Source organism: Anopheles marshallii, chromosome 2 (genome assembly GCF_943734725.1).
Source record: "Anopheles marshallii chromosome 2, idAnoMarsDA_429_01, whole genome shotgun sequence".
Classification (NCBI taxonomy): Eukaryota; Metazoa; Arthropoda; class Insecta; order Diptera; family Culicidae; genus Anopheles; species Anopheles marshallii.
The window spans coordinates 52,993,275-53,123,904 of NC_071326.1; the positions used below are offsets into that span (position 1 = coordinate 52,993,275).

The following is a 130,630-nucleotide window of genomic DNA, read 5'->3' on the forward strand; positions in this document are numbered from 1 at the left end:
CCGCACCGCACGCTGCTTGGAAGGCTGCTTTTTATTCGTTTTCTTGTTTTCTCTCACATCCCATGCCTGCGAGGACCAACAACTTTAACAGTTCAACCTCTGTGACTGGCTTCACAACCAATAAACAGGTGTACGTGTACGAGCCCAAAAAAGTCATGGCGTGACGCTGCACGAGACTATGCACCTCACCTCGCAAATTTATTTTAGGCTTGATCGTGACTGTTGTATTTTGTATCGAATCATGTTGAGAACTAGATTGAATGAACATTAACTTGATTGAAATCTCGTACACAACCTCATAGACGAATTTATCTGCGATTCTATAACATCCGTAAACGGGGGTTGCAAGAGTTACCTATAAATGAATGTTCTAACAACTCATAGTCCAAAAAATACGATGGAGACGCATGGCTTCTTATTGACGAAGGTCCTAAATGTGTGTGAACGTCGCTAGCAATAGCAGCATGCTATGCAATCCATGCATTTTCCGTAACTTGTTTCGTTACGTTACACAGCATCCCTTTGCAACTGAGCATGCCCAATTGAGCGATCAAGTAATCAGTGAGTGATCAACAAATAGAAAACACCATTCTTCCTAATTGGAAGATTTCTTTCCATATGTCAATCCAGTACACGGTGATTATCATTATCAAAGCCCTAAAATAGTTCTTTCAAAATCGTTCGGCATGTCAAATGACGTGCCGCACCAGCAGGAGTACGACTGCAATATGTATAAAACCTATTGTCTGAACCTGTATCTTCCCACATTACCTGGAACCAGGCCTGCACAGGTAAGAAATGGGTGCCGGTGAACTGTCGTTATGCATGTGTTTACGCATTTGGTAGTCTCCTACAGCAAAGATTGCAATATGATACGAGAATAGAAATTGGAAAAATGGTAAAAATACTGAACAAAACCGGAGAGCTGAATGGAGAAACAAAAAATAAAGCCAAGCAAGGCTGTACGAGCCCTCGTATGTGTGTTGGTACGAGTGGGCATGACATTTTGTGTACGCAAAACGAGGTGAAAATACGCTACATACGCGAGTTTACGAAACAGCGTTGTAGCTGTGCCTCGCGAACAAACAGCTTGATCACGATCGTCATCATCATGATCATTGTCCTCATCGCTGCCGTCGCCGTTTTCAGCAATGCTACCAACAACATCAACAGCAGCTACAGCAGAAGCAGTCAACGTTTGAGGACTTCATTTCTGCTCGGAGAACCATTTCTTCCGCCAGACGATTATCGGTGGTTCCGTTTTGGCAGCGTTTTCGTATTCCATGTTGTTTTCGTTGTCTTCTGTCGCCCACTTCAGTCGTCTGCCGCTATATCGCTTCCTATTCTCGCTTGATCTCGATCGTTGCGCTCTGCGAAGAGAGAGTATTCTCTCTCTCTCTCTCTCTCTTTCATTCTCTTTTGTTGTGATATTTCTGGTTTAGGCCTTTTCTTTCTCCTCCGCATGTTGTGCGTATTCAGCTCATCTCATTCTCGCAGAGGACGAACAAGTTAAGGGACACGTATACAACGCCAAAGATAGGATGCTGCTTCCACTAACACCCACAGAGGAATGTTTGAGAGGCAAGCCGAACCGGTCGGATCAGGGTTTAGCAACCTCGCATTCGAACTTCGAGAGCATATTTTAGGCCGATTTCGATACATAACGGGTAATTGAAATGATGCTTGGCCACTTCGAATGAGTAACGAAAAAGTAGGTGCAATCAAATTAAATTTTCCTTAGGCTAGATTAATGTAACAATATTTGCCTTACTACTAATCGGTTTAGCCACGCATTCAATGACCAGATCGGACGGGCGTCGTCTAGTTGCTCATCCCTGCGCTACATGATCACTTCATTACCGAAAAGCAACCAGCGGCACCCGCAGCGACAACGCTCTCCTGCAGTGTTTTGAACTCTCGTTCCTACATTTCGCACCCACACGCACACACATCGGTTGGTTTGTGAGCGCGACTCCCAGATTGTATCGGAATGTGTGCTGTCGCCTCCATGCCGACTTAGCACATTGCCAGTTTGAGCGAACCGAACGCAGTGCGAGCACGAGATTCCGGGAGTGAGCGAACGAATCTCAACTCATCATCAACTGATCGATCGCGTCAATCTTGTATTGTTTAACACAATTAATCGTCATCTGGCAGTGCCATAGTTAGATAGTGCGTCAGTGCGGTGAATTTCGTGTGGTGTCTTTAATTATTTGACGCGACATCAACTTCCAGATAGCTTTAGATAGCCTGTGCTGTTAGTTAATCGGTTCGCTAAGCCATATCCTGGTGCTGTTCCTGAATGCACTGCTGTGGTAGTAGCAAGTGTTGTACCAAACATAGATTTGTTTTTGCGCATGGTGTAGTCGTACTTTGAGCAAAACCCTGGAGCGAGAGTTTATGTGTTCGGGGTTGCCCATTGCCCTACGTTACCGTTAGTAAAACCATTTAACCGACGGCTTTCAACCGCGTATCAAGTGTTGCACATATGTGACATCGACGGTATTTTGTGAAAACTACGATCGTGAATGAAAGAAGTGAGCACGTCGCAGTATCATAAAGTGCAGAGCATCGTGCAAAAGTTGCTGGCAAAACTTGCCAGAGAAATGTGCCATACTACGTGGTGCATCCGAATGAGTTGCAATGGTGCTTAAACGACCAAATTGTGGACAAATCTTCTAGAAAGTGATTGTGTACAAAGGTGAAACTAAATTTCTTCTCAAGCGGTTACAATTGTTTTGATTGACAAACGCTTCGAGATCAGTGCGCGTATTATCAATTATCGATTCTTCATGGGGGCAATAGTATCACAGTGGAAAAGGAAGAAAAAATTGAACCCCAAGTGATTGAGTGCCGATTAGGCTAGAGGGCTAGAAAAGGTTACGAGAAGGCCAGAAAAGTAACGCGAATCTGTTGTGGTACTAGCTGTTGGTAATGCGTACAAAGCAGTACTGATTTACAATGCCGGAAAAAGAAACTTTCCACGAGCATATGCAAGTGCACCCTTTCCACCATCCAGGCCACTCCTTAGCAGCACATCATGCGCACCATCATCCACAGGCAGGATTGGCAGCACACGGGTTAAGTGCAGCTGCTGCAGCAGCAGCGGCAGCGGCAGCAGCCGCAGCCAATGGAGCTGGGCCCGCCGGAAGTGGTGCGTATGGGCCGCTGCAAATCCCGTCGGCATTTGTGGCATTTCACACGCAACTGCCTGCTGCAGCTGGGCTCGACCAGAGAACCCCCCACGATGGTCGTTACCTTTGGGATCCTACAGGATCTCCTTCTGCATCATCTTTTCATCATCCCCATCACACATCTCCGCATGGGTAAGTGAACTGTTAAACAACTAATATTGTAACCAACATAATCCAAAATCCAAACAGACATTTGACGTTATTAACTTTTCGCGCTAATTTATTTTTAAAGCAAAAATGCAAGTTTTACACGTTTTCTCTATTGATCGTTGTGTTTGCAACCATCTTTCACAATCCTGCACTAACTCGAAACGCGTGTCGTTGCGCATGTTGCGGCACAGTGAAGATAGTGAAGGGCACTGTGATTAGATTGAATTGATCACAAAATGTTAGAATCGAAGGAAAGGGCAAAACAACACATGTAAACAAATTTCCTAAACAAGGCGATCGATGAAAACCTTCGACTGGCAATAGGAAGCAAGGGTCCTATATTTATAAATAAAATAGACAGTTTTTATGATGCCCGCTATGCAGCGTTGTAACTCCATCTATTTACCATTGACTCTGGTTCATCAGAGCTATTCGTTTTATTAAAGCAGAAGGAAATGTTCCGAGACACCCATTTTTCAAACCGAGAGAATGGTATGAAACATTCCGTCTTACTGGACGGAGCAATGAATGGTGAGGTTGGGAAAAGTGCATATGCACATTGCATACTCATTAGCAAAGATGCAACGTTTTTTAACGAGTAAGTATTAAACCTCATTCGTAAGGTTCCCTCTTACCTCGTTACAGAGTCGTTAGGTTGTGTAGATAAAATGTAAATAAACTCAGGTTCCACCAGTGCTCGTTCAATGCAGTTGATTTCGATGAATGAGGGCGATGAAAGAGAACTCAGAAAAGTTATTTAGAACGTAAAATTTCTTTCATATCTAATAAATTTACATTAGTGAAAAAAATAGCTTCAAGTAAAGTAACCCAAATCGATAGGTTGCATTTTTGTTTAACTACAGCGCAATGCTTTCTGCATGCGATGCACTATGGTGATTACGCCATAACAATTTGTGTGAAATAAAATCTTGATTCATCGTCACACCCCGAACTGTCAGTGAGGTGATTATGTTCTAAAAACACTGAAATTGGAGATGTTCCACCGCTACGGTTCCGTGAAGCGAAAGCGTGGGTGCTTTTAGCGTTTGACATATCTATGAAAGCAGGTAGCTTGCGTGGTAGAATTAAGGGACCAGGAATCATTTCTTTACGCGTGAGCACAAAAAGGCGTCTATCAGAAGAGAAAAAGGTGCTAAGATACTTCCGACAACCCCTACGTATCTTTGGTTTGTTGCTTTCTCGTTTCATACCGACGAAAACCGGACCCTATTTTAGGGTCGGTTCGTTTAAAGCGTACAGTGGTAACGCTTGCATGCTGAAGTGATGGAAAAACTAGGTTCAAGCTATCCTGTCTCCTGCTGATTTTGGAAGAAAGGATCGAAATTTAAAACAGGAAAAAAACATGTTCCGACTCCCTGCAGCTTTGAAAAACCTGTCACACTTTCTTCAACCTCTATTTTTCACTCAACCGAACGGCTTTCTTAAGGCAAGATTATTGTTCATCCACTGTTATTCACTGCGTGATCGGAATAGCAGGATCGTAGACACAGAAGTGCACACGTACGAAGCGTTCCGAAGGATTATAGAACAAAATTGAACTTCTCCGTTCGGTCCTATTTGCATTGATCCTAACAAGGGTGCGGCTGTAAGCCTGTCTTTTGTGTGAGACGAAGATCCTGGCGCACTGTTTGCTAGTTTTGCTACGTTTTATAATCATTTCCGTTTGGACACAGTCCTATTGCACAATCCTCACACACAGGCTATGGGTTTCTGAGAAGGATGTCCTTGCTATGGGGTCTAACTGTTCATGTTTTTACCAACTGACGTGAGTTAGAATCATCCCAATTTGGCAGAATAGGCAGGACCATGCACATTTCGGTAAAAGTCCTTTGACATTTGACACCCCATGTCGCGCCTTCAACTGTACGGTGGTAAATGTCCAAAATGAAGTAAGAAAATCATGTCATTAGTTGCTACAGCCAGAAAAAAATCAAACATTTTTCAGTGTCACATAAACGTGCTAAGGTTTTTTTGGTTAAGCACCAAATTACAATCAGTTTTGGTTCAGTTCCATGCAACCGAAATATGATAAATATTGTAGAACGAAGGTTTTTCATTTTCGCAAACACCGTACAACCGCCATTAGAATCGTTTTGTGTTAGTGAGCACAAATTGCTTTTCGACAAAGTTTTTTTAGCACATTTAGACGTAGTTTCGGTTTGGCTGTCCGGTGACCCATAGATGAGAACGACGAAATATAACACTTCCTTCATCGCATTCTTTTTGGGGTTTTCTCATCTTTTAGCGCTGTTAAAGACATGTCATCTTGGTTCGTGCCGGAACTGACACATCACTCTCACTCACTTTACACGCTAATCGCGGCTGTACAGATCACGCGTTTGTAAATTAATGTTGTAACATTTTCCTTTTCCGGTACCAAAATGGTGACCGACGCACACATCATCCATTCATCCGGAATTCATTTAAAAGAGCACTAGAAATACGCTATAAATGATGTTGTTCACCAATATATCCCAAAATACACTACTCACACTATTTTGGTACTGCATATGCTGATGCATCTCTTGAAAAGTAGGAGACACTTGAGAAAAAGAATGTGAGCGTCGTTTGCTAAATGTGATCTACAATGGTCACTTCATTAGTTTGAAAACGATCCAAAAGAAATTTACACATCTCTGTCAGATTCAAACACCACATCCATGGGAAAAATGGTTTCTTTTCGAGATGATACTACAAAAACCTGTGCGAAACAACAAGCATGTCCAGTATGCACTACCTTCAATTTTTCTCGGAATATTTCTATGAGAAGAACAAAGAAACATCGATACTGTTATTGTTTGCACAATTCTAATCTCTTCGTGAATCGGATCCCTTTTCCACTGTGTCGTCGGGATCCTTGTGTCGGACCTTGATATAAAGGACAAATTCAAAAGTCATGTTTCTAACGCTGCTGCTTGCTGCCGTTGGTTAGCCTTTTCGGTCTTCATGAGTATCTGAAACTGCTTGTTTGAAAAAAGGTTCAGAGGTAAAAAAATTATTTAAAAAAGAAACTGCTGTCCTTGTATTTTTCTTTTCCTGTATCTTTTTTCTTTCTTTTCGGCCGTTTTCTTCGTGTCTGACCGGTTTAAAGAAATACATTATCTCGAAAGTATGTGTCATGTGTTTTACCATTCCGTTGAATGCGGAGCGATCCTTCCAGGAGATGTTATGAGATGCTAAAAGTTTTGTAACGCAAACTTACAAACAAAGAACACAAAGAAAATAACACATTTACAAAGGACTAGTTTGACGAAGAATTGAAATTATCGGTACCAGGTGCTGCCTGTACCGATCAAAAGCAAGACAACAAAAATTGTACAAGTACAAATGCAACAAAAAATCTCCAGCAAGGATAACTCACGAAGAAATTTTGTTTCAACTGAAAAAAACAACTCTGCATGTTTTAAGACATAGAGCAGCTCAATATGCTAAGGATGCTTTTGTATTCCTTGTTTTAACTTTTAAGCTAATCTTTGTTTTATTTATTTTACTTTGGTTTGTTTTTAACATTTTTGGAAACAAAGTTTTATATTTTGAAGAACAACAAAATAGAAGCATATTATAACGGTAAACTCTACTTCTCCGGTTACGTGTACCCCGTGGACATTAAATCAAAATCAAAACAAAAACTGCGTCACATAAAGGGAGTACGAAGAAAAAACGTATAACAACTTGATTATCATCAGTACCAGCTGGTTTGATAGTTCATTCCCAGCAAACCTTCCTCTCTTTACCGTCCAAACATAACTAATCTTTCACACCATCGTGAATAAACTTCTTTTTATGGCTGACAGTGGCACTTCATAATGCACTGTTCTGCCGTAGCCAGTATAGCACCCAAGAAGTGCGTTCGGTTTTTTTTCACAACAAATAAGAACATCCAGTTGATAAGTTTCAAATATGGCGATCAGTGCGGTCACTGTACCGTATGATGAAACAGATAGAAAAACCATGTGAGAGATAAAAAAGCAGAAAAATCCATAAAAAGTGATGATCGTAACAACGATCGGTTAATTATCCGTACTTGTACAAGATGCAACATTTCAATTACTGCACTTAAAACACCTAAACTACTTCTTTTTGTCCAAGAGTTCGTGCCATCATCGCGAATATGTTACATCCTTACTGTCGCTTGCAGTTGTCGGAATCTGAGTGCAATCGCTGTGTTTGTGTGCTGCGAAAATCTCTACAACCTGATACCAAGCCCAACCGAGTTGGGCGAAACGTTGCGGTGTTATAAAAAATCCCTGGTGATTACGCCAGGCTAGTTGATCAACTAATTCAGGTTGCTTGTTTGGGTGCACTGAAAAAGCGCGGCCATCCTGCCATCGTCGTATCTTTTCGATATGGACGGAATAGGGTAAAGTTGGGACCCGGGGTGCACAGAACGTCTTGTTCGCCATCTAAGAAGAGGCTACGTGATCTTGAAACGCGTGGAAATCGAAATGCCTAAAAAGAAACGATTGAGCCAACAAAAGAATGGACGAACGAACGTGCGAAAGCGAGGATCGAAGAAAACAATCATGGCCGCCAATCCCTTCGACGAGCGCGGCAGCACGACGGAGATGATGGTTTGTAGTGCCTTTCGAAACGGCGTTCCCGCAGTGCTGCAGTGCTCCATCTGAGCAAGAAATGGGAGCTTCTCGAAGGCTTTTGGAGGACCATGTGACGACGGCCACGACGAATACTGCCACGAAGCGAGATGGAATGCTGGCTGCCTCAAGGCTCCAATGCGCCTATCAAGCGCAGGCTTGGAAGATATCGGCTTTGTGAAAGGCAGGCAACAGAAATATAACGAGATGAAAATACGCCATGGACGATGACGACGTCTAAGACCAAAATGACAGTGCAAGGAAGCAAGGAGGAAGTACGCCCAGAGCAGATAGAAGAAATGATGACCGAACGAACAGTGTGTGCAAGACACAACCCAAAAAAGGACCGGTACTGAATGGAGAACAGAACGAGAAAGAACTGAAAAAAGTGCTAACCAGTTGCCGAGATCTCACGAGATACGCGATCGTGAAGCATTTCTGTTTTTCTCGGAACAGACAATTGCAGCCCTTTTTTGTACTAGTCGTCCACGAGGACGGGAGGTATGTTTGGGTCCATTGAGTGTGTTTGATGCGAAGTATAGAATGCGAAGTATGCGAACAGCAAAGCCTATAAATAAGTCCCTAGTGGAGCCTAGCAAACAACAACAACCAGAACATTGAAGAGAAAGAGAGAGAGAGAGATGCTGCAATATGACCATCGTAAAAAGGATCAAATGAAACTACAGAAAAACAAAACAAAAATCACATACAGAGTGTGTTCAGCTCAACACATTATACGAAGAAAAACACATTTTACTACACATCCATCGCGTTGAGTTTATGTTGAGTCAGCAAGCGCATGCATTAAAATGTAAACATTGCAGAAAACACCCAATCTTGACACTTTCTTTGTATGATTTAGCTATAATGCGAAAACTGTCAAACTCTATTAATATTAAGCTTCACGATTGTGCGATTATCATCATTCATGGTTAATTATGTTAAACATATCCGTATTAGATGTAACAGCGTTATGAACCCATCTCATCAAGGGGCATCTCAAAATGAAACCGAAGTGAGATAGAAACCTCGAACGACTTTAACACAACTAGGCATAAGGACACAATGTGCCTTTGGTCAGCCATTAACAAAGAAAGGCAAAATGGACTAACGAAGGACGTGTTTCTTTCTAAATATTGTTTGTGCAAACACGCGACACCATCCTTTGAGGGCAGACGACGAAATCGGTGAAGCGAAACCGAAAGAATCCAATGCGAGGCATGTGTGTGTATGCTAGAATGTGTACAAAACTACGCAGGCAGCAAATGACGAAGAGCTGCGAGCAGTGGATGCGCCTGTGCGTTCACATTTCACACATCATACTGTTTGTTTATTGTTATATTTTTGTGTGAGTTAATATTTGATTTCCAGCTGCCTTTCGATTACTGATCTGGCTTCTGGTAGTGGCTGGTGTTTTTACTACTGGAACTGTTGTATTTGTCACACCCATTCAACACCATTTAGCTGCGAGGGTATCCGAGAGCATTCGAAAATGTGTAGGGGTCTGTTGAGATTTATAGAAGAGACGAGCATACCCGAAATCGCGCGTTTTCCAGCGCTTTTGTTTTGTTTGGACGTGCTCAGAAGGGTGTTAAATTTGACAACGCATATCATCGCTGCTTGAAACCATCTAGCAGAGCGAGTGTGTGGTAGCTTTACTTCACATTTTGACAGCTTTCTCGTGTTTTTTTGGGAACAATTAGCATGAGAAAGAATATCGCATCCTTCCAAGCGTTAATATGTTTCGTGCCAACCGATCACGCTAGCTCGGTCAAAAATGGACAGTGCTGCGATGCTGGTTAGCTATTTTTCTAGTTTGAAGGCTTTTTTGGTGCCGATGGAATTGGCTTGTTCACACTTCAACACCCTCAACGCGTTACTGCTTCCAACGGATATTTGACTCGTTTTTTTCTTAGGATGTATCAAATATCACTACGCTAGCGGATAAGCAAGTGGCCAGTGTGTGCTTGAGAGTGTGTGTGTTTGTTTCTCCCATGCAATAATGTAACCGCAATCGGTGGCCAACCACGATGGTTGGTGGTATGACGCTGATGCCAAACGAGATGAATGGGGAATAATTCGATTGAAATTGTATCTCCCAGTGGCTTGCACCGAAAGTTTTCTCCATCCCTATGGACTTTAGGCACGCGAAGATTGCGATCGAAGCAAAATGAATGATAACAAGTCAATCACAGTCTGTCAGCTAGCGGGTACGGGGTTGATGCGTCAGGCACGATCTGTCGCTGCCGAAATAATGCAGTCATTCAAGGTGATTAACGCCGCTGTCGTTGCGACCTGCCTTTACTATATAGTCTGCACTGGTGCGAGAGAACAAATGTATCCACCAAAACGAAAATGTGGCGCGAACACTTATTATGCTACTCAAAGACGAATCAATGCAGACAAATTCAGAAGACTGGCAACCGATAGTCGGTAAATTGAGCATGGAATTCGCGACGGAATCTTGAGCGATCATTAATTTGCACCGGTACGAAGTGAATGTTATTTTATTTTGCGTTTTTTTTTTGCGTTTGATAATGAATTGTACATGCATACAAGACAATTGCTTACAGTTTTGTGTTCGTATCATTCGAATGTTTTTCGAACGATTTAATGCCCATAGATTCGTTTGCTTATTTATTTCTGCCAAATAGCACCACAAACTTATGAATGATTTAAAAAATGCACGAAATGCATTAAATTATATTCTTCTTTAACATGCTTATTTTTATTTGACATTATTACAAAATTAAAACGATTATAAAACAAAATCCAACTAAAACTTTTAGCAAATTGTAAAATTAAATCATACGTCATAGCACTCCCTTGTTCAATATCATCCAATATTTTCTAGGTTGGCTTACCCTCCATACCTTTTAGAGAAAATAATTCTCTACTGATTCAATTCAGTACAGCGACGATATTGCTGTGATACAGACATTTTCTTCAGACTCGTCAAGGGATATTTTTTCTCTGTTATCTTGGTTCTCTATTACCGTCCGTTCCAGTCTGGAGATGAGCACCCTTCTGTCGTGCCCATTTGAACAGGTCTATTCTATTCATTTTTCTTGAATTAAGATGAAATGCACGTCATCCCAACCGAGCTATGGGTCTTACTAGGCAGAGAAACGATGCCACATACCTGGAACCTTTTTTCGTACGTCTGTGCTTCGTCTTTCGTCTGGATATGCATTTACTTGAGATTTGTTTGAAACGAACGGCACAAATGTTTGGTGCTCAAGTTCAGAAAAAATCGAAGTATGCTACGGGAGATAAATTTGAAATTGTAATGTCTTTGTCAGGACCAAAATAGGAAGAATCTTTTTAAAGCAATCCTCGCAGAAAAGTACGGGTAGATAATTACTTCCTTTCGCTTACGCTTTATACTTGCATTGGTGTGTTATTTTCGCCATGTTTATGTTCTAAAAATTACGAAAGCTTTACGAAAGCTTCTTTAGAACTGATTCGTTATTTCTCCATTGTGCAACACATCGGTATAATTATGGACTTAGGTTGGACTGCTGCGATTGAGTATATATTGCTTCAGATCGTGCATCGTGCAATTCGGTTCCGCGCATCAAATCATTTTTTTTTTAAATGAAGACATTGCACAGCATATCCGCAGACTACTGTGTGTGTGTGTGAGGATCAACATTTAGATTTGATAAAAGTCACGAGAAAATGGTATTCGGACTCTGCTTAATCGGATACCTTGCGATGTATATCGCTTATATGATTAAATTTAAAAAAAACATTATCTAATTGAATGTTTTCATTGACTGCCACATCTGGTTTTTTTTGGGTTGGTCCTACGTGGAAATATTGACGTACGAAAGAACTGGTATGTTTTTAATATAATTACACTTATAGCTTACTTACATATTTCTTGACATGGACAATTGTTGTTGTTCTTTGTTTTTTTTTTAAAGGCTTTTGTGCATTCACCTTTCTTGATATGACAATAATAATAATAATAATAAATTGACAAACTATTAACATTGTGATGTTTGTCTCGCATCCTCCTTAGAAATCCAATGGCCTCATGGCCTTTTTCCTGCTAATCGATCGGTTAAACATGAATAACATGCAATTGATGTGGTTAGCCTACGATTATCAGGTTCGTCGCTGAACAATGTAATCTTTTGTTATTTCCGTCTTGGTTCTAAATTGGTTTTAAAGCTCAGCCGAACGCTGAACGGGAAAGACACGAGATAAGTTAAGAGTAGTCCGAGAATCAGTTCGACGAAAGAAGCTATCCGCATAACAATCAACAATCAACAATCGACTCTATTCGTCAAGCTGGAAAAGCGCTAACGAAAAGCGACAGCAAGCAAAGCAATATTTCACGATCCATCGAAAACACTAACCACCGAAGTAAACAATAAATGCATCTGCTGCTGGTGAAGCATACGATGATGGTGGGGGTTTTTCTACTGCTTATACGGATTCCGGGCCGAGTATCGTGCAGTGTCCACAACTAAGGCAGACGCCCGTTACGACTGTTGGCCGTAACGTGTTTATGTTTGCCGTTTTTGTTATCATCAGCGGTGGTTTGAGGTTCATACGCACAACCACGGAAAGAGATTTCATCTGTTAACTCTATGCTTTCCAGCACGCTAAGCACAACCGGACAAGCCGGAATGGAGAACAATTTGTTTAATTTATGCTGAAAAACATATTTTTCTCATGGGCCAATCAGCAAAGCGTGGACGGCTAGAAGGCGGAAGATAGAATGAAAAATGACTCAATTTCTAATCATAACTGCAGGTTCTGTCGGTCCCAAATAGCCTGCTCATTTAGCGACCAGCGTCCTACCTGCCCATGAGAGATTGTTGGTGAAAGTTTTCGATTGAGTATATGTTGAAATATCATGTCCACTTCCTCAACGGCTCATTCTTGGGACACCGTAAATCCGATAGAGAACGATCATATAGAATCTTTTCCCCGGATGACGTTTATTCGATTAGGTAAATCGATTGAATATTATTTCTCGGATTCGTTTTTCGTGTGCTTCGCCAAGGAAAATGTAATTTATATGTAAATGTCGATGAGAGGTTTGTGTTTTTATATGTTCGGCGATCTTTTGCTCTTTGTTTGGCTCATGGATGGTCGGTGAGTGTCAATCGGTTTGGTACAATGACCCGCATGGTTGAAGTTTGAAGATCGAAATATTAGGTTAGTTTACGTGTTCTCCTTTATCCTTTAATCCTCTTCACACTTACTTCAACAAAAAAAAACTTTCCTATAGAATTGCCATGTGGAATGAGCCTTTAGGTTTCTTGCAAGGCGTTGTGTGATTTGTTCTTTGATTTATTAGAGGAATATCTTGTTCATTCCACTTGGATGTTTTTAGTGATGCGTATATTTTATGTTGATCTTCTGCCGTGTTGCTGACTAGGGGAAATTGTATACATCAAATTTTACAGCTTTATAAATTTATGTTATCCGTCTGAATGTCTGAACGGAAAGGCGAATAGACAAGTGTAAATTTAAAAAATAGGTGTTGCGAAGCTGTTCATGGTGAAAAAGAAATGATAATTGCTTTGCCACCCTATGAAGATCCTATGAAGAAAACAGGGAATCAAAAGTTTTGCACAAAGCACTATGAGTTTGTGACTTAACAAACTTGATGAACATGTAATATTTGAATTTGAACCTGTGCATACTGGAACATGTAACATTATGAAGAACTATAGCGGAAACTGTTGTAACCCAGCAATAAATCCATCGTAAAAATTTAAAATTCTATACTGAAAGCAACATGTGCGATAAAATTGGCGCCAACTACACTCAAAAAGTTTACAGCTCATTCCTGTCTCTTACCACTCAGGACAATCGTTCAATATACTAGACTCAATTAGGCCTTTCCGATAAGGTGTATAATATCTAAGGTAAAAAGGTTTGGGATCAGTGAATGTTCCCACGAGCGGGACATAGAGCAGTATTTATACTTGTGTTTTAAGGAAAGAAGACCCTCACCCAAAATATAAGATAAGATGAACCAGTAGTATGTTCATGTTGTAGAAACGACCCGTAGAGGTTGCTGTGATCATCTTCTGGTTGGTTATTCCATGACTTTTAGAATTGTAAGCCGAAACATGTATTTCTTTGTCCTAATTGGAACGTGTCAATTGGCTGCCTGAGATGCCAAAGACTTTGTCTAACGACTTTATCCCGAGCAATGCGAGCGATGGAGGCTACAGAAGTAACCGCCTCGTACGCCATTCTTCGAGCTTCCGATGCTGAGTAACTTCTCAGTGATTCACGTTTTTCGAGCCTTTTTCTGTGCAACAGCAGGTAAAACGTAAAGGCAGTAACAAAAAAACCAATCGTTTGCTTCTTTCCGGTCACATTCCGGATAAAGCGACAGGCAGTGGTAGAAGTAGTTTTGTTGCTGTTTTTCTCGGGCCGCTCTGAACCTTCCGTTTTGGGGTTGCTAATCATATAAAATAAATTTAACGAATTGGTAGCTTAGGTGCGTGTTAGCTTTTCCTCGCCTATTCCGCGATGTGACACGAAAGTGGGAAGATCTTTCCCTGGTTTTTCGATGGAACCGGTCAACAGCGGCAAAGCTAAATCAAATATTAACTGTTCGTAGATAAAACCGTCTTATACTCAGTTTTAAACCCGAACCTTTAGCGGAAAGATGATTGTTTCTGTCGGTTCCAAAGCACCGCGTGTTAGTTAACCTATTCTCAGGACGGTGGACGGGGTTCTACGCTGTGACTGTGTGCACGTTATCTGCTTAGCATTGGTTATTATAAAGCTTTTGGTGTCGTGCTATGGATTGGTATGCTTTGACTCGAAAGCAGACTTTTCAAATCCATAGCAATACTTTAGAAAAAGATAAAACAGTATGTTAATCAGCTTTTTTTGACACCGCACGCCGGAACACATACAAATTACTTAATTAAAATGTTGAACGCGAGCCCACGTTTCCCGCTCTACCCTGATGGTCGTTTGGTTATCCTCAAAAAACCGTTTTTTGGTGATTTGAAAACTTGTTTGAAGAATAGAATGAGTTATACTTAACCATCCTCAAATTTAAGTTCTATTGAATGCAAAAATGCATTGGATATCATTGTTGAAATAAGTAGCGCGTGCTGGTGATTGCTTCGGCTATAGAAATTCCTTTTATAACAAACAGTGAACAGAAATAGGGTAAGTATACCAATAGTGGTGCCATTTGGAAGTACGCATACTATTTAAAATATGATTTAGATGTTTAGAACAACAATGCTACGATATTAGCAGCTAATACGTTTCTCTCTTAAAAACAACGATATCTACCATTAAACAAATGAATCAGAAATCAATTTGTGTACATGTGTTATTGTAGTTTTAACGGTTGTGTGATTCCTTTTATGGTGGTATCGTGAGCCAATAGCGGTGCTACATTTTTTAACATTTTATCATTAACACTTCTCTCATAGCAATGAGATAATGAATCAGTTATGTTGTTCAACTTCCGTAAGACCTGCTTTGGAGATAAATTTATCGCTCACACGGCCATGAACGGAAAGCTGCCAATTTCCGTAAATCTTGAACCGTTCAGTGATTTGTTTATTTGAGTTCAATCCAAGTACCCTGCTACTGTCTCTTCATTATGTTTGATAGAAATTTTCGTGAGTTTACAAAAAGTAATGGAACAGTATGTTTTTAACGATTTCATATGATTTTAATGACTTTTCTGTTATTTATACCCATCAAAACATGGCTTTTCTCATGAAATTAAGCAAATTTTATTATGAAATTCAAAAAAATAATATGGATATTTAAGCCTCTATCAAACATTTTATCTCTAGAAACAAATATCTTAGACATTCCGAAGAATATCAGACAACATTTCGTATTACTATCAGTAACATCTTTGTGTTTAGTTTGTCCTGAGGTACGTATTTTATCCTTATAGCACCACTGTTGGTACAATAACCCTTTTGTTTCTCTGAGTATAAAAAAGTACTCATAATGCTAAACCATTTCAAACCCCTCAAAAGACTGTAACAATGTAAACTAATAGGATATATTTATGCAAGTTAGCAACAGCGGAATAGAACCATAATTTCTTGGTAATTCTATAGTAATTTTACTGTCATGAATATACGTGAAAGCAAGCGAAGATTTTATTAAAAAATTATGGTTGTCGCAATAGCAATTTAGCTTGGTGTGAAAATTTTATTCATAATTGAACTTTTAAATTGATTTTTGACAATTGACTTAATTGATAAATTTTAAATCAGCAATTATGACAAGACCGAAAAATGCTTAGGAGGGTTTGTACCTGTAGTTTACATCTTCAAATTATAAAATTCTCAGTTTTTACTTATTTATTTTATTGATATTACTTGTTTCGTATTGGAAAACATTTCACCAGTAAGGGTCAATTCTCATGTAGTAAATTCGTCGGGCCTAACTCAAAATCAAAAGCTTAAAGACGAGATTCCACTAATTAAGACATTTTCCGTTTGCTTCAACGTTTCGCATCATCAAGACATCATCCGTCACATTCATTCTCAGTTCGGTAATTGTCGAGTGTGTTGCTAAACAAAGCGTCCAAGTCAATCTTATGATTTGACCAACTGAGTTCGATTCAGTGCACAATCTGTCCACGGTTTTTATCTATCCACCGATGTTTTGGTAGGATCGATTGTGATGGAAGATTGTTTTCTTAAAGTTCCGCCAATTTCTCGTTATTTCCTTTTGAACCGATGTAGCGATCGATGGGCCAAGTTTGTGCACATTAGCTCTCGCAAAGAGCTGTCTCATGCCAAACCTGTTTTGATTAAAATGTCCCGGACAAGTTGAGAGTATTTTTATGATAATGTGTAAAAGCATGGGTAATAATATGCTGTTGGTGGACAGGGATCGCAAGTTCGAGAGGTCCTGTTAAGCGCCCGGGTGCAACCGAACGCATGTCAAACTGATGACATTTGTTCCGGTAGAGTGTTCAGTGTGCCGTGTTCGTTGTCCCCGAAACTCATTCGTGGCAGAGTAGCTATCAGTACCCAAGTCTTGGATCTTCTTCTCGTTACTGATTCTCTGTTGAGGATCATTCGCCCGTTCTTCACTTTCGTCTTTGCTTCGATCTAGCGGCGATGATTAATGTTTCGACTTGCGACGGACGGACGAAACCGTCCAAACTACTATTCGTACCGGTTGAAAGCGGGCTTACATCTTTGCCGCTGGTCGAGAATATGCCGCGATCGAAGCGAGGCGAACGGTACGTAAGTCTTTTTCCACCAACTGGTCGACACGGCCCGGTGCCTGTTATTTCTGCGTGTTAGCGCAGCACAAATGGAGCGGCAAAAGTAAAAAAGACCAGCACAAGTTAACGCTTCCCGTGTACCTGACTGACGAGCGTGTTTTCTTAGATGATTCTTACCGAATACTTCCGAAAACAGCCTCCAGCATTGGTCATATGCACACGTTAGTGGCGGTAAGCTTAAATTAGCAGGCAAATCATCTACCAATTTCGTTTGACCTTACACACTGCAAGGATTTTACAACGGAGGAACATGAGGAGGAATCAAGAGGTAACGGATCATGCCGGAAAACGATGATAAGTCAATTTCTCTGTATCCGTGCTATCTTCTAGCTCAAATCGAGAGTTGCAATGTGGCTGGTGTTGTTGTACATGCTTTATTGTTGTTTTTCGTTATTGTTTTTTTTATCGTGGAAGCTGGTCAGAGTTGGTATATCATTATTAGACTATGTATCTGATCTGTAAGTGATGACTCAATCAAATCGAACATAACATAATTAGACGTTTTCGAGGTGGCAAACTATCCTATGCGACGATTGTATGGCGTGCATAAGTGGCGTGCTATTAAACAATTATGATAAATCACGGAAGTAGTTTACTAGTGTACCGGAATTGCAACTCAATTTCCAATTTGATAATACCACACCTTCAAATTTCGATCAGGGTTGAACGACAATAGCGTGCTGGGTTGTATAGTTTTAAACGAACGAATTAGTCACGATTCGCCCGAGATGCTCAGGATGAATGATCGTACGTGTAAATTAACTTGTTTATTTATTTATTTTGTTTATTTTTGCCAGTTCTACGACTGGCACCATACTTTAAAGCAAGCTGTATGAATTAATTGCAACTTAGATTTGAAGACAAGATCGTTCAATTGCTGGATCAACCGCATTACGGCATCATGCTACCTAGCCAGGTATGCTTGCGGCATGTCCCTCAATTGTAGGGAAGGAGTGAACGATCAATAAATTATTAATTTGACATCTGTTATTCCAGCAATTCGAAGTGATCGATCAAGTTTATCGGCCTCGGCCGTCAAAGCCACCAACGATCCGCCATGCCAAGCCAGTTCCACTGGCAATCTCTATTGCACGGCCCTTATGAGGAGTGTTACCCGGGATTAAGAGCTTTTCCATCCAATCAATCTTCCCTCGGTTTAACCCAGCGAAACACATCAACCATCGACGATTGCGTTGTGATATTGCACGCTGTGGCTGCAGGGACGACGATCTACAAGATTGTTTAAAACCTTGTTTCCCTTCGTGCTCTTTCCAACGGTATCCTGTCCTTCGGTATGGACGCTTGATTGGTATGTGAGTACGCGCGCACACGCCTTTTTCAACATTCGCTTAGCATCTTGTGCGATTCCTTCAGGTTACGTTTGATTAGGTTGCTACAGTCTCTCCCGCCCGATTAGCTACGGTCGTAGATCATTTTGTTGGGCTTGAAAAGCGAGCAGAACCTGCACCTCAGTGATCCCGTCATCATACGGTGAAGATAGAAATCGGTGCGCCGATATCTTCGTGCTGGATGAACTATTCAAATGAAGCTGAAGAAAATTCTCAAAGCGCGGAAGTTGGCGTGATCGTGAGGGAAGAAACAGATAATCCACTTAACACACACGCCTCGTCAAACATTGACCGTGCCAGGTACGAAGAGTAGTGAGATCGATTCAGGTTCAGGTCCAGAGAAAAGATTTTCTGTTTAAGATTCGAAAATAAGATAAATGTCATTTTACCTGATTAAGCACCGAAGCAAAAATTTAAAAATATTGGTGCGTAGTTTTCAAATTACTCCAAGTCGCAAAATTTCATTCAATATGTTAAATAAAGTTATTTCATCAGAAAACTGAAAATATAACAACAATCCATCATACTATAATAAAAGAGATATGAAAACAATTACAGATTAAATACAATAATCATTGTTGCACTATCATACGAAATTACAATTATATATTTAAAGAATAAATAAAAATATTCAGAAATATAAAATGCAAGAATCAAACAGGAAAAGTGCCGCAACCAAACTAAACGAAATTAATGTAGTTAAATTAAGAATCGAAGAACCCCTGTGGCAGAAAAACGGTAAACAAGGTTTTCTTCGGTATTAAAGTACCATTTCAACAGCGCCGTGAAAGTTCGTACTCAAGGGTAAAGGAGGATAGCAATTAATGACCGAAAAGATGCGAAAGAGGAAATGAACGAGAACGATATCTCAATTCTCGATTCTCAACAACTTATTTAAATTGATTAACTCGTATATGTAAATTAAATCTATTCGAGAGTGCATTTATTATCGGAGTTTATTTCTTTGACTTTTTGTTTTTAATTTCCCTACACGCTTATGTTCGGTATTTCTTTCTTTATTGATTCGTTGTTTCATCTTACTTTTAAATCTTCTTATTGATATATCTTCTCTTAAAAACTGTTGCTACATGAAATAGAGTGTTGTCTCCAGCTGGTTTTATTATATTTCTATGATTTGGAAATGTTTAAATACATACCAAGTATTTGTACAATCACACCGACATTAAACTTCATGTAATTGTTTCCGAAACTATACATTTTTGGAACAGGGATGTAGTTTCGGTTCAAATCACCTCTACTTCTTTTCTTAATGTGGTACTACAACCTCAAGAGGTACATAATGTCTGACCTGGCCGACATTTTATGGGTGTCTTTGATTTTTTTTACACGTAACTGAATGCTTAAACCTTGCACCGGAAAACGGTCCGGATGAGATTTTGTGCCCGCCCTGTCGTGTAGAACCGTTGCCCCTATCAAATACACCACCTACGCATGGTATGTTACTTATTACAAAAAGAAACGTTTTGTTGTATCTCAATTTGTTACTTTCGTTTCTCTAGCATTATGTTGTATTTTCGACTCACGTATTTCATTCTTTCCTTTCCTGTGGTTTATATCCCAAAACGTTTACTGATCCCAAGGATCTCAGACACTGCCATGTAAGTTGGGTAATACTTTTCGATGAAAGTTTCAATTTCACAAATTACTGACCAGCTTCTGCTACATTTAAAAGTAACTTCCATTCGAAGGCGGATTTCCATGCTTATAGTGAGTTGCTACCACTAATCATCCATTCTCTTTCGTTTCAATTCCGGCGAAATGCTCTGTATACTGCATTGTAATTAACAATCGTTAAATTAAAAGAGAAATTACTTTTTTTAAATTCACAAAACAAAAACTGGGAATATGATGAAGCATATTTATGCATTTTTTATTTTTTATTTAGGTTAAGAAGAATTTAGCACGCCAAATGAATTAATTTTATCATTTATAAAAATGGTTTGATAAACTTTAAAAAGAAATTAAACTGAATATTTTTGTGATTTTTTTACAAGACTCCGCCATAGGCATACAAGAGGTCACATGTTGATAAAAAAAGACTTTCTTATTCTCTAAAAACGTTCACACTATAGCTTACCCTTGTTACAAGAATCAACTGCTTAGGGGTCTTGCATGAAATCTGTCATTTGGTTGAGATTGTTATTGTTTGATGATTTTGAAACGAAAACAATCCATCAGTGAATGATATACAATGACAGTGGCACAGGGCACACGAACCCTTTCCGGAAGGATGGAAGCGTTCCAGCCGTTCGTTCGGGTGCGCGTCCGGAAATCGAATACAGAACAAAACAGAACTTCTAATTGGGCGGAAAGCGTAATAGGACGGCGCCGTAAAATGTGGTTGGGAGTCGTTTTCGTAGGTTGGTTGAAGGAGTTATTTTTGATTTCCGATCCATTTGACAATGTATCTCCGTATGGGATCCGAGCCCTAATGTAAGAGGAGTAGCTTGTGACACGCCATGGGAACTGCGATGGGAACGTTATCCATCGAGACGACAGGAGCAGTTCCATTGATCGCGAGTGTTTGATTAGCTCTTTCTCGTTGCCAGACCGTTCATCAAAAAGGTCGATAACACCGGAAGCGTACTTTTATCAAGCAGTACATTAAAGATCACAGCACATCAGGGATATATAAATGAAGTTAATGAATGTTCAAATGACGCACTTTACATCAAAGGATTTGTGGAGACATTTTTATTTGTTTTCATCAATACTATAATAATTTTAAACTTTTCCTACTGAAAAGTTTCATTGTGATATGATTTGAAATGCTGATAAAACAACACATTTTTGTTGTTTTATAGCATAAACTAAATATATATTATCAGGGTATGGAAGTGAGTTGTTATACGTAAAAAATAAATAAACAAAAGAAAACCACAAAATCATTTGTTTGGGCCCAACAGTCAAATTATGGAAGTCGGGCAGGTCGGCCTCAAACGTTGCAGAAGCTCATCGTCAATCTGTGTAATTTCGTAATGCACTATAGTGTGCAATAACTTTCTATCAGCAGTGCATTTCGGTGTGAAGATGTGTTGAAGTCTTTATGCATCTGCGTCTTTTCTGTACCCTTGTGTCGCTCAAACGTGTATCGTGAGAAGTGCAGCACCGGCCAGGCACGACTAAATGAAACTGATCATATAAATCGCAATAATCATAAATCAGATAATTTCTGTTTTGGCCACATTACCACGACACTCCAGTCAACTCACAGAGGTTCACATCGGGATCGAAGGAGCTGAACCGAGTCTCGTGCAGATCTTGTCGCGAATGGGAGCGATCGTTTGGCTTTTCTCCCTTGTCCTTCTTTTCGTCAGGCAGGGACGAGGTTGAGGGCACGTTTGCAATAAATTGAACTTCTCGTGGCGTTTAGGAAGGACATGACGCAAAGGGCGTGCATCGACGGTTGGTGGAATGGCAGGGTATGCGCGAGTGTATGTCGGCGCAGATTGGAAAGACCGGTCTGCCGAAAGGATCGTATGATCTGGCGCGGAAGTGAGTCGTAGAACTCACTAACCGGCTTTTACTGTTGTCTCCCGTCTTGTTGTCATCCATACTAGATGGACGAATGCGCGCTTGGCAGAAAGTCGAAATGAATTGATGTGCTCTTTATTTGCTTTCATTATTTGCATCAATTCGTTCAGCCCTCGTTGGACGGCAATGGGCGTTGTAACATCAACATTACAATCAGTACTGGGTGCGATGCAGAGTTTTTATTAACGCACATCGAATTGAAGCTCATATCGTGGACGGCAAATATTTGGCTGAACGGAATATCTAAGTTGAATACGTCGTTAAATTATAAGATTCATCGCTTGCGATAATATTTCTCCTCGGCAGGACATCGTCACCAAGTACTTACGGATCTGTTCATAGTCTAACTGTCTGAATGTTATATGCATGTATCTGAATGTTAACGGGTCGCAACACGATTTAAAGAGAAGAACTAAAACGCAATCGTTGCTACAAATATCGTGCCACTAGGTGGGTTTGCGAACGGAGCGAACGAAGCATTGCTTGACACGCTCGAGCCCAGGCGGATGAGATGGAGTGCCGCGAATTAAGAGCGCACCTAATGCGATTGTAATTAATCGATTATTGGACGGCGACCGCCAGTAGGTAACATGAACGTGGCCGATAGTGGCTCATGTTCTCTAGCGTGCAGTGTGGTTAAAGCGGCAACCGAGAGTGAATAATGTGTTCAATCGCGTTCAGGAGGTCTAACTTTCACAGTCATATGTTAGTCGTACGCGTAGAAAAACGTTACCAGAGAGAGGAAGTTGATTAAAATGTTATACACTTTCCGGGACACCAAGCGTGTTTGGTGTGTTGCATTAGGGGTTTGGTTCGGAACCCTTTAATGCTTACAAAATTAGCGGCTTTGTGTTGTACTTATTGAGGCGATTTTTTATTTATCGTTTTCAGTAAAGTGATCCAACCCATAGGCTTTATAGTCATAGGCATTGAGAAAACAAATGCCGAATTGCTACACGACAAGTGAAATTCAATCCGTCCCTCATGATGGATCTTTGAAACCCTATCGGCATTGAGGTAAGGCGCATAAATAATGGGCACTGCGGGTCGGACCATGTTTCACACCTTTGCCAGCTCAGCCGGTCAGCAAATCGTCTGCGACGGTGGTTAACCGCGAAAAAAGCTGCCTAGTCCCACAAAGAAAAAGAGAGAGAGCGAGAGAGAGAGATAGAGAGAGAGCGAGAGAGAGAGAGAGAGAGAGAACGAGAAAGATTGAAGTAAGCGCCAAATAAAGACACTCATTTCAACACCTCGTTTGAACCACTTCATCGTAAATGGGGTGTGTCGATGGTGGTAACGATAGCTTGCCACCCTGCATTCCCTAGAGACACGATATGGTAAAAAGACCAATGACGATGTTGAACCGTAACCACTATTGTTTCCGTATGCTCCACTCGGACGGGAAGCCAGACGGGATAATCGACGATTGGTAAGGTAGGTAAGGTCCTTGTGGTGTAAATAGACGACGATAATCGTGTTTCTAGGCAACGCCGTCTGCATTGAGAAACAGTTTGTGGAGGACAGGAAAAGAGCGCAATCAAGCAAAACAAACACACATCTCTACCATTCCATGTTCATCTTGATAGATCGATTGGAAAAGGAACAGATTATTGTTTCTTCACTTTTTGCTACTCATACTTCGCTGGCAAGCATAGCTAATAAATTATTAATTAACTGCAGTGGAGTTGCACACACATCACATCACCTTACTTCACATGTTGTACAAGTACAACACAGTCGGGTGCCAGCACTATTGGAGAAAATATTAACATAAAGCGGCAGTGTTAAACGATTTCAACGCAAACATAAGATTACATTCGCTACTTGGTGTGGACAATCGGCATCAAATGTATTCATGATTTTAATAATTGCAAATGATGCATTGAATCATACCCGAAGTTGTTTTGTTTCGCAAAAATAGTACAGGTTCGATATTATAAATAAGAGGAGCAGAAGAGCAAAAGTGAAGTGCTTTGCATATGGAAAGGGAGAAATGAATGCATGCAGCAGGAAGGTACGGTGCAAGGAAGTATGTTTTACAAATTGACTCTTTTTCCACACGATGTGGTTTCGTTTGTGGTTTTGGTAAACTTGGTGGGCTAGGGAAGCGATGCGGTAAGTGAATGATCATGAATGAAGAATCAAATTACCCACCACTTTGCATCTCATCGTCAAAACTCAGTTCAAATAACGATGATCGCCAGTAATTTATGGTGGGTAGGATCGTTGATCGGTCTGCACAAGTTTGGATGGAACTAGCAGATGGGGGACGATGTTCGCTTATTAGTTAATATGTTCCATTTGCTTGTACTTACAATTTACTCACCGTCATTGTACCGTGTCGTTGTGTGATGGTTGTTCACTATGATACAGCATCGAACCGAGCATCATTGAAGTGTTATTCAACAGAACCAAAGGCTCAAGATCATTCGGACTCGCTTTCTGGTCTTCCTGAACCGGGAAAGTAAACAGCCCCGCAAGCCGCACGAAAGCCGGCAAGACACAGCATAGAAACGATTCATACTACCAGTGGTATTAGGTCATTTGCATTCCGGGAAACGTCAGAACACTTTTCACCTAGCGTAAACTTCAGCAATCAGCGGTGAAAAGGCAAACACAATGCCAACAATTTCTCGCATCTCAGAAAGACACTCGATCGCTGTCGACGATATTGTCGCCGGGCGCGGATGTTGCTGCATCGCAAATGCTCTTTTATTTTCCTTACCACACATCATCGCTCTGTTCGATTGAGGTGGCCAGCAGAATATGCGAGCTTGTACAAATACACACACACACGCGCACGCTATATGACCAGTTCAGTCGAGCAAGGCAACAGCGACAAGCAAACGCACTCTCCAGACAATTTATTATGCGCGTCGTACGGAATGCACACTCGGGCATGGTTTCGATACCGAGCTGGTTGACTGAAATTGTCGCCGAAGGTTTTACTGCGCCCTTTTCGCGCACGAATCCTGCAGATTGTAGATGCCGCAGATCGACCACCATTGCATCCCCCCACACACAAAAGCCAGGTCCAATGCCGTTTGGAGGTGTAATTTATGTTTGGTTGGTAGTTTAGCGTAGTCTTGGACAGAGTGACATATTCAACAGGAACAACCACAAGCGTGTTCAGGCGACTGCACAAATGGCCTTGTGTGCCCTTCGATTAGAGTAACAGACTGTGGAAATAAGAGCACGCAGTGCAAGCGTCATAATCACGGCTCGCCAAATAAAATATCCATCCAAATCCAGCCTGGCGATCGTTTGTTTCACTAATTATTGTTGTTGTGCTTGAGGATGTACCATATTTTCTCGTGTTGTACACTGGGGCCTGTTATTTGGACATCTCACGGAATAAATCATCTCTGCGTTTCGTCGCAGCAAGGTCGATTACACTCGTAACGGTTATTTGTTATTGCTTTCCTGTGCACGTCGCTTTCAATTTTATGGAAGTCAAGGAGCTTCCGTTCAGCGATCCGCTTATTTTCTTTTAAACTGTTTCGCTACTTGCTTACTTGCCACGAAAAAGGCTTCGCTCGTTACTTTCAGAGGATGTTAATTAAAATAATGTAATAACGAGCCTCGTAGGCTCGCCAGTTTTGAAAGACTTCACTGCACCTACTACAGCAACATATTCAAATCGACATAGAAAACATAAAATGTTGCTCAACCTTTCATAGTATATTCACACAACTTGTTCGAATACAATTTGGTATGAATGGCAATGAAAATAATTCAACAATTTTTCATTAATGCTTTTACTAGTACTGGGGTAAATTATCATTGCACGTTGCCAATTGTTGCACACTGTTTTTACATTGCTTAATGTTCAAATATTTAGAAAACATTGATCGAATGCAATATTTTTTCCTAAAGTATTGAGAATTTCTGCTCACGGAGATACGTTAATCAATTTCAAAATCATACCATTTAAAAAATAATAATAATAATGCTGACAAAAATATTTACTTCATGAAAATATTTATTTACTTCGGCACAGGTAAACATGAATGGGTTTCTCAGGTCAAACAGTTAAGAATTCTGCATCCCGAAATAAGGTTTATTCACACTATGTACCAACTCATGAAATCCAACAAATAAAGATAGTTGTCACGATTAAATAACATTGATAGTCATCTTTTATGAAAAAACACATATTTTAGTCCACTGTTCAATAATTGGATAAAAGAAAGGTCATCGATCCTATTTTATTGCACACAATTTTTTTTATCTAAACCCGATGATAAAGATTCGATTTGATGCGAAGTGGACAAAGAAGTTCCTCAGACGCCCAAAGTACTATTCTCACGCTGTAGGAGGCACTGTGATCAAAAACATCAATTCTCAAGAGTCACGTTCCAGCGTATCTAACGAATGAAATGGTGATGAAAATTAAGCTGTGACACTGTACACTAATAGGTCGCGACGAGTTTGCTATGATTAAATGCGGTGATTTTGACAGTGTGCAATAATAGGATGTTAAGAGTGTTTCAAAATCATTGTTTCTTTTACTTTTACTCTATACGCCATTACTCTGACTCAATTAAATATGCATAGTATTTCTTAAGCGAAAATGTTGTATAATAGACACACAATATATGAAAAGAGTGGTTCGATCTATCCCGGACACATGAAATATATTTGTTGTTTCCTGATTTTTTTCGACAACGCAGACGTTTACTTTAAGGCCATAGCATGCCTTACATTAAGTTAGCGGGGATTGAAATGACTCTAATAACGCATGTTTCATTTGTTAACGCAATTTTGCGGGAAACAAAAAGACAAAATACGACCACCTGACCACAGCAAGTAAGCGATCAGGGATGGAAATATAGTTTATTGTGGAAAATCCGTATCACTATGCAATCAACCATACCCAAAAGCAGTTGCAGCTACCTGCACGTCAAAAGACTGGGAAAGTTCAACCACTCAACCACTCAATATACAATTGCCTGCTAAAAACGTGACCCACGGTGTGTATGTTAAAACGAGGTCGTGTATTACGACCTCGAGATTGGGTGGCCAAAAAAAAGTGATGTTTGAAATATCTTTATTATTATACAGTACAAACATACATGAAAGCAGTCGTGCGTTATCCCAAGATTCGGATGCAGGAAAACAGCTATATTTGTGCACAACGACGATTACGATAGCTATGATTATTGCGACTAGCAGACTTTACGTGCATCTTTCCCGCAACGTTGATACAATTCCAGACCCGTGTTTGCGCTTATGGAGTCAGGGCGGATGCCGATAAATCGCTTCGTTAAGAACGTAGCACTAGTTGGCTACCAGATACAGTGTGTCGACACAGGCGCATTTATCTGCATCATCCAAGCCGCTCCGGCAAACGACCACTTGCATCATTCCGTTTTGTGATCGAACACGATCATGCTCAGCCATGTCGCGGATCACATGCGCCGAGCTGTTATTAAAAAGGAATTGCTGGGAATAGTGGGAACATGTAATTGTCAGACACGAACATAGAGAGAATCCAAAGTTCGTACTACTGAATCATGATTGATTCACTCAGGTGACATTCGTAAAGCCCTGTTCGAATTGATCTCGTTCGATTCTCTCAGTTGCTCTCACCGGTTTGTGTGTGTGTGTGTGTGTGTGTGTGTGTGTGTGTGTGTGTGTGTGTGTGTGTGTGTATGTGGCATATATGTACTTTTATGTAGTGTTTTCTAAGTCATACATAATTCGCCACGGTATTGGGAGGCGTCTGTCGTAGCATCCCACATTATGGTTCCGGCTATGCGTATCCATGAATCCGAACACGGAGATGCGTCGTTTGGGGTGGGCGTGACCAGAGAATGTTCCGCGACCGTGTCATTTACTTGACCATTTACTTGTGTGAAATACATGATTTGTTCACTTATTTTTACTTATTTTTGTAGCATCTAACAGCATCAGGTTGTTAACCGTTGAATATTTGATTGGTTGGTTTTCAAAATCGTTTTGTGTTAACAGTAACTTTTAACAGTTAAAAAGAATAAATCGTACATTCCTTTTATTGGTAACGTTGTATAAAACTGAAACAATATCTCCCGTGCTTATTAAATGCTTTGTTTGAACTCAATTGGAATATGCCCTTTTGATCGATTACTGTCATTATCCGTAATGGTACATAGTTAATCGAAAACAGTTCTCTTCTATTATTTGTCAGTTTATGATACATATGATATGGTACAATGTCCTTACCAGTAAAACAATATTCGTCAGCATTTCAATACACCACTATGCCGAATACATCCGGAACTCAATGAAATGTATCGTTCGCTTTTTAAACCAGTGGCTGAGAATTATGAGGCCCCATTTTGTATGATGGCAAGTGAGTTGTTTTTACTCGATGGTGCTGGTAGATGAAGTTTACCGCTGTGAACAAAAGAAAGATCATATTGCAATCCAAAGTATGCTTTCCATAGTGTATACCCTGATGGTACTTTCGTTGTTAGTTATTGCAGACCACCATTCTGATAGTTTGAATTAACACGAAGAAACGTTGCACGCTGCGCATTTCTCAGTCTTTTGTCGAGGATGGTGAATGATGGCAAGACTGTGCGAAATTTGAGAGCTTCCTCTCTAGCCTGCTTACAGTACACGATGCAGAGTCATCGGTATGCGAATGGTCGTGAGGTTTCCTTTTACACAATTTCCAAGCCATGTTTGGGTTTCCGTTCTACCCTCAGACCTTGAACAACTCTAGTATGCTCTAAAGTGTTGCAAGCGTTTGGTTGTTTATTAAAGAAAGGGGGTTTTCGTTCTAAAGCAGTAAAATTTTCAACATTGTGGTTCAAGCTGAAGATGTATACAACCAAACCACAAAACATCCGAAAATCATAAATTAGTGCTGAAAGCTGGACATTTAATACTAGAAAACTTCCGATTTGCTATTTTGATGTCAGCCCGTATTTCACACAACGTTGGCGACATTTTGAAGTATCATTCCTTCTTTTCTACTACATCCCTAGTTCGAAATGTTTGTTGACCAAACCCAACATATATCCAGTAATCTCACCGATTCGTATTTGTCTTTCCCGTGTTTAGGACGATTTTGTGAAACTCGTTCATTCTGGTGGTCTTGTAATGGGATATTTCCGAGAGATCACATCCTGCAAAGCAATCTCCAATATAGACAAAAACGGGGAGGAATTGTAGGATTCCTTTACGGGCACATTTGGAGGTTTCATTCACAGTTTAGCTGTTGAATCTGTTGTAATGTATCTGCAAGAGTTAAATAGTTCTATCGTTGCAGTGAAAGTGTTACGTGTATTCATAAAATATAGATGATTCAAGTGTGCACATGTCAGATGATATTGATTATCATATTTTCATATTTAAGTTATTTAATTTGACCACAAGTGATTGTAAAACAGTATATCAAATTATCTCAGCAAAGACAAAAAAAGAAACCTGATTCCATTCCAGATTAATCACAATTTTCTTCGTAGTTGTTTCTTTACTGTAGCTGGCCTCTTACCACTGAGATGCCAATATTGATGGAAATATGTCATCGTCTGTATTCTTACTATCCGCTATTGATGTCTCCATTCATCTTTGTTAATACTAGCAATATCTCGTAGGTCATGGTTCACTTTCTCGTGTTTGATCGATATCTTTTCAATTGATTTAAAATGAATCCAACGGTTGGACGTCTCGAACGGTTGTTCCTTTAATTCACCGTTGCCTCACACCAATTCTAGTCACCGTTGTGCGTTAGTAATCACGGCCCAGAAACAATGCATCACGATATCGAGCATGATCTTTCTGAATAAGTACCGCATCAACGACTGTGTCGCAATGCTAGCAATGACAATGCAATGGTTGTTCATGGGTTCGCAAGGAAAAATGAATTATTAATATGTTCAAAAATATACCAGCGATCATTATCGTCACATCTTTCTCAGTAACATTTCTAGCCATTAATGTTGCTGTAGAAACCAACCTACACGATCGATCAAGGATTGCCGCTTTGTTATTTTGCTCTGCTCTCACCACACTAGTTTAGCCTATCCGTTGCAAGTCCAACACTACACATATAGCAGCATGTTAAAGATTGTGTTAAGATCGCGCCGCAGAGGATTGTACACGCGTATGCAAATGCGAAACACATGCAGAAAAAATAAGCTTGATATCCCGCTGGATAGCACAGATCAGTACAACACTGCCGTCGTAATATGTTTTCATGATACAAGATTTTCCATCATATCTCACCTCTCTTTTATGGTGTTCTCTTTCCAGCTTGCCCAGTAATGCAAATTTTGCCGAACTACAATTTTTGAGTGCTCGACGAGCGGCCGTTGCAGCAGCCGTAGCTAGTGCTGAAGTTGCACAAGTCAGCGGAACAGTATTACCTCCCCATCCACCCGCTCCGGCAACGGTGGTTCCGCTAACAATTTCTCCGCCGGCCACATCTGGTGTATCATTAAAGGGGGACGCTGAGAGATCTTGCAACACCGGCACGACACCGATCGGTAACGGAACCTCACCGACAGCTGGAGGTACCGGCGCATCCAGTCCAGGGCTGCCTACGCCAAACGGTACCACAGGAACAAGTGCTGGGCAGACTAACATCCCCGTACCGGTACCACATCCTAGTGACTTCCATCCTGCCTACAGAATACCGGGATACATGGAGCACCTGTACTCGTTACAACACGCTTCGGCGTCTCTCCACGGTAAGAATTTTTATTAGCACAATCATTTTTGGTCCGGCAAGACCTTGTCACGCAAGGTGTCAATGCTCGTTCAATGAGTTAGAACTCGATCATCTATGGTGGATGATTGGCCAATAACAAACTGTAACCGATCATTTATGGTCGATGTGTTAGCCGGAAATGTTGATTGAAAAAAAAAAAAAAAACATTTCAAACAGTCAATAATAACCATCAGAATGTTCGTATGCGATTGAAAACGTTCGGTGCACATAAATGGTTCCATTAGCTGTTAAAAATATACCTGTGTCGAAGCGCTCTATGACTTCCCGATCTCTGTGTTTTCGTTCCTTCATCGACCACGGCCTGTTCCCGATCGTTGAAGCGGCGCTTGAACACAACATCCGGGCTGTATGTGCGCTATGCCTTTCATAGCATCACATGTACAGTGGGTTGCGTACGAGGTTGGTATTTTAACCACCAAATGACTAATGTCCTCATGTCGTTGTTATACTCCTTCCTCGTCTTAACACCATTGAATGTCGTAGAGTATCGCCAGAATTATTCCTCGCTCGGAAGTAGTACATTCAACGACAGTGACTGGTCCAGATCCGGAGGAATGAGTAAAAATATTGTTTCAAAAAACTCATAAAATTCACAACTTCTTCTACAATGCTGTACCCAGTGACGTACAAAGCGTGCATTCCTTACTGCCCAACCAAGAGACCAGTGTATCGTAGACTACATTTTTCATATCCCAAGATCGTCGACAGGCAAACATTTGAATGAAATAAAAACAACAATAAAATGCAGACAAATTACTCCCAACCCGCACTCCTACGCAAGAAAGCCGCTTTGCAGGCCGCAGAGAAAGGAAATGGACCTGCGGCTACTGTTGACGATACCATCAGAGTGCTAGTATGCGAAGAAACGTCTCCGACCCGTGCCATGGGTATTTGCCATGGGGTATGCACAAGTAAGGGAAAGACATGAAGGCACTAGAAGGGTTACCTATTTATAAGTTCGATCACGTCCATGTTCAGAGATGGAGAACGGATTCCGTCACACCCAGTGCGATGCTGAATCCACCGTTTACTAATGGTTTCTTCTTAATTATTGTACAACAAGGCTGATAATTATATAATTATGTTTTCAACAAGAGGTTAAAACAAAACGTATCATTCATAAATCTGTTTTCGATGAGACGTAATTAACGTTAAAAACACATCTGTGTGTTGTTGTCGCTCAACAGCGATCAAATGGAAACAACGAATGTTGAAAAAACGAATCAATATTAGATAGTTCTGTCGTATTTTAAGCTGTTGTTCATTTAATAACCACAGCATTCAACAAACATTGCTAACAAACATTTTACAAACATCATCTACTTAGTATATATGTTATGTACTTTTTTCTTGTACGGCAGATAAACATGAGGTTATTTATTGATGACAGTAACTGACTCATGACGATTTCATGCAAGCGCAAAGAGCATCAGTGCCATAACGACCTGAGATCAGAAAATGTTGAACACTTTTGGGACAGCTAAAATCACAAGATCTACTCATGTGTACATCATGCTTTGATCCCTCAGAATGCTTTGATCATTTTAGTCCGCTTCTTTGTGCCATAAATAGTCAATTTTAAGAAGCATAACTTTGAATCTTTGCTGCCACATTTTTGCCAAGATAGAATAAGAGGCCTGATGACGAATACACGCTTCGACCAAACGCATTCGTTATCTATCACGTAAGTAGAATTTCAAATATGAAACACGTACTAGTCCCAACTAAATTCGCCGGCAATTCGGTGCCCCGTGGGTACATGATGCTATCAACATTGGGCCTGGGGCCTCAGTAATGTTACCAGTGCTTAGTGAAGTTGTAGGAGGACCATGAAACCTGTCGTGTAACAAACTATGCCGTACTTGCTGTGCATCGGACATTATCGTCTTGCTTTGCCCCATGCATACAACGATGGTATAATTATGCATTTTTGTTTGTTCGTTCGCTTGTTGCTATGTTCGTTTCTTTGATTTTCAATTAGATATGTACATGTTGTCACCGCGAACTTATTTTACCACTGAACTTCGTCTCCACTATTTCGTGGACAATCTACGTTTGCGAATGCACAATGGCAAAGATTGGATTCGTTAGTGCACATATTCAGCTGTATGTGCAGGCGTTTAACGATTGGTTATAAAATCGTAACAATAGCAACCATAAAAAGCGGAATTGCGCAGTGATACGACCACCAATTTCAAGACCTTGTAAAGCATGGATGATCGTTAGCGCCAGCTACCTGACTGGGCGTCGAATCGGAAATGAGATATGAAACGACTTCTTTCCCTAATTTGTTGAGAAATAAATATCCCACCCCGTTTGCATAGGCTATTTTCTAACATTTGTTTTCTTTCTTCATCTAACCGTGTCGATTGCAGGTTTAGGATTGACATCGGAGTACATCAATGCCAGGAACGCAATTGCCGATCTGCATCCAGCAAGTTCTCTAGCTAGTGCGGATTTTCATTTCAGCATTGACGCAACCAGCCGACTCAACAGTCCTCGTCCGGGTAGCATTCGTGCAAGTGTCAGCCGAAAACGTGCCCTGTCGTCATCGCCATATTCCGACTCGTTCGACATAAGTTCTATGATACGATACTCCCCAAACTCTCTAGCATCACTAGTAAATGCGTCGCGTAGTAGTAGCACCAGCGGTTCCTATGGCCACTTGTCGGCCAGTGCGCTTAGTCCTGCTTTGGGTATGCACAACGCAATGCCACCACACCTTCAGCATCTACTACGTAGCAGCGGGTTTCTTCATACACTGCCTGGTCATCATACACCAACGGCCAGTATGTTTTCGTTGACTCATCATCCGCTGCATGCAGGACACTCGTTGAACAAACCACAGGTAAGCTTGTTGGTTGGAATCGCTTGCTACGCGCGTGCTAATTTGTTGTTCATGTTCCTTTACAGCAAATAACTGATCTATCGAACAAAAGACAAGAACAACCGACATCCAGCTCTCAAGTGACTCGCGTCGAGGCGGACAGCGCTAGCAACGCGCAGCAAAAAAAGTTACGCGTTAAACGAGAGAGCACTTCCCATGTATATTCGCATAAACCAAGCGCACAAGAAGACTGCACGCCAATGATAACTTCAAATCACCTACCCAGCCCTACATCGACCCAAGGACCTACAAATGGAGCGATTTCAACAACATCCACTACTAAAAATGGAGGGCTCAATTTAAGTCCAATCCAACGAGAAATGAACAACGGAGGACAGGGGCTAGAACGCAGCGCAGCACTTGCTGGCGGTGGTATGGACATTAGTTGTAACGGCAACGCTATGGGCGATGGTGGTGTGTATGGAGAGGAAAGTGGTGGTCGTGATGGGGGTATCCGTGCAGATACTACTGATCCGAAGGATGAACCAGGAGATTTCATCGAAACCAACTGCCATTGGCGTGAATGTGCTTTGGAATTTAACACACAGGACGAATTGGTGAAGCACATCAACAACGATCATATCCATGCAAATAAAAAATCCTTCGTATGTCGCTGGGAAGATTGCTCGCGTGATGAAAAGCCTTTTAAAGCGCAATACATGCTTGTAGTGCACATGCGCCGCCATACGGGCGAAAAACCACACAAGTGTACGGTAAGTAATGAAAACAAGAAGCCCAAATGTATCAAATGCTTACCGATCTGTTAATTTCGGTTTTTCTTTTTTAATTATAGTTCGAAGGCTGTTGCAAAGCGTATTCAAGACTGGAAAATCTTAAGACTCACCTTCGCTCACATACCGGTGAAAAACCATACACCTGCGAATATCCCGGATGCAGCAAGGCATTCAGCAATGCGTCTGATCGTGCCAAACATCAAAACCGGACACACAGCAATGAGGTACGTTTGGAGCAAATGCGAATGTTCCAGTGATGATACCAATTATAACATCAATATTATTATCCTTTTCACAATAATTTCCAGAAACCGTACGTCTGTAAAGCACCGGGATGCACGAAACGATACACGGATCCCAGTTCTTTGCGAAAACACGTGAAAACTGTCCATGGTGCGGAGTTTTATGCGAACAAAAAACACAAGGGCAACAATTACGGTGGTGGTGGCAGCAATGGCGGTGATGGGCCTGGAGAGGATGGTGAAGGATCAAACCACATGTTTGATAGCAGTCCACACAGTGAGGACAAGACAACGAGCATGAGCAGCCCTAGCATTAAGTCAGAATCAGATGCTAATTCACCCAGCCATCCACCAATCAGCAGTCCGATGTCACTATCAGCGCTTACTGCTGGACTTGGCGAAGACTTCCATGAGGGTAGTAACATGCAGCTGGGTAACATTGTTGGACTCGATGACCCGGTTTGGCCATATGTAGATGAAGATCTGGAAGTAGCCGATCTGCCATATGTACTTCGCGAAATGGTAGATTTAGGTGGACCTACAGGGACGGCCGCAGTATCGGCTCGTAACAATCCAAGGAATCGGTTTAAGAATCGTATCAACAACAAAGGTTCGCTGCTGGGCAGTAGCCCGTTGTCTAACATTCCGGAAATGAATAGCCAAAACATGCAAAACTATGGACTAGGCGACCTGAACAAAAAAATTACTGATCTCAAGATGGAACCAGGAGTTACACCACCTCCCCAACCAATCTCACACCCTTCGCCCACAATTGGTAAGACCGGACAGACTGATCCGATGCGTCCGTTGCTACCACCTGCATCTACATCTACGACCATGATGATGATGAATGCATATCTTAATCCAGCCGCAGCACAGAACCGACGAGATAGTAATAACAGCACAACGAGCAGCTCATATTACAGCATGCGCTCGGTCGACATTAGCCGCCGGAGTAGTCAGGCATCGCAACAAAGCACAATATCAACCATGCGACCCAACTACTATAATTCCTCTTCGCTCTATGATCCTATCTCACCTGGTAGTTCGCGTCGTTCCAGTTCCATGTCAACAGTTACAACTGGTGGTCAAAGTTTACCTCCTCCGCCTTCCTCTCATCTGATATCAACGCATCTTCAGCGGTTTGGTGGAAATGGCCAGATGATTGGCTCGATGAGTGCTACAGGAGCACAATCTAGTGGAAATGGGAGTGGAGCTCGACATTCCATACCGAACAATCTGACGAACAATGGCTTTTACGGACAGCAACAAAACGTTTTATCATCTCAAATAGATCGCCGAATGTCTGAGCCAGTTGCTAGCGGTTCCAACACAATTGGTACAGGATCTATGATGGGACGATTGAACTCTCAATATGTGAATCGTCGAATGGGCACGGCAAACAATGCAACAGCCACGCGTGGCCCGCCCACCTCAACCATTACCACCATGCCGACATGCACTGCAACTTCCGGAGTAGAACCGGGAACATCGGCAACTAATAACAAACATACAACTCCTCCTACCGCCAACAAATTGCATCCTAACCAGGAAGTAGTACTGGATGAAGTAGAAGAGGGAGAAATGGTAGAAAACAAGCTTGTTATACCAGATGACATGTTGCAGTATCTCAACCAGGTTGCAGATATGGCTGGAGAGGCAGGACCATGTAGCAATAAGCCTGCTTTGCCCCAAACCCATGCAACTGCTTTGACGGACAGCGCTCTTACAAGCCCCAGAAATAATCCTTGGAACACTCCCCAGCACGAGGTCGGATCTAACAGCAATTTTCAGATTGGACCCACAGAAGCTTCGTCAAATATGAGAGCCAGCTTTTCTCAGCCACGAATAACGACAGCCAACATGCTGATGAGCCCACAGTCCCAGTACAGCAATGATGAATCCAGTCTTATGAACAATATTATGTCACCGCAGGCACCGCAACATCAGACAATGTCCCCGATGATGTCAGAAAATTTGGCGGCTCCAGTGACACCCACCACTAACAATTATTCGGCATCGTCTTCGAACATACCACCTCAACAACTTCAAACACAGCCCGCCATATCACATACTACGCATACACCGGTGCAATGCCAATTAATAAACAACGGGTTACAAAATTTCAGCAGCGAAAACAACTTCTCTTTGGGTAACGGAACTAGTTGTTATTCCCAACAACAGCAGCAGCAACAACAGCAGCATCAACAACAGCAACAGCAGCAACAGCAACAGCAGCAGCTGCAACCACAACAGCATCAGCAGCAGCAACAATCTTGTACAGGACGAAATCGTCCAATTGCTTGTTCTAATATGATCGGGTACTATCACAGAACCGATCAAAGTGCTCATCATTGCTGTCTAGCTATGATGATGCAGGGGTCACTTCACATTAACCAACCAACTAATAGTGCACTCAGCCAGCAAAATGCCAGTGGTACTCCCCAACCTCAATCACAAATGAATCAGTATAAGAATCCGTTCAGTCTTAACCTCGCCAGTTTTAATACGGGTAATAACACAAATCAAAATACGGTGGCTCAGGGTAGCAATCCAGCTTCAAACATCGAGATACAATGTGGTGACATCAGTCAATCGCAAATGTCCCCTGCGATCGCAACGATGGCTCCGACTGGAATTAATCCTTCGCTTGTCATAGAAACCCAGCAACATACAGAAAACATTGAAATAGCACCGCCAGTGTGCCAGCAACCGATGGAAAGCAGCCTGCAGACACCTCCATTACCTTCTACGCCGACTGGTTTTGGAGAATCCGTTTCAGGGCCGCAACCAGCACCATTACCAATGTCCATTACCGCCGATACCGATATGACGATGGGACAAACAGACCACGGCAATGCCATGGGTTCGGATACATATCAACGAACACTCGAGTATGTGCAAAATTGTCAGAATTGGAACGAATCGGCGGATACGGTCAGCAGTAGCACCCATCCTTCGTCAAATCTTGTCATTAATGATATGAGTACGTCGTTAAGTTCGTACTTTGAAGAGGATCGCTACCTGCAAATGATACAATAGATATTTGATTGCCATTGAAATCGATTGAAAGCAGATTTCTTACAACATCAAGGACGTATAGAATTCGGACGTCTAAGAACTCGCCGTTTCCAAGCTTGAATCACAGGATTACACACTCGAGGAAACGTGTAGTTTGTATTTGATAGGTCGAGTGGCGATACATGTGAATCAGTTTCGTTTATTTTATTTGTGCTTATGAATGAATTTAGTTATTTTCATTTATTCTGAAAATACGCTCCTATTTTCGTTTTATTATTTTTTATGTATTTGTTTTATTGCAAATTGTTTGATGTACATACACCATTAAGCTATGGTTGGCACGATGGTTGTAATGGTAGGTAATGTTGTAAATGTAGATTGGAAAACAATAAAATGATCGAAAACGGAACAACTACTGCCAACGCTTTGCATATTGAACTAGTATCGTATGTAATAAGAAATTTGCAGCATAATTATTGTAATTGTAAACGCTTGAAATAGGCTCATAGAAATGAACTACAACAACAGAGCATGGAAATAAATGATTCGTTAAACTTTGATGAAAACATACTGGTCCTTCAATTTTTTGCATGATCTTTAATGGCGAACCAAAATGGTCACCGATGTGAATGTGAACAAATTTTTGCGTAAACCGTTATTCCGAAACTTTGTTAAAAAATGTAAATAAGTTTGTTAAAGAAAATTTGGATTTCAAAACAATTGCGCATTACCAAGAGGAACCTTACAGATTGTGAAAATATAATTGAGGCTACAAACAAGTAATTCTTTCATGTGTAAACTAACATTGAGCTGTATTCATGGTTTAGTGATAACGATGCAGGAAATTCCCAATTGTGTATAAAACCCATTATAGACGAACGTGGAATTTTTTGGTGTGCTTGTATTGTGTGTTTCATTGAGAGATAAAGTAAGATCGTGATACTGCTTGAGCGAGAGAGTTTGATGAATTGGATTCAGAATCAAAATGAGTCTAAACATAACTGGTTTACTTGTATTGTGTTGTATCGCGATTGTGAGCAGTGACTGTAAGTACGCGCTTGGAACGAAGTTTGAAAAGATTAATTGCATTCATTTTGTGTTAGGGATATTTCCGGATGCGGTACAGTTTGACCTAAGTGCAGCACTGAACAAAAACTGTGGCCAATCTCCATATATCGATCGTTTCAAGCCAGAAGATGGACGGATTTTCGAAAACCCCTGGTTGGTATTGTTCCGCCATCCCGAGGAGCAGGAATGGTTTTGTCAAGGAACTCTGATAACCGATCGCCATATCATGACAACAGCCATTTGCTCGGAAGCAATCGTGGTTAATGAGTAAGCGTTTTCATCATCGAATCTATTCCAACTTTAGATATTTTTAATAGATAATATTTATGATAAGTATGCATCTTTACAGAACGATCATTATTCTTGGCGAATATGATCGAAAGGACGACCCGGATTGTGGGTCGGATAATGTTTGCAGTGAAGGGTCGATAATCGAACGGTTACCCCATAACTTAATTATTCACCCGGATTTCCAGAACGAAACGTATCAGAATGATATCGCACTGGTAACCCTTAACAGACAGATTAACTTCAGCAACAGTTCTGTATCGTGCAAATCATGGAATTTGTCGAAATTGTTTTTTTCTATTTTTTGTTTGTTTCCTTTTTTACCTCCAGATGTGATGCCCGTTTGTTTGCCCTTAACACCAATCATCCCTTCGCTGATCCATGCACCTACCCCGTACAACACGTTATGGACAGGTGAACACAGAGTACCAAAGCAGATTCGGATGCACTACATGTCTCAGGACACATGCCAGGCCCGTATGCGAAATCTACTTCTGTTACAAGAGGGACAAATTTGCGCCCGATATGCGAAACCCATCGATGTTAGGATTACCAGCGGTTCTGGGTCACCGCTTGTCATCGAACATCACGATCGCACGTTTCAATTTGGAATTCTTTCAATCGGTCTTCCCGAAGCTACCTACTTAGAGCCTTACGTGTATGTAAACATTTCTACACACATCAAGTGGATCCATGATACTTTGGTTGATGAATTCAAACAATAAACAACTTAATTTATTGATAGGGTATGCCGTATTATGATTACATTTGCCCCGGGACTTCCCGAGTTCAGTGAAACCATGGATGTTGTTATCGCTAACGCACATTAAATCAACGTCTTGTACATGTGTTTTTCCAGATCTCCCCCAATTATTTCCGAAATCCAATTGTAGAACGGAGCTACGGGAGTTATGATGTACGGTTCGTGCAATTTTGCTGGGTAACGTGGTCCATAGGAAAGCAAACCAATTAATAAAATCCTATTATCTTCATACACCGTGTAAACAGGAGCGCCGCTTCCACCACGTAGATTAGGTTCTAGTGCCACTTCGGTTGGTTGCGTGTGTCTCTCATCAAAAATTACGCAAAACATTTCATTCGCTAGCGATATGGTATGATGGGGCATCCGACGTTGACACTCGTATGGAGTGATGGCTTTCATAAAGTATTGCTTAGGAACCAACGATAATCCGGTTTCTCTTCGGCCGCACCAGGCCGCTACTAACAGGAAGGAACTTTGAATATTTGATTCACGGTTTAGACATATCTGTGCGACGGAGATCCCATCGATATTAGCTGGAATCCTTAGCTTAACCAGAGCAACGTCATTTACTTGTTGAAAACTATTATAGTCGGGATGAACAATAAGTTCATCGATATGAATAGTTTGCACTTGTGGAGCACATGTTTCTTCCCCTGAGATCTGCTGTTCACAATCAGATACGGTTGATGTATTATGATCGCCGATTCGTGCATATGAGCTGAGAAGTAATTTAAACAGTTAGACATTGTTACGCAAAACATTAGAGATATACAGCGTATACATACAGTTGACCTAAACCTTTAAATTGAGCGACAAACACCGTGGTTAGCACGTATTTTGGGTGTATCAACAGACCTTGAAAAACATAACTCACAACATCCTTTTGTTTGTAGCCGAATAGTACTAACCAGGGGTGCTCATACAAGCGAGTATCAATGGGGAAAGCACTTTCATAGTGACGGTGACCACACGACTCATTGCCTGTTATCAATGCCTCAGATTTTGAACTACCACTTCCTATTTGCTCCGACAGTGCACAGCATCCTGCTACGAATGCAGCCACTATCAAGAGCAACACACTAACAAGAGCACGAACCATCGTCTCAACTTGACTTACAAGTATTAAACTTGATAGGCTTGAAATGTTCCATTTAATCTAAGTGCCACCCTACAACGGGAATGTTGCATCGTAATAACGATTAAAGTTAAAACTCAGACATACATTGTAGTCGATATTTTTATTTAACTTGACTTGTAGAACGGAGCTACGGGAGTACGGAAGTTTTTGCTCTTAGTATTACATGCTTTGGAATCGTCATTACTGATATTAAATTGTTCCTTTGGAATAAAAATACTGTTATTGGAATATTCATATTATTACTGTTAATTAGCAAAATCATTGACAATTTTATTCCGTGCTGTCATTTAATTTTAGCTATGGACTAAAAACTATGTTTCAAGCCCATTATGCCGTTCGAGGGTGCTTAATTATGCGAATATTTTACTATCTACTGTAGGCAGTACATGTTATTGCTTTCATTAGCAGCGACTGAATGCTTAAAATGATCTTCTTCGTCTTGCCTTTTCACCATTTGGAGCGTTTACGTCAGTCAAGGTGGATGTGTGTTTCATATGTGTTGGCAATGGGCACAACTTTTGTTTACATACTAATAGTGGCCTTCTGGGGTGTTAGTGGACAATGTGCGTAGATCTTTTATTGACAATAATTTCTGCGTTGGGTTTATGTAAAGTGTTTTGTCGATTATTTGTTTTGCTTTCAGGGATATTCCCAGACAAGTTACACATGGAATTCAGCACTGTGATCAACAAACACTGCGGGGAAATGCCATACAGTGTGCGGGAACGTCCTGCATTCGGTCGAATGTATGAAAATCCTTGGTTAGTGCTTTTACGCCACCCTGAAGACACATTGCATTTTTGCCACGGCACACTGGTCAGTAATAAATATGTGCTAACTACGGCTATTTGTGGTATGGCCGTGGTGACTAACGCGTAAGTTGATATTTTGACGCAATTTAGCAAAAGTAATAGTATTAATTTTCATAGGAACGCCACCACACAACAACAAGCAACGGAGATTATTTTGGGTGAACATGATCTCAGCACTGAGGTAGATTGTATAACTCCATGGAACTGTTCGTTGCCCACTACTAGACGAACAGTAGGAAGAGTGATTGTTCATGACAATTTTACTAGCAACTTTTATGAAAATGATATTGCTCTACTTCACATGAATGCCTCTATTCAATTCGACAACAGTTGAGTACTGAGAGTGTGATGGTAAGCGTGATCTGGCCCAATGTTTTTTTAACTTTTCCTATGATTGTAGGTATTCGTCCTATATGTTTACCGTTGGTATCGATAGTAGACAATACTGATGATCAGCAGCAGACTATATACAATACGGTCTGGTCGAAAGACAGCGTTCCAAGGCAAATTTGGATGCGTAACGTGCCTACAAATGTTTGTCGAAATCAGATAAGTCATGTTTTTGCTCTTAGCGACGGTCAAATATGTGCCCGAATCTTTCTTGATAAATTTTTAGAGGATATGAATGGAAGCGCCGGTTCTGCGTTGCAGGTAGATTATCATGGACGCATATATCAGTATGGTTTGTTATCCGTAGGATTCCGCGATGTTATTGAGAGGGCGCCATATGTTTATATAGACATAGCCAAGTATAGTAACTGGATTCATGATACCATAAATCTCCAACAATAATCCAAATTGTTTGGAACATTAAACATTTTACCAATAAACCTGACAATCCGAATTATATAGTACAAAATCTATGGTTTTGACGAGCATCAATTCATGACGAACATTTAATTGTGTCGTGCCATACGGTACGGTACGATACGAATGCCAAAGGACTATTTGTTAGTAGCAACAGTAGCGCAGACACACAAAAGTTCTAGCCTGAAGTCAAACGAGCCATCGGGAAACAGTAACATATAAGGGATGCTTCGAAGGCAATACGGCAAGCAGTAAGTTCTTTAACCAGGATTTACCATTAATACAATAGCAGGACTAGCCGGGATATGAAGTTTGTGATAGATCGACAGTATTATTGATAAAAATGTAGACTAATGTAGAACTGAGGAATACTAAACGCATACCTTTTTACCCACCTCAGTGGTAACTACAGCCATCTTAAAATTACAGAACCTTACCAGATCACATCCGGTTTGTTGGCCCGTATGCAGGATAGGCCATCGTTGCCATGCTAGTAAAGGAATGCCAGAAAGTCTAAGTTTGCGATAAACTCAGATAAAATACAATGCTCTTACCTTTTTCGATTCATATCAGCAAGCATAAACTTTTCTTACTTGTTGAACTTGACTGTGTGTGTCGTGTAAACAGGCATGAAGTATTCCACACCTTTAACGAATGTTTCTTCAATACGGAATTTGCGAACACCGAGAAAATATTATCACTTTTGTTTGTGCTATACGAATGTATCGCTATGCAAATATTTTCAGGGAGCTGTCTGGTTACGAGGAATTCGATCGAAAAAATGTGATTTCTTCCGTCGGCATTGCGAACGGTATTTGATGCACCACCGCGATACATTTGCGATGCAAACCAACAAAGCGTCGAAACATTACATATAAACCGAACGAAGTGACAAACGAGCAAAGCTTAAAACGAATACGAAAATGCAAGAAGAAGGAAAGCAGAGTAAAAATTGAAAACTTTCTTTTCTGCACCAAAATAAAATCATTTCATTGTTTCGATGTACGGAATGTGATGTGTAGTTTCGTTATATTCTTACTTTTGGAAAGATGAACTCTCAAATGCTGTACGGACCAGCATGTTATAGTGATGAAATTGATCCGAAATGCATGAGTCATCGACGGTGCTAGAATCGCCTGAATCGTAGTGAAACCATTTATATTAGTGCTGTCGTCAGATGCTCTGTATTGAAGCCAGTGCGTATTCATTGAACAATTGAATTGAAGATCTTTTTTATTGAACCGTTACGTTATTGATGTTTACGGATTGCAGAAAACGGCACCAACAGGAAGCAACTAACAGAAGCACAATCCACGCTAGTTAAGAGAAGGAAATAAAAAAAAACACACTTTGTGGCGTGTTGACCGACAGAAAGGCTAAGTGTCGTTACTGCACGTCTTATCAACAGCCTGAGCCCATAAGATACGTAAGCTAAGTCACAGTGGAGGTGGTGTGTGAACCCACGTCCTAGCATTAGTGTAAAATGTCCGATACGAAAGCATCAGCTGAAAGCAACATACAACATACGGATACTCAGCGGGTAGATTTAAACCAAGAAATAGAAGTAACTCCATCCCCATCGATAGAGGAAATTCATGTCGTAGGATCTACCTCAACAACAACAACAACAACAACAACAGTAGAATCCCCAGCTGCAACCATCGTTCCAGCCGATATTTCAAGTACTGGTGAAAACTTGTCTATTGCTGTAGGCAACTACGAACAACCTCCAACCGGTGGTGTAGCACCTGCGACCACGACCTTCACAGGATCAGCGCAAGTCCGTGGACCGTGGACGTGTAGTGTAGAGCGTCAGACATCTGTTAGTTCAATAGACAGTACGTCCATGTCGATCGGAGCTGGTTCGAGCAGCGGCAGTGGTCCAGGCGGGTTCCGCAACTCTTTGAGTAATGGAAGAATGTTTAGCAGGCTGATGTCTGTAGAGCGAGGGCGTGTGTCTAACAATCATGCAGTACCAGCAAGGAGAGGGTCAAACTTTAGTAACGTAGTATTTAACGATTTTATGACCCTACTCCAACAGGCGCGACACCCTGGCAATCTTTTCTCTTCGGAACGAACAGGGTTGTTCCTATCTTCGGATCGTTCACATGGACCTGGAACAAGTACACCTCCCATGATAGTCAATGTTGGAGCTGGTAATACAATCGTTAACACCAGCGATGTTGTGATTGATGTTGACGAAGCAAGCGGAACGAACGGCGGTGGTTCTTTGCGCTCATCCCATAACGAGTTATATCCAATTTCTAATTCATCTTCCTCGGCAACTACTAGCGTTCGTCCTTTCCTATGGATTCAATCGGGTGATGAAAATGTTCCACCTGCGAGTTCAATTGGTGGTCGGTCGCCGCTAATGCCAAATTTTAACTACAGCCACCATCACCACCATTTTCATAATCATCAACCATTGGCGCTGCATCATCAGCAGTCCTCTGCAGGGCTATCTGCAGCCACTGCATCGATGGCTTCACAGTCTCCAATATCGATAGGGGGTGGTGAAGGAGGTCCCTCACTAAATGGCGAACCAGGGACGAATGGTGCTGTGCTAACACCGACAACAGGAAATGCGCCTACAATCGGGGCAAGTGGAACTACGCGGAGCAATAGCATTAGCTCCAATCATCAGAATGAAGACGCAACTGTGCATGAAGCTCTCAACCAGATGCCGGAAACCCGCGCCTTGTTTGAAACATTGGCAAGATATTTGCCGTTATTGGTGATTTTGGTGGCTAAACTATGCTATGACCACTTGGATGGTATAATGACGTTTCTGATGCTGTCAATAATGTTCTCTCACGCTAACTGGGCCGTAAGGCAAGAAATCTCAAAGCAAAAACAGCGGCGCGTTATTGTACTGCTCCGTGAGCTGGTCATAATTATTGTCTCTTTACTGATATTTTGGCTTGCAATTGAATGGAAAAGTATCTGCCTAGTTATACTTTTAATGCCCGATCACTTGCAACAGGAATCACTTAAAGGGTTACTGTATGCTGTTTGCATAACGGACTTGATACTGAAGCTGATCACCATTGTAATCAAAATCATCGTTACCCTGATGCCACCGAGAGTAATTGATTACAAAAGCAGGGTAAGTATTGCAGATTAACATAGGAGTAGGTGATAAGAAAAGGCGTGAGGAGCATTTATTTTAAATATTTTTTCTCTCTCCCTCTCTCTCTCTCTCTCTCTCTCTTTCTGTTTAGGGTAAAGTATACTTGATGATAGAATCGCTCTCCCAACTGTATCGCGCCGCAGCTCCGATCCAACCATGGTTAATATTCCTTTTTGAATCGTATTCTGGTTCGGAAAAGATGGTTGGCGTGATTTTATCTGCGGTTTACATCGTGGCCAAATCAACTGACTTACTTGATAGGATCAAGTTCTGTCGTCGATCATTTGTTAAACTGCTCCAAAAAACGGTAAGCTCTATCGGCGAAATATAGAAATATTTCAACACAATTAGATTTTTAGAAATGTATTGTATTTGCACATTTGGAGACGAGATTACACAACTCAAGAAATTTGTGGATTTTTTGCTAACTTAATTGTTGGATGTGCTCATATAAAAATATTACTCATTTTACAGTACTCCCAACTGTACGTTATCTGATACTAAAGATTCTTCTTGACACAACGACTTTAGATCTTCGGCGACTTGTCGTATGAGGATTGACGTATACTTCCTAATATGCTAATATAGAATATGCTACCCCGTACAATTTTTAATTCTGTCTGATGTCTTTAAAGAAATTGTATTTAGCATTATTTTGTTATGCTTTTGTTGTATTTTTGAAAACAATACTTGAATGGAAATGGATTGGCTGGATGGAGTGATGTTCGAGCATGTGATTGAAGTGCTATTCGCACGATTTCCCCTTCAGTTAAGCTATGGAGTCATAGGAGTTTTGTGGGTTAGACAGTAATCTCATTCTATTGGTTATATTGACATACATACATCTTTAATATCCACAAGCAATACTTTGATTGTTTCAAATGAATCGACTAAATGTGATGAAACTTTTTTTTATTCATGAAGACTGCCCATGCCGTATTGCTTGAATGTGTTGAAACTTGTACTGATGTAATAACAGTAGCAGTATCGTAACTGTAACAATCGTCAAACGTTAGTTGAACGGTAATGACCGGTGAGAGTCGACGTGTATAATGGTCGAAAGTATTAAAGACATTTTGTGTGAACGGTTTGCAATTATAAATTGTTGGCTTACTCTATTAAATCGATTTTTGTATATCAGTCAGGTTGGCGCTACTTATGGGTGGTGATGAGTGGATTGACTCTAAATAATTATCTTTTTTTTGCAGAGTTATGGAAACGTCCCAACTAAGGAACAGTTGCAGGCCTGTGGCGGACAGTGCTCGATTTGTCATGATAACTTCAATTCGCCGGTATTGCTGGAATGTAATCACATCTTTTGTGAACTGTGTGTCGGTACATGGTTTGATCGAGAACAAACGTGTCCCTTATGCCGCGCAAAGATCGTTGACGATCCTTCCTATAGAGATGGAACTACCACATTCTTTTTGCAGTTATACTAAAAGAGCAATGGAGAAAAAGACCATAATCCCAGCTCCATTCCTAATTTTGTAATTAATGTATTTAGAAGGTTCGGAAGGTAGAGGTTCCATTGAGTGAACTTGCGTTTTGAATGATAAATGATATTTGTTCGCAGATGAGTAAAATTCCAAAAGCTGGCGATTTATGATACCTGCACTTCACTTTTCACCGTATTGTGCATTTTAAAGTTGATAATCAATTCAATCATAGTGGATTGTGATTGCCGTGATTTAACTAATTCAAAAAAACAATATAAATGGTTGCGGGAGTGAGGATGAAGCAGAGTACGAATTAATAATTTTTATTAATCATAAATGTGTGCTAAAACAGACGTATTTCAATTTGAAAAAGGTATTAGAAAGGACGTACACGCCTATCAAGGTATATGTTGGGAGCCTGAGATAGCGTTTACGTATTGTAAAACATTAGTCATACTTTCGTTATGAGATGCACTGTAAACCATGAAAAACTGTACAATAGAATTATCAGCAATTAATAAAGGGATCCATATCGTGTTTTATGGATTTGTTACACATTAACATAGAAAACTATTTCTATCGCACAACGGTGCAGAAACACTTGAGAAACACATTGAGTAAAAATATTATCGATGAAACAGATTGCATATGTATTTACCCTTGTCGAGAAAAGTGGCACATTGTATGTACCTTGACAGCTGTCTGATTGACAGTAGACCCTCATGTGCGTTTTTTTTGCTAATCAACCACATTTGTTTTGATTCGGTAACGATACGCAAAGTGCAGAATTCCATTAATGGCTGCAATAGCGCTGGTTCGTCGTTCTATTTTACTATCTCACAAATTTACAACTGCACGAAGCTTCCACATGTCATCTGCACGCGAACGATCGGAAAAGGTTTTGGAGGAGTTGAAGGAGAAAAATCCTTACTTCGAAAAGTATGCTAGTAAAATAGCAACCGTGCAGCAAAGCTCACCGGAGGAATTTCTCTCCCGGCTCGACAGTGTGGAGAAGGAAAAGAAAAAGCCAAAATTTGGCCCTTCCAAATCGGAACGCGACTATTCGGAACTTCTTAAACCGAAAGTTTCACTAACAACCGAAGCGACGAGAGACAGTTCCCATCGAAAGCTCAGCGATATTATGCGGCTAGAATTGATCGAAGATAAATCCGCTGATGATATCAAGCATCTGTGGTTAGAATATCATAAAGACAAAGATGTCATAACGGCTGCAATTCCAGTGGAACAATTCAATCTCATGATGGCTCGGGCGAAGCAATACCCTGTTTTTATCCTTCCAATACCACGAAGCCAAGGGTATGAGTTTATAATGTTGCAATTTGCGGCAAATACAGTACATTTTACACCGCTTCTGAATTACCAGGTACGTTCGAGCAATTGAAGGATGGTACGATTTGGATACTAATTATTGACTGTTTGCAGGTTCACAAAGAAAACGCACCAGAATGTTTAAACATGACCATGTTCACCGAATGTTCGGACAAAGGAATCGTACTAATGCGGGGAGAGTATGATACGAAAGTACTCAATGCGCAAGAAGCGCAATGTTTGGCCAATCAAGTGCAACTATATTACAGCCAAAACAATGAATCGAAAGTACACCTGCTTGAGACGTTCACCAAGAGTCCAGATAAGTTCAAGCACATGGATATCATTGAGGAGCTAAATAATTTGAAGATTTAAATCAATTAGCAATATACGATTTTTAATGTGCAATGTGGCATTCAAAACATAGCTTCTTGGAAATTCTGTATAGTTGGCGCTATCGTCAAATCTTGCGTTAAATACATTGGAGTATCTGGAAAATCTGCGTTTGCAACAATAGAATCATCTGTAGGATGATTCATTGCTTTCAACTGGCTGGGAAAGGAAATATCAATCGTTGGTTGATTCGCTAAAGTGTAGAAATCAATGTCGGGAATTGTTATTCCGCCGTGTATACTGAATTCCTCTTCTTCCAACAGTGCATCCAATTTTTCCAATAGCGTATCGTCGGATGGCATTCGGTCCAAAAGGAAAGTGCTTTCTTCGTACAAATAACGTGCACGATTCGAAGACATATTTGGAGAAGGTGGCGATGCAGTCTGTAACAGCAAGATAACCATGTAAACAATTCTATGGGAGATTTAACAAATACTTACAAGCAATATATCATCCACCTGGCTTGATTCCTTCTGTGTTGTTTGGACGGTTGAACACGTTTTGAATTTGCTTTGAGAATTTGGATCAATTAAAAATGTGACGTTATTTCTTTTTTTTCGTTTCTTCAGCATCGGGTCCTGGTCCGGCTTTAGATCGTCCAGAATAACAGGGAATGGGTTCAGTATGTCATGGGTTTCCATAGGAGTTACTAACGACATAAGGTCAAATGTTCGACTGTTTTGAGCGTGATAACAATTAGTAGTCAGCGAATTATCTCTGCTGTTAGCGAGTGGTTCACCTATGATTTCGCTATGCTTCGAAGTCTTAACGGGAATAGTATCTGTACCTATGTCAGGTCGATATTTGTAATGATCGGATAAATTAATTTCTCCCGTTTGCACAAGTGTTTGCATTTCCTGTCGCTGGTGGATCCATTCGCTGGTGCATTCGTGTTCGTTTGTAACGTCGGTTAAATAATCTTCGCAATTTTTCAAGAACAAATCCCAAATACTGGATGTTGTGCTAGAGGTTGATTGGATAACGGGACGATTCGACTGAAGTTCTTCCGGATCAGAGAGCACTCCAGATACACCGAACGAAGCCATGCGATCAAAAGGCGTTGATGTTGCTGGTGGAACAAAATTGCTCGTTACATTGCCTATCGTTCTGTCAGCCACTTCGAATGGTAGTTTCATATGATCCGTTTCAGAGAAGAAATTCCCTGGCAAATTCAGATAGTCATCCAAGCGCGGTGGCTTCTGCGCCACATTTCGTTGCGAACGGTTGTTGCGCTGTTGATCAATCCATCTCATAAGTCCTGTTTTTGATCTGTGCGTTGGTTCTTGGCGAATAAAGCTTCCGTTATTTGTATTGCGTTCAAAACGAGCATACACAGCACGGTCAAATATACCCGGTTGCTTTCGCTGCTCGGTAACGCCAGGTTTGGGCCCACAGAAATTCATCCGTGCGTCATTTGGCCCGGCAGTAATAGGGATTTCTCCATTCCGCGTCAGAAAATCTCTAAACAACTGCTGCACATACACGCTGTGGTCTTGTTTGGGCTGTCTCCATCCTCGACGCTGAGGCATTTTCGACAATTACTTAAGTTCCTTCAAATGATTCCAATTTTCAACTGAATACAATTTTATTTGCACCGTAAACACTTGATATATCGAAACGGTTTTTGTTGATGTGACATTTCATTACCAGTCGTGAAACGATAGTATAGAACAATCTCAGCAACATTTGAATAACGGTGCCCCAGATTATACACGGTAACATATACACTTACAATACCAAACCAAATTCGTATCAAGACTTTCGATTGAAATGTGCCATTTCTGCACATACAGGCAGTCCCCGAGATACGCTTTTATAGAGGACCGCTATAACCCGGGAAATATCCGCGTATCTCGAATTTCCGCGTAAGTCGAATCCGAGAGTAAAAATGTTGTTACCTCGACGTTAAACAGTTGACTTCTTTCTCTGCACTGTATTTATTCAGAATGTAATGCGACGTTTTGAAAGAATGAATTGAAAAAAAATAAAAAATATATGTTTTATATGACGAAAGAAAGACCAATTTTTCACCTTTTTTCTTAGATTTTGTTCTATAAACTAACTTAGCTGATAAATTTCCAAAAAGCAGGTATCTCTGAAACCGCGTATCTCGGGGACTGCGAAATTAATGCGGCTCCAAACACTGCCAAGTATGCATTGAATGAAGATCTATCTATCGTATGCGTGTCATCGGAAGGGGCTATGATGAACGCAGACAACTATCTGAAGCTGCTGGCCACGGTCGTCAAGCTCTGGGGGACCAAAGTGACCAATGGTAGGCCATATGTGTGGCAGTAAGAATGGCACGTGGACCATTTTTACGACTTTACCGCCCCAAATCTTCCCCGCTCCCCCGAGGGACTTTTTCGTGTGGGGCATGGTTAAAAGTGACACCAACCGAACGTCCTGCAACACAAAAGTGGAACTGATCCAAAAGATTCAATCTATTTTTTGCGGCCCCACACAGAGCCATGGTGGTCCCGGCTTGATCCAGGTTCCGGAAGCAGATAGAGGCTGTCATCGATGCCGAGGTTACTTCGAGTAATTTATACAGCCAACATGGTAAGCTAAACTTCATAGAAAAATATTGTTTTTCATATTTGTTTATTTAAAAAAAATCAATTCCCACACTAACTGTCGAATTTATTGTGCACTCCGTGTATATCTCACATTTCGTGCGGTCTCGAAGTCTTTTTGATCTCATCAGACGGTGACGCCCGTAGTATGTACAAATCCCCCGCATAATGCGTCTGCGGTGCTGATATCTTCCATTTGGACTCTATTGCGGGCTGAGCCTCCGGCAAGCAAGTATTTTGTCTTCACCGCATTGATCCTCAATCCAATTGGTTGTTTGAGACTGGTGTAAGACTCACACACCTTATCTTTAATCTTTCCAATGATGTCAATTGTAAGAAATTGGAGAGACCGGTAAAATATCGTGCCACGGATGTGGTTGTTTAGCCCGTACTTTGTGTGGCTCCTTCCATAGCGATATTGAAGAGTATACAAAGAGTCCGTCGCTTTGCCTTAGACTCCTGTGAGATTTGAACGACTCCGATAATATATTCGATCCGCTCACCTTCCACTAGATGTGCAGTTCATGGTAACCTTTAACAGCCGGCTCAACTTCAGTAGCTCTAACAGTCGGAAAGTAGAAAGAAAGTGGAACATCATGCAGCGGGGATGTTCCATAGCTCTTTCCGATCTGTGTTATTGTAGACCACCTTGAAATCGAAGAACAGGTAGTGCTTAGGGATCTGGTGCTCTCGGTTGTTAAGGAGGATCGGCCTGTTGTGCTGTGCATACCTGAAGCTGACGCCGGGCACTCACCGATAACCCGCCGTTATCGGTAAATAAATGCCCCCCGGTTTGGGATCATCGGATCACCACGCTCACTGACAGACGTGTCCTATCCGTGTTTGTATTCTTTGTGTCTTTTTGGTCAATAAATCGGCTACAGCTTTTAAAACGATTCCCTTTTGTACATAACAAGAAGTTTCCTCAGACTGTAAAAAGTTTGTTTGGCAGCTAACACCCTGTCGCGTATCTCAACCCGAGGTAGATGAAATTTTGGACGATTTAGAAGGTGTGCTCACCTATCTGAACGTCATCTCTGCGTAAGTTAGGATTAGATAACAGGGGCGCTGGTGATCTCGATGATCTCATCAATCACGAACCCGAAGTTTAACGCAAAACCAATGATGTCTATGTCATCATCGTAAGCCATGATCTGGATTGACTTATACAAGATGGTCCCTAAAGTTTCCGCCTCAGAGTCGCGGATGGCCCCTCTCTAGCGCTAGGTTGAAGAGTAGATAAGCTAACCCATCCCCTTGGTAGTAGCAAAGGGCCTTGAGAGTTTTCCATTCTCCAACCTAACATGTGACGTAGGCCATTGTTATTCGTATGATGGAAAGAGTGGAGCTGTTACTTGGACGAATCCAGCTCACGATGAATATCTCATCAGTAATTGATTTCTCGTTTCGACGGATTGGCCTTCTTGGTTACTTCAATGCCGACTAACCACTATGCAATTCGATACAAAATTCATTTTCTAGTGCAACACCTCAAATTTTATTCAGTTCGGTTACTAATCCGTCGGGGCCTGGTGCATTTTAATTATTGAGCCATTCGACGGATTGCCAGCATGATTTGTAGCAGTAGCATGATATCGATGAGCTTCTGGCTGCTCGAAGACTGTATACTCAATAAATAAATAATTTGGCATTTTATGTAACACAAGATCTAATTTAATTAATAATGTTGGCAACTTATGGACTATTAATTTATGAAAAGGCAAGACTTTGTCAAAACATACAAAACGACCTATATATTCGGAAGGATTCGGATATATTATTATTAAAAATGTGTATATTTATTGTTTTACTGTTTGCTAATAACGTAACAAACAAACAAATCATACAACAGAACTATAATTTCAATCAATGCGGCGGTGTGGTTTTTAAATGCAGGTCAACTATATTATATCCTTTATAATTTCCACAGACAACAACGAAATCATATACGCACGCTGCGGGTTTAAAATATACACTAAGCTGGAATGATTTATTACGAATAGTGTCTTCTGTCTAAATGTAACGTGAAAATTTCAGTGCGTGACCATAAAATGGTTTACGAGCTAAACAATGTGTACTTTAAAGATGAAGTTTGTTCGAGTTTAGGAAGTAAGCAGTATTAGTATTTGTTGGATGTAGTACAGTCAATTTTATTTCGTTTCCATTTTGTCCATCGTTTCCATGATGTACTAGCCACGTAAGTTCCCGAACGTAAACGTATATGCTCCTGGTGTATCTGTATAGTGTGGCGTTTGTTCCATAATCTTTATAAATAACCGTTATTACACTTTGTATGTAGGAGTATGTTTCTTTCAGCAAATAAAAGCAATAAAAGGAAAATTGTTGTGTAGAATTAGAAGCAGGTTACATGATGGAGCGTATGTTTGTATTGGTGGCACGATTTAATTGCTATTCACAATGCAACGAACTTTAGCCGGAACTTTGGCGAAAGGATCAAGATCATATCATTAGCTGTATTGCCGCCAGTTGGTGGTGGGATGGGAGAAACATGATGCTATGGATTACCTTTGTCCGATCTCGGGACATAATCTAGAACTTAGTCGGACGTTGTTCATCTCGAAAATGTTGGATCCTGCCAATCAACCTGTAAAGATTCTGTTGCGTTTATTCAAACAGACTAGGTAACAGCGTCAGCAGGTTTCTAATGCACAATAATGCAGTTTGAATTTAACTCTCAATTACCTCTTGTTCGTCCTGTCCAAATACTGCCGGGTTAAGGTATCCACCACGTTTGCCGAATCTGTAATATACAAACAGAAGGCATAACCGTTCCACGTTATTGAAGAATGAAAGAATGAATACGTTCAACGGGTGGAGTGCGCACCGGCAGATTTCAGTCAAATGTTTTTCAGATTCAAAATTATAATATATGTTAAAATGGTCGTCTGTTGTCGTTGGTATCTCTAGCTGGCCGCATGAAAACATTCGGGAAAACGGAATAAAACGGAACGGGTTTGTTTAGGAGATGGTGGGATGGAGCGATGGGATAGTTTTGGTACGGATTCGGTGACAGCGGCTCACCTGGGTCTAGCGTCAGTCGAGTGTGCTCTATCGATAGCTTCTAGGATGAAATATCCAATAATTTTGTCTAGCCCCGAGTGAACACCATTTATATTGGGTGGAAGTTCACTTCGTATTAACCTACAAGGAAACACAAAACACACACAGATAGATGAGAGGAAAACTGGCACCGTTTATACAAAAAAAGTGCATTATTATGTTTTGTTGATTCTCAGTTGAATTATATGGTACATTTGCGATTTAATTTCTCGTTTAAAAAGAATCCTACATGTTTTGAAAAGCACAAAAAGTGCATGCACAGTTGCCAGTATTGCGAAAACAAAGGGCTTGGAAAATGCTTTCCAATAGTTACAAACTTCGTGTTGAATAAATGGCTACACAAGAATATATTATAATAAAATCCCATGTAGTGTTTAATAGAACAAAACATCCCTCTACCGCAGAGTTTCCTTCAGTGTATGCGAACCTCTGAAGTCATCGAGCATATTTGCCATCCTTCTGAACCATCATCAGTTTTTACTATGAGTAGCTTTATTGATTTTGTTCTTACGGGTCAGAAATACAGTTCACTATCATTGCATTCTGTACTGAACTCTGGGTAAAATGATGCACATATCATATTATGAATAGTGGCGGTTACTACCACAACTATTTACATTAGCGACCTACGATACAGGAAGTTGTCGAGATGTTTAGACGCTCACAATAATGACACATGCTTCCGTGTCCGTTGAACGTTTTGTGCTTTCTAGAGATTTAGAGCACTTTTCTTATCAGTTAGTCAACATCCAATGGTTTGCGCATGTCGTAGTGTTTGATCTAAAGAAATGTAATTTAAGCTACTGCACAAGATCGGACGCCCTTAGTTTCCAGACAGCTCCTTGATACCAGACCGGATACCGGATAGATAGCGGAGTTTCTGTGTAGGATCCACAGGGTAGGTTTTCTGGTGTTAGCTTTAGTTTTTGAGTTCGCTGAACTGATACATAGCTTCATTGAATGTGCCACATTATAGTTCCATAAACATAAATATGCGTTCGGAGGTGAATGATTCTTCAGTGTTTACCATTGAAGGTTACAAAGTGACGACAACCAAATCGGTTGCAGATCAAGAATACAAAAGTTATACCTTCGATGAAGTGATCGATATAATAGGTAAGCATTGAAAGTTGAGTGAGAAAATTGAGCGCAAACAATGAAATTAGTTGATGAAGTAAGTTTGACATGATGTGCACTAACGTATTTTTTACGTATCTTTTAAATGCAAATTGTGGTTCAAAAGGATTCGGCAGAACTAGGTTGCACATATTTATAGCTTCGTCTATAATCATGATGGCAGTGTTAAATGAAACTATGGGCATTTCAATCATAATCCCAGCCGCCCAGTGTGATCTTCATCTATCTGCCACGGATAAAGGCTTATTGACTGGAGTAAGCTTTGCGGGTGAGTAGTGTTTTGTTAATATCGTAATATAATATCGTAATATATCGTTAATATCGTTGTTGTTTTGATATCATAGAGTTGAGGATGGAAAAATGGAATTGGAACGTATATAGATGATCTGAAACCTAACCTCGGTTTAGCATGTTTGTATTAAGGTTATATTATTTATTGTCCTCCAATATTCTCTCATTGGTGCGAATTTATTCCTTTGTTTGAAATTATTTATTCCTTTGTGCATTTTTCTGTTCTAGATTTAATCTTTATTTATTTGCTAGCAACACATGCCTCATGCCCAACCATCACAATCAGCACAGGTTGACTAGTTGCTGCTATCAGCAGTGTGGGAATTTGTTCCTCCAGATATCACAACATTTATTTACAAGTTTGTTAGCTTAACCAACCAGTAGGCTTAACTCCTGGGGAACTGGCGGGTGTTTGTTGTTATGCACAACAAATAGACATGAAACGTTCTGCGAGTGTTTTGCATTGTATCCGAGCCACAGAAGGGATGATTCAAATGATAAATCAATGCCACTGATGATACCGTTGCTCTTTGGACGATACCATCCTAATACGTCATTACGTTCTTTGAAATTGACCAAGTTTTTCCTCTTATAGGTAGAACCAATTTCACGGTGCGTTAATCTTGACTACTTAATCAAGTAAAAATGAGTTGATCTCCACATCTGCAGCTATTAAAACTCTTAAACTGTCCACTGACCGACGAGAAATAATGCAACCTGTTGTTTTTTCTTCTCTTTCTTCCTGTTTTTCCCGCACATACGCATGGTGCCGATCTGCAATCCAGGCATTATCGTTTCGTCACACTTCTGGGGTTATATTGCTGATACGAAAGGTCGTCGAAGGACGCTCATCGTGTCACTGATGATGACCGCCATCTGTGCACTGGTTTCCGGTTTATCCATCAACTATACAATGATGGTGGTTATGCGTTTCCTGGTGGGAGTTTTGTGAGTGCAGGTTGAGTGACTCGCTGTTCATGTGGATTGTCCTTAGTCATAAGGTTTTTTGTTACGTTTTTATTCCCATAGCATTTCTGCACCATCGGCTACCATCTTTGCTTACCTGGGAGAATTTTTCACAACTGCTAACCGTACCGTGGTGATAACGTATGCCAGTGTAGCGGTAGGACTATCAGCTGTTTTCACTGCAAGTTAGTTTTCCGGTAGCGTAATAGTGGTTTCACCTTTCACTGTGGTGTGATTTTGTGATTGAAAGGTGTTTGTTTTTTGTTGTAAGAATATTATTTTTATCTTAATTTTCTCTTCTCATTTCTTGGGACGTATTCCCGACAGGCACTGGTTGGTATGTGCTATCGTTCACCTGGACCCTAGGTGTTGCGGGGACGGAACTTGTCCTCAAGCCTTGGCGTCTTTTATTTTTTGTGTACACGTTACCCACGCTGATAGGAGCAGTGTGGCTTGTGGTACTTCCGGAGAGTCCCAAGTTTTACCTTTCCCGCGGACGCGAATCGGAAGGGTTTGCTATTCTTCTGCGACTCTACCTAGAAAACCACCCTCATGCAACCGCGGATGATTTTCCCGTCAAACACATTATCCCTGAAGCGGGACAAAAAGATCGCAGTGCAGCACCGAAAGCATCCGGAGGTTTCTGGCACATCACTAACAGCGTTTGGAATCAAACGGTTCCTCTGTTCCAACGAGCCAATGTGGCAAATTTTACCATTTGCTGTGCAGTGCAGTTTGGACTGTTTGTAGTGTAAGAACAGGCGTAAAATCAGAATGCAGAGAAAATGGAGTTGTCAAATGATGGATTTATTTTTATTTTTCAGTTCTGCAGGAATGGGGCTATGGTTTCCTGATATCATTAACCGACTTACTACATCGAATGTTTTGGATGCTACTGTTTGTGAAGCACTGGATGTATCTATGCGCGTAGACTTTGAACATGAGCTGGAACATGAAGTCATAATCGGCGATGCAGCGTGTAATGACAACATCAATGAACGAGTTTTCGTCTACGCTATCGCCTTGGGCGGATTATATACGGTGCTGTATCTAGTCATGTCTGTGTTGATGCGTATATTGGGTCGCAAGTGTTTGGTTGCATTTAACTTATTCTTCTCGGGATTCTCCGGGATCGCGCTACAATTTGTAGTCCATCCATACATTACTATGGCACTCTTCTGTTCGTTTTTAGTGTTTGCCGGTACATCCATTTCCATTCTCAATGGCGCCACTGTATCGTTATTTCCAACAAATGTTCGAGCGATGGCCGTGTGTTTGAGCCTAATGATGGGGCGTCTGGGAAGTGTGTTTGGAAGTAATTTAGTAGGGCTCATCATGGAAGAAAACTGCACGCTTACATTTAACCTGTTTGCCACTGGTTCTATAATTTGTGCCGTTTTAACAATAATGTTGCCTAGTTAGTGCGACGGTTGGGGTGGCCCGGGGTGTATTGGTAGCGGCGCCGGTTTTCACACGACTGGACCGGTCCAAAATCCCATCCGGACCAATCCTCCGTACGCAGGTCTGACTATTCAGTTCTGCTTATTCTGCTCTACGGGTAAATAAAGTCAAATAAAGCCCGAAATGGCAGACCTCCCGTGGTTTTGTGCTGATAAAGAATAAGAAGAAGAAGAGAATTTGACTGTGTACTACAGGCGCATAGTAACTTTGCATAAGGCTGCAATAGAGTTGAACCAGCTCAAGATCACTCACCACAGCTAAGCGTTCCAATTTGATTTATAGGCAAATGCAAAAAGAGTAAAAAAAAGGAATCCTGTTGGATGTAGTTCGTTGTAAGGAAAGTGTCAACCTTTCAAATCATTTTGAATGCCACCATATTACATTCAAGTAGTTCCAACGTTCCGACAAATTCCATTGACATCATCAAAACGAGTTGGAACAGATCAAACAACAAGCACAACGTGTGGAATTGTTTTGTATTGTTTTTTTTTTTAATGGGGTACCGTACTTTTCTTTTCTAACTCTCAAGCTCTTTTTACACTTGTTCGTTTGCTCCTTTTTTGAGTATCGTATGACCGTTCATGATAGAACGTCGTATCACAACTGAATCGCATCGCAACATGAGCAAACCATAAGGATTTTTACATTTGTAGACCTGTGTTGGTTGTATGTTTGTTTTTTTCTCTTCCCAATCGGAATGTTTTTTCACTCAAACTCTGCAGAAGCGGTAGCAAACGTTGCACTGCTGAATACTGTCTGAATTATATTATACTAGTTAAGGACACACGCCGAAATTGAAAATAGAGGTGAATAGTAGGCTTTGTTTGTAAATATAATTTAACTTATAATATTAAAGCTACTTCGAGCTTGATGATTCTGTAAAACATTATACTATTAGTCGTAGCGTAGCACGTGTACAACTACTACATAAGACGACTGTTATGAATATTGCAAATATATTTACAGGACAAAATTGAGAAAATTATGGTCTATGCCGTATTGTTGAGCTGAATCAGTTACTGAATCAACGATAGTTGACTTCATCTTAATTACATGCGTCTGTTTAAAGACTGTGCACTTAAAACTATAATACCAATTTCCGGTCTTGGGTAAGAACAGAACTTTCATTTTAATTTAAGGCAAAGTATTTGTTTTTTTGTAGTTATGGTATTTATATGTTCCAAGGACACTTCAACCTCAGGCTATCCCAACCGTCCTTTGGTTTTATCCCATGTAAGTGTAATTTCTTTTCCTTATTACTTCCTTCACAAATTAAGTGATTCCGTACACTTTCACTAACCGATTGCGCAATCGTGTGCAGTTAGATTATCATCCGAAATAGATTCGATTAAATAATACGTTTAGTACAGTTGTGATTGCTCTCTCTCTCTGGATTGACAGAATTGTTTTATGTTTACCAGCAATTGAACAGCGCAAATTCCAGCTTGTGAAAGTGCAAGCAATTTGTATGTATTTGGAATAGCAATAATATTAATAAAAACTACTATTCATGATTGGCATATTATCAACAATAGCCGGTGTACCACAGCGGTGTGTTTCCAATGATGCGATGTGAAAAAGGAAATTACAATCTTATAGGTCAGACATCGCCGCCGCACAAGTGATACGCGTTCGCGAGCTGACAGCTGTGTGGTAAATAATGGCCGATGGCCGATGACCGGTTTGTGGGTTATTTTAGCCAACCGTAATCGGTCGTGTCAGATTTGAAATGAGTAAATCTGAAAGAAGTATTATCGATTCACTGTTTTCGGACCTTCCATAAGAACTTTCCAACAAGTTAGGTCAGAGTAGATTACGAACAATGCGAAGCAGGTATACCAAACGCAGTGAAGGGAATCATCTGTCGTAATCGTATCGATGGTGGAAATGCGAAGCAAAGCTATGTAGAAATAGTGGAAGAAAAGGTCAATGAAATGAAAAGAATTCATAAAAAAAAACCAGAAAAACTAGTAATCGAAAGCTATCACTGGTTGAACTGGGGGACCTAGTACACTAGTGTTCCAAGTGTTTGTTTATTTCATGTTTCTGAGAAGGACTTACAACTCCACATGAACGAAGAGGACCAGTCTCACTCCAGAAGCATGGAAGCAGAGGAGCAGAAAGATCACACGGTAACGTAATTTTTTTCACAAAGCACAGGGAATTCCCGCGCAACGAGCGCACCCTGACCTGTCATCGTTATTAATGCGAGCGAGCTTATTTACGGCTTGCCAGCCTTGACCAGAGTCAAGGACTATTGCATTCGATCGAATGTTTTTGAGGCAACGCCCCGGCAAGCAACTGACGGCATCGCCGGTGGAGATTATTAAGTGCCCTAACATTACCACACTGTCACGAAGAAAGCAGTAGGTGGTGGTTCATCGTTTAAGCCACACGAAGTCCCTTACCTGGGTCTAGCGTGCTGAGCATGCTTAGTCTCCAGTTCCTGCAGGTATCGAATGGCGGCTGCTACCGATGCTGCATCACTATCCTGGGGCCGGGCTGCAGTCAAAGTGGTGAGGTCCGCGATCAGGGTGCAGATCATTAGAGCCACAAGCAGACGCTGAGTAAAAGTGCCGGACGCCATCGTGTGCAGTTCTAGCGGAGAATGGTTACCCTGGAGCCTAGGATATCTGTAAGTAACAAAGAGTAAGTCCTGTTCAGTTCAAGTCCGTTGTACGTGGGATAAAATCGCAAAAGGCACACTTCACATAACACTCGTGAAGAAGCATCCAAAGAAAAAAACGACTTTCATCATCACAATTTATGATAATGCCTGCATAACTCATACCACGGCCCAAAGCCAAGTAACCTTTGCCTAAGCCAAGTAGGTGGTAATCGACAATCTTGATTGCAAATCCAATCCCAATAGGATTTTTTTTGGGTTTCATAATTGCACGATCTGCAGTGGGTAGATATTCTGCGATGATAGAAAATGTTCTGCGAAACTAGAATGCTATTTGCATTGCCTTTGTAGATATGTATTAACGTGTTGCAAAAATACATCACCCTAGACGTGTATCACGCAATGGGCTGATTTAACTCCAATTCTTTTAAAAATAAGAAAACAAAAAAATGTATAATGAAACATTCAAGGGAACTATTTATGTTAGAATTAATGTAATCACACGAAATTATAATCTTTGTTGGTTGATGTGCTTGTTTAAGTGCGATGAATTAAAATAATTAATGGCTACTTCAGCTAGGGCTAGCATCACACAGCAGGCACATGGTCCATTTTACAATAGCACTGCTTAATGGGTTGTAGAAAAGCTTAACTTTTGATCAATGAAAATGACTGAGAAAAAACATGAACGTGTCTTATCTTTGATTGGAGCACTTCAACGAAGGATTCATCTTGGTACCCATGTAGGATGATACAGAAAGCTTTCACAACACCAAAGGCAGCATAAGGCTTAATGAGGAGAATTCTGTAAGTCCTTAATAGCTCCACAACGGTCGTGGTCATACAGGATGCTTGCGCTATTCTGTTTGTCGTAGACCGTACCTTGTTTGTCAGCAGCAAACTTTTTACACACCGGAAATGACCAACTAATTGTTTTGTAAAGTTTAACAAGCAAAGATATTATTCGCCAAACAAAACATGTAACCTGCAGTTGAAACATCATATTATCGTACGTCAAAGAGTGAATATTGGCGAACATGATAGCATAAGATTAGCATGACAATTTTTGGGTGAGTTTTTCGAATCCCTAAGCATATGGCATAATTTTGGAGGCCCATGAAATGTGTGTATTTAGCTAAAGATAGAAAAATTTCTCACATAATTGGAATATTTTAAACAACGCTTCGTTTCTTGATTTTTTTTCGAAATTCAACATATCTTTGCTTATTAGTCATCAAACGCTGTAACGACCTTCCTATCGACACTGAATAATTTGGAGGGAATTTCTTTTTCAAGTTTGCGGGATTGGCCCAAAGTACGCAAATAAATATGTGCTGTTTGTGTACGGCATTAAACTGTCATTAGCACTTCATGCACTGTAAATAGTTAAACATGCCCGTAATGCGTAAGAAACGATCGCTGGAGTGGATTACGAGGCATTTGGAAAAATGGAAAAAAGTTCAATCGGGCGGAACACCAAATTATATTATGAGAATACGCTGATATTTCCTCCGCATCATTCACGTCATCGTTCACGTAAAAAATAAGAAACGATGCCATGTTCGAAGTGATCCGAGTCACGCACTGAAGGAATTTGTTGAGTGGTCATATATGGATGAGTCGTATCTATAAACATATCTGTTTTTACACAAAAAAGCTTGCTTATCATCAAATTTATCTTCGCAATCGTTGTGTTTGTGTTCTTTATCAATATTTGCATATTAACGAATCAAGCGTTAAGGGTACGTTTGGTGCAGCAGATGGTTAGACAGAGCCGTACTAAACGATTACTACCAGCCGATGATAAATGTGGGAGATCCAATTAGAGCAGCAGTAGCGGTGTTTAAATGTGTTTCATTTTACATCTTTTTTTATATCCTTTTATATTATATCCATCAAACCAGAATCATATCTTTAGTATTCTATAAACCCGGCATCATATCTAAAGCTCAAATTACCGTTGAGAAAACAACCAATGCAATAATTAAAATTAATCGAGAACAAGACCGACTGTTGGTATGTACATAATTTGACACTTTTAATTAAACTACATAATAAATTAACTGTTCAATTGGCTTGCGTAGCACAATTTCTTGCAAAAATTAAATCACCTTTTTGATGATACAAAATCTGTAAACCTGGGAAAATATTCACAAACTACGTATTGCACCGAGATTTCACAAGTTAAACAATCACTGTTTCCACCACACGATGTTCAACTCAAACGTTTATTTCGATCTAACGCCGGAAGCGCATTTGGACTGCCTTTTTATACGCGATTTTATCCTCGCCGGAAGTGGTAGCAGGCGTGTTTGTGATGCTGCCGGGAGTAGAACTATTGGTTGGCACTCTCTGCAAAACGTTTTGGGGCAAGGTTAGGATTTTTTTTTGCTATCCAACCGTGGGTTGATGAGAAAATGTTCTCTCACTGTATCCTGATTTTGAGCTAAACTGAAGCGACTGTTTTTTTTTGTGTGTCCCGTTCGACGGCATTGATATCTCCGGCTGTTGAGCCGAGAGGGAAAGAGTTTTCGCGCAGGGTTCCACGCGCTGATAAATAACTTTTGCCCTGTTGCGCTTACTAGGACGACCCAACCCAACGCCCTTCTGGCGAAGGCAGAAGATTACGGAGTCCAGAAATTTGAAGCCGAGTCATGAAGATTATAAAAAAAACGCAAGCAACCGAAAAGAGATGGCCTGTCGGTTGGCATCAAGTGCACTTGTGAGTGGTTGAAATAGCGAGCCCAACTTGTTGATCGGTCGCGTGCTATCGGATTCCTAGGCGCGCACTTGCATCGATGGAGAAAATTAATTAATTCGTGAAAAGACGAACGCTGCGCTATCAGCGATCTCGAGGAACTAATGGGTCAGGACGTTCGGTCGTTGACGTAAGTTGTGCTGCTATCTGAAGAGTTTAAAGCGCGGAATAGTAAAACATATTGTAGTTTTCAAAATGAACACAAGAGATGACAGAAAATGTAATCCCGTTTTTATGCAATTATATTTCATGCAACAAGAGAAAAATTTCAAATGACTATCTGTGGATGGGTTGGGGAAACATCCACATCCGGAATAACATCGATTGGAAGTCATTTTAACAGTGGTTTATCAGCTTCTGGTTGTTAGTCGTTATCTCGCGATGCTGCTGACCTGTGGAAGGTGTGCAGAGTACTAGGAATTATATTCGATAACGTGGTGGAAACTGGAATGATATCTCGGTTCCGGAATGGGTGATATTATTGAGGAATATTTACGTTCGTACAACAACGAGGGAGGGGGCGGCGTGTGGGGAGAGGGGGAGGGGGGGGGGCTTGTAAATTAATTTGCGTAATCAACGATCGATAATCAGTACGCATTTCCGTTCCATTAAAGCGTTTGCGTACAAAAACTGTTAGTTCTGGTCACATGACGTATATGACATAATCTCTTACAAGGAAACTAAAACGAATCCTTCAAAAAGAAGAAGTTTTGGTTCAAATTATTGGACACATTATTTAATTTGCAGGATGTAAAACAAAAGCATTGTACATAACATGTTTGTTACAAGGCGCGGTTCCATTAGTAAGATGCTTGAGCATTAAGAAGCAACTAGCAACCAAGCAACAACATTAAACTATAATTAACTATCCGTGACAACTCATATTTACTAGAATCTCGGAAAATTTTTATTACCACCTACAACAGGCAATTTGATTTTGCTTGAGAGGGGAAACCCAACCAAACTTGATAGCATATCAAACAAATTAGACATTTGTTTCGCTCAAGATTCGTAAAACTATGCGTCAGAAAGATCGCAAAATTTCACTGCTGGTTACAAAGCAGCCAAGAACTGTGAGTACTGTTGCAATATATTATATCTTAAACAAAGAGTATAATTGCAGACAACAAGTATGTTTGTCGATCACTGATGACCGGAAAAGTACCACCGATAACACTGGGGTGACTACCCACAAGGTCAGGTCAATATGGTGAAACCAAATCAAACATATTAACGAACATGCGCCTAGCTTTCGCGACATGACGATTGTTGGTTAAGTGCGTGTGCACTATTAAGGTAGAGTGTGTCACTGCGTCAAAAGTGAACCTTTTTCCCGTCTCAGTGCATTATGCTGCCTTTTTTAGCATATTTAGAACGCCAATTCACGACAAGACTGAAGAACATCTTTGTGTACCTTCCGTTTTGTAATTTCTTACTGGCTTTGTGACCTTTGGGGGGTGACCTGAAGCTTAGAGACGGAGACACTGACTTAGTCGTTACTTCCGCATACGTTCAACAATGCACTACGCATTGGGGGTTTCCCACGTATCTGACCCCTTAGTCTCCGAGCGTATGTGACTAGGATCTTTGCAGTAACTATTATCGTAATTACTGCACTGGTTTTTACTTCACGATATTGCAAATCTTGTCTAGATTCATCACATTATCTAAAGTATAAACTAACAGTGAAAGATGTATGAGATTTAACTACCAACGTTTTAAAATAAAGAATGAGTATTTTTCCCTCTTTTATCCAAACTCTACCAGAAACGATAGGGATGAAGTACCATTCAAATAAGGATATTGATCTTTTATAAACTTTTTACGTTGGCCGCACTATTTAGATAAAATTGAGTGTCATTCGATTAAAATGAATCAGATCTGGATTTTTTTTTTGCAAAAATTACAATAACGGTATGATATGGTAGTTATACCCACTAGTAGAATATTTACACCACAAATTTGTAAGAAACAAAGATCAGTACTATATCGCTTTGTGTCTGGAATTACAGTTTTATTTTTGGGTCTTATGGTTTATGGTTGAGGTTTTTTCCTTTTTTTCTAAGTTTCATTTATTGCTATGCGACCCTTCTCACTTTAATATGACCCAAGTCACAAGCCACACAGAAAGTACACAACCGCAAGATCAAAAGTAGTTTAATTATACCCACATTAACATATGGTTAGCGCGTCAATCTCACCAATGACGGTTTCTGACCTTCTGACGTAGTGTCGCGACTAGTGACGTCAGTGTAGGTAAGAAATGGATTGCAGTGGGAGTTAATTTTTTTTTGATACTCTACATACTTAACCGCTTCTTCAAACAATTATTCAATCGAGAAGATCTCTTTGAAAATAGTATCTTATCTATGTGGTTCATTTGCTATATGAAAAACAATTTACCTCCAATGTTTCGAGAGCTGTCGAGATGTGTTTGTTGTAACAAATTTCAGATGCAAGAGACAGACGTACTAGTCAAGTTCAAAGTTGGAGAAGAATGCGTAACGGATTAAAATCTATCATTGTCAAGACCATGAGCTAGGTCGATGAGTGCAGTCATCCGCATTCCTACACTAGTGCTAGGATACCGGTGGTGATATTGCCGGTGAGAGAAACAAGACCTCCGTAGTGTCAAGTGTTGCATGGATCGATCTATTCTGTGGCTCCAATGGGCAAACCACAGAACCTTACATGAGCGTATAGCAACCGCAGCAGCTACGCAGCAAACATGATCCCACGTATAAGTAGAAAAGTGGACGACTTTGATCTTCATTCGCAATTTTCACGGTCTCAGGTGCTCGTAAATCGAGAGTAAGGAGACCAGCGAACAATTATGCAATGGTGCATAGGTGTCCGTGTGCAAACGTAAAAGCTTCCAGCAAATGCACCGAGCAATGATGAACTCTTGTGTGTATGCGTATCCGAGGCGGGCCTCTGAAATTGCTTTTCGCACTACATCAGCAATAGCAGGTAGCAAATCATTTCGTCACCATCTTCCAGTGGCCCTTTCATTCCGACTAGAAGTGGACAACGTGCATGATCGACGAACTGGCAGGATGGTAGCGATAGATGGCTTCCAACATGTGCGCTTGTGCACGCAAAGGGCACATACACGCGCAGATGCACGCGACTCACGAGAGCAGGGTCAATGCAGGTGAACAGAGGGCAAGCGTAATGCTGAACTTGTTCAATGTTGATGAATTATTTATCCCCTTGAGTTATCCAGTGTTGTTTTTATACATTCAACATTGTTCGTTTGTGGTGCGCTGTATAGAGCATAGGCTGAGATTAGTTGTGCAGTTTCCAATTTTTATCAATCATTCTACTACAACAACCGTTCGAGAAACGAAAGTGGATCGAAATCGTCAGAGATCAAAGACCATTTCTGTATGCGCAGTAGGTATTTGACCATTCGTTGAACGATACAAAAATGATTACCTTATCCAATGTTAAAGTATGAGTTTTCCATGAAATGTTTTCGCCGTGTTTCGCTACAACTGTTTGTAATTGTAAGGACGCCAGGCTTACAAGTTTCCTTTCTAATATGTGTGTGCAAAAATCGTAGAGTTATTGGTTAAAAATAGCGCTAGAAGTATTAGTGGCAAGAGTAAAATGCAAGTGCAATGCATAGTTGAAGCAGTACAGACAAACAATATTCGATAGTTTTGCTGTGGAGTCGGGTTTATAATTGTATTTTGGGTCTGAAATCTTAATTACGTTGTTACATTTCAATACTATCGCTTTTGGTTTTTGAACTGTGCATGATTGTGCCCTCTATACTTGAAAGTAGTTTAACTTTACGAATTGAGTCTTCCGGTGATATTCTCATTTCGTGTCATGGTACAATTACATCATTGAACAGTTGCAATAGGTAGTAATCCAAACATTTTCCCTTCTATTCGGGAGTAGAAATGCTGCATAGTTATTTAAATATTCACAATTATTCACAAAACCTTTTTCGTTTTTGTTTCCATTTTTCAATCGTTTATTTTGTTAATTTTTTAAAATTTTATCCGCTTTTAGTATTAGATGTTAACGTACTTTATGAAGTTCATTTTTATTCCAACTACTATGACTTTTGATAATTTTCGATCATTCCAAACTTTATTTGTTTTTATTTTTTCTTGTAACAGGTTCTTAAAGAAACCAAAATGTACGTAATAATAAAGAAATGGTGTATGCAATGAGTAATATACAATAATTTATCATTAATTCATTGCCTGATGCCATCAATGACGGCATTTGCAGTTGTTTTAGTCATAGTCTTGGTTTTTTTTAATGTTATTCGTTTGTAACATTTTGCGAAGGAATGTGATGTATAAAAAACCAAGTTCACGCCCGATCATACAAAGTATAGTTTCCATTTTACGTTCCAATCATCCATCATTCATTTAATGATTGACTTTATGTCACCTCGAATAATTTTGATGAACATAATTTAAATTACATATGTCCGAATTTCCTCTGAGAACTTCGAAAACATTGTTTAATTTTGCACAAAGAATTTTTTTTCGCGAGAACGTCTAGAAGTACAGCATTATTTTTACCACATTACCCGATAGTCAGTCCCTGCCGGATAGTCATAGGTAAAACACAATGAGGCTGAAAGTAAGAGTTACTGCATCTGATTTAGTTGCAATACATAGGCAACTCAAATTACAAAGACTACGTCATCGTTATGAGCATTTCTCTTTTATTTTTTAAAAATCGCAAAATTTGAATAGTATGATGATGCAGCATCGTGCGCAATTTAAACAATTATTGGGTTATTTAACCACATTGGTTGGATCTGATATAAAAAAGAAGTTTAAATTCGTTCGCCTGTCAAACCTTGTCTTCACAATGTTTGAGATAAGACAATGCGTATTTGAGTTATCATATAAACATTTTTATTATATGTATAATATTAATATTTGCAGTGTTAGCACTTTCACTATGCAACGCCTTGTAAATGCATGTTAATCAACGATTGAAGCTCTATTTTTCTTTCATCATGCGTCACGCTACCTGCAACTCAAGGAACTGATGCTGGCAACGTGGCTGACTGTCGATCCTCGGTTCTTGTCGTGATCTCGTGAGAAGACGAGCGATCGTCCGAATGGGTAGACGAACGAATAACGAGTACAAGATCGATGGAAGGAAACAATCGACACATGTGTGGAGATGGTGAGCTTCAAGCAGCGTCTGGAGCATATATAAAGAACAGAACAAACGCTGCACCACTCCTATTTGCACTATTGCTCTCCAGCGTATAAGTCGACTGTTGTTGGTTTTAAAATAAACCCACTACCAGCAAAGATCCCTGGCTGGTGCAGCATGGTGTAAGAATAATATTTTCATAAAGTGTTTAAGATAGCAGTGATCGCTGTTTGTAGTTCAATTCTAGTATAGAAAGCGAGTGCAAGGATTCCAGTTTTAAATAATTTCCCAAGAAAGATATTAACACAACAGTGATGTTTGGTGACAATAAAATCTATGTGGATTATGTGCATTAAATTTGTAAAACTGATAAACTGAATGAGAAAAAAAACTATCGGTGTGAATTTGTTTTCATAGTGTACAAATCTAGTGCCATAGTGAATGATGAAAAGTGAGTTTATACATGGTTTATTTGATAGTTTTAATTATGTCCAATAGCGTTAATTTTCGAAAGTTAAAAAAAAATAAACATTGATAAAAATACAATAAAAATATACAAAATTGTTCTTTTTTGCCGTAATGGCTCAAAATACGTAATAAATAACATTTGCTTGAATATAAAAAAAAACTCTAATTAAATTCTTATTATCCATTTCCAAATTATTCATCTACTATATGAAATACGAGTATTTGTCTTGATGTAATAAACAGTTAGTGAAAGGTTAATGTTTCATGGCTAAATCGATGATTGAAAATGATTTAAAACAATTCTACTAGAAAACTGAAATAAACAGCAAAAACTTCATGTGCGACTTGCACGCATTATGTAGTGGTCTTGTCCAAGAAATTGATTTTAATACCACTTTAACATAAATCAAATAGTGGCATAAACTATGTTAAAATAACATTTTACAATTTGCCGCAATATTACCATGGTATATGTTTTTTCGGCAATACTATTAATTCACGTATTCATCTAGACCAGATTTCCAGGGCAACAATCTCTTTGCTGTAGACGAACACAGGTTGTTCTTGGTTGTGACTGTTAGAAGGTTCAACCATTGATTATTTGGAAAACCAACGAAGTTGGTAATACTACGCGATTATAGTCTACGTAGTGCAACGATTCAAAATGACTACCACTCCAGCATTTACGATGGTCTCCAAGAGGAAACGTAAGTATATTTGATTTTTTATTTGTCTTCGTGTCTCTTGCCGTCTATACGCTGTTTAAATTTAATGTTTCAAGTGACACGTTAATATTTAAAGTCTCTTAACGGATATGTTATGATTGCTGTTAAAAGCATTAAGACAAATTGCATGAAACCCCTTTTTTAGAGCAAAATTTAAATTTAATGTACAGCTTTTTCGTTGAGTAGGTAAATGTAGTAGTTCGCTATGCAAATAAATTTGTACAATGACGCCTTTAATGAAGGTATAATGGTGTAACGTTACGGATCTTAACCATAGGTGTTTGTTACTGTCTTCTGGGTATCTGACCCCTGAGCACAACTTCACGTGTATGATACGCGGAAACGTAACGTACGTGGAACATGAGTTTGTGGAAACAGTTTAGAATCAATCTGCAAAAACCTTTTCATTAGTACGCGATCGTGAACGGTTGCCCTTGCCTTTATCCACGTGGCATGGCGTTCATGGCGACAGTAATGGTGACCAAAGGTTAACGAAATGCAAAGCTTTGCCTCTCGTCGCGCAATGCATAGTGTCTCATAATAACAAGACAAAAAGCTAGCCTTAATTACACATCCTGCAGCGTCCATCACACAAGTTCATCTTTTGAGTAGTACTTTTTACTAGGAAATATTTGTTGTTAGTTACTTCATTCAAGAGCGCCGAGAGAGTATGTAAAGAGTAACATGACGTTTAACGTTTTATTGCTTTCATTTTCATTAGAAGATTCATCTTTACTAAAGACTAGTCTCATATAGTTATAGATTTTGCTACAGTTTCATTTGAGCATGATAACTAAATAAAAGTTAGTGGTGCATAGAATTCCATAATCAAACTCTATTTACAAATCTCAACATCACCATCATAGCAAAAAACGTACTTTGTTATGCTCAAATGACGAACAGTTAAGTGAGTTTTTCGGTTGCTTAGTGTGTTGACATAAACACCGATCGATTCAACCTGAAAGGACCTTGAAACTTGTTGCACCTTGTACTTACAAATCTTGTGCAATGCTACACTTTATCCAAGTGACCTGCTGCACTCTTTTACTACCAATAGTTCGAGAGGCAGCATTTCAGCATTCAGTTTACATTTTCGATGAATGTAAACTGTTCAACTGTTACGAGTGAGGTGAAAGTAGAAGTAGGAATAGAACTACTTCTAACCCATTATTCAACTAAGATATTCGGCAACGGAAATTTACTTATCATTTTCTAATGTGCTGATTATAAATTTTGATAACTTCAATTGAATTCACAACCTGTTTTCTTGTGGTGTACTTTTGCGTGATCTTAGCCAGAACAATGTATGATTTTTTTCACGTTTTTAATATACGTCATACAATGATTGTTTGCGGCCGTTACATTATAATGCAGATCTGGTGTGTTGGATGCATTTAGTGAGAGATCAGAGCCACTACAAATTAAATTCTATGATCGGAATTGAGATATTATGGGTAGCTCGTTAATTAAATTTATACAATATCGCTGTTATATCGCATTGCTGAGCTGGCATAGGCTAACTACCTTTGCTTTGTTTGTTTTTGTGATATGAAATTTAATAAAGTAGACTGCCGGTGTCGGTATCAGGGAAAGTATCAGTTCCTTGACTTGTCGGTTAGTTTGGGTATGCAGAACCATGATGTGTTCTTTTTGCATTAAAATTTACAGAATCAGAGACTGGAACGGTTAACTGAAAAAAATGTAGTAAAATCCGATTGGACATTATTTATATGAACGTATTCTTCAAACGTCACTCATTACTATAAAATTTATTATAAAAGCTTTGTCATAAACATTTTTTATGAGTTTCATGATTTGCTATCTGATTGTGTTAGTCGCTCTGCTCGAGTGTATTGAGCAGTGGTTTGAACAGTGATGCATTGTAACCGCGCCGTCTGGTATATACTTCATTTATAATATTAAGTAACTTTCTTCCTTTTGAATTGTAATCTCTTATTTCCTTTCTCAATGCGTAGCAAAGCTTCCGCGTCCAGTATGCTGCCTAGGGAGTTAGAGTAGACGGCTGAAAGTGTACTACCGCATTGGTGCATTGATTGTAATTTTATTCACAACGCACATTCCGCTACTCCTCTCCGTTCGTCTTACTCAACTCGAGTGCGATACAACGGGTACGATATTCGCTCATTGTGTTGATCGTGATGTGGCACTAAGATACGTTTAAGTTTTTATCAGTGAACAGGCAAAAGTATCAATTAAAAATGTGCTATAGTCTAATGAGTTCTGTTAATCCAACGCACAAGAAATCGGGGGTGCGACGTAAAGTGTTTTGTACACGATATTCAGGGAAGGCATTTTGCCATCGATCTTGACCGTTGTGAAAGTAACCGGTTTAATAGTTTATATTGTTAAACGGCGTGTGCGACGTTCGAAGATTGTATGCCCTACGATCCAGAGGACAGAAGCGAGCATTAAATGACCCGCTAACTTAATTCTGCTTCGATTACGGGGTTGACCACAGAAGTACGATTCACGTGCAATAACTAGTCATGTCAACGTGTTCGTCACCATCAACAACAAGGTTTGACTCGATTTGAGCCCCTAGCTTCAGCGAAACGTTGATCACAATTCATTGAGAAAAAGCTCAAATAGGTCACCGAGTGAAACCGATCATAAGGTCGGGTTCGTTGTCTATGATTAGCCCACGAGTGTCAGATGGGTTGCGGAAGTGGAATGATTACTTGCTGTGCCTTGCATCTTGATGGGATGGTGTATTGTGCTTGAAGCATGTGGCTTATTTGAATCCAGCAGAGTTTCTCCCGCTGTGGTAGAACGGAAGCTGTGTGCCGCGTAATCATGCATTAGGGATTTCCGGCAGTATTACAATAATGGCTATTTTCTGTCTCCTGGTAGAGTGTGAACCACAGTTCGGTATAAATTACCTTGCATTCATTCATTTGCTAGTGCAATATCTGATCGATTTCCAAAGAGGAATTCAATATGAAAGTAGACAAAATTTATTTACGACATAGCCACGCGTCCTTCTGTGACATCTTCTTGAACTTAATCGTTTGCTATTGATTACTGAGAGTTCATGGAAACTTGAAACATGAATGCAGACAATTGATGTGCCTTCTTTGCTAATGTAGTGTTCCAGCTGTCGGTGACATGAGGCATTAACAACTGCTGAACACCCTAAGAACAGGTTTACGACACACTGCTCACTGTTTACAGTAAGAAGAGTACAGAACAGTAAGAAGAAAGAAAAACAGAAAAGCAATATAGTTTGATCTCCCCGAGCATTACTTACGTACGAGTTTCACGCGATCTATTGACTTGACACATTCCTCGTGCGGACGGTTGAAAGTGCAAGTGGGAAGGATTTTTCTTGGGCATTGGAAAAAGCTAGAGGTAAACCTTCCGCAACGTGACGTTGACGTAATGTAACGGAGGTGAAATAGGTTTATGTTTTGCATCAGCAATCGTTTCTTGTTTATATGGTTCACACATACTCTCAAGGTTGGGCGAGCGTGAACTTGAGCTTTATGGTGCGGAGAGTTCGACCAGCCTTGCCAGGAGTGAGGACCGTTGGGCTCATCGCAGCTATAGCACATTGGCACTGGTTTGTAACGTGACCAAGATCATCTTGGCCCACTTCAGCATACCTGGGTTGACATGCATTCAGTTGTCTTCTCAGCTATGCCGGGTTTAGTAGGACGTTAAACCCAAGAAACCAATCTTGACGAGCGCTTCCTTGAACAAGGTGACATTGAACCTGCACGGGTACACCCGACATCCGGTGTATGAGTAATGAGGGTTTTTTTTTGCTTTTGGAAGTAACATTGGCATCAGTGTACGTTTTGCTTACAACTCATAACATTCGACAAATTTAACGCAATGTTTCAATTTGGTATTTCTTTTCTCTTTCTCGGACCGACTACATCCACCAATTGCGATTCACAGGAGTTGTTAAGCTATGCTGCCTCGGAGTACTGTTTCTAACGTTAGCGTATGCAATTATTGTGATCGATCCCACCGAAGTGATTGTTGAAGATGTATGTATGCTTCTAAATCTAGCGTACGGCAAAACGCCACTAGCTAGCTTAGCACACAAAACCTTTAAGATAAACGTACCTATTGTTCACTACTATTCCATACTTTTGTTTTGATTTTTGTGTAGAAACTGTCCATGTATGAAGGATCCTACCTAAACCGCTTATGGAAGAAACCGCCATTAGCAGTTTTCATCAGCATTTACGTGTTCAACGTTACTAACCCGGAGGCATTTATGCGTGGGGAGGAGCGTTTGCGCTTGCAGGAAGTAGGACCGTACGTGTACCAGGAGTTTTTGGAACATCGCAACTCAACCTTCAACCCGAACGGTACGCTTAGTTTTGTACCTGTTCGTCGTCAAGTGTTTGTACCAGAACGATCCGTCGGAGATCCGATGGAAGATCGGATTATGATACCGAACATAGCATTGCTCGGTGTGTCCAGTGCAGCCTATCGCATGTCCACTTTTGCCGCATTTGCAGTAGCTGCTGCGCTAAAACCGCTCGGAATGTCACCGATTCTAAACATCTCTACACACGATCTTCTCTGGGGCTACGACGACCCCCTAGTGAGGATTGCCTCAACCCTACTACCGGAACTAATACACTTTCAAAAACTGGGAATATTGGATCGAGTAAGTGGACCTCAAACTGCTTTATGCATCATTAATGAATCGTTTAAAACATGTTTTAACTGAACATACTTTTTAATTGCACAAAGTCTTTATTTCGGGGTTTAACGGAATGGTCAGCCCTTGTGTTGGTGTTTTCACGCTTTACTTAGGAGTTTCGTTTTCTGGTCGTAGATGTTTGACGATGGATTCGACACGGTAACCATCAATTTGCCGGAGTCAGTACGCAATCAGCAACGGGAAGCGGAGGATAGCATCATTGATGATGATGTATCGGATGAGTTGGCAGAGAGCCTACACGAAGAGTATTACCATGATATGGTATCGAGATCGAATCCCGAAGAACCGATCCGTGACTACTCTATCGATGTGTGGAATGGATCGCCTGGTCTAGCTCACTGGGGTTATGTCGCGAAAGATCATTGGGACGCTGATAGAAGGTAACGTAAGTGGGAGCTCTTTTCTAAACCTAGAGACATCACATCTTTCTTTTTCCTTTCTAGAAACACACCTTGCAACACACTGCAAGGATCGTACGATGGGTCCGTTTTTCCTCGAAATATTTCCAAAACGGAGGTGTTTAAAGTGTATCGTAAAGCATTCTGTCGAACCTTACCAATTGCCTTCGAACGAGAAGGAGAAGTGGATGGCATCAAGGCATATTGGTTTTCGATCCAGGAGAACGCTTTCGAAAGCTCCATAGATGATCCATATACATCGTGCTACTGTAAGAACAACCAGTGCCTTCCCAAAGGGCTGGGAGATTTGAGTCCCTGCTGGTACAGTGAGTATACATCCAGTAATTCATGCATTCGGTTGCGAAGAATGTTTTTTGTCTGACATGTTTGATTGGTAAATCTTTTAGACATACCCGTCGCAGTCTCCTTGCCGCATTTTTACAAAAGTGATCCAACTCTCTCGCAGGCGATTGATGGGTTGAGCCCAAACAAGGAAAAACACGACGCTGTTATCATTATGCAACCGGTTAGTGATAACCACCGTAACGCAACGGCAAATCCATTTGAATCAATCAATAACTATTTCATCATCTTTTTGCTTCTGGCAGCAACTTGGCATACCCATGAAGGCAAACATCCGCGTCCAAATCAGTCTTTTAACGAATGTGAGCTTCAACTCAGAGCTGAGACCGTTTCACAACACTGTCATACCGTTGATATGGGCGGAAATGGTAATGTTATAGAACTGCCTTTCAATGACTTAAATATACGCGTTTAACACACAATTTTCGTTCCTATCCTCATATCTTTCGATACAGTCGTTGGAAAAACTCACACCAGAGTTAATATTGCTGCTAAATCTCCTGTTTGGAATTGCGCCATATCTACAGACAGGATTTGTGTGCATACTTGCATTACTGGGAGCCTCTTTGCTGGCGACAGCGGTGTTATTATTGTTATGCTCTTCGGAAGTGGCTAGTTTTGAGTACGATCCACGGAAATCTATACGATACTCGACCGTTAATATGATCCCGTACCCACTAAGAAAAGAATTGGAAAAATACGGAGAAGCCGAAATAATACGGCGTGAACCGCTGCTGATAGAAAACGGTGCATGATGCGTTTCTGGTGGTATATGATAATTCTAATTCAATATGGTGTTTCCATTAGGCTCTCGTAGGTAATAGGTGTTATGGAAAAGAGCAAACGGACTGACATATTATTCTTATAGAATAACTGCACTTACAGTTCTTTAAAGTGACTATCCACGAGTCCTCGATTCTGATTCCACACAGCGCATCAGCTACAATACACTCATTATCTTAGAATCATTGTGATATACTGTTAGTTCGTAAGTTAGTTTATAAACACTGCAGTGACCATAGGGTAGGCAATGACAACTCTTTTGTAGTATTTTCCGACAGTTGCAATCGAGTTCTTAAGGTTGAACAACTAGTGCAGCTTTAGTCAACCATAGTATATATTCGTAAATGTAGAGTCATGTTACACAGATGTACAAATAGTTAATATGGTGTTAAATGGTATAGTGGAAATAAAATGTAAATAACAATTTTGTGAACTGGAATGAATAAAAATATTAAACTTTAAAAAAAATTCAAAGTGTTTGTTCTTTCGTTTGACTACGCCGGAAAGATTTTCCCTGTTTCGGATTTAAGTAATGTTAACGGTTCAATAAATGATTTACTTGAGTAATGAATTAATATAAAGGCAAGGAAACTAGAAACAGACTTTTTATTAGCCATAGTTTAGCATATCGATATCTAGACAACCGGAGAGTACAACACAAAATACCATTAACTTTGATAGTGAATCCAATTTTAGTAGAGTCGTTATAGCGAAAGTCGATTCGATAATCCTTATTTACTGCGATTATGTGCAATTATTTATTTTCATGTGCAGGCAGCCTTCGAGATACACTGTTACAGAGGAGCGCTATAATTCGCAAAATATGCTCGTATCTTTAATTTCCGCGTGTGTCAAATCTCGGTACAATATTGTTTATACTTCAATGTTGCAGAGTCAACTTTGCACTCTACTTGTTATTTATATAGCATGTCAGTCGACTTTTCGGAAGAAAATATTAACAAAAATTATAAACAAATGTTTTATGACGAAAGAGAAGGCATGTTATTGGCAGCCATTTAATTCCTTTTGCTTAATCTTGTGCTATAAACTAACCCGGCTATCTTTCCAGAATTTCCAGAAACCGCTTACATCGTAATCCGTGCAAAAGAGGGACCTCGAACACAGTCGAGGAACCTGTACTTTTATTCTAATTTACACGTAAACTTATATTTTTATATCCTTTATACATCTTTATTTATATATGCCATGCCATGTACGTCAAAAAATTGAATTTCAAAACATTTAGAAAGTGATAATTTTATTTTAACATTTATTTTATTATTATTTATTATTTATTTATTTATTATTAATTATTTATTATAACATCTATTATTTTAAACATTTTATCAGGATGACCTATTTTATACCTGATACCTATTTTATTGTACTATAACGTATAACGGTGGTTCGTTCAATGTTTGCTAGAAAACTTACAGTTTTAATAATATTATTTATTTGAATAAATTTCTCAACAAATATATTTCCAACGAGATATAGGAGATATTTCCGAATCAATTATTTTTCCTACACGTTTTATCGCTGTCGTTCAGAGCGCATCCTTGCCCTACCGTACCCTATTATGTCGTCGAGCTGAAATATAGCGTAGAAGTTCAGAAGACACGAAATCCATGCTTGTTGATAAGATGTCATGATAAAACAGTGTCTGAATGAACTAAGATTAAATTTTGCACAGTCCCAATTGATTAAGTACCTACAAACAATTCTTTAAGGTAATTGAACGAAATTGCAGTTATAATTTAGATACACTTAGGCGCGTTGTCAGCCCATAGTTTCGCCGTTCGAGCAGTCTTATCCCGCAGAGTTCTGAATTTCGAATTTCGAGTTGCTGTAGCTTTTTCGAAGCGCTCATTCGATGAAAACTTTGAGCTTTCGACATATTATTCACGCGCTTGTAAAAAAATTATTTGATATATATTTGTTACTTAAATTAAAAATTTTGAAAACTTGCTACATCAGCACAGATTAAAAAAAATCCTAAATAAAACGATCAATGGAATAAATTCGCCATTTAACGTTCTGCTTCAAATGTGATTATATGATATTAGCCATATTATTCAGAAAATGTTTCGAAATGTGGATACTGCGACGGTTAGTAACCAGTCGTCACCAGTTGATAGCAACATAATTTTCTCAAAGCTCTATAAGTTTCACAAGTTTCCGTGATGTATGATTTTACTGTAAATTGCTTATTCTCATCAATAAATTAAAACAAAAACTGTGTTTGTTCCTTCTTTGCTTCAGTTTTATTATTAAATCAACTAAAGAAGATATGATAAGAGAAAACAATGCTTGATTTTTTTCTTTTTAATAAAAAGTTGAAATATTTGAAACCAAATACAGATAATTCCGATCTACGAACCAACAAAAACCTTTGCATTCTTAAAACTATTTTTTATCAGAGATATATTTCTCTGGGAATAATCAAACTAACAAGCTACTAACAAAAACTTAAAAATATACATAATATATTTTTAAACGCATACTTTTCTAAATTAATATCACAATTTAAATCGATATACGTAGTCTATACATTTAAAACTCGAACACTTGGCTTTTTAGTACACAAACAGTATCATAACTTCAGTTGTTTTGTATGGTTTCTACTATCCATTGGCGATAGAAAGAGATTTTGGTATACACATCCGGGTAGTTTTTAAACGCACAACCCGATCCAAAAGATGTAATTCCAACTAATATCCATGGACCCCTTTTGCTTATGCGACATTGCAATGGACCGCCAGAGTCTCCCTATGGATAATAATAAGGAAGAAAAGTAGTTTAAATTGTTTGATAAATAATTAATATAATAATTAATAATAATTAGAATACAGAAAAGAATGCTGACTATATCAAACCACATCACACGACACTTTCAATTAATATTGTAATTTTAGTTTTATGACTTGTAGAAGACAAAGTATACCTAAATCACATGGTCATAGTTTTCACATTAAGCTTCTACATGAGGCCTTGAAAGCATTATTGGATTAGGAATGATTATGTTAAAACAAAATCGACGGAGTCATCTAAACTATTGTTTAACATAATGTATAATTTTAATATATCAGCATCTATGCACATTGAATACATACCACACATGTTCCACCGGCTCCGTCCAGATTTCCAGCGCAAAGATGACCACGGTGTAGTTTGATAAAATCCCCATACGCTTCCTCGCACCTTGCAAAAGCAATGATAAGTAAATGAATATAACAAAATGTCACCACGGCTATCAAAGTCATCAGTTCTGGGTAATTACTTCTTACTACTCTGTATTGGTGCGCGCGTTTGCAGCAAGACATCAGTCAGTTCATCATCGATTGTAGATTTTCCCCAACCTGTTGCTAAGCAATCCACGTACTGGGATGTATCTGGCATCGCACTTGTAGAAGGGCCATGATCCGTCTCGACATCCGATGCGGTATTAACTGTTGGACCATTGGCTTCAGGTGATACGAGATCGATGGCGTCCTCGGTACGGTAGTTAGGTTCTTTGCGATAGTAAACTGGAGCATGGGAAAATTTATCGTTCCGTCGTCTATTGTTGCCGAATTTACTGTTCAGATCGGCCCGGTGATGCTGATGATGGGACACCACGTTGCGAGCCAAGACGATATTTCCTGCAAATGGGTGGTATATCCACCGTTTCCCATTGAGACTCTGGCGGGGATGGGGTTTGTCTGGTTTGAACATACCCTCGGTTAGCAGTCGCCTTGATGACTGACTGGAATGATTCAGTCTACCTTCACTCCCTTCGTCGGAGTTTTTGGATTCTGGTTGTTCGCTAGATAAATTTTGGCGCGTGCGATTGGAACGAAGGGCCAGAAGTCGTTCCGCTACCAAATGATTAATCATATATCGTGCAGTGCGTGTTCGCAAAGATCGATCCTTCGTAGATGGCGTTTGTAAGGATTTTTTAAAGTGTCTTAAAAAATTTTCATCCCTCAGTGGGACGGGTTCTGGAAAAGCTTCTTGGTCTTGTTCATAGAAGTTCTCGGTTTGTGGTTCTTGTTGGTTCTCTAGATCGTCAGTTGGAGTTTTTTCGAAGAAATAGGCTGGTTTGTTTACTGTACTCAGTTTCGATTGTTGGCCGGGTCTTGGATCAAATGCCATGCTGTTGACTTTAAAGTCTGCAAACGGAAGACATATCTTCCTTACACGAGAATTTGGTGACGTATTGGCTGACTTTCCGAGCTTCAGTAACACTGTGGAATAATATGATGTACATTAGTGATTTATTCACAAAAGTGCTATATTGGCTTGTTCGTATCAAAGATCACAATTACCAAGATCATGCTTGAAGTTATGATACTTCTCGTGCAAAATTATTTTATCAACTGGAATGCGCTGTTCGAAGCCAGATTCCGATCGACGATCATATTCTCCAAGAACCACTGTCCAAAGTGCGGGTAGTGGCAAGTTGAACAAATCACTAATAGAGAATGTATAAGTTTGGGTTAGTAAGCATATACATTAAAATTGAACTTACGAACGGACTTGTTCGTGCAAATCAGCGTAATATTTTAAACGGAAGCATAAACACTAGCATAGCGGAAATATATACGTACTTGTGAATACAGTGGGCAGCGGATAGTACCCAGTTTCGATCAATCAGCACTCCACCACACCAATGGCCTATAAAACCGTACGACGGATGCAACAGCTCCAGTGATACCTGCCATGGGTATTGACCTTCGACCGTAGGCGTACCGTGCATTATTTTCGGATTCCTAACGAAGGGCGTCAAGCTGGAGTGGCTGAAGTTGGTGGTAGTTGGTATTCTGGTAAGATTACTCCGTGGTAGACGACGCAATGTCCGAACTCCACAATCTAAGAAAAAATTAAAAACATAGAAATTTGGCTTGTTTTAATGAAGGCGTAATTTCAGTTAGAAATGTTGTCGCCTGTTGCAGGATTGTACCGGAATAAATAATTTTTTTAAACATTTTTCTCTATTCCATAGTTGGTATAAAAAATCTCAGCCTAAAAAGTTTTAAGATTAACTATAGTTAATGAAGTGAACGCTTTTGTGCTGAAGAGGTATAAATGAAGATAGTTTAATATTCTATTGGCGTTTTTTTTTATTAGCTATGGGTGACTCGGTTAGCTGTAGTGCTGAAGGATACTTTCTGTCGGGAAGTCTTTCCGGTCTAATAATACACAGCCTTTGTCGTAAACGATAATCGTATTACCTAGCAGGGTAATTTAATTACCGTAATTATACGTATCGTGTAATATGGTGTATGCTACTAACATTGTTACATTATTGGCAACTCACTATTCACGTAGGATGCTTTACTAGTTGTGCATACTTTCCCTATGTATTATCGAATAAAAACTACCTTTGCAACAGTCCCCTGTTGAATCATTGGTTGCATATACACGCTTATAGGAATACGTCTCCGGAGGCGTAATAAGGAACGACTTCCGGAGAAAGTCCTTATCTACAATGGTACACAGTTTTCCATAATTTAACATTACACGAGCCCGATCGCACCGATCGCAACTACTCGTGCAGCACCCCCTCCTGTTTTGATAATCATTAGACAATGATTGTGCTGGAGGAGAAAACAGTTCCGTAAACTTCCAAGTGTACTTTTTGTGTCCCCTACTATGTACACTTCTTCTTTGATTTATAAGGTTAGTATTGTTGATCGACAAATCAAGCGAATCACTTCATTTACGCGATTGGACGCATCTTGAAACTCAGTACGTACCACACACAAAGTGAATGCTTACCTTAAGGGTACGCATAAGATACGTACATTGGTACATGCACGAAATTAATTGGCATTCATTTCAACATTTGAAAATTGAAATACTTCATACAAGATACTATATTCGCAAAACAAAAAGGTATAAACACTATTGATGCTTAAGCAAGTGTTTCAATCAAGGCGCTGAATTCTTTTTGTTGGACTTGTTGAGTGCCTACCGTGCCGGGAAATCAACGATATTTCATGTGCTCGTTAGGGCCAGCAAGAACCACGTGCATACCCTGACCTACCTGTCGGAAGAGATAGAAAGAAGAAATAACAAAGAAAAGCAGCAAAAAACCGGACCTGAGTGTTGTAATCGAAGTAGCTGCAGAGTTTGTTCCAAGTTTGAAATCATCCTGCATAAGCCGTTGAATGGATGAAAGGAAAAGTAAAGTTGTCTACAAGCGAATGATACGTTCCGCTTGTCCCTGCATGGTTCGAGCTCAACGCGAATCATCGTGCAAGCGCAATGCTCTGTGTGAGATGCAATTGTGTATTATGTGGTGCAATTTATGTATTTTTTTTATACTTTCTTCAAATATATGTCCAATAACCGTTCGACGGCGTTTCAGTTCCACATATTGGAAGTTTATTCGGAAATGTTTTATGACTTATCGTTACGTAGCAATTTATACTCAATTTCTACCTATCTTCCGACTGATAAAAGAAGTCCATGAATCTCGGGTAAAGTTTTTGCACCTATTGTGGCACCGCACCAGTTACTGCACTGCTCATATATTATGATGCAATCAAGTGCCAGCAAATGTTAATGATAGGTTAGAGGCGGATCATGCAAAATGGTACACTGAAAAGTGCTCACTTTGTCTGACGTTTATGCTTAGCATAATGATCACGGATGAAAGTAAATAAATGAACGCAATTTCTTTTTCCACATAAAATCAACGTTTTAAGCAAATCCGACAGAAAAATAAGGCATACGGCTAAATACTCCTCCAGCTTACATGTAAGTGTGTAGGATCAAGGTTCATCCAATCTGTAACCTGGAAGGAAAATTGCAATCTATTTTTCAACGTTCAACGAATTATTTATCCATGTATGAGTAATATTGCAACAATACATCCTAACCTGGTGAGCATAAAATTATGCTGTAATGTTAATAATTTAACAATAAGTTAAGGTAAAGTTGCAATAACAAAAGACAAAACATACAAAAAATTGATTACAGATGAATGATTGATTATCATATTTTAATGTTATTATTACACAATGCAGCGAAATCCTTAAAGAGTTAAGGTTTTTCTCAACTGAATTATACGATTTTATTTTATGTTTTCAATTTGCTGAATGGTGAATTCGCTTAACGTTTTAGAATGATTATGCGGTCTTATGATGATGTGGTCAGAATAATTATACACGACACGCTTAATACCTAATGCATAATATTTTATTAAAGGCATATGTTTAAAATGAATATAACTCGGTTTTTTCACAACCTGTAAAGATAAGCTAAGTCATCAACATCAGTAAACTTATAATATGAAGAATTAAATTTATATGTTATTTACGTATGTGGTCTCTCTCTCTTCTTGGCGTAACGACCTGCTAGGTCATAGCTGTCATTTATTGACTTAATTAAACCACGCAGCCGGATAGTCAGTCCTTGCTACGGGGAATTGGGCCGGATGGGGTTCATTTGGGACGATCATGTGGGGCACGTTTGAGCTTTAAAAGCAGAGTTAATGATTGCAAATTGAGTTTGAAATGATCCTTTGGAACGTCTTTAAGAATAAAGTTATGTAGCACAGTAAATATCGCAACATTTTCTACCACTTTCCTCTTCGGCACTTCTATTTACACTAACACTAACGATGAAATACAGAAAACAAATAAAATCAAATCAACGCATGAAAGGAGATAAAAAACAATGAAACAAAAATCATCCACCCACGTACAATAGGTTCATTCATAGGTACAACATTGAAGCACACTTTCGTTGCATCTCATCGCTCGTTGGCGATCGGTCTGAGCTGAACCACGAAATTTGTTTTTTTTTTATTCAAGAAAAACGGCCGGGCCGGAATGTCACCACGAAATTTGTTAAGTACAGTAAAGAACAGTGGTCTTACACTCAATTTGTACCAGCAAATAAATTTGTGTTTTGTTCACAGTATAATCGATTTATTAACACTCCCGATTCGGTTGTCACTAGCGTGGCCAGCGTCACGGTATGTCGACTATAAATGTTAATCTCCGCTTTCTGGGACTTAAGAGAAAACAACAGTTCCCCTTTTGTTTTCTTCTTTTCTTTTTTTTATATATTTTATTTAGGCTAAACGTTTGTGCGTTTGTGTTCACAGGAAAAAAACTGCAAAATCATGTTTTATGTCTATGGCTCTATTGCTTCATGTGATAAGTAGTGAATGATTTCTGATTAAATGAGGAGGTGTCAAAACATGAAACAAACACAAAAACGATTTTAAACCCATCATAACTATTTCAAAGTTAACAATTGTTTTGAAATAATTGTGGGTTTTAATGTTTGGGTTAATTTTAAGACGTAATTTAGAATTAACTACATTATATATCACTCCATTATATCGCTATTTAATGGACCAAAATAAACATAAATGAAAACACCATTAAGAAAAGATTTTAACTGCTTAAATATCATCGTAACATGTTGTACCAATCTTGCTGTAAAAAAGAGATAAACCTAGTTGATAGAAAAAAACAAGATCTCATCTTGGGTTGTGTTTGAGATGCTATTCAACATCCGGCACTTATGTTGTTATGTATCTTTTTAAGGTTTACCTGTTTGTTACATGTTATTTATTCCCTGCATCCATCTGCTTTCAGCAGCTGGGTGTCCATTTTAATATTACAGCATCGGTCAGCATTTCAACCGTATTTTAATTGCGGATGGGACTGTATCTATCAGTACCAGTCGATCTTCCGACATGTTGGAAACGGAATTTCACTTTCATTGGGAGCAGTATCATTCCCGTGATTTTCCAGTTGGTATCGGTCAATACAATAGGTGCGAAAGATTATGTTACCATTCCTCGGGGCAAATAGCCATAGCCAAGCCGCAGCGAACAAAACGATCAAAAGCTTGTTTGAAAGGCTAGTTTGTGTTGTTTTTATTTAATGTGAAACTCTAAACAAACTGTTTTCGTACCAATTGTACATCTGATCGGTAAGACGACCAATCGATAATGAAGGGGGCAACGCTGTTCGCGCAAGTTTTACCTGCCAGATCCATGTTGATAATGGTACAGGACAGACTCTCACTTCCTTAAGCTAAACATTACGACTGTGCGAGATTTGAGCTGGAACCCCGGTTGAGAGGGAAAATTTTATTAGCATAATATGTCGATCCGGTTTCCATTTTTCGGGTGTACTGTGCTTATTAGCCATTTTTTATTGCCCAATGCAAAAATCCGCACGGTACTTCCGTCCATACATCGAGAAGCACCGCATGAAGACGAGCGGAAGCATCGACCAATACTTAAAGAATGGCCCATAAGGAAGAGAGGATGAATCAGTGAAAGTTTCTTGTATAGGCACCTTTTATGGAGTAACACGGTTTACATAATCGTCTGTCCGCGAATGCCAGCGGCTGGTTCGGGGCTGAGGCAATCATGTTTGGAAGGTTGTCCATCAGTTTGGTTTTACATACTCTCCCTTGAGCGCCCGAAACGACCATTCTATCCGTTCGGAATTGTTAAGCAAATGCAAGCCAGTGGAGAGAAACCGTGGGCAGGCGTATACAGGGAGGCGTACCCGAAAGATCTTGAAAATGTTTTAATTAATATGCAGATTGTACAGACTCTCGCGCCGCACGCCAGTTTCTTCGATGGCGAAAGAGCGTAAAATCGTTAGTTTAGGTGTAAAAGCAGTACAGTGTCAATACATCCATGTTTAAAGCGTTGTTAACTTCCGCGAAATTCACGAGTGTACGATCGAGCCCAGACATCACTTTCCTCCTTATTACGTGTTTGCTGTAAATCATTGATTTGTATCAACCCTCAATGGGATGGTAAGTCGTTCAAAGGCTTTCGAATGCATAGTAGCCTAATTAATTGCATACCTTTAGACGAGTCAGAGACCGTTTCAAACGCGTAAACCTGATTTATACAGGGCATTTCATTCCATTCATTTAAATAAAATTATATAAAATTAAATGTAATTGTTGTTTAGAGTTAGACGTATTGCTCGAATTGGACGCCTTTTGCATGAACAAACTAAATTGTGTAGAAAATTCGATATTATGTGACAATAGTAACATATGTGAAATACATGTTTGCGCTTGGTAAATACCATACTTCGGATGGTTGCCTGTTGAAGAAAGACATCAGAAAGTAAAAACGAAGGGATGTACGCAACGAAATACGAGGTGCCAGAATGATTGAACATAAAAAATACAAGTTGGTTTTTGCACCGCATGTGAGCGTATGCATGCAATGTTCCTCAGGTGTCGTTTGCCATATGTAATCAAAAAGCTCATTTTTACAATTTTTGATGTAGAAAACTATCAATCTGCACAGGTTAGGATGATGGAACTTGTGGTAAAGTTGCAGTTGCAAACAGTTTAAAAGCATCATATTTGTCTATGTTTCCTATAACACTAATGTTCAGGTCATCCTGAACCTTGCGAAACAGCTCATTTTAGCTGCAGTCAGCATGTTAGCTGTATATTTACAATTAAAAAAGTGTAGCAGCAAAGATGAAGTTTCTAATTGCGCCATTGAGATATTCAAAATTATTTAAATTCCGTGACGGTTAGAATACACTAAAATCTAGTTCAAATGAAGTATTAAATGGTCTCAACAGCAGCAAATAATCACTCGCATAGCTCCACATTACAAGAAATCATCGTTTGCAATGCAAATTATGCTTAAATTATTTCATAATTCACAACACAAACAACGGCATGGAATGGCTACGATGCATCGTACAACTCATTCTACATGTATCACATCTGGTACCGTACCACCAGCGGGAGCAGGAGTTCTACTTCGAATTATTCTGCGTTGTTTGTATAAAAATGGGACAAACCCCAAAAGAATGGAAAAAAAAACAAAGCTAAACACACAGCAAGGTAATCAAGATCTTACCTGAAAAGAGCAAGTTTTCAGCAACGACGGAACCAACGATTAACAGCAAAATGGCCATACACATTGTTTGTACATTTTGCATGATTCTTTCCTCCGGTGGGGATTATTTGCTCGCTGCCGGCTACCGTTTTCTTTTGCCGCGTGTTGCCACTGTGCAGCAATGATACTGCCAAATGATGCACCTTATAATATCCTACCGTAACAAGATTTTGATTGATCCGTGGTCGTGTCGGTGGGACGGAATTTAATTTGATTAACAGTTGCATGCAAGCATAAGCGGAACATAATTTTCTTTGTAATTAAAATGACCACTGAAAGCGAGACTACAGGATGTGGACATATACAGAAGTTCCTTGTAGTTTGCTGTTATGTTGTTGTTGGTAATGTTGTTATGTGCTATCTTCGGCAGTCAATGTCCGGAACTGAAGTGAGCACAACACCCGATTCGACTAGTTTGGATGTGATATAAAACTGATTCCAATTCTGTAACCCTTAGCAGCAAAAGCACACCGGTCATATGAGATTTACTTTCTCCACATTTTTCTTGTTGTCTGTTGTTGTTCACTGTTTGCACTTCCTCTCATCGCGTTTGAACCGTGGCAGCATTTTGAGTTTAAGTGGTGATGTTCAACGTTCTCGTTGTTCTTCAGTTCATGGCTTGGACGTAACAAACATGAGCTCCTCGCGAGTTTGTTTCCGGATTAGTAGGCTCGCATGACACTACAACTTTTCGCGTTCACGTCGTCGCATTCGTGTCTTAAATTGTTATTGTTTTCATTTCACCTCATATTTAGTGTCGCGAATTTCACTTTACGGACGAACTTTAAGTTTCGGATGTCTCCCTCAAACCGCCAGGCAAAGGGTCACTGTTTTGCATAAAATTTACATAACTTAAAAGAGATCCTCCGATAGCGCTGCAGCTAGATGTCGTGAGCTGCAGTTTTCGCTAACTTCAGGTGAGCCCGGACTGAAAACGGTAGCACAACGAAATTTGCGTGACAGCAGCGTTTGCTTTGCTACAGGCAATGTCAATGTGAATCTCGATGGTTCCTTGTTTTGCTTGAGTCTCGCATGTCACCTATACCAGCCGTAGGTCAAAAACATAGGCTTCCGAGGCACACACGAGAACCACATAAGAAGTGTTAGTTGCACCGTCCGATGGGCAACTAGATGAACAATAACGTGTCGTTAAGATGTTGAATGTAGCGAATGGCGTGCGGAAGTAATGGTAAAGTTCACTTGGAATCACTTACATTCAACACTTTATTAGCGTTATTACTGTTTCTCTTCGACTGTTTATTGAGATTCTGGCTAACGGGAGCACGTAGAGATAAGCACATTACTCCATTTAAACTAAGAGCTGGTCTGTAATTGAAAATACATACTATATATTAGTTGTTATCGTTAACACAGTTGTGTTAGCTCTGTGGTGGGTTGAGCAAATCAAATTCATCGTTATGTTATTGCATATGCTTGTGCTTATAATTATTAACACTCGAACGTAACTAAGGTATACGACATGTGCCTTAAAGTAGCACCAGACATTGTGCTAGCTCTTCGAGCAGCAATTGACAAAATAAATTACATAAATTTCCGAATTTTGTTTGAAAGACTTCTTCATAGTCACAGTCATAAAATGATTAAACCGTCACACTCTTTTGACTGCACAACATTAATCTTCCCTGCAAAATTGTGGACGTGATTAGCATACAAAGAGTAGGAACGCTTTTGCGCCCAAAGAATAATTAAAAATAAAGATTATCTTAAGAAGCTTATACCCTTCATAGTAGATAACGTGATGGATAACTTGTTCTATCTGCAAACCATTTTGTTGTTCCAAGCGATTCTTTCATGCTCACGTACAGGAGATGGCAATATCACAGTTTGCGTAGACGGCGTAGAAGGCAAGCAAGTGGCACGTTACGTCCATTTAACAGTTAGCCCAAAATGTGCACTCTGATATTTTTACAAGCTAAAAGTCATACCCATCACACAATGACGGAAATGGAACGTTTCTGTTCACCCACAGTGCAGCATCATCTCAATCGAAATTTGGTGTTAGATACATGATCACGGAGCGGAATAAGTTTCCCACACATCAGGAGAATTAAACTGATAGTGAAAGCGAAAGTAGCGAGCTGTGGTCGTATCAACGAACAAAGTCGATTTATTTGAAGTACTGGACGACCCTTCTTTTCCAAGGTTATCTTAAGTGAGCGCGAAACCATGCCGAATCACTAGACCATCTTCCAGTGGCAGGGGTTAGTTACGGTTCTTTCCTTTTCTCTTTTTTGTTTAAACTCCCCACATTACACACCTGTGGGTATGTGGTACTATAATACATTTGTACGCCAGTCGCTACTGCAGTCACGATCAACCATAGCAAAACATGGTGCTTTTGGACAATGTTTCTCTTATTAATACAAATTTACAATCACCTGGCGGACTCATGTGAATTGCATGTTTTTGCTGCCGACAGTAAGCAAATTGGCCTAAAAATCTTCTGTTTCTTATTTCGGTGTATAGTCATCGTCTTTGGCTGCCAATAAAATTTATTATATTCTAGAATATACGACCTAATAGCTAGCACCGTGACATGTAACAATATACCAATTGGAACATCGGTAGTCAAAGATCAAGGCCAACCGATTCCGACATCTATTGTATGAAGTTAAATTTCGTCTGGTGTTAAAAACAAGACTGATTTATCAAAAAATATGTAGTGCTCAATAAGTTCTTACTGAAGAAAGTAATTCACACTTTTTCTGGGCATTCAAACACTGTACAACTATAATGAAACTATGTCTTTCTTTATCATGCTTGTTTAATTTCTGCCATTTAGCCGTATCATCTCTATATTCTCCCTGCTTCGATTATAACGTTGCTGCAACTGCCCATGATCCCCAATGAAAGCTAATTATTTCGTTCGAACCAGAAAAACCTGATTATAAAGGTAGTCACTTTCCATTTCTATCGAGCTAGACTAATGGGCGATAATGAAAAAAAGGTATTATTAAAAAAACCATCATGCATATAAATATTTGTCAAAATAGCGACACGCATACAATCTAAGTAAATACCATAAAATAGTTTTCATGAATAAGCACACTATAATGGGATTTCACGAATTCATTGTCATAAAACAACATATCTCGTATCACTCCTGTATTCCCACCTTTCCCACTTTTAGGATGTCATCTTACATCTTATGCAATTATTAGTGAATTTCAATTATCCTCTACAACACCGCAAGTTAACACTTAAGCGGCAGTCATTTTTTCAATGGTGCGAATCGCATACTCGTGCGTCTATAAAGGGCATTGTTTTGCTACTATGTTTCGTGCAAAATTGAAGTAAAAAAATGGTTAGAAATGAGCAGAAATAAAAAATCATACACCTGAAAACTAAAAGGGCAACTGCTTAAAACCGTGTCTGGAATGGAAAAGAAGTGCAGAGGGCAGACGAGAAATTAAACAAAATTGAAAGTGGAACTATCGCTTTGGATCATTTCAAGCACACGCTGTCCATATATTCAATAACCGATACTGAAAGGCAGACATGTGGTAGCAGTAGCAGCTAACGTTCAAATGATCACCATGTGCAGGAAAGTAACGATGGTGACGGTAATAATAACAATAATAGTAGTCCCAGTAATGATAGGCTGCACTATTATACAATAGCCCATTGTTCGAGATTGATCCTGTCAGCAATGAGCGTATTTAATTAAGCAATGAACTTGAATACGCCAGACAACACTCTTTGCTCTTCTATCACATAGGGAGAAGTAGGGTAGGATTTTCTTTTATAACATTATATCACATTTTTATCTACACAATTAATCACCAATAGTTTACTATTCCATTCACTTTTGTGATTGATTTAAATAAGTTGGAATATTTTGCTCGGTGCGTTCGAATAAATGTTCCAGTTGAAACATATTAGATTTAATCAAAAAAATATTGTTAGATATTTGAAAACATACTTAAGTACTTAAGCACTTTAATACATGTACTAAGTCAAACATTGTTTAAGTTGCATAACAAATGCACATCTCTAAACACACAAATAACTTCTTATTGGCAGATTATGTTTGTTTAGCTGGATATCTTAATGCAAATGAAAGTGATCCCAATATGATATTAAATATCTAATAGGTGATCAGGAACAAGAGGAAAGTTAGATTTAGAGTTCCAAATGACTGGGACATTCATCAGTTCACCAGAACCATCCAATGTTTGCACAAACTTGATGCGATAATTGTCACAGTCGTTGTTAACGGGATCTTCGATTAATTGTTTCACTTCGCAAATGTATAAAATTCACTCACAGCTGCCCATTTCACTACAAGTTGCAACTCAGTATTTGAAAACATATATTTAAAACAAACGGACAATCTAATACACACACTCCACTCGTTTGAAATTTGGTCCCGCCGAACGACACGAACGAGTAGGCTATTTAGACGAGATTGTACTAGATAAGTGATCAACACCAGCCAACACGTGAGCGGTAACTGCTTCGCGACCGTGCATAGCTTGAAAACATATCAGAGCATATGTTTTCTGTTTGTTTTGTTGCTGACGGACGCGATCTGACTGGCAGAGCGACGGTTCGTCTTTCGATCTGCGTCGATTTCTTTGGGGTTTAGGTACCACCAGCAAAAGGTGGCGATGGCGTACGACACCAACACTCGTTGGCTTTTACCTTTTTACTCATACACTTTACGGCGGGTACGTCTCGCTTCACTCTTTGCGAACTTCCGAGCGCACCGGGTAATCGTAGCGAGAGTAAGGAAGTTGCATGCAAAAGACTGGGCTTACCTTTCTAGCCAGTCATTCAGTCGTTTTACTGGAAGGGATTGAAGTTTAGCCGGACTTTCGATTGCGATTCGAAGTGGCTAGCAACGATCTTCGATCTATCTACAGTAGGTTGTATAATTTTAAAACAGCAACATTTCCATGCATTCTCTTTAAGCATTTTTATACTCAATGAGTATGTTAATACTTCTTCCTTTGAGGGATAATGTATTTGTTTCACGCTTGCAACGGTTCCGTTTATCATACTTAACCCAAAGTTTAGTAGTATATTGTACATTTATATGTTTCGTAAAATGGTTTGTATAACTTATATATTATGTGCCCTCATTATGCAGATTTACAAAAATTTCAATTATGTTAGTACGTTAAAGCAGCATTGAAGCAAACATTAAACAAAACGAAAAAAAGTCAGCTCATCCAGGTAGATTAAATACGAGCAAATGGATTGATACCCAATTCATAGTTGAGATACTTAGGTAGGAGAAAGGTAAACAGCTTATGAATTTAGTCTTCCTGCTTGACTGTCAGCTGTAGTCTAGGCTCTGTATTTTTTATTTCATAAGCTTAAATACATAATCATCGAGGAAGGAACATAAGAATCTTATTGTGAAATGTACGTTACAACCGAAAACATATCGTATATATTTTCACTCAAAATGTAATAGTTTCCAAATCATAAACCCATAACTGTTTTGTGTAAAATATTTGCTTCATTTAAACCTAAAGAAAATTATAATAAGTATAAGCAGATTATAAATCAAAACTAGAACTAAAAATATATTAATAAACAATAAATTAGTTTAAATCCAATTATTTCCCATCCATTATAAAACATTATGATTATTATTATTATTAGTCATTATGTCATTATGTCATTATTAACATTATGACATTATTATGATTTTTTATGTTCATGTTTTTTTTTTTTATTCAATAAGAACGGCCAGGCCGTATTGCTTTTATGCTCATGTTAAATATGCTAAAATTAAGATAATCTTATCTTCTACTTCCTAGTTTTAGTCATGTGGCTATTTGCGTTAGGTTAAATCCGGGCAATAATGAACAGTTTGTAATACCACTAATAAAACCTATCATCCCAACAAAAGAAAATAACAGTTTGGACAAATAAACAATTACTTTGCAAAACAGAGAGGAAGATTTATTGCTTCACATATTTCATATAAAACAGCGAAGAATAGTCGGAAGCGTAATGTGTAACAACATATCATATTGTGCGGTTTAATGTTTCTACAACCGAAAGCTTAAAGCGAATATACGCTGTATACTGTCGCGAAAGCACGTAGAATCATAATATAAATAGTAGCGACCTGAAAGACGTGGTGTATTCAAAAGAGTCTCATTCGTTTTAAAAGAAGATGGTAAACTGCAGAGACGGATATTGATGCGATGTAAGTTCGTTTCCGTGCAGGTTTGCCCTTGGTGGCGAACTGAAGTAACTGAAATTACGGAATAGGAACTGAAACGAACAAGTACTTTCTCACTTGCTCACTTGTTTTCTCAATCGAGAAAGTATGAGAAAAGGGTGATTGTGTGAAACTAGATCGCATTACACAAGATCTAGTTTGACCTGTCTTGATTGATATAATCAAACCATGGGCAACGAAAGCAACCGTGAAGATAGCCAGGCAACTGTTTTTCATTGTACGATAATTAAAAAGGTTGTAGTCGAGTATCTGCGAGAAGATGGTTGATAAACACACCATACCGACGAACGTGTGGTTAACGATAAAAGTTTAATCGGGCGTAGCGAATCAAAGTTATGTGCGCAGACACTTCAACGATTCCGATTTAATAAAAGAACAAGTTTATTGTGACTTTAATTTCAATATTAGCCATAAAACAATTTCAATTATGTATTTAAATGCTGAGTACGAGTAAATGGTTTAAAATGCTATACATTAAGTTTATTTCTAGTAAAACGCAAATCTACAAGAAATGGCTAATATTCTACATAATTTGTTAAGGGGCGTTAAACATAAAAAAGGATTAACATTTACTAGTGGTAAACGACCATACTAGTTGACACGGCCTGGCCGTTCTATCAAACAGATTCATAGCAATTGGTATAGCTGTTTAATATTTTATTTCGTAAATCCATATAATATTGCTTTGCAAAAAAATGTGACAATTTTCTGTCTTTGTTTTAAAATATGTTCGCTAAATAAGTTCATACCTGCCCATTATCTCTCTCTTATTTATTCATCTGATTAGCAACATTAACCATACTTGTTTAAGTCTCTATTCTACTATTTCGTTTCCAAAGTGCTTGTGCCAAAAAAAAACGAAATTATGCCGAAGGGACTTTGCGTACAACACATAGCTTATAATTATTTCATTGCATTTCCCAGCACATCTATTCACACACTTATGCTAATTGCTAAGTCTGGGACACTTTTTAACACAAGCATGTATGCTTAGATAGTCTTGTTTTGCCGGAAGTGTTGTTCTAAATATTCAAATAGTGCAACGTTCCAACGATGCGTTTCATTTTTCATGCGATGTATATGGGTCTGTTTTTCAAAGTGAAAGTTTTACTTATAAGTGTAATGTGTGTAAAAATAACTGCTGATCACAGAATTACCAACACTAAATATTTCGCCAGATCGCGTTTTATTGCAATTTTGAGACGTTTTTTAATTAACTCGTTTCTGTACAGTTCATTATCAACCGGGGTTGGACAGTAACGTTCGCCATCTATACTATACCATCTATACTCTAGGAGCTAGGCTCTATCTCTTTGTCTCCCACCTTAAAAGGTACAACTGTTTCAAATTCTGCGCTTTGTAACTAGAAGTTGCATCTGTTTCTTTCTTCCATTCAAATATCTGAGAACGTGATGTATAATCATTCTCATCCTCTGTAATGCTTAACGCTTGACAAATTAATCCAAGCACATCTCGGCAGTGTGGCTATTAGGGCTCTTTATTACGGCTATTGGAACCAAAAGTAACGCAAGCAACCCCGCACTATGAATCACATAACAATTATTCGATCTATTCTGATTTGCTAAATCGATGCTAAAAATTTGAGTTTGATTGATATGATACCTCCTGACCTATGAATATTTAATAGGTAGACAAATGATAATTAGAGATAATAGACAAGGAATTTGTATTATAATCCCTAAAACAAATACATTTTTCAAAACTACACTATCTATGGTATGTTTTCTGATTGAAACCGTTATTTGATGGTATGTTGCGTAACAAAAGGTTGGGCATCCGATAGCATTCCTGCTAAACAGTTTATTTTTCAAGAAAAACAATTTAGAGCCCCTCCAATTAAACAATAGACTGTAGTGCAATTTCAATAATCAATATAGCAATTGAGCAAGCGACACATTTTATAGCAGCGCAGCGATCGAACGCACCGCTACAACAGGTGACACATTTTATGCGTGCGTAGCGGCAAATAACAATTGAGAAATCATAACTATTGTTTTGGTTAGCATTTCAACAGGAATCAGTCGTTCGATCGAAGTCAAGAACAAACAGGAAATGCAATTATAAGCATCTTTGACTATAACAAACAGCCGAAAACCCTTATTGTAACACCGACAATTAACTGTAAGAAGATTAATAGTTAGAATATGGATATAAATAAAGCGGTTCATTCACGTTTGAGCGGTCACACGAAATAGATAGTTTGGACAATTTTCTGTCTTTGTTTTAAAATATGTTCGCTAAATAAGTTCATACCTGCCCATTATCTCTCTCTTATTTATACATCTGATTAGCAACATTGGGAAATTGACTATGCTCAATTATTGACTCGTAAAGTAATTAAGACATACTTTATGTACTTTTATCTGATGATTAAAGACAAATTCATCCCTATCAAACCCATGAACTGGAAAGCATAGGAACATGTAGGATTAGATCTGAGGCAAACAAGTGCACAGACTGAGGTAGGAGAAACTTTTAAAAGTGCGCCACACAATCGCAAAAGAACTGAATCCGGAAATTTTCATAAGACGGTTAGGTTGTCAAAAATTGGCAATTTAAAAAAAGAATTTTCGGAACTGCTGCAATAAAACACAGTATCTCGAGCGTAATCTGTCTTATCCACATTAAACACTTTTTTATTATTCACCAAACATGTTTGACAGAGTTTTTGTTTTTGGCAAATTTCATAACATTCAACATTAATATATCTATAGTTGTCTCAATGTGTTTAGGTAGTGATATTAACTTCACGTCTTACTAATTCGCGTAGTACCTTGTAGAATAGACATTCAATAGAGACATTCGTTCATTTTTTTCTGAAATCTACTATCGTTAAAGGTAAATCGTTTTGGATCAAGGTATGATGAACCACTAAAGGAATTGACATTTGAATGGTGTTTTAATGGGTCATCTTTGCATTTGGAGGATGTGTCCATTAGGCAACATTTCAAACACGAACGCGATACATTTAATTGACGGTCAAGTTGTCTGTTTCGTACCGTAGACACTGCTGGTATTATGGTTTTGCCAGAATGTAGTATTTAATTCTTGCTCTTTATTTTTTCGTAACTTTTGAAAGTGTTGTTTGTTTCGGTTTAATGATCTCAGCTAAGGCCGATTTCCCTGTTGAATCGTTTTCATTCACACGTTTGAACAACTGTATTGACGATAGAGTATCGATTTAAGATTTGTAAGCTAATGCAACAGGAACCAGAAGTGCGAAACATAAACCGAAATTTTGGATATAGACCAAAATGTTTAAAGCAGAAACAGTAACAGCTAGAGTCCCTTTTGTTACGGAATGCACATGAAATAGAATAAGAGCTGTTCTCCTCCAAAACATACATATATCTTCCACATTGCTTGTAGTGGTATTGTCGATTTACGGAATTATGAAGATATATTTGATTTCAATTTCAAAGAGAAGAGGAAAGAAATAGTTCAGATAGTACAGATTTCCGTGCTTATGTCTCAAGAGAATGAAATTTTCCTCGTAGTTACTTTAAAGTTTTGTTTACTTTTACCAACAAGGAATATGTCTTTAAAACAGTTACAAATTTAGTTTGTATTCTCATTCGCTCTTCCATTTTCCGTGGGAAGAATCTACTACACACGTACATGTAATATTTAATATCATTATTAATCTCAGAACATTTAGCTCTGACGCCATTTCAATCATATGATTCCAATTTAGTTTCGATTGTTGGTTGTATGTGTTCGTTTAACGGCAACCCGTTTCACTGTTTTGCACATTTATGTTCTGAATGTTGGGTTTAACCATGTTTTAACAAGAACTGCTTGTACTTGGTTGTACACAAATGCAAAATCATTGATATTTGTCATTCTTGTTTGAATGCGCGGTATTCTTTTACATTAATTGAGAATTCCCTTTTATTCTGGCTTGTCTACCTATCAAAAATGTTATATGAATTGTTCCTTTGCGGCTAACACTTTGTATAAACAAAACAAGTATATACTTTCTTCCATTCTCTTACTATAGTAACGTTCAGACAGTAATCAAATCTTTTCAAAGCACTAAAAAAATGTTTTTTTTTACTCTTGTGCGAACAGCCTGGTCGTAGAACTAAAGGATAAAACAAATGTCAATCAAAACAAAAGTCAAACAATTTTAATAAAAAAGACAACTACACCACCTTTTTGTTTTGTTGATGGTTTTGTCTTTCACATTCACTTTTCACGATATGAGGTTTCATGATATTATTTTTTTTGTAAAGTGTGGTTCGTTAGGTCAACACGAACAACGAAGTCAACAAACGCATCCGTTATGCATTTTGCAATATGTGCTGAGAGGTAACAGTATTCGCAGATAAAACATTCTAAGCAATGTATAAAACCAGGTTACAAAAGGAAACGTAAACTTTTTGCTATCATTGTAATGAGAGGTAATTTTCTTCTTCAAGTGATTTCGGATATTCTGTTACCTGTGTTAGACACAAACTACAACAAAATAGCTATTTCGTTCGGATTTACCTAATATTTTATCCCCAACTCTATCTTCCTGTCTTTTGTTGCCTTCAAGATAAATGAGATTAATATATTGTTTAGTTCATAAACCTTGCCTAATTTTATCGAATTGCTCCCTAGTGAAAGTACCACATGAAGTGACTATTTGCTTTACTTAATAAATTAACGCTAAACGAACTTGGCTGTTTCAATCACATATTCGGTGCTTCAAATCATGAAGTCGGAGCGGCCTGGTAGCATGATGGTAGCGGCGCCGGTCTTCACACGAACGGACCGGCCCAAAATCCCATCCGGATCAATCCCCCGTAGCAAGGACTGACTTTCTAGCTACGTGATAAAATAAGTCATTACGGCCAGGCCTAAGCTAACAAAAAGAACCACCAAGTCATAGTTTATTAAATGAAACTAAAGAAAATCAAATGAAGAATTGAATAAATTTCAACTAAGGCAGAATAATCTGATTTATTTCAACTATTACTGTTAACCGACTAGGAAACCTATATTGTAGCCTTGGACAGTTATTCAAACTTTTTTTCGAAACATATATTTAATATTTGGATGATTTACCACAAGCACCCACGATGAGAAGCCACCGGTGTCGTTTATTTTTATCATCATTATCAGCGTCATGCTGCCTCCATTATTGGCAATTAGCGTGTTGATCATTCCTTCCTGGACTAAGCATTAAGCCATTGGTAGATTCAAGGGCCACAACTCCGTTAAAAAGATGTTTTGCCAAATATGAAGTTACCGGGTGAGGCTGGATCATCTGATGAAAAGTATTCACGCCATAATTCAGCGAATTGTTCTCGGTTTACTTCTACTTCGCCCTTTATTGTAAAAACGATAGACAAATTCATTTTATATAAATAGTTTGCATGAGCAAATTGAGACATTTCAGCTAAAAGAGAATCCATGATATATTTTTAGAATACTATAGAATATTTACACATGCATTTTTCATCGATGACTATCAAGAGGAATATTAATTAGACATCGAAACTCGAATCGGTACGTCAACAGCCACAACCTTTGCATCCCAAAAAAAAATAAATCGGTGCCAAAAAATGTAGCGAGTTCATTGTGTATTGCAAGATAAATAACCCAAAAACGAAAGTAATTTATCCGTTTCAATACAAAACCGTTTGTGAAGAATTCAAGCGATTAAATTATCTGTTTCCTCTTTAGCGAACGTCTCTAGCTACTAAACTCATACCTTTACCCTGAAACATACCTTTGACATCTTTTTGAATGCCTCCTGGCACTCGTTTTTATCAACGCCGTAGCTGGAGCACACAATCGAGAATTCATCACCATCGATTGTTCCGTCGTGTGAGGCATCTTCAAGATCAAACATGAAATTCATATATCTGTAAACAGTATCAAAACGGTAGAAAAACGTAACTGAAAAGTAGTACAAAATACTACTGAAACGTTTGAAGATAATTTATGAACATTATGGGCACAGGAAAACTAGATGTAACGATTGATTTGTTGTGACTACTTATCGGAAATGATAATTTATTTTAGGTTGATTTATTCAATCAGTACAATATATATTTAAAAATATATGACAAGAACCACAACAAAAAAAGAACATAGATAACTACAAAGCTAACATACATATCATGCCAGAAATGTATTACGTAAAGCTACGCTAAAAAATAAAATTTATTTAGTAATCCTTCACAAGTTTGAAAGTGGTGCGATTCAGTTGTGTATTGGTAGCGGCACCGATCTTCTCACGACAGTAGCTAGGACTGACCGGCTACATGGAAAAATAAGTCAATACAGCCCTTCTAGCGAAGAAAAAACAGATTGAAAAGTAATACAAGGGAAAATGTTTCCACTTTTCTTGCCGTGATCAACAACTGGACAAGGTTAAGTTAGCTCATTTGTCCAACACTTCATCTTGTCATAAATTAAATTCATGTCGTACAATTCATTCATACAAATGTCACAAATTGTTGATCTTAGGATATAACATAATTTGCAAAAGACGGTTCTATGTCATAAGTAACTCATACTGTAGAGTAAGAATTTAACTATCTTGAGGGTGACCAAGTCAAAATCCTCGCAAAACCTCTGAAAACTCGAGACTGGTGTTGAAATTTACAAACCGAAAACAACTTAAGTTAACTTTTAAATATGAACTCTAATAATAGATGTTTATGGATTCATGGAGTTGTAGGTTTAGGAAAATTGCTTTCCCTGTAATGTTTTTCCCTCTTTGCGGTATATGTTTAAAAATATCAATGTATATAAAACAAAAGTTTTTACATCTTACCTCAATTGCCAATCCATGACACTGCTTGGATCCTTAGCATAAGCATCCCACATGATGCACCACTCGTCAACTGACACCTAAAAAAAAGATTTGGTAATTGTTTGAGATAAAATATTGTATCATGCATTTTTTTATTCATGTTAGAATATCTTGTATTTGCTATAAATATGGTTGATCTGATGTTAATCGATTTCATTTAAGGGTATTAATTTGTAATTGTAATCATTAATTACATTAATCATTACTCCTTACTTGGCCGACATGATTACTAGGCAGAAGCTAGCATATGCTTGTGTGTTATAAACATATTAAGAAAGAATATGTTTGGAAATAGTTAACGCACACTTTCACATGACCTTCTGATATTTAAATAATAGACGTGTGTGTAAAATATTTGATTTCTGCGTGACTCTTGTTACGGTAGCAAAGAATACACACTCGCACACGCATTGCGCAAGATTTTTCTTCCTTTTAACCAGCGCTTATTTGTCGCATCGTCACATTTGCACATTTTTCGAAAATGCTTCACTCTAGCTATGGGCGTATGAGTTCTAGTGGTTTAATTTTCTAGCAGTAAAAGCGATGCCCTGATTTATAAACAGAACACGTATAACCGCTACGCATAGTTCTACCTTGTTTCAAAACGTGTGCTATTGGGATATCTTTGGCACGATTAATTTAATATATCTGCTGGCAATGGTCCAGTTTTGATTGTTCTGGGGTTCTTTAGGTTTATAGGTTTTGCACATATTTTGCCATCATGTTTTGAGCGATGCGCAAAAAACAGCAATGTGGCATCAGTAGGAGCGACCACATTAATCGTTATCAATTGACAAACAACATCCACATAGCTAGATATCCTCCATGTGTGTCGATATCTATTGCATTGTGACCGAGGTTTTTTATTTATAGAGTAATATTACAATATATGTTTCATAAATCTGTCATAAATTCCAAGCAAAAAAATCATTCTTCATTATATAACAATTTATCAACGCAAACGTTAGATTTCGTTAGTTTGAAATCAAACACAACATGGACAGTAAGATTAGCTATCTCACAATATTTAAAAAAATATTGACAATCAGTAGGGAACTTTTAAATATGAACTCTAATAATAGATGTTTATGGATTCATGGAGTTGTAGGTTTAGGAAAATTGCTTTCCCTGTAATGTTTTTCCCTCTTTGCGGTATATGTTTAAAAATATCAATGTATATAAAACAAAAGTACAGCAACCTAATGTGAAACTTCTACATGATGTGCAATAATTCATGTAGCTTTGAGCAACCACCAGAAACAATAAAGCAAAGAGTGATCTTAACCAGTCTGTAGCCTTAAGCTAATATCAGTTAAATTGTGTTACGTAACCAACATTCGGTTCTACGCCAGTGAGGTTTGGTTTCCCGGTGGGATCGGATCACACGACGACCAAACTGCTATTCTCCCGAGTGTCGTATATGGTAACGGGGAGTGAGATCAGCTGAGCTTATCTTACGTAGTAATATTAAAAATGAATAAAAAAGATAGTGTCACCACGTAGTGTCTCGAGAGAAAACCTGTACAAAAAATCAAAAGCAATTGTTTGGTGTTACACGAATGTTACGGTTAGCTCAAATCGTACTCTATCTCAAAAGGCTTTTGGTAGCATGATAGTAACGAAATTATAAGTTTAGATCTTGCGTACATGTAAATAAACCCCTTTTTGAATCCTTAAAGGGTAACAAGGTACGTCTTCAAAAAATACACTGAAACAAACTTAAAAGTGATTTCGAGTCATTGGCCGAGAAATTTTGTGAAAAAAATGTGTAAAATCGAATATTTTGCATAAATTTGCAAAGTTCGTATATAATCCTGCCCTATTCATGTAGTACTCAAGTCCAAGAAAGTTTTTTTTTAGTTTCAAATTTGTTAGTTTGTTCCTTACGATAATTTGCGAGTATTCCATTTTCAAAATAAAAACAAAATGGCTTTGCGTAAATCTCTTTTGAAAAGATTACAAGTAAAACATAAAAGTTTACGACGAGATACGATATTATATCAACCCATAAGAAATATTTCCGTAACATTATTTTCCCCGCCTTGATTTCAAAAATCATTTTTCAAGGTATATGATTCACATTTTGCGAAAAAAACCGCAAAAGCTGGTTAACAGGGAAACGAAACAGGGAAACGTTGCTAGCACCAGCGATGCAATCAGATATTTTACCCTACCTGATTCTACGACAAGATGGATATAAGCTTGTCTCTTATAGGAAAGGAATGGCTAAAATGCTGACTTTCGTTTCGCATTTTTCGAATGCGTTTAATTTAAACCTGATGCAAAATTGCAAATCCTGCAAATGGCATACACAACGTTTACCGCATTTTGCGTTTGCTTCCTTTGTATCTTTGTTGCTATTGTACAGGTAGTTATGTGCCTTCATTACAGGTAACACCGTCGAGAAAATTACAGTTAATAAATACTGCTGATGATTATTGCGCATAGTTCACCATCAAAAAAACACCGAAGTAAATCTGTAAGGATCCTACACCCTTGGAAAACGTAGTCACAGTAATATATTGACGTTAAGTGTTTCAATGTATAATAACATAAACATTTCTATGCATGTTCATATTCTACGCACCGCCGAGTATACCCGATAAAAGGTTGTCTAAATACTAATGTATACTGTAACATAGATGAAGTGAATAATAGCCAAGCAATACGACCTAAACATTCTTTTTGAATTAAACATATTTATTCCACGTGTGTCCGTCGGGACAGATACTTCTTAATCTGTTGCAAACAATTTTGAATTTTAAACACGAAAAACGCTTTCAACCCTTTAGAATATCATCGTAACAAAAAATCTTTTCCGTAATATGACAGCTGCACCAGGTTATGCTGCATATGCCACGGCCTGTTGATGAAAACAACAAGGAAACATTTGAAATTATCAACGAAATCTGATTGGAACTCAGCCTTCTTCGCAACGGATAACGGTTGGTTTTCTTTTTTACTAGTTAATGTCTATACTAACCGATAAGTTTCAATTTTAGTGTAACACAGCAATTAAAAAAGCTAAATTCTAAACATGATCCCATTTAGGCAAGATTTAATAAACTAAACAAAGCAAGTGTTTGTCAATAGCATTTATCTTGAGGAAAGGAAGAACGGAATAACATAGTTCAGGTTTAAAATTAATATTGTATCAACTTTAAAGTCATATATTCATTCTCGCTTGAACAGATCTTTTAGAACTATGCGGACTAAGCATAAAATGTTGTCATGATGAGAATGTAGCAAACCAGTTTTGTGTTTTTTTTTTTTGCAGGCAATCACAACATAAAAGCTGAAACAAGTGCCATAAAGAAGTAGTCATCGCCTTGCACGCATTAAGTGTTATACTCCATACATTGCATTGTATAGTTGCTTTCAGCTATGCTCAAACTAATCCTCACATCATTAATCTTCACTTGGTTTGCGATGTCGCGTTCTACAAATCAGAATGCAAAGCTTTATACATGGTAGAGCTTTACCATCGCAAACATACGGTTTGATTCACAAGCGTAAAATCGTACCCATTTGCTGTCACTACACAGTTAGGTGTGAACCTCACTGACTCATTTTTTATCGTATACGAACTGTGTCGTTAAACCACAGAAATGCTGAGGATCAACTGAAACGAAGTCCATGACCCCCGAGACTAAGTCCGTGAGTTTTAGGCAATCATTTGGTTCAATTCTCAATTATAATTATGCTCTAAATTCTCAAACTGCTTGGAAACTGTTCTTATAGGAGAAGAACAACTCCAATCCTTATCGTGTTTGTAACGTTTTAAAACAAGAACAAGCTTTTTCATTCTTCGTTCAACGAAATATACAATTATGTTTAAAAATTAAATTATAAATTTTAACCGTATCTGTTCGAACGATACCTGCAATAAATTGCCTAGGAGGTATAGATGACGTATTTCGGCAATTCCAAGCCCATTTTTAAATCATTATTGAATCAACTTTTCTAAACTAAACTAAAAACTTTTCTAAAGCACTTGGATCTACCGCTACTTCTGTTGGTCATTTTTGATCTGTCATGAAAATCCGTCTAGCTTTTTTGGCCAAACCACAGCTCACTCGCAGGTCTTTTGGTTTTACCCATTGTCATACAATGCTTATACGCACGGGTAGGATGGATTAAAAAATGTACCCTGTTTTAAATTCAAATCAAGGCATGATGAAAAGTTTCTCTTACCTGTCCATCGTTATCTTTATCCGCCTTGGAGCGCAAGCCTTCCCAGATCTTGAACATGCTATCGTGCGTTTCTACATTCTTCGGGTTACCTGTGGGCCACCCGCGAAGTTCACAGATTTTCTAAACCACCAAAAGTGTTTACAACATAAAATAAGAAGCAGGTTTGGTTACTCTTTCGTATTTAAAAATAATATTTATGTATGTTATTACTTTCAGCTTTATTCCATATTGCTCACCTCAATTGCTAATTCAAAATCCTTACGGTCGATTTCGCCGCTTTGGTTGACATCTGGTAAATAAAAGATATTATGACTTAGGTTGATATTTTTTGTACTTATTCCACATATGAAATTGTTTCAAAAGTTAATCAGAATCAGTTATAATTTGAAATGGCATGATGATATTGAAACAGGATTCAAATCATTTATGTAATTATGCAACTAATTTACAGCATGGTCAGTCTAGATACAGATAGACATTCTATTACTTTAAAAAATCTGGCTTTTGTCAACATGGTTTGATGCTCTTACATTTTAATTCTTATTTTTCACAAGTATTTTGGAGCTTTCATTTTTTTCAAATTATATTGGTAAACATAATTAAAAATAATCATGGACTTCCGACTGAAAATCGTCCATTGCAGGTATTTCATATCAAATGTCAACTCACATAGCTCAAGTTTCAGCCAAAATTGCTATTGCTTGACCAATAATCATCAACACTACTCAGACTGTTTCAACCTGTCAAGGGGTGTTGTTGATAAAAACAAAAAAAAATCACTCAAGTTTTTCATTAAATTTTCCTGGACAAAATCAATTTAAATGTCGCCAAACCAGTAAAGGTCACTGTACTGGCTAGAACGATATAACACTATTTCATAACACTGCCAAGAAAGTCTTATTTTCAGAAATAAAAGGGACCAAACAAAATTCTCCCTTGAAACATTCATTGTTATGCCAGGAAAAAATCATGTTGACCTTAATGCTAGTATAAGAACAGTTTTTTTTTTATTTTAATCAGAAATAGATTTGACCAGCTCATATTTGTTTATATTCAATTCGAAGTTTTACTTTGCGATTCGAATTTTCATTGCACCATTACTATTTTAAAGGGTACATCTTTGTCTCTTATGTCATCAATTTTTTGTTTATAATTTATTCACTACCGGACGTTTAAATTGTCTTGCCGTATTGTTTCAAATTTAATACACAAAAATGTATTGTTGCACTACACCCTACAGCCATTATACCCCGTTATGTACGGTTATTAAATATAAACGATTATTATAATCTTTATCAAAATCTTTCAAGTTATACAAACTTATATACTCATAACGATAATGTCAAAATAAGTTTAAAAATAGTATAATACAAAGAACACTTACCGAAGAATACATTGAATACGTACAGCAACTTCTTCTTACGGAATTCCGAGATTTGCGACATCTTTAATTATTTCAACTTAGTTTATTAGCCTAAAAATCGACCTAAAGTTAATTATAGAAAAAAGATCGTTCCTGTTAATGTAAACATAATCCTTTTACACAGGAAAAATATAATAAAAATTTACATTTCTTCACACAACTGACGTAAATATGTGTTTTAGATGTATTCAGACATTTCGTTAATATGAAAAATTCCACCAAATTATTGGGAGTTAGCACCATTAGCACCCTTAGCTTTATGCTAACAATTCCAGCAAAATACTTGAGCAAAGTAGAGAATGAACATTTTGGGTCCTTCTGAAAGGTATATTTCTTCAAACTGTAATCATTATTCCTACCTTTTAAACGACTACTGAAAACAGGTATGCTCAGTCATGTTGAAAACATAAACCTTATTCGAGTGCCTACTTCAAATATTTTTGCCGATACCGTTTAACGTTTTTTATAGACCCAACTGAAGAAATATCTTAATTTCCATGGTGATCACAACGGCTACAATTAGAAGTACTTAGGTACGGTATTACATTGTGAAACGGTAAGCTGACAGAACCTTCGCTTGTCCGTGTTCGATGTTATTTTCTTTCCTTTTTTGTTTATGGCTACATCGTCATATGTCTACAAATTATCATTATCTTTTAAAAAATTTCATAGCACATCTTGAGTTTAGGACATGGAAAAGTTCCTGGAGTTTTGTAGTTTTGCAAAAACAAAACATAACAGAACGTCCGGGGAATTATTGTACAATTAGTAAATGTTAAATACTTTCAATGAAGAGTGTTTGGCTTGTTTTTTAGTGTCGCTATTTTCAACAATCAGTCGTTAAATTAACAATGAAGCGTCGGCTCGTTCAATGCGGTTATTTTATTTACCTATCCAATGGAATTTGTCCATACTTAATTGATGGCAATTCAATTTACAGTATACTTTAAACAATATACTCTGATAACAAGGTCCGTTGAGATCTCCATCATGGGATATGAATAATCATCCTTGATATAATTGATCACTCTTTGAGGCAATAGACGAGGTAATACTGGAGGATTGTATGAGCATTTCAATGATTAATTGATTTATGCGTACACTTCACTCATATTCTGCATTGTTTTACACATGTTCCAATTCAATTCATTGTTCATAAGGTGCATTAAAATCTGCTGCAAAATGCAGTATCAAATACGGTCATGGACTGTCTAGTTTGACAGTGATATACAAAGCATTAGACACAGTACGTTAAATAAACGTGTATACAATAAATCATTATAATTCTATCGGGAAGCGCAGAATCAAAGAAACATTCATTATGAAACATTTTATGATTTTTTTAAAATATTTCTTAATATAATTGGCAAAGTACTTATGACTGTTATAAAGTTTTTCTAATGGATCACAATTGGAAAAACAACAAAAAGTCCCAGTAAATTAGATTCTATTTTATATTTTGCGCAACGGAACTTTTCATGATTCTTTTGTTTTTTTTTTACAATACATAAGCTTTAAAATAAATGTCTTCATGGTTTTCTAAAAATAGACATGCAATGCAAATAAACAGGCAAACTTTAAATTACCATTTGATGAAATGTGAGCTATTTTCAATTAGAGCTTAAAAGATTAAAATTTATGATCGTGCGTAGTTATGCGTTGAAAATACCAAACACTGAAAAAAACATATTTCAGGTACTTCTTCATGCGTATTCTGTTTCAGAGACCTTATATGCAAATAGCACGTTTACGGAAAACATACACCAAGTATCATCAGAATGAATCAAAACTCATCTTAATTTGATGAAGGACAGCATGATGATATCCTACGCTAATTTCAGCGTTGCGTTCAATCGTTGCTTTGTTAGCAACATTACTATTTTTTCCTGTTTATTCTTTTCTGCATTTAATCGTGTTTAACAATTTATTCTCTTTACAATTTTGTTAACATAGAATGATTCTGAGTCTCGTTAATAGTACTCTCTTAGAGCTGTCGTTAAAAAGCTTAAACACTCGAAGCGGATAAGGAAAGTTTTAATTGCTTCTTAATCAAAGCAATCAATTGCAAATTAACACAGGCGTTTGGCCCTCTAATTTAGTATTTTTGAATAAATTTCAATGTACTTTTTGTTACTTGAATCAGTTTTGTTTATGAAATAGGACATATCAGGATACAATGGTAATTTGAAATCAAGCGATTTTTATAAAATTACATACCAATATCAATACTTGGATATCAAAAGATCTGTTGAAATATATATTATAAACGTAATGTAGTTTAAAGTGCTAATTCTACTTGAATGCTACATTCCAACAATAACATAACAAACATATTCATTGTAATTTGCACTTTAACTAGGTATTGCTCGAACTGCCACAAACGGCCGTATAGACGGTTGGGCAATTGGCCAAATTTTCACAATATCGATCGTAGAGATGTTTGATATAAGTTTATGAGCTTCTATCTCTATTTAATCGTATAGTACGTGAAAATTACAGATATATTAAATATTTATATTAACACAATCATTTAACGTTTTCCCCTGTGAGTATTATATTTATGAGCGTTGTGTTTACTGTTATCGCACTCCGACTACCGATCCGTAATTTATTTTCGAAAAAGTGAATTGTAAAACGGGTTCGTACCTAGTAACATTTTTGTTTCATGTCATGAAATTCTAAACGGGTTTCCTAATCAATTCTCAAATCTCAGAGAGCGTACTATGTATTTCAATACAGTTGCATCTTCGTGTACATTTATCCTGAGCAATTAAATGAGTTGTATTCCCCCTAGGTTTCAGCTAGCCAAGGAATCGCTTGAGCTTATCGGTTTTGTAGACAGATATGTGTAGCGTAGCGTCCCAATATTCAACTATCTGTACTCTGGGATAAGAATAGAATATGCTGTATAGCATAAAGATATATTTAAGTTGTATTACTTAAATTTAAAAAAAATCATACCCAAAATATAAAAAATAATCCTCGAAAGATAGCCTTTACAGTTTCCGCAAGATGTCTTTACTTATACAGATTTTGATTTTATACGAGCTTCTAAAGACAAAAACAACAACACACATTAGTGTGCTTCGAATGCATGTTCTTGAAATGTCGGTATAGACTAAATTTGAACTCACTACCACGTTATGTTGGATCAAGTATTATGTGAGGTGCATTTTTATTCATTAAAGCTTTTGAAGTTTTTGGTTTGTTTCACTAGAGTAGGACATTATTATGAAGAGCATATTCAGTTTTTCAAACAACAACTAAATGGCCACATATTCAAGGGCCACATCGAAATTTCATACGTTTATTGGGCAACAGAGTGAAGCTTTAAAAGGACGATCCATCCTGTGAAAGTGGAATAAAATATAACTTCTCTACCATCTACCCTAGGCTTTCAAAACTTGTTCTATTATCTGCACCATTTCTAACGGAAAGCCGAACCGCAAGTGATGACACCTGGCATGTTGATGAATACATTTCACGACAGCGTGAAGTGTGATCCATGAAAGCATACGTAGCTCAATCTATCAGCATCGACTGACGAGTTCGAACTTGGCGCCTAAAATGTGTTAAACCGTAAAGCCAGATTGACCTGATGGATAACAGTGATAGTACAAAGCAGAGATTGATGATAGTATTTGCATTTACCTCGATCACCTTGACCACATTCTGTTTAAAAAAAAACCGAACTACGTACAGAATCTTTTTCTCCATCGGGTACCTCCAACGTACCGAATGTATTGTAGGTGAGCACATGGCTTGAAAAATAAGTTGGCTATTGTATGGAGTAGCACGTAATCGGTAGGGTATCACTTTAACTAAGGTATTAAATTTGTATTACCACTGTACGTTCATCAATTTACTTAATTCTGATAGGTAAAACACTCTGCTCGTTTTTTGGTTTGTATACAACGTTCTAATAAAGAATATAAGAATATGGTCAGGCATTACATATTTTAACGAACATACCTATTTGTATCATTCTTATCTTATTTGCACATTCTTCTAATTCAGATTCTATCATAGCTGCAAGAGCCTTGTGCTTCTCCACACTTTCTTTCTATGCGATAACTATCATCACTGGGCTGTGCATGAAAGGACTTACAATTATCGAGTTAGCAGGACAGAACGATAACGTTCGAACTCGGGGGCGCCCCCTTGTTCTATCTTTAGTCATTCGCATTATCTGTTTTTTCTTTCAATTGATAATCACAGTGCTGCTAGTGTAGACTAGTTATCTATCTAATTGAGAATTGATCCACAACGTATCTTAATGTACATTATTTGTAGAAAAATATGACTGTAATAACAGTAATATTATGCTATATCGAAAGATAATAGTGGATATGTTTCATGTTTGACTAGTTATCATCATTTAACCTAAAGATTTCTGATTTTCAGCTGTCTATTTCGATTGGTGTTGTGAATCCTAATGGTGATATAAGTATAATAAGTTATGTATTCACATTAATGCAGCAATTTAACGGAGATGTAAATCAGGACAATGTTTTGTTTAGAAAATAATCCAATCGAATTCATACTCAGATCTTTTCATCGCACTTGGAATGTTGTCGTTTGAAATCCACTCAACTTATACTCTGTTCAATAAAATTTACACCCTTAAACACGACATACACGCCAATTCACTTGTTTGTTTACTCGTATAGGCAAGACCAGTTCAACTGAATCGAGAAAATATAAAATCCCAGGAAGCTGCAATTTGCACTGTCACTATATACACCTGCTTAGTCCTATATTACTAGACCAAAAAGGCAGTTCAGTAATGCACCGATCATCGATGATCTTTATATGCTTATTAATTATCGAAGTAACATGTTTATCACAATTAATACGACAAAAGAGCACACACCCTCAATCTCACACATACACACACGCACACACAAGCTAATTAAGGATACGAAATGAAACGCACCGAAACGTACCAGTGTACCCGTTGACCAACGTAGATGCACTAAGCAATGAGTTCACTGTTACCTGTCCTTAGTAGAAAAAGCGAAGATGATGTGAACCGTTAATCAGGCACCCGACGAATATGGGAAGTTGTCGCACTGTAGGGTCGCTTTTATAGGTCCGACCAACGTTAAAACCCGAGCGATAAGGAACAATGGATTCAACACTAGAACATGCAATATGTAGCGTTGTTGGGGGTTAAATAACACCCATAGAATGTAATTCCTCATGCATTGGTGACTTCTATGAAGTGTTTAAACAAAACTGGCTTGTAGAAGAAAGTTTAATACGCATTACACCTTAACATATGTATCTATTATCTTATTTATTCATTGAATTACTTCTGACGGTTTTTGTCGTATTATCAACGACGCTTGTGTTGAGAATTGTACAATATGAGCAAGGCATTTCCATCTTATCATTTACCTTATCTCGGACATACTCGGTTGTGGTACTGTGTTTTTGTCATTAGGAACGAAATTAGGTCAACATTAACAAACAAGAATCTCAATTTTTTTAAATTTTTTAATTTTTCAGATAACGATTTTAGATTTTATTCAGTTTGGGTGGATTACATATTTTCATTTTGCTTATTATTTTTTAAAACAATAGTATTCTACATGATATTAGACCCCAAAACGTAGGTATTATGCCATAATTGTCGCTGTTAGTGTCGATGTTAGGGCTAGCATTCCAGGATCGGGTACACGCATACAAGAGAGAGTCGCATGGCTTTGATCCGAAAGAATATTTGAGAGGGAGTTGGGAGCACGAGTTCAAACGAGTTCCAAACACTATCGTGAAACCCCGGGACTTGGCGCATACGACAGTTGTAAAGGTAAGAGTATCCGCTATCCGCATACTGGCCAAATGGTTCCGAACCAAGTCCACTCTCTCTCACCGAACATACAGGGCGAGTTTCCGTAGTCACTCAAACTTATCTAGGACGAAGGTTCTCTGCAGTTGTTGGTGTTTTTTTCTCATTTTTATTCTGTACTTCGTGTTTCGCATTGCCCCGACCTGGCCTTTTTAGAACCGCACTTCGGGTTTTTAGGATGCGAGTAAAATGTTTGCTGTTCGGATCCCTGTGTTAAGAGTGTTTCAAACTATCCGCAACGTAAAAATCCAAAACTCCTGCTAAGGTGTCTCAAACAATGCATTTATGAAAAACGACCAGCGATTTAACATCAAACTTAACCAAATTGAGCGGTTTCAAAGTCCCGCGAAGAAACGTAAACGTTTCTATTGGACCAGTTGTCGCCTGGATGACAGGATGCATATCCTGTGAAGCATTCGTTCACCTCACAAACTCAATTTCTCGTGCATTCCACACTGTTTTGCTCACCTACATCCGGCTCGGAGGAGCTAAGTGCTTGTGTGAAAATGTCGATGACATATTCATGTTTGCTCTGCGGGAGCTCACATCATTCAACGGTTTCATACATCCAAACTACCAGATGGGTAGTTGATTTTTTTGTTCAATAGATTAAATCTGATGGTTTGGAAGAGTGTTTAGCGCGCTTTTTCAAACGTGAATATGAACTTACGGAATAAAAAAATGCAACACGTGGTTAACGCAATGAATTAGCAATGTGGGTCAAATTATCAACCGCATTATTTTGATTATTTACAGTTTAACTTTTCGTATACAAACTTCCGAATGAAAATTGTATAGTTATACTATCATATAACTTAGTCACATTGTAACATTGTAGTGACTTTGTTGTGTTTTGATAACGGCACGAGTTGTCACGCGACAGGACTGGTCCAAAATCTCATCCGGACAAGCCATTCGGATACACGATAAAAAAGTCAAGTAAACCAGATATGGCTGGCATGACCTTGCAGGTCGTTACTCCAAGAAGAAAGAGAAAGAGATTTAGTATAACACACATGTGAACATAATTTAAGTTTAACCAACATAATACAGTTTGCAATAGCATTACACAGTTGTTAATAAACCCTTTTGTTACAACCCAAGTTTTACGAGTCCTTGACTACATTTATCAGCATTCAATCACATTCATAATTATCGTACCAAAAATAGACATTCGATTAAGATTAGAATTAAAATGCCAGTTTTCGCAATGCCATATTGGAATGAACATTGCTAACACTCTGTGTTGTGCAATTTTAGAACCAAGGCTACACACGTATTTATTGGTTTCATGGATTTGCATATGCTTAACAGCATGGACGTATCTATGACGTTAGATTTTTTTTTATTAAGATGCGATATATTTAAAAATAACCACTGTTATTTGTTGTACCTTGAAACTAATGCTAATGCACTGCATGATTAGAAAACATTTCGCTAATGTTCACCACGGAAAACCATTTACTACCACATGTACATACACATCATTTCTTGCTTAGCACATGCAATACTAACCTTAGTTGAGTTTGAGACATTAGATACTACGGTATAGCACAAAATAAATACTTTAATTTACACACTGCAAACACTATAGCGAGAAGATAGAAATGAGATTTGAATAACCCATATCCTAGCATTTTGGTGTGCCAAAAACGCCAATTATCAAGAAATGTCTGCCACCTGCCTCCTGCTGCCTGTCGCCTGATGTGCCTGTTTTCCCACATGTTATGCTGTGGGCCTAGCTCAAGCATATTTTGGCAGCACTCTCGGCCACATGTGGGCAAATTTTGCTGCAATAATCGGATTTGAATCAAGGTTGGCTTATAGTGTTAATGTGCTTTTTGCGTTGGAAATTTTTCATTTATCAATCACGTGAGAATGTTACTCAATGAGCAGAATTTTGAGAGGATAATTTTATCCTCCTAACGTCGTCATCTATTCTATTGGCTTTACCTAATACTTTAAATGCTCGTAATGTGATACCACTTGGTTGAAGTTGATAAACACTAGAGATAAGTTACCGAAATGTGGGTGGCATGTGTAATTAATCAGAACATATCGACAAATACATAATGCCATGTATTCACTCTTTTAAAATGCATTAAAATGACGAAAGCACTACGATCTGACCATCCGGATCTGGATCGAATAATAAAATGCGTGTTTTGTCGTTTATTGTTACTTGCATTGTTTCTGCAGTTAATGGCAATGACAGTCCTTTCATGACGATCTAGACTTAATTTAAACGCATTCTGACGCATCCACATCTAGGCTACAAATTCCAACTTCTTTCCAGATTTGTAAATCTTATCGCATGCATTTATCTTTACAACCTCTTGAAGCACAATTATACGCATCTCGCGTCTCGTTCTATCCTATACATTAAGCAAATTATCAGCAGCAAATTGTTGCAATGCTATATATTCTTTTCGTTTGCCTGTTAAGTAATTGGTAAATAATTTGGTTTACGTTTACGTTTGCTTTCCGCTACACAACAAAAAAAAAACTAATTCGTTGGTGGTGATGACAACGACCCTACAACATTGTGAGTTAAATTATTTGCTATCAGATTAATATTCTGTTGAAATAACTCACTGTTACATTTTCTGTCCAGTGAACCCATGTTGAACCCATTTGCTTGAAACAAGGTAAGAACAGGTGGAATTGTTTCTATGTAAAGCAGAATACAATAAAAATGTACTGCAACGTTATCGTATAGGCTAAGTGAGATAAGTTTAAATAAAATATTTATTGCATTACTGCATTGCAAACTGTAGGAACAGCGTAGTCCGTATTGCGTTAAGTCCGTAGGTTAATTTTGATCCCTTGTTTTTTTGTTATATACATTGCTGACTGCACGATGAAAATGCCAATCATAGAGAGTTCGATTAAATGTCGTTTTATCACATAGGATAAACGAAAAGATGTGTTTGCTTACCATATGACAACTCTATGTAAGAAAAAAGTATCAATTAGACTTAATCAGATTTTCATCTCATTCTAGTTTTTGCAAATTTTGCGCTTCAATTCTATCGCCATAAGCTAACATTTTGAAAATTCACTACTTGGTTGCGTATCGTTTATGAGAAGCACTTAAACAACATGCAATCACAATCATAATATTGTAACATCATAAGCATTCGATAGCTATATTAATATGTGTTTCAACCATTCTACAAGGACGAATAGGCTATATTGCATACGTCAAGAGCCGTTTATCAAATAAAATGTACTAATGTATTCTTGCTAATAACCTAAGCTAAGGTTATATTTCACACATGATACTAATTATGCCACAGCCATATAGATTGCTCGTGTAGTTGTTCACGTTGAATTGTTGCGGATTATTTCAAATGATCTTTTCTACAATAAAGACGAATCTTTTTATACTACCTGTCCGTACAAAAACTTGTAACTGTTGTAAGACGTAATCTACAGAAAAATTTTAATAGAGATCAAATAAAATGCACATAAGGCGAAATTTGGTGCATCTGGTGTCGCCTCCATAACAGTGTGGTAGGTTATGCGGCCTAAGGCAACTAATTTTTTAATGGCTCATTGTTTTTGACGAATCTAGTGATTGCAGTGTATCGACTTCATAGCTTATAGAGCAAAAATACAGCATGTGCAAAACAAAAACTGACAGCACACCGTTTTGAAAATGTTGTTTCCGCGTATTGATCAAAACTTTTGGATGTTGGATTTTTATTTAATCACAACCATCTGCTCACAAAAACACTCGTAAATACTCACTATTTATAAACTTTAGTTTTATTTGAAGAGAAGAATTTTTATGTTGGTAGTATTTTTTACATGTTTCGTTTCCTGTTGATCAAAGTTATCGCTTGGGTATGGCAATGCTGTTGGAAAAGCTGTCATTTCAGTTTGTGCTTTCAAAAAGCGTTAGGAGCTTTCAATCTCATTTTACTTTCAATGTGCTTTTCCTATGCACCGTGGTCAATGTTTCAATTCCATCGGCCATTTTTTTTTTATTTATTCTTATTTCATAGTATCAACATTGTGATCACCCTAAGCGATATAACTTGACATCATATTCGTTCAATGTGTTGACGAAAAGGACAGAAATTAATTATAATAACTTATTTAGTGTAATCTTCTAAGGTTTTTTTTCATGTGCATAATACGGTCGGACAGCCTTTGCAATGTTTTTACCAGTTTTCTAAAAGCTAATTTGATGGATTAAAAAAAACTCATAACTTATTCGTTCTTAGTCCAAATAAACCGCTTTATTTTAAATTATTGCAAAAAATTCGAAAGTAAAAAAATCAATATAAATCAGAACCAGAATGTTCTGTCGGAATGATGTCATATTGTCGCGTTTTTTTGTAATTAATATCTAAAATATTGCGGCCAGTTCGAATTTAGCTAGGAATTTTGCAAGTATATTTCGCTTTAACACTGTGATGGAAGTTATCGTATTTCTTTTAGAGCATCATTACTCATTGCATGTCTATCAAGCAACTAGGCATTATGAACTGTTCCATTTAATGAAAAAACAATTAATGTAGTTTGGCGATGTTACAATAATAAGTTTCATTGAAGACCTATGAATTTATTATGTTTCGAAATGTTTGCTACAGCTTACATGAACTCATAATGTTTGTCAACATATCAATCGTCTTTACTTCGTATTTTATTGTATTGTAAATAGACTGTAACCAAAAATAATTTCATTTCCGATGCTGACATCTCCAGAAAAAGAAACACAAAATGATACAAACAAACTTCCTAAATGGAAAAAAATAATATAAATTTCTCAGGTATTGTTGAACCATTGTTCAAAAAAGGTTTTCAATTAACAGTCAAAATTTTGGTTCTGAAGACAGTGGTGAATTTTGTTGTCTCACACAATACTTTTCCAAAACACATTTAAAATGCAACCGTTGGTCAAGTGCCTCTTACATCACTGTTATAATTTTGCTTTATTTGCTTTCTAGAATTTCCTGTATATTTCATTGGCCAACATGTTTTCGTTTGGTTGACCTTGAACTTTTTTTCAACTTAAAGAAATGAAAATAATGACGGTTTCGACCAATCCGTCTTTACACGTCCTTCTACATATGGACTTGACCCGTTCATACGACGATATGATGCAGATACTCACCCGCATATATGGATAGGATCTCCGTGCCTCGCAAAACTCTATCGTTTGCCACGAACAGCTAGGTAAGGTGCCCCGAACGCAACGCTTGTGAGATCGCGCTGTGCAGCCAATTAATTTTCAGTCATTAAGAGCAATATTCTCACCCTATAGTGACGCCAGATTTGAAGATCATTAGGTTTCCTAACAATAAACAACCGTATGTTTGCTACAAGCGTGAAAACATAGGTCTGACATGGACTAAACAGAAGAATGGAATAATAGAATTCTGCGGCAAATTTGCATAAAACTATATGATGTCACTAGATATTCCTCGTGGTATGATAAAATCTAAATCTGTACTGTAATACGTTGAAATGTTAGATAAGCATTTAAAGAATATAATTATTTTTTTTATTTATATTTCCTTCCTATTTATGAACTAGTGATAAACGTTTATATTTTTTCATCATAAATCATAAATCTTGCAACGCAATTAGATGCTCACGTTTATACTTGAAACATGAAAAATGCTTTCACCTGATGCTGCATCATCATTTTGCTTAACTGAAATCAACACATTTATTACGCACGCCGATATGAATCGGTAACCTGTCCTATGGTAGGCCACACAGCCTATTTTCCCGTTTAGTTGTGTGTTATTATTGTTTTCTGCTGTGTGCTGTGCATGTTCCTCGAAAATTGGGGCACCGATGCGGTTGAGCAGAGATATCGCGACGACTGCTGTTGGTGATGCTGAACAACTATGACGATGAAGTAACAAAAACGCAACATTCGAACTCATCTTTGTGGATGAAGACAGGGCACGGGAACAACACAAATTAAGACTACCTCTACCTCCCTTTGCACAATAATCCTAAGAATTAAGTAAACTGGGACTTTACTTATGTAATTCTTGGGACTTTACTTATGTAATTCATTTCTGTTTTTACCTAATGCTTTTTAAGACAAATTATCAATCGATAGAACCAATCTGTTAAAAACAAAATGTCTAACTACGTCTTATTTCTTTCAGTTCACAATGTGTTTTATGTTTTCAGTGTTAAACAGTATAACACCATGGCTAAGTACACCCGGCGTAAGGTGTCCTTTCATTGTTTGAAGGAGTCTTCGAACTATTCTAAATTGCACCTCAGTTTAAGTTACCAATAGTTATAACAGACTAATACCATGAACCAAACATGTGTGATTTTGTATGATATAAAGCCCTAACGTCCATCTTACTGTTTTTAACAGATGATGTAGTTCTCATTGTTTGTCGCTTTATTATTGATTGCACGCTGCACGTGCAGATGTACATGAAACACGTCGGCAATATTTTGTTCAATATTGCAAATTGCAATATTGTTTCAAAGTATATATGGCATTTGCATATTGCAATAACGGAAATTGCAAAGAGGATTGTATTGCGGTCAATTATATTTTACTTAAAATTTTATATGTTATTCGTGATTCTCGTTTTATAAAAAAAAAAACATCCCAGTACGTCATACATCACATACTCGTTATAAGCAATAGGGCCACACCAACTATATTGAAAAAATAAACATTTGTGAATCTATTTGTTAATCAATTTTTTATTCCTATATTTTTTTATCTATTGTTTCTATTGGAGCGGCCGGTGGTGTATTGGTACCGGCACCCATCATCACACGACAGGACCAGTCCAAAATCACATCCGGACCAATCCCCAATTCGTAGCAAAGATTGACTATCCGGTCACGTGGTAAAATGAAGTCAAGTAAGCCAGAAATGGCAAGCATGACCTAGAAGATCGTTACGCCAAGAAAAGAAAGAGAGAGAGAGAGAGAGAGAGAGAGAGAGAGAGAGCGAGAATCTATTTGACTATCATGAGTCGTTATTAATTTTTCGCTCCCGTCTTCGAGCTTCCTCTTCCTTAAATTTCCTTTCATGTTAGTTATTTAGTGACATTGTTACGCCTTTAATGCAAACGTATGGAATTTGAAAATAAATAAATAAATAGTGTATTGGTAGCGGCGCCAGTCGTCACACGTCAGGACCGAGAGAAAATCCCATACGGACCGTTTGTCCGTAGCTAGGACTGATTATCCGACAACGTGGTAAAATAAGTCGTTACGCCCTGGCCGTTCTAACCAAAAAAGAGAAAAAATGGATAAAAAACTACAATCACATGGCGTTTTCACTTTCGTTAAATCGCCAGATAGAATTACACACAATCGTCCAAGTGTAGTAAAAGGCGTTGCGGTTCTAATAATAATTAGATAATAATATGGTTTAATGACCTGCCTGGCGTATGTTGATGGTTAGATGGTTAACATGTCATTGGACTTTTACCGATATGTAACCAATATCACTTTATCGGCCAACCACACAGCCAGTGCTATGTGTAATCCATGCAGTTAGTGAAAGGTACTTTATTCAAGCCCCGTAACCTTAAGAGGATGTACGAATGGAGCCAACTTCAGTGGCACCATTCCAAGTGAAGTGTTTTGTGGTAAGGATTGTTTTCATATTTCATGTCTTTAGCCGCTTTTGTTTCAATTTTAATTTCTTAGTTTATCAAATACATTAAAAACAATTAATTTTACCTTGTGATATAATATGCTTAAATGGTAGAAAAAGTGCCCGACAGACGGCGCAATGTATGCTGCAGCTTTACATAATACGAACGAACGTAATTTATTGAAACCACTTTGCTTGGCTTATTCATGATTGGCTTACCCATCCTGATCGGAAACGCGATAACAATCCTGATCATCTTGCTCACTCGCCACTGGGTGCTGTTCCTCGACAACCATCAAGAGATTTCTCGATTAATTATATTATTAAATTAATATTACATTTAAAAAATTGTATTAAATAAAAATTAATTTGGTCACACATTCCGCTTAAATAGAGCGATACCTTCTAATTAAATAAAGAGACGAGAATTTCCAATAAAATAATTCAAAACGTTGAAAAAAATCCCTTAATTTCATTTTTTCTGGTTCGAAGGACGGACACTTTTGACGCTATATTTCATTTTACGGACGTTTTAATTTAAATTTTCTGACAGAATCTAAACTTCTTGAATAGAGTTCACAAATCACACACTTTTTATGCTAAAAGCACAATTATCACGTTTTTAACTTATCACCGTCCAAATAGACATATAGGGTATTATCTGACCCCGATGGTCACTTTTTTGCTCCTTTAGCTCAATCTTACAAACAAAGCAAAACCCCTCGCGGTGACATTCCTATGCTTACTATTGTGGTTTTCTTAGTTTAGTCTGTATGTAAGTACAATTTACTTCGGCTGTCCGGAATAATAAACAAGACAAAATATCTAGATTCGAATTCGTGACAAATAGGATGGAGGATTTTTTTGGGAATTCATAGTATAAAATGCTAAACTACCATAGTTTTCTCGTTGGTGATTATATCAAGAATAGATTTTTATGTACTAAAGATGTAGAGTAAAGGGCATTAATGATGAATTTACACTGGAGCCGATTTGATGCAAAACTGCGAAGAAAGCCTTTAATGGTGAACTGCGCGGAAGCGACATATGGAACACATTTATTTATTTAAAAATTAAGATTTAAAAGATGCCAGTATCTTTACAAAATGACTTGCGTATTTCATTGCAATCATCATGTGAAATTAATAAGTGTGCTTATAGTTTGAGTATGTAATTGTACAGCTAAAACGTGAAGAATGTCTGAAATTGGAAACTATGCGTAGTTAGATCCAGCACGGTAACTCTGGAACCATGCAATATATACAATTTTCACACATTACACGTTCCGTTAGGCACATTTTGTAATACCGAATAGCGGGAAGTATGGTTCCCTTTCGCTTTCACCGGTTATTTATTAATGCAGGTTGTCTCCAAAACTGTCAAAATCTTGAAACTCGTTTTGTATAGACTGTACTACGAGCTGAGAGTGTTTTTATTTGATTTCTTGTGAAAGGTTAACGATTGCAAAACGATAGATTTTCCGTCTGCTACGTACGCACATCTAAGGAAGGTCAGATCTACCCTATTACACGCGATACATATGTATCGAAAAGCTTTTATTGGCATTCGAAACAATTGAGCGCTGAAAGAGTACTGACGAATCGTGACTCGCCTCGGTCTTCTCTAGTAATGGGGTTTAAATTGAATAAAATCTATAAACCATGTAATATGCACGTATAATTCTTTAAAAAGTTATTTTGGATTTCAGAAGTTTTCAAATGTTGTTGTTTGAACGGTTCAGTAAATAATAGTATTTTAACAATACAATGCCATTTCCATTTTGCAATATTGTTTGATAATCTAATTAAATATTAGCAAAGTTTCACCAAAGATAGTTTCACAGCTATCATTCTTTAAATTATGCTGCCTTTACATCGCTAAGCTCAGTTCGTTAAAACTGAGATCTGAACGATGGTAGGGGCACATAAGCATCTCGTTTGGTCGGAATGCGCCAGCTGCGAATACGCGGTGGATGCTTCGCTCACGACATTCCAGTTTCACTCGGGCACACGACCTGACACGACGTGAAGCGTTGCAATCGCAGACAAACGTGCGATCAACATCGTAGTCTTTGTTTGAGCTTTCGTAAGTGATCCATAGCAAACGAAGGGCCACAAACAACATAAATATATACGAGAGCTTTCAATACGAGTACCAGGTCGGTTGCTGATCACTGAACGGATTGGCCCTGACTGTGTTGCTATTGTGATGAGTTAGATTGATAGAGGTAAATTTTTAATACAGATAAAGTTTTGGTGTGTATGTTGTGTTGTGGTTTTGTTATTCGATTTCTTCAACAATATAGTGAGAGATAAATTGTTGGAAAGTACAATTCTGGTGTTTTTCTATTTCTACCGTCAGAGTTTTATTTTGCAAGAGGAATACTCAAGAGGCAATAGAGGTACTCAATTGTGCAGGTTAATTGTGCCGTGCAAATTTTAAAAAAATCGAAGATTGATTGTAATTAAAAAGAATGTTTGTGTAGTTAATGAATGCCAACTCCGGCCTTTACGCGACAGGACCGGTCCAAAATACCACCCGCACCAACCCCCGCACGCAGGCTATGCATGTACGATATGATACGGCTGCGGGTAAATAATGTCACAGAGAGCCAGAAATAACAGGCCTAGATCTATTGAGATTGTTGTGCAGATAGAGAAAAATAGTCAACATTTTAACATATTTAACTGTTGACGTACCGCGCGAATGGTTGTGCTATGTACGGATGTTTTCTTGTTATGCCTAGAATATTGTTGTTAAGATCATCAATGTTTTGTCTCTGCGAAAATAATAGAAAAAAATTAAAATTCAAATCGATATTTGTGTCCGTCTATCGTCTAACTGTCTGATTTACGACACTACAATTAGATTGTGTTTCTTGTTTTTTTTTGTCTGCGATCCTCGCGTTGCGTTTAAAGGTGATTATGTTAATTGCAAATTATTTCATCACACCGTCAACCGTTATGCGAGTCGTAGTACGCAGATCTTATTATTATTATTCACTTAATTTACATTCACTTATACCAATCAAAGCGCAAGAAAGACAATTTCGAACCATGGACATCGGCGAGTATTGCATGTCAGTATTGCGGCGAGTCAAGCATGTCAACATGTGCAGCTCGTATGTAATGCTTTACACTATTATAGCAATTACACGTCAATAGGTTTACATACTCCCCACTTGATGGGAAGAAGAGAGCCTACTAAATGATTCGTTTACCATTCATCTTTAGATTTAAAATAACAATTTAGTAACACGGTTAAACGATTTTTGTAAAAGATTTATAAACACATGTTTTTACATATTATATTGCTTTGTAGTAAAACAGAATTAATTTTGTTTTTTCGTTTTCTAGTGTGCCGAATTACTTTTGGAATATTGCATTTACTTTTGTAGTTGACAGTTACAACAGCAACAATGCATGAACAAAATACTACGTTTCGAATATGGTATATGGTTATGCTGGTTTTCATGAACGAACCACTACAAGCCCAGGCCCTACATTCATCCTACATGGAAACAGTAAAGCAATGGAACCTGCTCAACTATAATTTCCCATGGGACTATCCCGTATCAAACAAAGATTTTTACAATGCTGAAAATATTGTAGCTACAGGAATCGAAGTTGGATACGATCGAATCTTCCTGGCCACACCACGATTGTTCGCTGGAGTCCCAGCGACACTATCGACCGTTGCGCGGAACAGTTATGGTGATTCTCCACTCCTGGAAGCATACCCATCATGGAGTCACCATCGAGCCGGTACAAATCAATACAACTGCTCAGACATTGGGCTTGTGTCTGTTTACCGCATCCGGATCGATTCGTGCAATCGTCTCTGGGCGTTAGATGCCGGTGTATCACGATCGCTCGAGGATTTCGAAATCACTTGCCCTCCAAAAATACTCATCTACGATCTCTACACTAACCAGGTTGTACGGAGAATCGATTTCCCTACGGAGGTTGTTCGGGGTGAATCGCTTTTTACCAATATTGTCGTGGATGAAACTACGTCAAGAAAAGAGAACCATTGTGATGACGTTTTAGTCTACATTGCTGATACGGTTGCACCTGGCATTGTTGTGTATGATAGTGAAAAAGATCTCACTTGGCGACTATCGCATCCTTCTATGTATCCAGATCCCGATTTCGCTGAGTCAAGGATTCTCGAACATCGTTTCACACTAATGGATGGTGTGGTTGGGTTTGCATTTGACCCGGAAGCAGACATTCTTTATTTTCAACCTCTTGCAACGGATCGGTAAGTAATGTTAAAATTCAATAAACATTCTTTAATTTGGTTGAATACGTTGTCACGCTGACTGCACTAAATAATGCCAAAATGTATTTAGTTTATTCTCTATCAGTACCGCCGCTCTGCGCCAAGGACCCCTAGAATTTGGCAAAGATCTTCCCATAAAACTGGTTGGACGTAAATCGTCGCAAGGAATTGGTCTGGCAGCAGCACCTCGAGGTGGAACTATTTTCTACGCTCCGCTATCGGAAACTGCCGTAGCTTCATGGAATCCACGCACCAACGAACACAGGTATTTCTCATAGCCATAGAAGTTACTCATAGCATTCAGTCAATGTCGAAGGGCTTAATTGACCATTGTGATCTGGTCACATACTATTGCGACAAAGGCAATCAAAACATCAATTTACTTAACTTTCCCAATCGATCACCATATTCCTTTGTCCGTTTCAGTCTACTCGCCCAAGACAAGGAAAGAATTCAGTTTGCTGCCGATCTGCGTACACCTGACCGTGATAATAATGCTCTCTACATACTAACGTCCAAATTTCATCGTTTTTACCTAAAAAATCTGAATGCCAATGAATTCAACACTCGCATTTTGCGCATCGATGGCGTTGTTAAGAGCAGTGCACCTCAACAACAGACGACACTCTTCTCCAACCAGCATAGATTTGCACCAACTAGAACAAGCTATGAGACTGTCTCCAGCAATAACTTTTTCAGCGTGCCTTCGTCTTCTTTAAGTCAGAAACCACTATCAACTAGTACTTCCCTATCATCTGACGGAATCAAGTCTTATGCTTCTTTTGTACAAAATTTTTATCGGAAACAAGCCCACCCGTATAACTATGAACCCGTCCCAGTAATCGACAAAGCTAAACCAAGTAATCCCTTTTTTATATTGAACAGTGGTGAGAAAACGTTTCCGCCACCTCATTTCCCAAGACAACAATCTGGGCTCAATGGCGAAGTTTTCTTCCATAAAGTCAATCCTCATTTCAATGATTTCAATGGGTTACGATTTCGAAAAAGCATAAATTTCAATCATTCCATTGTTCTGCATTAGTTCCGATGCATTTAAATAATTTAATAATAAAATATTCTATTTGTATTCTCTTTTACAACTGCTTAGCTCAAAACGAATCTCCAGAACTAAATCTGCCATAAAGTTAACCATAGTTAGTATAAATTGACAGATAGATTGGGTTTAAAAAGACGAAAAGAAAATATAGGCAGTCCCAGAGATACACTATTATAGCGGACCGCTATAACTCGGGAAAAATCTGCGTATCTCGAATTTCCGCGTAAGTCGAATCCGGGTGTAAAATCGTTTATACTTCAAAGTTAGATAATTAACTTCCTTCTCTGCAATTAATTTATTCAGCGAACCAGGCTACTATTTGATAGAATTTATTAAAATAAACTAAAAACAAATGTTTTATATGACAAAGGAAGCCATTTTAGACCAATTTTACACCTTTTTGCTTAAATTTTGTGCTCTAAACTAACTCAGCTGTCAAATTTCCAAAAACCGCGTATCTCCTAATCCGCATATAAGAGGAACCGCGTATCTCGGGAACTGCCTGTATGTCCATTTTAACCCTGTAACCTGAAATTTACTTTTCTATAAAAAGGTTTGAAAGAAAGTTTTCAAATATTTAATTAATTACGTGATCTTTAACATCCCTTTTATTTGCGATAATCAAATATATTTGTACAATCTGTTTAACTAATATTTCTGTCGATGTCGTCCGATGTAATTTACGCGTTTTATATTTATCTAAAAAAGGGATCTTGTGATAATGCTAATAGCTTGGTACAGTTAGCAATCGGTTGTTTCTACTGAAGTTAATGAAGATAACTTTGAAACATGCGTTTTGGATCAAATTTCATGCTAATATATGTAAATTTCATTCAATAAATAACATGGCGAAAAAAATATGCCAACTAAAGATTATTAAAAATAATTTATTAACAAATCAAATGAAGAACAATGACAGGTAAACATTATAAAACTAGATCAAGAAATAGATATGTACTATACATGTACAATATGATGAAATAATATAGAATATAGAAAATAATTCAGAAAACAATATAGAAAACGCAAAAGCACATGCACAGGGAAGCTAGAAAATAATAAAAATCTTTGTAAATCACATCTTATTAAACCGAATTGTTATTCCTCATATTCAAAAACAAACGATCGCCTTATTTTCAGTACCACGGGTTGTAAACAAATTACTAAACAAGGAAAACGCATTGTTCTTAAATAATACAATCATATTAACCACATGCTTAGTACTTGTGATTTAAGTTAAAAACAAGCTAATCTAATCACAAGGGTACCTTTAGATTACGAACGATAACTGTTTCGATAATATGAGATTCTATGTGAATAAGTGAAATCTGGTTATTCTATGTTACAACTGTTTCCACCTAAGTTCGAAATTCATGCCGCTTGCTTCGAATCGCATTGCACTTGCTTGGATTCACATGCCATCTCGTTCAGATGCGTGCCACTACGATTAGATCATGTGCCGCTACGTTAAAAATTGTACGCCGCTGCAATTTGATTTTTTACATCCCAGGCTGTTTGTTCAGTCTTTTCCCGCGAATGATGCGTTCCAGATAAATTGGGGTAACTCGAGTTTTCACGTAACTCGGAATCCCTTCAGAATATCGTTTATAGTTAGTATTCAGTGATCGATTTCTTCATTTCACGTTACGATGCACATTAGTAGCTGATATTTCTACGTTTATTTCGACAATTAAAGAGTAAAATTTAAAGTAAATTTTTGCCAAAAATAATGTTTTTAATGTCAGAATGTAACGTATTCCTGGAAAATTTGAAATTTGACAAATATTTCAATTCCACATACAAAATTACACGAATTGTCAAATTTTTGGGATTTGCGTATCTCGAATTCGCGTAACTCGAGTGTCGCGTAACTCGGGAAAAGACTGTATATACTTTTTTTACGCTGCTGCCAGTTGGAAATCGTTTGTAAAACACTAAAGCGATTCCCTCTTACATATATTGAGTTATTATAGTATGGTTTTCGTATCATAACCACGGTATCGTGGTTAAATTGATTAATACATTCACACTGGAAGATATTCGTCAAATACTGAAGATGTCGTTCCGTTAAATGAACGTTTTTATGTAACGTCCATAATAATATAGACGGAGAAAGGAGAGAAAAGAGAAAAAGATAGAGAGGCATGGATAGATGAAGCTGGAGAGAAAGAGAGCGAAATAGAGCGAGAGAAAGAGAGAAACAGAAAGATAGAGATGGAGAGACAGAGAGATAGAGATGGAGAGACAGAGAGATAGAGATGGAGAGACAGAGAGATAGAGATGGAGAGCCAGAGAGATCTAGGTAGAGAGAAAGTGAGAGATCAACTGATTGTTGAACTGAACTGTCGGGAGCACCCTGCGCTGAACTAATACTAAGCTAAGCGCAGCTGTCAAGCCCTCCCTTTTGATATTCGGCGTCAAAGGCAGAGTTACCAAACTTCCTCTCTGTTCCCGACGGGATACTACACGGACGTATCTGCGTGTTGGTCTTTTATGTTTCAAGTTTTAATGTGTAATTGTCTTCTGTATAGGATACAGATCGATGCATAGCCCAGAACTTGTTCGACATTTTTAGCTTAACTTTGACATACACATGAAAAAGTGTTTATAAAAAAGAAGTAACGTAGCCGTGCATCTACACCTAGCGGTCTTCACAGGTACGTTAGCCAACGTACCTGTCATTTACCATAGGGCTAGGTACGCTGCCAGGTACGTTGGGAGTTTCCCACGATTTGTGGGAGACCAAAATGACAGGTATGCTGGCCAACGTACCTTGGAAGACCGCTAGGTGTAGATGCACGGTAATACGCACAATATGTAGTAACTGTGGCAGTAACTACAGTCAATACCCCGGTTACGATGTTCGCGACATACGCGGATTTAAAAAAATGACATTTCACAAAGTTTTGCACGCAGAATTCAATTTTTATTTTGTAAATTGTAAACTTAAAAAAACACGTTGCATTTCCACATTATAAACATTAATTTTCAAAACATTTTATTGTAATTCTTGAAATAAACGTATAAATATCTATTTTGAATGTGCTTCGTATCGTAAAAATAAGCATTCGATCCCTTAATACGACCTATAAACGGTGTTTTAGAGAAATCACAGCCTTCAAGAGTGGCATGGTAATTGGGGTCCACCAGTAGAGGCTCGCCAACGTTCAAGGGACCCTTTTTCTCTCTTACCTTAGACGAACAGAGGTGAATACAAATACTTTTTACACTCTAGCTTTCTTCGGAGTTCCGCTTGACGACGAGGCCTTAATCAGCCCTACTTCGAATTCCGTAGGATCCGCCAACGGTTGTTGGTAGCTTTGTAACTTGAAGTTCGGGTGACACACGACCGCTTAGTCCGGAAGCGAAGATACTTAGTTTGGAAGATACGCATCTGCGTAGCAACACTTTATTATGGACGATAAACGTGTAGAATGTTTCATCTAACTTGTATCCTATATTGACTTTGCTTACCTTATTGGAAATTATATTTGAACAGTTTAGCATAAATTTGTGTAACAAGACTGTTCTTCTAAATCCTTATAAAGTTTTATCTAAAAAATGTCGGAAAATCAAAACGATCAAATTAAATAATAAATTTACTTTATCAGAAAGACTTCACATGTTTTAACCTAAAACTTGCCTAGCTAAACAAACATTACAATAGTTTTAGTGTATTATAGAGGTTAGTAATCAAAAGCTTATAAAGCAATTTTTTTATTGTTGACCAATTCGTAACGAGAATGGTGCCAACCTTGTACTAGCACTGCTGCTAGTTGTACATTGCATTACCGCATTATTATTACAGCCACCGATAGAGTAAGCATGCCAATAGAGATGATAGTACCAATAGTGGTGGTAGTCATCCCTCACTGGTTGGCCACTAGTGAGACTGCACTCGATGGTTGGGTTATTTGTCTTCGAGAAAAATTCGAAATCGAAATAAAGCGAGAAATTAACCCAATAAGCACAAGAGGTTCACACGAATCGAACACGAAGTATTAACGTAGAAAATACATCATGATTAGTTGGTCATATTTATTGAAAATGACAACCTGGATACCAATCCAACTATTGCGGTGTCAATTATCGAGTAACCCAACTAAAAAAAACCCATACAGTGAGGGATGACAGCAAATAAATAAATAATTAAAATAATAATCATTATTAGTTTTCTACGCTAAGTCCGTTGTTCCATTGCTACAAATACTTATCCATAGCACGGAGAAATTTGTCCCAAGTTTGAAAATTAATTGTTACAAAACGCCACTCAACTCAACTTAAAAATGTGTTGTGTGCACCTGCGTAATGTGTCTGGCTATAGAGAGAATCTAACTATGAAGCTTATCCAACATCGACTTATTTGAAAACGATGATGAACATGTGTTACTTTTATTTTCTTAAAGGTTTAAGCTCTATTTCAAGAAGTTTAATTTAATATTTTTTGAATTGTTAACACAAATCTCTTATTTTTTATAATAATATTTTTTATGTTTATACAATAACGGTTAATTTGTTTGTTAACTTTGTTAACAATCTTTCTAATTGCATCATCAACACAGTTAAAAAACCTTGTTAGGAACGACACCGTTAAAAAAGCTACAAAATGGCTATAAAATAAAATGAGGAAAAAGACACTTCTAACTGATGGTGGTATGGTGGTACTCTCCTAAGCAGGCCAAATATTTACACACAACACCAGGCGTAAAGTGAATTCCAATAGCGCTTAAATCAGACCCATCAACCCATCACTGCTTCCCAATAAAATTACCCCTACGCAGCATCGTCATCCGGTTTTTTTTGTTTGTTGCTTACACCAATATCGGTATCGGTAAAATGTATGTTGATTGCTATGGTTGATGGTGTCCATACTTTACTAACAGTTGTACGTAACAGCGCATTCGATGTTACCGCTCAATACTGTTCAATTGTTGATTCGGCATATCTATTTACTTCCTTCGTATCTGCAAATTGACCCTGCTCAAAATGGCATTAACGAACCTAAATGAGCACGAAAACGGTCATTTGCTAACATCACTCCTGATCTTTCCATCAGCAGTTTAGGAAACAGCTTAGTAAGAGAGTTATTTTCCTCTTGGTGCATCAACCTCGCAAAAATTAACATCCAATCTTATCGAGGTAATTACATATCGATGACCTCATGTCAACATTTTAAAGCAAAGCTTCATATTAAATTCATTGTGCATACCAAAAAAGCATAGTTTTTTGCGCAAATTTTCAAGCCTCATGTAAGGGAAATTCAAGTTGGTATAGGTTTGATTCCTTCCATAGCCGACAAGGATGAAGAAATTCAAAAGCAGTTTTCTTAGGTCGCAGGTGTTTGCTTTGCATTGGTATTGTATATCAGAGTTAATCGCTGGATGAAAATATTTGAACTATATCCTTTTCCTGCATTAGCAGGTATTTTTATGTTGCCTAGCAGGATGTCTAGCAAGATGGAGCAACTACCTTTCGTTAGCGACAATTATGGGGTTCATATCGAAGCTTTGCTAAAAAAACTGTTTCATTGTTGTTGATCGATTGCCCCAAACGAACGTTTTGCTTATAACGTAATACTATGTTTCAAACATTAGATCAACAGAAATTCAGCAGTCATATATCTATTTACACCATAAATGTTGTTTTGTTACGATTTTCGTTTAAAACTGAATATATAACTCTTGCCATACCTTCAGAACACTCACTGGGTTGCAAACAGTTTTTCACAATCATAGTCAACTCAAATTCCACAGCTTAGAATTCTATCCATAGTTCTTCTCACACCATGACCTGCTATCGCCTTTAACACATATCACAATGAACCCCTTATCGGGTCTTCAACGTTAGTTATTGCACCTCTAACGCTCCCCGTGTGGTATTGTTCCCCTAA

At 38.4% G+C, this 130,630-nt stretch overlaps 13 protein-coding genes across 14 annotated transcripts; 8 read left to right on the forward strand and 5 right to left on the reverse strand.

The window, feature by feature from the left end:
* The first annotated feature begins 2,961 nt into the window (after positions 1 to 2,961).
* On the forward strand, positions 2,962 to 37,763 carry LOC128710049 (transcriptional activator cubitus interruptus). Its single transcript, XM_053805089.1, has 6 exons — positions 2,962 to 3,326; positions 30,371 to 30,807; positions 33,224 to 33,696; positions 33,762 to 34,448; positions 34,529 to 34,693; positions 34,778 to 37,763. Exons 1-6 carry the CDS (start codon positions 2,962 to 2,964, stop codon positions 37,751 to 37,753), a joined length of 5,103 nt encoding a protein of 1,700 aa, XP_053661064.1. The 3' UTR covers positions 37,754 to 37,763.
* A 954-nt stretch (positions 37,764 to 38,717) lies between these two features.
* LOC128718143 (phenoloxidase-activating factor 3-like) lies at positions 38,718 to 39,813 on the forward strand. Its single transcript, XM_053811815.1, has 4 exons — positions 38,718 to 38,778; positions 38,836 to 39,067; positions 39,150 to 39,196; positions 39,419 to 39,813. Exons 1-4 carry the CDS (start codon positions 38,718 to 38,720, stop codon positions 39,811 to 39,813), a joined length of 735 nt encoding a protein of 244 aa, XP_053667790.1.
* Positions 39,814 to 39,914: 101 nt separating this feature from the next.
* Positions 39,915 to 40,968, reverse strand: LOC128718144 (CLIP domain-containing serine protease HP8-like). The gene is made up of 2 exons (XM_053811816.1): positions 40,637 to 40,968; positions 39,915 to 40,569 (listed from the first exon to the last, which is right to left on the reverse strand). The coding sequence occupies exons 1-2, from the start codon at positions 40,948 to 40,950 to the stop codon at positions 39,915 to 39,917; spliced, it is 969 nt and encodes a 322-aa protein (XP_053667791.1). The 5' UTR covers positions 40,951 to 40,968.
* Positions 40,969 to 41,470: 502 nt separating this feature from the next.
* Positions 41,471 to 42,593, forward strand: LOC128718145 (serine protease grass-like). The gene is made up of 4 exons (XM_053811817.1): positions 41,471 to 41,552; positions 41,633 to 41,864; positions 41,919 to 42,130; positions 42,202 to 42,593. Exons 1-4 carry the CDS (start codon positions 41,471 to 41,473, stop codon positions 42,591 to 42,593), a joined length of 918 nt encoding a protein of 305 aa, XP_053667792.1.
* A 1,498-nt stretch (positions 42,594 to 44,091) lies between these two features.
* Positions 44,092 to 47,180, forward strand: LOC128719680 (RING finger and transmembrane domain-containing protein 2). Its single transcript, XM_053813308.1, has 3 exons — positions 44,092 to 45,714; positions 45,830 to 46,045; positions 46,947 to 47,180. The coding sequence occupies exons 1-3, from the start codon at positions 44,092 to 44,094 to the stop codon at positions 47,178 to 47,180; spliced, it is 2,073 nt and encodes a 690-aa protein (XP_053669283.1).
* A 681-nt stretch (positions 47,181 to 47,861) lies between these two features.
* LOC128719987 (ATP synthase mitochondrial F1 complex assembly factor 1) lies at positions 47,862 to 48,881 on the forward strand. Of its 2 annotated transcripts, XM_053813632.1 has the most exons (3): positions 47,862 to 47,952; positions 48,029 to 48,561; positions 48,621 to 48,881. In XM_053813632.1, the coding sequence occupies exons 1-3, from the start codon at positions 47,862 to 47,864 to the stop codon at positions 48,879 to 48,881; spliced, it is 885 nt and encodes a 294-aa protein (XP_053669607.1). The 2 variants fall into 2 exon arrangements, with proteins under 2 accessions (XP_053669607.1, XP_053669608.1); XM_053813633.1 differs by lacking the exon at positions 47,862 to 47,952 and having other exon boundaries at positions 47,974 to 48,561.
* A 41-nt stretch (positions 48,882 to 48,922) lies between these two features.
* LOC128709037 (uncharacterized) lies at positions 48,923 to 50,428 on the reverse strand. Its single transcript, XM_053804022.1, has 2 exons — positions 49,340 to 50,428; positions 48,923 to 49,282 (listed from the first exon to the last, which is right to left on the reverse strand). Exons 1-2 carry the CDS (start codon positions 50,426 to 50,428, stop codon positions 48,923 to 48,925), a joined length of 1,449 nt encoding a protein of 482 aa, XP_053659997.1.
* Positions 50,429 to 54,025: 3,597 nt separating this feature from the next.
* LOC128719002 (neuropeptide F-like) lies at positions 54,026 to 60,998 on the reverse strand. Its single transcript, XM_053812622.1, has 4 exons — positions 60,820 to 60,998; positions 54,518 to 54,637; positions 54,179 to 54,236; positions 54,026 to 54,091 (listed from the first exon to the last, which is right to left on the reverse strand). Exons 1-4 carry the CDS (start codon positions 60,996 to 60,998, stop codon positions 54,026 to 54,028), a joined length of 423 nt encoding a protein of 140 aa, XP_053668597.1.
* Positions 55,549 to 58,372, forward strand: LOC128719001 (synaptic vesicle glycoprotein 2A). Its single transcript, XM_053812621.1, has 6 exons — positions 55,549 to 55,672; positions 55,800 to 55,961; positions 56,770 to 56,932; positions 57,014 to 57,135; positions 57,278 to 57,701; positions 57,775 to 58,372. The coding sequence occupies exons 1-6, from the start codon at positions 55,549 to 55,551 to the stop codon at positions 58,370 to 58,372; spliced, it is 1,593 nt and encodes a 530-aa protein (XP_053668596.1).
* Positions 60,999 to 70,066: 9,068 nt separating the features above from the next.
* Positions 70,067 to 76,345, forward strand: LOC128715232 (scavenger receptor class B member 1). The gene is made up of 8 exons (XM_053810116.1): positions 70,067 to 70,109; positions 74,049 to 74,140; positions 74,266 to 74,772; positions 74,944 to 75,209; positions 75,273 to 75,553; positions 75,635 to 75,753; positions 75,836 to 75,958; positions 76,046 to 76,345. The coding sequence occupies exons 1-8, from the start codon at positions 70,067 to 70,069 to the stop codon at positions 76,343 to 76,345; spliced, it is 1,731 nt and encodes a 576-aa protein (XP_053666091.1).
* A 2,629-nt stretch (positions 76,346 to 78,974) lies between these two features.
* Positions 78,975 to 87,313, reverse strand: LOC128707804 (uncharacterized). Its single transcript, XM_053802762.1, has 6 exons — positions 87,232 to 87,313; positions 80,963 to 81,224; positions 80,681 to 80,826; positions 79,654 to 80,599; positions 79,487 to 79,574; positions 78,975 to 79,142 (listed from the first exon to the last, which is right to left on the reverse strand). The coding sequence occupies exons 1-6, from the start codon at positions 87,311 to 87,313 to the stop codon at positions 78,975 to 78,977; spliced, it is 1,692 nt and encodes a 563-aa protein (XP_053658737.1).
* An 11,405-nt stretch (positions 87,314 to 98,718) lies between these two features.
* LOC128709442 (calexcitin-1) lies at positions 98,719 to 105,964 on the reverse strand. The gene is made up of 6 exons (XM_053804438.1): positions 105,904 to 105,964; positions 104,756 to 104,808; positions 104,520 to 104,639; positions 100,287 to 100,363; positions 99,234 to 99,369; positions 98,719 to 98,829 (listed from the first exon to the last, which is right to left on the reverse strand). The coding sequence occupies exons 1-6, from the start codon at positions 105,962 to 105,964 to the stop codon at positions 98,719 to 98,721; spliced, it is 558 nt and encodes a 185-aa protein (XP_053660413.1).
* Positions 105,965 to 122,817: 16,853 nt separating this feature from the next.
* On the forward strand, positions 122,818 to 124,725 carry LOC128709621 (major royal jelly protein 1-like). Its single transcript, XM_053804626.1, has 3 exons — positions 122,818 to 123,662; positions 123,754 to 123,948; positions 124,110 to 124,725. The coding sequence occupies exons 1-3, from the start codon at positions 122,818 to 122,820 to the stop codon at positions 124,723 to 124,725; spliced, it is 1,656 nt and encodes a 551-aa protein (XP_053660601.1).
* The last annotated feature ends 5,905 nt before the right edge of the window (positions 124,726 to 130,630 follow it).

Coding starts and splice junctions, on each gene's coding strand:
- LOC128710049 (XM_053805089.1), top strand. CDS start 2,962: ATGCCGGAAAAAGAAACTTTCCACGAGCATATGCAAGTGCACCCTTTC. Junction 3,327..30,370: donor CATCACACATCTCCGCATGG/GTAAGTGAACTG, acceptor TTCTCTTTCCAG/CTTGCCCAGTAATGCAAATT. Junction 34,449..34,528: donor AAAAACCACACAAGTGTACG/GTAAGTAATGAA, acceptor TTTTAATTATAG/TTCGAAGGCTGTTGCAAAGC.
- LOC128718143 (XM_053811815.1), top strand. CDS start 38,718: ATGAGTCTAAACATAACTGGTTTACTTGTATTGTGTTGTATCGCGATT. Junction 38,779..38,835: donor CGCGATTGTGAGCAGTGACT/GTAAGTACGCGC, acceptor ATTTTGTGTTAG/GGATATTTCCGGATGCGGTA. Junction 39,068..39,149: donor GAAGCAATCGTGGTTAATGA/GTAAGCGTTTTC, acceptor GCATCTTTACAG/AACGATCATTATTCTTGGCG.
- LOC128718144 (XM_053811816.1), bottom strand. CDS start 40,950: ATGGTTCGTGCTCTTGTTAGTGTGTTGCTCTTGATAGTGGCTGCATTC. Junction 40,570..40,636: donor TTTAAAGGTTTAGGTCAACT/GTATGTATACGC, acceptor ATTACTTCTCAG/CTCATATGCACGAATCGGCG.
- LOC128718145 (XM_053811817.1), top strand. CDS start 41,471: ATGTGTGTTTCATATGTGTTGGCAATGGGCACAACTTTTGTTTACATA. Junction 41,553..41,632: donor CTGGGGTGTTAGTGGACAAT/GTGCGTAGATCT, acceptor TTTTGCTTTCAG/GGATATTCCCAGACAAGTTA. Junction 42,131..42,201: donor CTCTATTCAATTCGACAACA/GTTGAGTACTGA, acceptor CTATGATTGTAG/GTATTCGTCCTATATGTTTA.
- LOC128719680 (XM_053813308.1), top strand. CDS start 44,092: ATGTCCGATACGAAAGCATCAGCTGAAAGCAACATACAACATACGGAT. Junction 45,715..45,829: donor TAATTGATTACAAAAGCAGG/GTAAGTATTGCA, acceptor CTTTCTGTTTAG/GGTAAAGTATACTTGATGAT. Junction 46,046..46,946: donor TTAAACTGCTCCAAAAAACG/GTAAGCTCTATC, acceptor TTTTTTTTGCAG/AGTTATGGAAACGTCCCAAC.
- LOC128719987 (XM_053813632.1), top strand. CDS start 47,862: ATGTACCTTGACAGCTGTCTGATTGACAGTAGACCCTCATGTGCGTTT. Junction 47,953..48,028: donor TTTTGATTCGGTAACGATAC/GCAAAGTGCAGA, acceptor ACAAATTTACAA/CTGCACGAAGCTTCCACATG. Junction 48,562..48,620: donor CACCGCTTCTGAATTACCAG/GTACGTTCGAGC, acceptor GACTGTTTGCAG/GTTCACAAAGAAAACGCACC.
- LOC128709037 (XM_053804022.1), bottom strand. CDS start 50,428: ATGCCTCAGCGTCGAGGATGGAGACAGCCCAAACAAGACCACAGCGTG. Junction 49,283..49,339: donor AGGTGGATGATATATTGCTT/GTAAGTATTTGT, acceptor TTGCTGTTACAG/ACTGCATCGCCACCTTCTCC.
- LOC128719001 (XM_053812621.1), top strand. CDS start 55,549: ATGCGTTCGGAGGTGAATGATTCTTCAGTGTTTACCATTGAAGGTTAC. Junction 57,136..57,277: donor ATCAGCTGTTTTCACTGCAA/GTTAGTTTTCCG, acceptor TATTCCCGACAG/GCACTGGTTGGTATGTGCTA. Junction 57,702..57,774: donor CAGTTTGGACTGTTTGTAGT/GTAAGAACAGGC, acceptor TTTATTTTTCAG/TTCTGCAGGAATGGGGCTAT.
- LOC128719002 (XM_053812622.1), bottom strand. CDS start 60,998: ATGGCGTCCGGCACTTTTACTCAGCGTCTGCTTGTGGCTCTAATGATC. Junction 54,638..60,819: donor GCTCAGCACGCTAGACCCAG/GTAAGGGACTTC, acceptor GTTTCCTTGTAG/GTTAATACGAAGTGAACTTC. Junction 54,237..54,517: donor TCGACTGACGCTAGACCCAG/GTGAGCCGCTGT, acceptor TGTATATTACAG/ATTCGGCAAACGTGGTGGAT.
- LOC128715232 (XM_053810116.1), top strand. CDS start 70,067: ATGACTACCACTCCAGCATTTACGATGGTCTCCAAGAGGAAAC. Junction 70,110..74,048: donor GATGGTCTCCAAGAGGAAAC/GTAAGTATATTT, acceptor TGCGATTCACAG/GAGTTGTTAAGCTATGCTGC. Junction 75,554..75,634: donor TTTGAGTCCCTGCTGGTACA/GTGAGTATACAT, acceptor TAAATCTTTTAG/ACATACCCGTCGCAGTCTCC.
- LOC128707804 (XM_053802762.1), bottom strand. CDS start 87,313: ATGCAAAATGTACAAACAATGTGTATGGCCATTTTGCTGTTAATCGTT. Junction 79,575..79,653: donor CCAATACAGAGTAGTAAGAA/GTAATTACCCAG, acceptor TGCTTTTGCAAG/GTGCGAGGAAGCGTATGGGG. Junction 79,143..79,486: donor GAGCCGGTGGAACATGTGTG/GTATGTATTCAA, acceptor TATTATCCATAG/GGAGACTCTGGCGGTCCATT.
- LOC128709442 (XM_053804438.1), bottom strand. CDS start 105,964: ATGTCGCAAATCTCGGAATTCCGTAAGAAGAAGTTGCTGTACGTATTC. Junction 99,370..100,286: donor GTCATGGATTGGCAATTGAG/GTAAGATGTAAA, acceptor TACTGTTTACAG/ATATATGAATTTCATGTTTG. Junction 98,830..99,233: donor CATTCAAAAAGATGTCAAAG/GTATGTTTCAGG, acceptor TTTACAATAAAG/GGCGAAGTAGAAGTAAACCG.
- LOC128709621 (XM_053804626.1), top strand. CDS start 122,818: ATGCATGAACAAAATACTACGTTTCGAATATGGTATATGGTTATGCTG. Junction 123,663..123,753: donor CAACCTCTTGCAACGGATCG/GTAAGTAATGTT, acceptor AAATGTATTTAG/TTTATTCTCTATCAGTACCG. Junction 123,949..124,109: donor CCACGCACCAACGAACACAG/GTATTTCTCATA, acceptor TGTCCGTTTCAG/TCTACTCGCCCAAGACAAGG.